Source organism: Bufo gargarizans, chromosome 3 (genome assembly GCF_014858855.1).
Source record: "Bufo gargarizans isolate SCDJY-AF-19 chromosome 3, ASM1485885v1, whole genome shotgun sequence".
NCBI lineage: Eukaryota > Metazoa > Chordata > Amphibia > Anura > Bufonidae > Bufo > Bufo gargarizans.
In genome coordinates, this window is record NC_058082.1 from 399,158,092 (window position 1) to 399,302,270 (window position 144,179).

Genomic DNA, 144,179 nt, shown 5'->3' on the forward strand with positions numbered 1-144,179 from the left:
TTTGATTCTGTAGAGTGGGAGTTTATGTGGGCAGTGTTGATTCGAATGGGTTTTCCTGAGAAATTTCTGTGCTGGCTACAGATGCTTTACAGATCCCCTTCGGCAAGAGTCAGAGTAAATGGATACACATCAGACTCCTTTCCCTTGGGTAGAGGTACTAGACAGGGCTGCCCTCTCTCCCCCTTATTATTTGCATTAGTTATGGAGCCTTTGTCGATACTCATTTCCTCTGACTCAGGTATAGAAGGCTGGGAAATAGCTGGAATTTCAGAAAAGATTTCATTGTACGCGGATGATATGCTGGTATACCTAGCTGATCCTGGGAAGTCATTGGACACCTTTTTGAATGTTGTTGATCGTTTTGGTAGCTTCTCAGGTCTCCGTGTGAACTGGACTAAGTCTAGTCTCTGTCTAATTGATGACTTTGACCCGGCTCGTATTTCAGTGAACAATAAGCTCCAGATTGTGGAGAAATTTACATATCTGGGAATTGTTGTTCATAAAGAGGTGGCAAAGTTTTATGATTTGAATATGGTTCCTACAATGCAATCCATTACTCAAAAGCTGGAAGCATGGGAAAACCTCCCTTTAACTCTGATTGGGCGTATTAATGTTGTAAAAATGATTCTTCTCCCGAAACTGCTGTATCTATATAGGGCTGCCCCAGTGCTTCTTCCTAAGAGACACTTTGCTACCTTGGATAGAGTAATACCTCCTTTTCTCTGGAGGAAGTCTTCTCCCAGAATTGCGAGATCCACCCTTCAGGCATCCTATCTGCGGGGAGGCCTTGCTCTACCCAATCTATACATGTACTATGTAGCGGTGCAGTTAAATTATGTGGCGTGGTGGGTACGGGCTGACGCAGGTAATCCGGCAGTAGTGTTGGAGGTAGCTTTGTTGGGGTCCTATGAAGCACTTACAAACTTGGCTTATAGGAGGGGGGCTAGGTCTACAGTACATTATACCCAATCGATGGCAGCTGCGGTACAGGTTTGGGTTAAATGGGGGCGGGTGCGCAATCCTGGAGGGAGGGATATTACTTGGTCGCCATATCTGCCATTATGGAAAAATAGAGTGCTACCAGAGCTGTTCTCATTAATGGGGTTTGAATTCTGGCCCTAGAGGGGGGTGTGTTACCTTACCCAATTGTATGATAAGGGCCTCTTTAGAACCTTTAATAGTTTGAAGCAGGAGTTTGAGTTGCCCCAGCATTGCTTGTTCAGGTATTTTCAACTTAGGCATGCCTGTCAGGCTCAGTTTGGTAGCGATCCTGTAAAGCTGGAGTGTGGTCCAGTGGAGGCAGTGGTTAGGAGAGTTCCTTTGGTCAAGCCGGTGTCAGCTCTCTATGCATCGCTGATGGCGTTACAGGACTCCCCCATGGATCATGCTTTTGTCAGGTGGAGAAGGGATGTTGAGGGTTTGGAGGATGTGCATATTAAAGAATTTAGCCATACATGGAGAGCTACGGTGGTAAGTGCTAGGGACCAGTTGATTCAAGTGAAGTGGCTTCATAGAATTTATTATACCCCTGAGAGGTTATTTAAAATGGGTAAGTTGCCAAACCCTCAATGCACAAGATGTGGTCATGAAAATGGCTGCCTTATTCACATGGTTTGGCAATGTCCGATCATTCATGGCTTCTGGGAGGAGATTCATAAGTATATTAATGAAAAACTGGGCTTTCCCAATGTCTGTACTGAGCTCACTAGTTTGTTGGGGGTAGTGAATGAGATTATCCCGACGAAATTTGGTAGGAAGCTATATAGAGCACTCTTATACTACGCTAGGAAAACTATCCTTCTTAATTGGAAACCCCCTAAGAGCCCTACGGTGCAGCAGTGGGTACGCCTAGTTAATACTGACCTTGACTTCTATAAGTTTGTGTATGAGCAAAGAGGGATTCCTGACCGTTTCATGAAGATATGGGACCCATGGATTGGAGCTCAGACTCTGGGGCCATAGGCGACAGTGAGTTTTGTTTCCGGCCAATGAAGGTGTGTATGAGTGTGTGAGTGTTTGTGCAGTACGTTTTACCATCCTGGGACATCATCTATTGGGTACTATTCATATTGAACTTGATATTTGCTTCTAGCCTCAATAAGGGATAAAAAGGAGCTGCTATGTCTGATCCCATGTAATTGAATGTACTGGATTCAATGGCTGATTGTCTGTATTGTAGTGTTTGTTACGCTTTTGCTAAAATTAATTAAATAAAAAGATACTATTAAAAAAAAATGGAGTGTGGCAAAATCGAAGACTGTTCTGTGGTCAGACGAGTCACGATTCAAAGTTCTTTTTGGAAATCTGGGACGCCATGTCATCCGGACCAAAGAAGACAAGGACAACCCAAGTTGTTATCAACGCTCAGTTTAGAAGCCTGCATCTCTGATGGTATGGGGTTGCATGAGTGCGTGTGGCATGGCAGCTTGCATGTCTGGAAAGGCACCATCAATGCAGAAAAATATATTCAGGTTCTAGAACAACATATGCTCCCATCCAGACGTCATCTCTTTCAGCGAAGACCCTGCATTTTTCAACAAGATAATGCCAGACCACATTCTGCATCAATCACAACATCATGGCTGCGTAGGAGAAGGATCCAGGTACTGAAATGGCCAGTCTGCAGTCCAGATCTTTCACCTATAGAGAACATTTGGCGCATCATAAAGAGGAAGGTGCAACAAAGAAGGCCCAAGACGATTGAACAGTTAGAGGCCTGTATTAGACAAGAATGGGAGAGCATTCCTATTTCTAAACTTGAGAAACTGGTCTCCTCGGTCCCCAGACGTCTGTTGAGTGTTGTAAGAAAAAGGGGAGATGCCACACAGTGGTGAAAATGGCCTTGTCCCAACTTTTGGGGGATTTGTTGACACCATGAAATTCTGATTCAATGGTACATTTTCTCAGTTTAAACTTTTGTTCCGTGATTTATGTTCTATTCTGAATAAAATATTAGAAGTTGGCACCTCCACATCATTGCATTCAGTATTTATTCACGATTTGTATAGTGTCCCAACTTTTTGGGAATCCGGTTTGCAATTATATGGTCACTATTGTCATTCTTGTCATCATATGCATTTTTTAGGCCTGTTTCATGTAATTTCTGTAATTTTCATGTTCACCAGCAGGTGGCAGCAATGTGTTTAGCATAGACTTAGACAGTTTTTAGTATATCTGGACTGGAATAGTACATTCCAGTCTGGATCCCCCCTCTTTGAGGAGGTGTGGAATGTTCCCACATCCTGCCTCATGGGGAGGAAAGGAAGTTAGGGTTAGTGTACCAGCTACCCCTGCTTGGGGAAGGCTGTGTTAGTAGGAGCTCCCAGTTACAGGGATCCCAAGCCAGGACGCTGTCTCGGTAGAGACCAGAGAACATTCCCAGCCTGAGCAATCAGCCTCAGCTGGTTGACAAGCAAGCAGCCACCTGCAGCATCAAGGAAGAGTCATTCCCTGTGAGTTAACTGTCAGTACTTATCCAAAGTCCAGGAGAAGCCAAGTTCGTCCTCAGCTAGTCAGGCCTATTACAAGCAGAAGACAGACAGAGCAGAAGATAAATACCTGCCATATTCTCCAGTCCCATAGTATAGGAGCAGAAGAGATATTGATCCCTGCCATACATTGCCAATACCTGCTGTTACCTAAAGGACTATTGCTGTAACCCAGGTAGGAGACACCGTTGACACTATACCTACTACCATACAGAGACATTACCCCACTCTGGCATTCCTCACCTGGTACATGAGTTGTTACATCTTAAAGGGCCCTGCAACAGTACCCTGCGCACATTGCAATTGGCGTCACGAACAAACTATAGACTTATATACATCTATCTTGACCCACTGCATAGTTGGCCACCGTACCACGGTCCTGCTCATTGCACAGTCTCTTGGCATTAATTCACACACAAAATAACTGCAAGCTTCACCTGGCTCCTTTATTGGAATGAGTCCTGTCCTCGCCGATCGCACAGCCACATATAGACTTCCCCCAGGATGCTGGGCACTCTTTACGCCTGTGTCGGGGTCCAGGCCTCAGCTCCACACACTGCAAACAACCACCCAGGCTCACAGTGATTTCCTTCCTTCTCCTCCCAGCTGAGGTTGCTGCCTGGGAATTTAAATCCCAGCTCCAAAACCTGGTCCTGGAATGTGGGGAGTAGGCACCTGCCCAACTGTTTACCTACTCCTAATAAAAGCCAGCCCGGATTTGGCTTTGCAGCCACACTAAGTATTACAGGTGTCAACAGCTTCTGCTGTTAACACATAAAATCCGGCTCTTACCTCACCGAGGCCAGGAACCTTAGTGACACGTATCTGCCATTCATTACGATACCCTGCACCTTACCACATACCCCCCCCTTTGTTCAACCCTGAGGGGGTGGACACACGGGAGAGGGCGTCCGCATTCCTCAGTAATCGGCCAGCTTTGTGCTCCACCACAAATTTGCAATTCTGTAGAGACAGAAACCACCTGGTGACCCGGCATTCCCCTCTTTGGCCTGGCTCATCCACTTGAGAGGAGAGTGGTCAGTCACCAGGCGGAAACTTCTGCCCAACAGATAGTAACATAGAGCCTCGAGTGCCCATTTGATGGCGAGGCACTCCCTCTCCACTATACTACAGTATACCTGGTCTCGGCTAGGGTGAGTTAACGGCTGTGAAAGACAACGGGATGCTCCTCCCCGTTGACTTCCTGAGACCGTACAGCCCCAAGGCCAACCTCAGAGGCGTCGGTCTGAACTATGAACTCCTTCTTGAAATCGGGGGTTACCAAAACCGGGGACCCACACAGGGCCGACTTCAAGGAGCATAAAGCCTTTTCCGCCTGTTCATTCCAGTGGACGGTCCCTGACTTACGCCCCTTTAATAACCCTGTCAGTGGCGCAGCTATTGTGGCAAAGTGGGGCACAAACCTAATGTAATATCCCACAATTCCCAGGAACTATTTTACCTGCCGAGTAGTGACGGGCGGGGCCAATTTCTATTTGCCCCAATTTTGTGTACCTGAGGTTTTATAACTCCACGACCAATTACATATCCCAGGTATCTCCTCTAACCCTACTGAGCATCAGCTCCCCTAGTTTAAACACCCTTAATGACCAGACCACTTTTTACAATTCGGCACTACACTACTTTCACCGTTTATTGCTCGGCCATGCAACTTACCACCCAAATGAATTTTACCTCCTTTTCTTCTCACTAATAGAGCTTTCATTTGGTGGTATTTCATTGCTGCTGACAATTTAACTTTTTTTGTTATTAATCGAAATTTGCCGAAATTTTTGCAAAAAAATGAAATTTTTCACTTTCAGTTGTAAATTTTTTTCAAAAAAAACAACATCTATATATAAATTTTTCTCTAAATTTATTGTTTTACATGTCTTTGATAAAAAAAGTTTGGGTAAAAAAAAAATGGTTTGGGTAAAAGTTATAGCATTTACAAACTATGGTACAAAAATGTGAATTTCCGCTTTTTGAAGCAGCTCTGACTTTCTGAGCACCTGTCATGTTTCCTGAGGTTCTACAATGCCCAGACAGTAGAAAACCCCCACAAATAACCCCATTTCGGAAAGTAGACACCCTAAGGTATTCGCTGATGGGCATAGTGAGTTCATAGAACTTTTTATTTTTTGTCACAAGTTAGCGGAAAATGATGATTTTTTCTTTTTTTTTTCTTACAAAGTCTCATATTCCACTAACTTGTGACAAAAAATAAAAACTTCCATGAACTCACTATGCCCATCACAAAATACCTTGGGGCAGTATAACTACCCCACAAGTGACCCTATTTTGGAAAGAAGACACCCGAAGGTATTCCGTGAGGGGCATGGCGAGTTCCTAGAATTTTTTATTTTTTGTCACAAAAAAGACAACTTTTCCCATTTTTTTATACAAAGTTGGCATTTGACCAAGATATTTATCTCACCCAGCATGGGTATATGTAAAATGACACCCCAAAACACATTGCCCAACTTCTCCTGAGTACAGCGATACCACATGTGTGACACTTTTTTTGCAGCCTAGATGCGCAAAGGGGCCGAAATTCCTTTTAGGAGGGCATTTTTAGACATTTGGATCCCAGACTTCTTCTCACGCTTTAGGGCCCCTAAAATGCCAGGGCAGTATAAATACCCCACATGTGACCCCTTTTTGGAAAGAAGACACCTATATACAAAGTGTTTGCCAAAGCATATGAACACCGCCGCCCACTTAGCTCATATGCCTCGGCAAACGTATCTTTTACTGCAGAGGAGAAATCTCAAAACTGATTTTACAAACTTTGTTAACCCTTTAGGTGTTCCACAAGAATTAATGGAAAATACAGATACAATTTCAAAATTTCACTTTTTTGGCATATTTTCCATTTTAATCATTTTTTTTCCAGTTACAAAGCAAGGGTTAACAGCCAAACAAGACTCAATATTTATGGCTCTGATTTTGTAGTTTACAGAAACACCCCATATGTGGTCATAAACCACTGTACGGGCACACGGCAGGGCGCAGAATGAAAGGAATGCCATACGGTTTTGGAAAGACAGATTTTGCTAGACAGTTTTTTTTGGACACCATGTCACATTTGAAGCCCCCCTGATGCACCCCTACAGTAGAAACTCCATAAAAGTGACTCCAACTAAGAAACTACACCCCTCAAGGTATTCAAAACTGATTTTACAAACGTCGTTAACCCTTTAGGTGTTCCACAAGAGTTATTGGCAAATAGAGATGACATTTCAGAATTTCAATTTTTGGGCAAATTTTCCATTTTACTATTTTTTTTCCAGTTACAAAGCAAGGGTTAACAGCCAAACAAAACTCATTATTTATGGCCCTGATTCTGTAGTTTACAGAAACACCCCATATGTGGTCGTAAACCACTGTACGGGCACACGGCAGGGCGCAGAAGGAAAGGAATGCCAATACGGTTTTTGGAAGGCAGATTTTGCTAGACAGTTTTTTTGGGACACCATGTCCCATTTGAAGCCCCCCTGATGCACCCCTAGAGTAAAAACTCCAATAAAGTGACCCCATTTTAGAAACTACGGGATAGGGTGGAAGATTTGTTGGTACTATTTTAGGGTACATATGATTTTTGGTTGCTCTATATTACACTTTTTGTGAGGCAAGGTAACAAGAAATAGCTTTTTTGGCACCTTTTTTTTGTTATTTACAACATTCATCTGACAGGTTAGATCATGTGGTATTTTTATAGAGCAGGTTGTCACGGACGCGGCGATACCTAATATGTATACAATTTTTTTATTTATGTAAGTTTTACACAATGATTTCATTTTTGAAACCAAAAAAATATGTTTTAGTGTCTCCATAGTCTGAGAGCCATAGTTTTTTCAGTTTTTGGGCGAATTTCTAAAGTAGGGTCTCATTTTTTGTGGGATGAGATTACGATTTTATTGGCACTATTTTGGGGTGCATATGACTTTTTGATCACTTGCTATTACACTTTTTGTGACATAAGATGACAAAAAATTGCTTTTTTTACACTGTTTTTATTTTTATTTTTTACTCTGTTCACCTGAGGGGTTAGGTCATGTAATATTTTTATAGAGCCGGTCCATACGGACGCGGAGATACCTAATATCTATACTTTTTTTTAATTTATGTAAGTTTTACACAATAATATCATGTTTTAGTGTTTCCATAGTCTAAGAGCCATAGTTTTTTCAGTTTTTGGGCGATTATCTTGGGTAGGGTATGATTTTTGCTGGATGAGATGACGGTTTGATTGGCGCTATTTTTGGGTGCATATGACTTTTTGATCGCTTGCTATTACACTTTTTGTGATGTAAGGTGACAAAAAATTGTTTATTTAGCACAGTTTTTATTTTTTATTTTTTACGGTGTTCATCTGAGGGGTTAGCTCATGTGATATTATTATAGAGCTGGTCGATACGGACGCGGCGATACCTAATATATATACTTTTTTTTTATTTATGTAAGTTTTACACAATAATATCATTTTTGAAACAAAAAAAAATCATGTTATAGTGTCCCCATAGTTTTTTTATTTTTTGGGCCATTGTCTCATGTAGGGGCTCATTTATTGCGGGATGAGGTGACGGTTTGATTGGTACTATTTTGGCGTACATGCGACTCTTTTGATCACTTTTATTACCTTTTTTGGGAAGTAAGGTGGGCAAAATTTAATTTCCTGATTTTTTTTTTATGGCGTTCACCGCGCGGGGAAAGTGATATGACCGTTTTATAGATCAGGTCGTTATGGACGCGGCGATACCTAATATGTGTAGTGTGTTTGTTTGGTTTTTTTTTTAGTTTTTTTTATTCAGTGATAAATGTGTTTTTATTATCTTTACTTTTTTTCACTTTCTTTTACATTTTTCGGACCCAGACCCACTTGGTTCTTAAAGATCCAGTGGGTTTGATGTCTGTATAATACAGTACAGTACAATATATATTGTACTGTACTGTATTTTACTTACACTGAACAGATCTATGCTTTTAGCATAGATCTGTTCAGCACCATGGACAGCAGGACGCCTGAGAAGGCGTCCTGTTGCCATGGGAACCTTCCCCGTCTGCCACAACTGAGCAGACGGGGAAGGGGAAGGAGGGGAGCTCCCTCCCTCTGTCCTCCCATCCATCTGGGGGCTGCAAAGGCACAGCAGCCCCCGATGGCAGAGGGGGGGGGGAGCTCCCTGACTTAACCCTTTCCATACCGCGGTCCGTACGGACCGCGGTATGGAAAGGGTGAAACGGCTAAACGGCTGACATCGCAGCAATGTCAGCCATTTATACCAGAGTGTCAGCAATGTGCTGACACTCTGGTACCACTGGACACCAATGAAAATTTAGCGGGAGGCGGGCGGGGGATCGCGATCCCGCCTGCCGCACCGCCCCCAAAAAAACGCCCACAAACTGCCCCCCCCCCATGCACCCCACCATCATAAATGCATTCAGGGGTGCAGGGGGGGTTAAAAAAATTAAACTTTTGCCATTTTTAAGTTTCTGATCCCTGCGGTTTGCAGCGATCGCCGATATGGGGGGGTCACAGGACCCCCCTCGGCATTGACCCTGGGTGCCTGCCTGTGTGTAACAGCAGGCACTTAGCGCTGTCACCATGTCTGCAGACATGGTGACAGTTTAATGCCAGGACGAGTATACTCGTCCTGGAGCGCTAAGTACCCTTGCTCCAGGATGAGTATTCTCATCCAAGGTCCTGAAGGTGTTAAAAGAATAAACCAGCCAGTTTCTGTAGGTTTCTTCTCAGTTTGGCAATCATCTCTTATAATTTGCTTTAGTGAAACGTCTATTAGATGCATCTTTGGGAAAAACAAAATTAGCTTTCCTGACAACAGCATCCCTTAGAAAGGTGGCGAGAACAACGGGCCAATTAGCTGGATCAGACAAATCAAGAGTCTCCATAGTAGAACACTGTTCCTCTTGTATCATTTCTACATGACTTGATCCTTCTGTATCAGAAGTCTTTTCAAGGTGAGGAGATGGTACATATGATGACGTAGAAGCTTGATCATCACCAACTTCTTCTTGTTTTTCCTCCTCGCTTGCATCATCCACATTAGCAGCCTCTTGAGCTGTGACGGGCTGTTGGTCTGATGTTAAAGATTCCTCATCCATAGCTATGTGAACTGGATCATCTTTCATATTTGAAACTGGTTCTGATGCAGGCGTATCTTCCTTTCTGGTTTTGTGAGAGGTCAGGTACTTCTTTAAATCTCCAGACATCTGCTTCCCAGCTTTTTATTTTTCTGCTCGCCTTTTTCTGAAACTTGCTCCTGATAATTTATTTTCTTTAAATAGTTTTGGCATTCTGATCGCAGTTTTCTAGCTTTGTGAATAATAAAATATTAGTTGAATTTTTATAATCAGGCTGCTTACTAACACCCGCTGTGTAGCGTGTTGCAGAAAATTATATCTACTATAATAATCATATATAGAAGAAAAAAGGCAGCACTCCAAGAATAGTGATGAAAAAAGTGGATGGTTTATTAACCCATCTAGCAGCAACGTTTCAGCTCTCTCTATGTCCAGCTGAATAACATGTGCACAGTATCATACATAAATAGTGCAAACAATTTACATAATCAAAAGCCATAATCAATTAATAAAGTGCTAAATAAATCTCAAATGTGACTTTAAAAACATAATTCATCTATCTGATCATAATAATATCATAATTCATCAATCGTGGCCTCAGATAAAGTGCATATCATGTTAAAATACAATAACAGTGTTGATAGACATACATAATTATCAATAAAAATATACAAAGTGTTTAATAGGTGTCAATTACAACTTGATTAAAACCTTAAAAACATATAGAATCGTCACATTCGGTCATGATGGCATGATGGAACCTGCTTGGCGTCCGGAAAAGCGGATTGCGCACGCACCGCTGTTCGTGCTCTCGCGAGACACGAGAATGTACGTCAAAGGTATGGGAACCATATCAAAAATGGCCGCTTGCCCACTTGTATGCAGGGCGCATGCTCCTGCTTTTACTGGCCGGCACGCCCCTTCTCTTCCGTGGGAATCGTGTAGAGATATACAATTAGAGAAAAAGTAAATCAATGCTCCACAGTTAATGCAGACTGTCGCTGGCCGGAAAACAGAAGACCCACGAGTGATCATCGGTCTCTGTGTCTGTGTGTCTGTTCGGGGGCATTACGGAGCGTTAACCCACACTCCCTCCCCTCCAGACTTGCCAGCATCTCTGCATCCATGTTAACATCCCAAGGGTATATAGAGAACACCCAAGTGACTACTTGAAAGTGTCTCTAAAACCAATGAGGGCTGGGCATCAGGGTATCACCTTTTACTATAATAATCAAATACACCAATTGCCAAGTAAGGGGAAAGCGATAAAGAAGTTTTGACCATGTGAAACTACAGCTCCCAGTATGATATAAGTTGTGGTAAGGGTATGCTGGGAGTTGTAGTTTTACTAATCATAACTACAGAAGTGTGACTACAGCACTGCATAGTAATGCAGAATATACAATATCAGTCACATCTTCTCTGTAGTCTTTATTTTTCTTCTTCATCTGGTCCAGACCACCATGACTTCTTCCAGCTTCACACTGTACCCTCTGAATATAATAATGCCACATACTGCATCTTCTGAATGCAATACCGGCACATACCATAGCCCCGAAAACCCTGCCACCCCAGATATTCCTTATGATAGACACCATACTCCTAAAATGTAAAACATAATGTGCCCCACAAATAAATTAATTATACAGCAAAAGAGGCCAAAAGAAGCGTGTTGTAACACAAAACAGCCATAATAAAGAAAATATTTGTCAATATATGGTGAGTTCCAAAGCTTTATATTGTTTTGTATTGAATTAATTTTACACTGTGCTCCCATATTTGAATTATATACTGTTCTCCCAAATGTTATATACCGTGCCCCGTATATTATATCCTGTGTCACCATAAATGATACACTATGCATCTGTGACTGCCACATCAGACACCATTAGAGGTACCTATGATAAAAAATTACAGACCTATAAATGCTTTGTAAGTAGGAAAACTTGCAAAATCAGCAGTGTATCAAATACTTGGTCTCCCCACTGTATAGGACAGTAGTATATTGCTACAGGTACAGCTATTACGGTAGTATATTGCTACAGGAACATATAGGACAGTGGTATATTGCTACAGGTACCTATATGAGGGTAGAATACTATATATTGCTTTGGGCACCTCTAGGATGGTACTACTGTTATGAGCCATTACAATATACAGTATATGCTACCATCCTAGAGGTGCCCATAGCAATATACAGTACTGAATGATAGCGTATACTGTACTGTCTATTGCTATGGGCACACCTCACTGCAGGCCACAACAAATGCCAGGCACCAGGTCGCTATGACGACCAAAAATTTGGTACTGGTGACTATTTTTAAAGGGAACCTGTAAGATCCCCTATGTGCTATCGGCCCTTTCCAGTACCTTTTAGATCATTTGTGCGCTGTGCCCATAAGCTTCTCTGGATGTCGTAAGTTGTTAAAAACGACTTTAATAGCTGCTGCTCACCGCAAGGTAAGTAGTCCCTTAGGTGGGGCTGCAGTGCATGTAGTCACGCTGCCTCCACACTTCTCCCAGATTCTCCAGCTTGAGTGACACTCTGAGTGTCGGGAACTTCATGCAAAGCCCATCACTCAGAGTGTCAATTAAGCAGGAGAGGCTGGGAGGAGAGCGCAGGCAGCATGGCTACATGCACTGCGGCCCCACCTAAGGGACTACTTACCTTGTGGTGAGCAGTGGCTCTTAAAGTTGTTTTTAACAACTTGCAGCATCTGAAACAGATTAATGACACAGTGTCCAAACGCTGTGTCCTTTATCTAAAATGTACTGGGGATAGCCGATAGCACTTAGGGGACGTCACAGTCCCTAATTCCGCCAACTACCAATTGGGATTGTCCCTCACTGTGCATGGCTGCTGATCTGCCATTCAGGAGTCTGGGAAAACTAAATGACACACATGGTGATAGCCATATTGGTTGTCATCTAGCTTTCCTAGGAACAGATAGAACCAAAATATATTTTGAAGAGCCACTAATAACTGTGACACATGGAGAGATGAATAAACTGTAAAAAATGATCATAGGATGTCATATAACTTCACAATATAACCTAAAGTTTCGTGACATGTAGCATCCTGGCCACTAACTTATTTTGCTTGCTCCTAGATTCATAACAAATTTGTGAAGCTCTGCCTCAATATACAAATATTCTTGCGAGGTAAGGGGGGTCACAGGCTGGACAGTGACTCACCATGCACCACGATGCAGCCACTGACGCACACACGCCTCTCTCTAGTGCAGTTTCTAGGTAAAATTTCTCTCAGGGAAAGTGTCAAAAAAACCCCGCCCCCCCCCCCCCAAACTGCTCGATAAAATCATATCAGAAGAGTACTTGCAACCGTCTCACCATATATATATTAATTTTTTTAAATGCAAATTGCGGGTCCACAACACACCCGCCCAGCACCCCTATAGAAATGCCTATTTTTGTCTGCAGTGGACCCATTTTGCAGACGTGTGAATGGAGCCTAACCCCTACAGTGTAGAGGTATACTGTATATTGTGTGGCACAGTGTATATTATGTGTGTATAAGGTCTCATGCACACAACCGTTTGTTTGTTTTTTGCGATCCGCAAAAACGGGTTCCGTAGTTCCGTGATCCGTTTCCATTTTTCCTTCCGTGGATCTTCCATGATTTTTGGAGGATCCACGGACATGAAGGAAAAAGTCGTTTTGGTGTCCGCCTGGCTGTGCGGAGCCAAACGGATCCGTCCTGACTTACAATGCAAGTCAATGGGACGAATCCGTTTGACGTTGACACAATATGGTGCAATTGCAAACGGATCCGTCCCCCATTGACTTTCAATGTAAAGTCAGAAGTCCCTATTATACCATCGGATCTGAGTTTTCTCCAATCCGATGGTATATTTTAACTTGAAGCGTCCCCATCACCATGGGAACGCCTTTATGTTAGAATATACCATCGGATTTGAGTTACATCGTGAAAACTCATATCCGACAGTATATTCTAACACAGAGGTGTTCCCATGGTGATGGGGACGCTTCAAGTTAGAATATACTACGAACTGTGTACATGACTGCCCCCTGCTGCCTGGCAGCACCCGATCTCTTACAGGGGGCCGTGATCAGCACAATTAACCCCTCAGCTGCCGCACCTGAAGGGGTTAATTGTGCGTATCATAGCCCCCTGTACGAGATCAGGGGCTGCCAGGCAGCAGGGGGAAGACCCCCCTCCCTCCCCAGTTTGAATATCATTGGTGGCCAGTGTGCGGCCCCCCCTCCCTCCCTCTACTGTATTATCATTGGTGGCCAGAGTGCGGCCCCCCCTCTACTGTATTATCAATGGTGGCCAGTGTGCGACCCCCCTCTCCCCCCCCCGATCATTGGCGGCAGCGGAGAGTTACGATCGGAGTCCCAGTTTAATCACTGGGGCTCCAATCGGTAACCATGGCAACCAGGACGCTACTGCAGTCCTGGTTGCCATGGTTACTTAGCAATATTAGAAGCATCATACTTACCTGCTGCGCTGTCTGTGACCGGCCGGGAGCTCCTCCTACTGGTAAGTGACAGATCTGTGCGGCGCATTGCTTAATGATCTGTCACTTACCAGTAGGAGGAGCTCCCGGCCGGTCACAGACAGCGCAGCAGGTAATTATGATGCTTCTAATATTGCTAAGTAACCATGGCAACCATGACTGCAGTAGCTTCCTGGCTGCCATGGTTACCGATCGGAGCCCCAGCGATTAAACTGGGACTCCGATCGGAACTCTCCGCTGCCACCAATGATCGGTGGGGGGGGGGGGGGCGCACACTGGCCACCAATGATATTAATACAATAGAGGGAGGGAGGGGGGCCGGGGGGGGCCGCACACTGGCCACCAATGATAATACAATAGAGGGAGGGAGGGGGGGGCCGGGGGGGCCACCAATGAAATTAAAACTGGGGAGGGAGGGTGCGGCACCTGAGGGGTTAATTGTGCGGATCACAGCCCCCTGTAAGAGATCGAGTGCTGCCTGGCAGCAGGGGGCAGTCATGTACACAGTTCGCAGTATATTCTAACTTGAAGCGTCCCCATCACTATCGGAACGCCTCTGTGTTAGAATATACTGTCGGATATGAGTTTTCACGAAGGCTGGTGCTGCTACTAGGGGTCATACCATGGGGGAGTAATAAAGCCCACCATAATTCTCCTTATAATGTGCAAAACATACCCCTTTGTAATGCCCCCAGTTGAGCTAATGTTCCCATAATGTGCCAATATAAAATACCCCTTCTCAGTGCCCCCATACATGAACCCCTTGCCCATAGTACCCACCATAATGTGTCCCAGTATAAAATGCCCCTATACAGAGCCCCCATATAAAATACCCCTTCTTTTTAGCCCCTGTAGATGTCCCTATAGTGCCACCCAATAATGTGTCAGTAATAAGTGCCCCAATAGATGCCCCCCAATCATGTACCAGTAAGATGTGCCCCCATATCATGTGCCAGTAAGATATGTCCCCATAGATGCCCCCCAATCATGTGCCAGTAATAAGAGCCCCCCTATCAAGTGCCAGTAGCCCCACCTTATGTGCCAGTAGCCCCCCTTATGTGCCAGTAGCCCTCCTTATGTGCCAGTAGCCAGTATCCCCCTTATGTGCCAGTAGGCCCTCTTATGTGCCAGCATCCCCCTTATGTCTGTGCCAGCAGCCCCCCTGTCTGTGCCAGAAGCCACCCTTATGTGCCATCAGCCCCCCTTATGTCTGTTCCAGCCCAGCAGCCCCCCTTATGTCTGTGCCAGCAGCCCCCTTATGTGCCAGTAGCCCCCCTTATGAGCCAGCAGCCCCATTTATGTCTGTGCCAGCAGCCCCCCTTATGTCTGTGCCAGCAGCCCCCCTTATGTCTGTGCCAGCAGCCCCCCTTATTTGTGTGCCAGCATCCCCCTTAAGTGCCAGTAGCCCCCCTTATGTCTGTGCCAGCAGCCCCCTTTATGTCTGTGCCAGCAGCCCCCTTATGTCTGTGCCAGCAGCCCCCCTTATGTGCCAGTAGCCAGTATCCCCCCTTATGTGCCAGCAGTCCCCCTTATGTGCTAGTAGCCCCCCTTATGTGCCAGCAGCCCCCCTTATGTGCCAGTAGCCAGTATCCCCCCTTATGTGCCAGCAGCCCCCCTTATGTCTGTGCCAGCCCAGCAGCCCCCCTTATGTCTGTGCCAGCCCAGCAGCACCCCTTATGTGCCAGGATTGTCATTTTTACATATAAAAAAATAAAAATAAACTTATACTTACCTCCTCCAGGATGCGATGCAGGCCTCTTCCAGCCTGTGTCCCTCGCTGGCTCAGGGGGCGCGATTACGTCATTGCTAGTGCTGGCAGTGGGGCGCAATGACGCCTAGTGCTGGCAGCCTATCAGAGGAACAGGGAGGGGACACACCTCTCCCTGCCCTGCCTCATTACAGACATTTGTATCGCTGTCCTGAGGACGGCGATACAGATGAGATGACTTTGGAGATGAGTGAGCGCAGTGGCGTTGCTAGGGCTGGTGTCACCAGGTGCGGTAGAAAATGGAGTCACCGCCCCCCCCGTTCCCGAAGCAATCATTTTTTAGCCATATACAGGGGCTATGGTGGTACTACTGCCATAGGGGGCATCCGTTAGCTCAGCAGACCCCCCTAGCAGTCAGAGCCTGGTCTCGGGAGGGGCACTTCCAGATTATTTTCTGTCCGCCGCCACAAAACAATGGTGCTTATAGAACAGACTACACAGTGTAGCGGTATACTGTATATTGTGGGGCACAGTATAGCGGTATACTGTATATTGTGTGGCGCAGTGTAGAGGTATACTGTATATTGTGTGGCACAGTGTATGCTATATGTGTATAACAAACATATTTCATTTGAAAACTTACAATTACTTGGCTTGGCCCTTGGGGATCTCGGACACCACTTCACCACTTGGCTGGGGGCTCAGCGGAGCTGATGTTGTGTTTTATCCTAATGAGAAAGCTTTCATAATAAGGATTTGGAGAAGGGGCAGAGGGATAGCAGAGCAGGGAGAGGCTGTGCTGCTACTAGGGGGTCATACCATGTGGGAGTAACAAAGCCCACCATAATGCCCCCCCACCCAGTAGAAATAATTCTCCTTTTAATGTTACAGTGCAAAAAATACTCCCTCGTAATGCCCCCAGTTGAGCTAATGTCCCCATAGTGCTCCCATAATGTCCCAGTATAAAATACCCCTATATAGTGCCCCAGTAAATGCCCCCATAGTGCTCATCTCCCCCATTCCTGCTAGTGCCCCCCATAATGTACCAGTATAAAATGCCCCATATATAGTGCCCCAGTAGATACCCTCAGTATCCGGCCTCTGATAGGCTGCTGGCCTAGTGTCCCCCATAATGCCCCCCAATAATGTGCCAGTAAGTGTCCCCATAGATGCCCCCCATCTTGTGCCAGTATTAAGTGCCTCTCCCCCCCCACACATGTCCCAGTATCATAGTGCCATCTCCCCCCCCCAATGTGCCAGTATCAAGTGCCTCTCTCCTTCCCACCCCCCATTTGCCAGTATCATAGTGCCAAACCCCCCCATGTGCCAGTATCATAGTGCCAAACCCCCCCATGTGCCAGTATCAAGTGCTTCTCTCTCCCCCCCATGTCCCAGTATCATAGTGCCATCCCCCCCCCCAAAAAAAAGTGCCAGTATCAAGTGCCTCTCTCCCCCCATGTGCCAGTATCATAGTGCCAAACCCACTCATGTGCCAGTATCAAGTGCCAACCCCCCCACGTGCCAGTATCAAGTGCCTCTCTCCTTCCCCCCATGTGCCAGTATCATGGTGCCAACCCCCCCATGTGCCAGTATCAGGTGCCAACCCCCCTCCCCCTCATGTGCCAGTATCAGGTGCCTTTCTCCTTCCTCCCCATGTGCCAGTATCATAGTGCCAATCCCCCCCCATGTGCCAGTATCAGGTGCCAACCCCCCTCCAGTATAAAATACCCCTATATAGTGCCCCAGTAAATGCCCCCATAGTGCTCATCTCCCCCATTCCTGCTAGTGCCCCCCATAATGTACCAGTATAAAATGCCCCATATATAGTGCCCCAGTAGATACCCTCAGTATCCGGCCTCTGATAGGCTGCTGGCCTAGTGTCCCCCATAATGCCCCCCAATAATGTGCCAGTAAGTGTCCCCATAGATGCCCCCCATCTTTTGCCAGTATTAAGTGCCTCTCTCCCCCCACACATGTCCCAGTATCATAGTGCCATCTCCCCCCCCCAATGTGCCAATATCAAGTGCCTCTCTCCTTCCCACCCCCCATGTGCCAGTATCATAGTGCCAAACCCCCCATGTGCCAGTATCATAGTGCCAAACCCCCCATGTGCCAGTATCAAGTGCTTCTCTCTTCCCCCCATGTCCCAGTATCATAGTGCCATCTCCCCCCCCCAAAAAAAGTGCCAGTATCAAGTGCCTCTCCCCCATGTGCCAGTATCATAGTGCCATCTCCCCCCCAAAAAAAGTGCCAGTATCAAGTGCCTCTCTCCTCCCCCCCCATGTGCCAGTATCAAGTGCCTCTCTCCTTCCCACCCCCCCATGTGCTAGTATCATAGTGCCGAACCCCCCCATGTGCCAGTATCAAGTGCCTCTCTCTTTCCCCCCATGTCCCAGTATCATAGTGCCATCTCCCCCCCCAAAAAAGTGCCAGTATCAAGTGCCTCTCTCCCCCCATGTGCCAGTATCATAGTGCCAAACCCACTCATGTGCCAGTAACAAGTGCCAACCCCCCCATGTGCCAGTATCAAGTGCCTCTCTCCTCCCCACCCATGTCCTAGTATCAAGTGCCTCTCTCCTTCCCCCCATGTGCCAGTATCATGGTGCCAACCCCCCCATGTGCCAGTATCAGGTGCCAACCCCCCTCCCCCTCATGTGCCAGTATCAGGTGCCAACCCCCCTCCCCCTCATGTGCCAGTATCAGGTGCCTTTCTCCTTCCTCCCCATGTGCCAGTATCATAGTGCCAACCCCCCCACGTGCCAGTATCAGGTGCCAACCCCCCTCCCCCCTCCCCCATGTGCCAGTATCGGGTGCCTCTCTCCTTCCTCCCATGTTCCAGTGTCATAGTGCCAACCCCCCATGTGTCAGTATCAGGTGCCAACCCCCCTCCCCCATGTGCCTCTCTCCTTCCCACCCCCCATGTGCTAGTATCATAGTGCCAAACCCCCCCATGTGCCAGTATCAAGTGCCACCCCCCACCAGTATCAGGTGCCTCTGTCCTTCCCCCCCCAATGTTCCATTATCATAGTGCCAACCCTCCCCATGTGCCAGTATCAGGTGCCAACCCCCCTCCTGTGCCAACCCCCCTCCCCATGTGCCATTATCAAGTGCCTCCAGCTCCCCCCATGGCAGTAACAGTCGGGTATTAAAAAAAAAAAAAAACACTTCTACTTACCTCCATGTCAGCAATGCGATGCAGCTTCTTCCTGTGTCCCGCCCTGTATGTCCATATATGGAGTCAGTGCTTGTGTATTCTAATTTAGCCTGTATTTCAGAAAAATTTCTGCTGGGATTCGAACCCATGACCTTCTGTATCAGAGGCAAAGCACTTAACCACACAGCCATAAGAGCTGCAATGCCTCTGACTGGAAAAATATGAGACTTCTACTGTTATAGCTGGCTAAGTGTACATCTATACACATGACAGCTGCACTAACACACCCAGCACTGCTATATCTCTATATGACAGCTGTCCCAGCACACTCAACTCTGCTATATCTCTATATATGATAGCTGCCCCAGCACACCCAGCTCTGCTACATCTAATACACATGACAGCTGCACCAGCAAACTCAGCTCTACTATATCTGTATATATGACAGCTGCCCCAGCAAACCCAGCTCCTCTACATCTATACACGACAGCTGCCCAAACACACCCAGCACTACTATATCTCTATATGACAGCTGTCCCAGCACACTCAACTCTGCTACATCTAGTACACATGACAGCTGCACCAGCACACTCAGCTCTACTATATCTCTATATATAACAGCTGCCCCAGCAAACCCAGCTCTGCTACATCTATACACATGACAACTGCCCAAACACACCCAGCACTGCTATATCTCTATATGACAGCTGTCCCAGCACACTCAGCTCTGCTATATCTCTATATATGATAGCTACCCCAGCACACCCAGCTCTGCTACATCTATATATCTCTAAGTATTGCTATACAGTAGATAGATATATAGAGATATAGTAGAGCTGAGTGTGCTGGGGCAGCTGTCATGTGTATAGATGTAGCAGTGCTGGGTGTGTTTGGGCAGCTGTCATGTGTATTAGATGTAGCAGAGCTGGGTGTGCTGGGGCAGCTATCATATATAGAGATATAGCAGAGCTGAGTGTGCTGGGATAGCTGTCATATAGAGATATAGCAGTACTGGGTGTGTTGGGGCAGCTGGCATGTGTATAGATGTACACTTAGCCAGCTATAACAGTAGAAGTCTCATATTTTTTCAGTTAGTGGCAAGACAGCTCTTATGTCTGTGTGGGTAAATGCTTTGCCTCTGATACTGAAGGTTGTGGGTTCGAATCCCAGACACATCTTACCCTCTCCTGAGGTCAGTAATACAAATTGACTATACCTGGGATTTGTAAATGCTGGTGTCACCACTGAGTCTCCTGCTCTGCCCTCCCAGTGCCCCCCTTCTGACAACGCTGCCTGGTGCAAGAAACACAGATCCTCTGTTGCTCCTCAGTCCCCAGCTGAGCCTGAATGGAACTGAAGCAAAGTCATATTTATCAGATCTGTGTCACCATATATTATATTCTAGTAACATAGTACATAAGGCCGAAAAAAGACATTTGTCCTCCCAGTTCGGCCTGTTATCCTGCAAGTTGATCCAGAGGATGGCCAAAAAAAACAGTGAGGTAGAAGCCAAATTTCCTCACTTTAGGGGAATACAAATTTCCTTCCTGACTCCAATCAGGCAATCAGAATAACTCCCTGGATCAACGACCTGTGCCCACTATATACAGGGCCCCCATATATACTAGGGCTGCACGATTTGGGGAAAATGTGCAATTGCATTTAGGGAGGTAAATATGCGATTGCGATATAATAAACAAATAGTGAATTTCATTCCCCAATTTCATGTCCACACCCCCCTCCATGTTACATTTCTCCCACTCTATGTCACATTTCTCCCCCTCTATGTCACATTTCTCCCCCTCTATGTCACATTTCCCCCCCTCCATGTCACAATTATCCCCCTCCATTTCACAATCCCCACTGTCACATCACCCCCATGTCAGATTTTTCCCCCTCTATGTCACATCACCCCCTTCGTGTCACATCACATAACCCCCTTTGTGTCACATTTCTCCCCCCCCCCCCATGGCACATCATCTCTTCCGTGTCACATTTCTCCCCCTCCATGGCACATTTCCCGCCTCCCATGTCACCCCTTCCCCCCATAAAAAACATTATGCTCACCTACGGCAGTCCGTCTGGCTGTGCGAGTCACCAACTCCCTGCTGCCGCCTGCCGCCACGGCCAGTGTTGCTATGTGTCGCTCTGTGAGTGAGGGCCGGGGCCGCATGGCACACACAGCACACAACACAGCTGTCATAGCGCCTGCCCGCAGCCAGGCCGGCGGCGCAAGTGATATATAAAAAATTTAAAAAGTTTCATTTTTCGCCCCGCAACAACAAGACAGGCCACAATAAGACCAAGAACAATGTATTATGGATGAATGAGACCAAAATAGAACTTTTTGGTTTAAATGAGGAGTTTTAAAACACTGCAAAACGGACAAGAATAGGACAGGACTCGGAATGGAGCAACAGATGTGGACAGCACACAGAGTACTGTCCGCTGAGGTAGTTATAGATCCTATTTGTATAGAAATCTAGACAATTTGAAGGGTTCACCAGAAGGTGCACGGGCACATGCCTTAGAAGGGAAGGAGCGCCATTTGCTGGATTGGTTTTTGAAGGGAAGGAGTGTGTGTTTTGTTGGAATGTTTTTTGGCCCCTAGATCATACAGTTGCAAGAAAAAGTATGTGAGCCCTTTGGAATGATATGGATTTCTGCACAAATTGGTCATAAAATGTGATCTGATCTTCATCTAAGTGACAACAATAGACAATCACAGTCTGCTTAAACCAGTGCTTCTCAATTATTTTCTGTCATGCCCCCCCTAGGAAGAAGAAAACATTTCGCGCCCCCCGCGCGACTGTAAATAGTATCATTTGTCTATAAAATTGTTATAAGTACAGCCCCCAGTATGAAGAGCCCCTCTGTGTCAGTAATAACAGCCCCTCTGTGCCAGTAATAACAGCCCCCGCCAGTAATAACAGCCCCCTATGTGCCAGTAATGTTATGGGGGGATCTGTGGATGACGGACACTGTTATGGGGGGATCTGTGGATGATGGACACTGTTATGGGGGGATCTGTGGATGACGGACACTGTTATGGGGGGATCTGTGGATGACGGACACTGTTATGGGGGGATCTGTGGATGACGGACACTGTTATGGGGGGATCTGTGGATGACGGACACTGTTATGGGGGGATCTGTGGATGACGGACACTGTTATGGGGGGATCTGTGGATGACGGACACTGTTATGGGGGGATCTGTGGATGACGGACACTGTTATGGGGGATCTCTGGATGACGGACACTGTTATGGGGATCTCTGGATGACGGACACTTATGGGGGGGATCTGTGGATGACGGACACTTATGGGGGGATCTGTGGATTACGGACACTTATGGGGGGATCTGTGGATGATGGACACTTATGGGGGGGATCTGTGGCTGGCACTGTTATATATGTGCCATCCACAGACCCCCCCCCACCCCATAACAGTGCCATCCACAGACCCCCACCCCTTAACTGTGCCATCCACAGATTCTGTGTGCCCGCCGCCGTTTAAAGTTATTAAACATGCCCCCCTCACTCCTAAAAGTACCGTATATCCGAATTTCTTCTGTATAATGCCCTCAGTGACGTCACTTGTCTGCGCCGCCTGCTTCATTCATAAAGCAAGCGGCGCAGGCACGTGACATCACTGGCTTAAACTAACAGCACACAAAAAATTAAATGTTACCATGTTTTCTACAATATTTTGCTCAGATATACAGTCCCCCTCCCGGTATGACATCCGAACTGGCGATGCGGTTCTTGGAGAGGATTCCACTTTCTACTTTGAATGAAGCTCAAATAGAATTCTTGGAAGAGGAGCTGTCTCTCTCTGAGCTGAAGGAGGCTCTGGGGTCTATCTCGGGGAGCTCATCGCCAGGACTGGATGGCCTTCCATATGAAGTCTATCGTAAGTATGGTGAGACGCTCCTCCCCCAGCTACTTGAGGTGTTTTCCCAAGCAATACAGGGAGGGGGTTTACCATGCTCCATGATGGAGGCTCTTATTGTCTTAATTCCGAAAAAGGATAAAGACCCGGCAGAATTGAGCTCCTATAGACCAATTTCTTTATTAAATACCGATGTTAAGTTACTATCAAAAATTTTGGCTAGGAGGCTCTCGCGGGTTATATCCACTATTATCCACTCAGATCAAAATGGTTTTATGCCAAGAAGGGGCACCCATCATAACCTACATAGGCTATTCATGAATATTCAGTCCCCGGGGAGCGGTGCCCGCTCCATCCTGTCGTTGGATGCTACTAAAGCCTTCGACAGGGTGGAGTGGACCTTTCTCTGGGAGGTGATGAAAAAAATGGGCTTTGGCCCAAGATTCTTGGCGATGGTACAGCTCCTATATAACTCCCCAGTTGCTAGGATAAGGATCAATGATATGACAACAGAGAGCTTTATATTAGGAAGAGGTACCCGTCAGGGCTGTCCTCTCTCCCCCCTGCTATTCAATATTTACATTGAACCCTTAGCGGCTAGTAATAGGCAGGATCCGAGGGTGGCTGGTTTTGGCACAATGGGGAATTATGATCGAGTATCACTTTATGCAGACGATATTTTGATTTTTATGCATCAAACAGACACTACTCTTCCTCGTATAATGGACCTGGTTGGTCTCTTTTCCGGTCCTTCCGGTCTGGAGATCAACTGGGAGAAGACCGTCCTTCTCCCTATAGATGAACTGCGGGGCGAACGGTATAACCAGCTAACGATCTCAGATTCAATAAAGTACCTGGGGATAACAGTTTCTGCCAAACCACAGGAATATTTACAACTCAATTTGCTTCCTCTGTTGATAAAGCTGAGGGCTAAAATTAAGATATGGCAAAAAATCCTGTCAGGGGAAGATCCAATTAGTCCGGCTTCTTTTTGTACGCAATGTATTAGTGCAGAACGTGAAGTCAAAATGGAGCATTGGAGTATCTTTAGAAATGTTGGGGGTTGGCAGGACTCACCGGCATCAGATATCGGTTAATTTTTGACCTATCTAAAATATTGAGTAATACTTGGGTGAGGGTTCAGGGCTCGGGATCTTGGGGGGTCCGGGCATCGGGTGCGACCCGGGATGCGGCTTTTCCTGTTGGACATGAGTTTCAACTACGGGCAGTGATCTGACACAGGTGTGGTTTGGGTTCTACCATCTGTCTTTTCTTAATGAACTGGAGTCGGTGTTGGGCTCTGCTCTCTTAATGAGACAGTACTGGTTGGCTCTGTTTTTCTCCTCAATTGCCGGAGATTGCTGAGCGACATTTTGACTCGAGTCTTCTTTCCATGAGACATCGTGGTAAACCCACGCCAGTTATGCTTAAACAGGGCATCAACATTTAATCTAACTATACGGGGATGAGGCAGTAAAACCCGTGAGTGGGCTTCATACCACTGCGATAGAAGACTGCTGGACCCCCCTCTGTTTTCCTTCGGTTCTATGGAAGTGTGCGATCAAGATCGCTGTGAGCCTGCCCCGCACGGTGTATGTGAGCACCAGATGATGCGCTACACGTGTCTTGATCCTGTTGGTGGTGCCTACTTATGTTTGAGGGAGGCCGTATGAGGTGCGTGTTCGCTGCTTGGCGGGCCGCCCGGGCCGCGGGCCTCTGTTCCCTCCCCGTACAGAGATAATAATATTAAATAAGATGTCTTTCTCTATCTGCATTGTTAAAGCTCTTGATGCCGGGTGGGCCCTGCTTCCTTCCCAGGTAGTGAGACCTCTATTTGATTTAGTTAATATGCATATAATTATGGGTACCTGCACGAAATTATATTTAACCATGGTTAAAAAAAAAAAAAAAAATAGAACTGACGGACTTTTGGATTTTATAGTACTGTAAATGGAATATTGGTATGTATTTTTTGTATGATAAATAAAAAAAAGAAAAGTTTATAATTAAAAAAATAATGTTACCATGTTTTTATTGAACACACCATGTAAACATTCACAGTGCAGGTGGAAAAAGTATGTGAACCCCTAGACTAATGACATCTCCAAGAGCTAATTGGAGTGAGGTGTCAGCCATCTGGAGTCCAATCAATGAGATGAGATTGGAGGTGTTGGTTACAGCTTGCCCTGCCCTATAAAAAACACACACCAGTTCTGGGTTTTCTTTTCACAAGAAGCATTGCCTGATGTGAATGATGCCTCGCACAAAAGAGCTCTCAGAATACTTACGATTAAGTGTTGCTGACTTGCATAAAGCTGGAAAGGGTTATAAAAGTATCTCCAAAAGCCTTGCTGTTCATGAGTTCACGGTAAGACAAATTGTCTATAAATGGAGAAAGTTCAGCACTGCTGCTGCTCTCCCTAGGAGTGGCCTTCCTGTAAAGATGAATGCAAGAGCACAGCACAGAGTGCTCAATGAGGTGAAGAAGAGTCCTAGAGTGTCAGCTAAAGACTTCCAAAAGTCTCTGGCATATGCTAACATCCCTGTTAGCGAATCTACGATACGTAAAATACTAAACAAGAATGGATTTCATGGGAGGATACCACAGAGGAAGCCACTGCTATCCAAAAAAAAAAAAACATTGCTGCACGTTTACAGTTTGCACAAGAGCACCTGGATGTTCCACAGCAGTACTGGCAAAATATTCTGTGGACAGAGGAAACCAAAGTTGAGTTGTTTGGAAGAAACACATAACACTATGGGCCAGATTTATCATGACTCTGACAGCTCACTCCACTTTCACATATGGCTAAAGTCAGTTTTAGCCAAGTCAGATTTATGATTGGCCCTTTAAGACTGTAATAAATGTGGTTTGACAGTAGCAGTTTATCCGTCAGTAAGCAGCTTTACAAAAGTCGCACATCTTTACGAAAAAGTTGCACGTTTTTATGAAAACGTTGCATGTTCTATTAAAAAGTCTCATAAGATAAGCATGGTCCTCACTGGAGTAAAAATTGCGACTTTTTTGCGACTTTTTAAATAGTCCCAATAGTAAATCTGTCTAGAGCTTAATTTACATAAGAAAACACGCCCACTTTCAGAAAACTGGCGAGCATAGTGCAGAGCAGAAAAAAGTCGCAAATTTGTGCGCAGTTTTAGCGTTTGGGGCTTTTTGGGGGGACTTTTTCACTCCATTATTCTGACTTGAGCTAATGATAAATCTGGCCCTATGTGTGGAGAAAAAGAGGCACAGCACACAAACATCAAAACCTCATCCCAACTGTGAAGTATGATGGTGGGGGCATCATGGTTTGGGGCTGCTTTGCTGCGTCAGGGCCTGGACGGATTGCTATCATCGAAGGAAAAATGAATTCACAAGTTTATCAAGACATTTTGCAGGAGAACTTAAGGCCATCTGTCCACCAGCTGAAACTCAACAGAAGATGGGTGTTGCAACAGGACAACGACCCAAAGCATAGAAGTAAATCAACAACAGAATAGCTTAAACAGAAGAAAATACGCCTTCTGGAGTGGCCCAGTCAGAGTCCTGACCTCAACCCGATTGAGATGCTGTGGCATGACCTCAATAAAACGATTCACACCAGACATCCCAAGAATATTGCTGAACTGATACACTTCTGTAAAGAGGAATGGTCAAGAATTACTCCTGACCGTTGTGCACGTCTGATCTGCAACTACAGGAAACGTTTGGTTGAAGTTATTGCTGCCAAAGGAGGTTCAACCAGTTATTAAATCCAAGGGTTCACATACTTTTTCCACCTGCACTGTGAATGTTTTCATGGTGTGTTATAAAAACATGGTAACATTTAATTCTTTGTGTGTTATTAGTTTAAGCAGACTGTGATTGTCTATTGTTGTGACTTAGATGAAGATCAGGTCACAGTTTATGACCAATTTGTGCAGAAATCCATATCATTCCAGAGGGTTCACATACTTTCTCTTGCAACTGTATTTGAGGGAGACCCCGAGGTACAGAGGAAGCCTCCAATAAGCAACCCCATTTTGGAAACGACACCCCCTCAAGTTATTTCTCAAGAAGTGGAGAGAGCATTTTGTCACCACAGGTATTTTGCAGAAATGAATGAGTAGGGCGTGGTCCAAAATGAAAACTGCACATTTTTCACAGATATAGCATTTCAGTGTCCAATATGCTGTGCCCAGGTTGTGCCATCTGAGACTTACACCACCATACCCCTTAAATTGTTAGTTGGGTTCTAGTGAGTACAGAAAAGCCACCAATGTGGACATAAACTACTGTTTGGGTATGCTGCAGGGATCACAAGAGAAAGATCACCATTTTGATTTTGCAGCGCAGATGAGTTGCCATTATCATTGTAACTTTTTTTGTGGTACAAAAAGAAAAAACGGCACTTGAGGGGTTAATTGCTCCATGTCATAGAGGCTGGGTGCTGGCTGTGTGATACAGCCGGCACCCGCAGCCTACATATGTATTAAGGAGTAAATTATATTCATCGGTGGCGCAGTGGCCACAGTCCCTCCCCTCCTCCTCAGTACTTTCTCCTCAATGGTGGCAATGGCGGCCGCTTCACAGTGGGGAGGGAGGGATTCTCTCCTCCACTGTGCTAAGGAGAACATGGTGCGCGCTGAGAGCGGCGCGTGCCATGTTCTCTAAGAGATATACAAAGCCTGGAATCGGAAAATAGCAAATTCAAGTATCGTATCGATCCAAGTACAAAAGTGTTGATTGGGCATCGAAAATTCAGTACCTGATGCAACCCTAGTGTGTATAAGGTATATAGCGCAGAGCTATGGTTGTATAAGGCAGTGGTCCCCAACCTTTTTTACACCAAGGACCAGTTTCATGCAAGACAATTTTCACAGGGACTGGGTGGGGTGGGGGGTTCTGGGGCGGGGCTTAGAGGTGGGAGGGGCTTAGGGGGTTCTCTTTGTGCTGACTGGTTCACGCTCATAACAAAACACAAGGTGCATATTAAAATATATAACACTATATAAAGTGACTAGGGTCTCTGCTGCACTGTACCGTATTTTTCGCCCTATAAGACGCAACGGCGCATAAGACGTACCTAGGTTTTTGGAGGAGAACAATAAGAAAATAATATTTTCCATTACACCTCAGGTCAGACCAGCAATCAGCCCCCCAATGTTAATCAGACCTCAGATCAGACCCCCAATTCCTCAGATCAACCCCCCAACCTTCAGCCAGCCATCAGCCCCCATGTCAGCCATCAGCCCCCATGCCAGCCAGCCATCAGCCCCCCATGTCAGCCAGCCATCAGCCCCCCATGTCAGCCAGCCATCAGCCCCCCATGTCAGCCAGCCATCAGCCCCCCATGTCAGCAAGCCATTAGCCCCCCATGTCAGACAGCCATCAGCTTTCCATGCCAGCCAGCCATCAGCCCCCATGTCAGCGAGTCATCAGCCCCCCATGTCAGCGAGCCATCAGCCCCCCATGTCAGCGAGCCATCAGCCCCCCATGTCAGCGAGCCATCAGCCCCCCATGTCAGCGAGCCATCAGCCCCCCATGTCAGCGAGCCATCAGCCCCCCATGTCAGCGAGCCATCAGCCCCCCATGTCAGCGAGCCATCAGCCCCCCATGTCAGCGAGCCATCAGCCTCCCATGTCAGCGAGCCATCAGCCCCCCATGTCAGCGAGCCATCAGCTCCCCATGTCAGCGAGGCATCAGCCCCCCATGTCAGCCAGCCATCAGCTTTCCATGTCAGATAGCCATCAGCTTTCCATGTCAGATAGCCATCAGCTTTCCATGTCAGACAGCCATCAGCCCCCCATGTCAGACGGCCATCAGCTTTCCATGTCAGACAGCCATCAGCTTTCCATGTCAGACAGCCATCAGCGCAAATAAAGTTAAAAAAAAACAAACACTTACCTCTCCTGATTCTGGACGCCACCGCTCCTCACAATCGCTATCCTCTTCATCCTGCTGTTGGCTGTGAATCACAGGTGCGGTGCACAGTGTAAGGTCAGAGTGCAGCCCTGCACAGCCGACAGCCGAGCCGAGGACCAGGAAGCAATGAATACAGATCCTTCACTGCCTCCTGGTCCTCCGGTACTAATGAAATGCTTCCATAATGTAAACGCCCCATTAGTACCGCATTAAAGATTGCGGCGACCCGGAAAACAATCTTCCAGGGCCCGATCCTGGGCCGCGGCCCGGCGGTTGGGGACCGCTGGTATAAGGTATAAAGTGCAGAGCTATGTGTATAAGACATATAGTGCAGAGTTATGTGTATAAGTTATATAGTGCAGAGCAATGTGTATAAGGTATATAGTGCACAGCTTTCTGTATAAAGAATATAGTGCAAAGATGTGTGTGTGTGTATAAGGCATATAGTGCAGAGCTGTGTGTATAAGGCATATAGTGCAGAGCTGTGTGTATAAGGCATATAGTGCAGAGCTGTGTGTATAAGGCATATAGTGCAGAGCTGTGTGTATAAGGCATATAGTGCAGAGCTGTGTGTATAAGGCATATAGTGCAGAGCTGTGTGTATAAGGCATATAGTGCAGAGCTGTGTGTATAAGGTATATAGTGCAGAGCTGTGTGTATAAGGTATATAGTGCAGAGCTGTGTATATAAGGTATATAGTGCAGAGCTGTGTGTATAAGCATATAGTGCAGAACTGTGTGTATAAGGCATCTGACGGTCGTAGAAAATATCCCCGTCAAGCATTCCCTTCTTCCCATAAAAGAAAATCATCCAATATTCCACGAGTAGGAATATCCCTGGAATCGCCGAGTAATCTACACATGAGTCAAAACCAGTGGCGTACCGCCAATATAGGCAGACCACGCCGCTGCTATGGGGCCCGCAGCACAGGGGGGCCCGGAGCACACAGAAGGCCCCGCCCCCTTAGTTTATTTTAGACAGTACACAGACTTGTGGTGCAGGCGCAGCGGGCCCTCGGCACTTGCGTTTGATCGGCGGCACCCCCCCCCCCTTCCCCAGCATCTGGAGTCTTGTCTGACCTGCCTCTTAATTCATCCGGCCGGGCTGTGGGCGTGTTTTGATTCACACTGGCCAATCAGCACAAGGAGGCAGCTGCTGATTGGCCAGTGTATTGCAGGCAGCAGGAGCGGGCGCTGCTCATACATACAGAGCGCGTGAGCGAGGCAAGTAGGCGACACACACGGCCCCCTGCAAAGCCATGCTGAAAAAGTAATCTGCCACTGCCCTGCCGTTTCCCGGCGACAGCAAGTGCAGTGACACTAGTGAGTGAAGGCCAGACTGAAGGACTGCCCGCTCCTGAACAGACACAGACGGTGGTCTGTTGATTGGTTGGTGGTTGTGTATGGGAAGGGATAATGCAGCATTGCCAGCAAGAGAACTCCTAGGGAGGGAGGGGAGGCTCATAGAGGACAGTGTGCTTTCCTCCTACACTGTCCTATATGAGCCTCCCCCCCATGAGTCCCCCCAACCCCTAATGCCCCCCCTCCCCCAAAATGCCCAGGGGGGTGGAGTAATAGGAGTAAAGCACACTGTCCTCTATGAGCCCCCCAACCCCTAATGCCCCCCAAAATGCCCAGGGGTAGAGAAGTAGGAGGAAAGCACACTGTCCTGAGAATTTTGGGGGGCATTAGGGGTTGGAGGGGCTCATAGAGGACTCAGGAAACCCCTTGCTGCTGATGCTAAGTGTGCACACAGCCACCAATCACATTCCCCCAAGCCACCCATCCCCCAACACATCAGTTACCTTTGGGGGGGGGGGGGGGGGATATGATTGGTGACTATGTGCACACTCAGCATCAGCAGCAAAGAGTTAAAGGGGTTTGGGGTAAGAGAAGTGATGACAAAATGGCACTGGTAGCAAAGGGGTTAAGATGTGGGGGATGGCCTACGTCTGGCTTTAGCACAGTGGACACAGGCAGGAGGAGCGATGTGTATGCGGGCTCCGGCCCTGCACTCGTTCAGCTATGCTCGCATACATATCGCGCCCTGTGTCCACTGTCCTGTGCCCACTCTGCTAAAACCTGACATAGCCCATCTATGCCCGGCTTTACCAAAGCAGACAGGTATGTATGTGTGTGTGTCTGTGTTTGTATCACTATCACCATGCCCACAATGTTCCTATGTCTTGACGCAGCTGCATCAGGACGTTCTGTGCGGAGCAAGAAGATGGAAGAGGAGGCAGCGCCGCCAGCATGGAGTCCGTGGAAGAGACACAGGGAGGCACACTAAGGACACAGGTAAAACTACCACATGATCTACTCTAGTGTTATCTGTGGTTTTACAGAGGACTGCAGGTAACACTACCACATTATCATCACTAGTGTTATCTGTGGTTTTACATAGGACTGCAGGTAACACTACTACATTTTCGGTAATAAGAGAGCCATCACTGTGTTATCTGTATTCAGAGAGCTATCGCTGTGTTATTTGTGGTGTTACATAGGACTACAGGTGACCTCTACTACATTATCTGTACTCAGAGAGTTATCACTGTGTTATTTGCAATGTTACATAGGACTGCAGATAAAACTTTTATGGAATATCCACAGTAGTCCCATAGATTCAGATACCACAGGGTTTTGTTCCTGCGGCATTCCCTTTGCCGCAAAAATGACCTGTGCCCTTCATTCTCTGGGTCAGTACGAATACGTACGAATGTATGTATACATTTCTTAATTGGCAAATGAGGGGGGGTGGCAGGGGAGGAGCCAGGACAGGAGGTGGGATGGACCAGGGGTGGGTAGTGGGCGGGGTTAGGGGGCCCAATTCAGATTCTTGCTATGGGGCCCAGTGATTTCTATGTACGCCCCTGGTCAAAACTTAATGCTGGAAACACGAGACTGACTTTACTGGCGCACAGAACTCACAATTTATGCAGCATAAAACTCCTCCTCTGGGCCCGGCTAGATAATTGAGTTTTAACAATACACACGGCTCAATTGTCTGCTGGCCAGAACAGTTACAACTTTTAACACTTTCAGAATACACACAGCTCAATTGTCTGCTGGCCAGAACATTTACAACTTTTAACACTTTTCAGAAAAGTACTTTCCATCCCACATACAAACATAATTTCATCCTCCCTGTTCGGTACACGAATACATTCATTCTTGACATTTGGAACCGAACAATCTAGACCTTAAAATAGCAGGGAGAGAATTAAACTGAAGCATATAGGCAATTGCATCAAAGTCCTTCACAATGGCCCCCCCTTTTTCTCCCTGCCCTGGCAACTCGGTTGGACCTTTCCTGGTCCAGTAGGGTTGACGGGTTCAGAGCTTTTAGTCCGAGGTTAAATTCGTTTGGCGTGACAATCCATCGGCATTCCCGTTTTGCTTGCCTGGGCGATAATGAATCGTAAAGTCATAGTGCTGTAAGGCCAAGCTCCAGCGTAGCAAACGGGCGTTGTCCCCTGAAACCCGGTTAAGCCACACCAAGGGGTTGTGATCGGTGATGAGAGTGAACGCCTGGCCATAAAGGTAAGGTGTGAGCTTTTTGAGTGCCCACACCAAGGCCAAACACTCTTTTTCAATGGTGGCATAGCTGACCTCCCTTGGCAACAGCTTCCGACTCAGGTATGCCACCGGGTGCTCACCTCCATCCTCCCCAATCTGGCTCAGTACAGCCCCCAGTCCAAACATTGAAGCGTCTGTGTGGACAATAAATCTTTTGTTAGGATCTGGGGTAACCAACACCGGAGCATTAACCAGAGCAGTCTTTAGTGCTTGGAAAGCCACCTCGCATTCCGGGGACCACAGGACTTGTCGGGGTAGCTTCTTTTTGGTCAAGTCGGTCAGGGGTTTGGCCAGGGCGCTATAGTCGGGTACAAAGCGTCTGTAATAGCCGGCTGTGCCTAAGAAAGCCATGACTTGTGTCTTGGTGTGGGGAGTGGGCCAATTGGCAACGGCCTCGATCTTAGCCGGCTCCGGCCGTTGCTTACCACATCCTACTCGGTGGCCCAAATATTGTACCTCCGCCATACCCAAGTGACATTTGTCGGGTTTCAGGGTCAGCCCGGCCCCCCTGATCCTATCTAATACTACCCCTATGTGCTCTAGGTGCGCTTCCCAGGTATCGCTGTGGATGGCGATGTCATCCAGGTAAGCGCATGCAAAGCTCTGGAGACCCCCAAGTAATTGATCCACCATCCGTTGGAAGGTGGCCGGGGCGTTCTTCATCCCGAACGGCATAACCCGGAATTGGTATAGGCCGAACGGGGTGATGAAGGCCGACTTGGGTATGGCATCTTCTGCTAGGGGAATCTGCCAATATCCCTTGCATAGGTCTATTGTGGTCAGATACTTCCCTGCAGAGATACGGTCAAGCAGCTCGTCCATCCGTGGCATCGGATAGGCGTCCGTAACTGTCTTGTCGTTGAGGCGCCGGTAATCTACACAGAAGCGGGTTGTCCCATCCTTCTTTGGCACTAAGACTACCGGCGAGGCCCAAGGACTTTCTGAGGGCTCAATTACGCCTAGCCGAAGCATCTCATCTATTTCCTTCCGCATCCCTTCCCGGACTGCTTCGGGGATACGGTAAGGGGGCTGTCTCAGGGGTGCCTGTCCTGGAGTCTCTACCTTGTGTATGGCTAGGAGTGTGTATCCAGGCTCCTGAGAGAATGTGGCCTGTTTTGTTTCTAGTAAGCGGACAGCTTGAGCCCGCTCTTGCGGCTCCAGCTGTTCACCTAGCTGGACTTTCTTTATCTGGGTCATCCCTTCGTCACTGCCCAATAGGTTGGGAAGGGGTAGGGTCTCTATGTCTTCTCCTGCTGGTGCACAGATAGCGGCTACCTCCTCTGCCCGTTCCTGATAGGCCTTGAGCATGTTGATGTGAAATGTTCGTTTCACATCTTCATCCTCGCAGCTGGCTATCGTGTAGGTCGTGTCGCATATCTGTCCTATAACTTTATAGGGGCCCTGCCAGGCGGCCTGGAGCTTGTCTGTTCGGACCGGTCTTAATACCATGACCTTTTGGCCTATCTGAAAGCTCCGGTGCCTAGCCCGTCGGTCATACCATACCTTCTGGCGCTGCTGGGCCGCCCGGAGGTTCTCTCGCACTGTCTGGGCTAATTCCTCCATGCGGTCCCTCAGCTCCAGGACATAAGGTACAACCGGGGTCCCCTCAATCTCAGTCTGCCCCTCCCAGTGATCCTTGATGAGATCTAAGGGCCCCCTCACCCGCCTCCCATAGAGAAGTTCGAAGGGTGAGAATCCGGTCGATTCCTGTGGCACCTCTCGGTAGGCAAAGAGAAGGTGTGGCAGGAATCACTCCCAATCCTTGTATGCCCCTGTGAACGACTTCAACATTTGCTTTTGCGTTCCGTTGGGAACTACCAGCTGGCGTTTTTGCTTAGGCCCTGGGGCATTACCCCGGGTCTCGGTGAGCCTGTACAAGCGGCCGTTCTCCCAGATAAATTGCTCCTTCTCTAATCCCCCTTGGCCCCTCCTGGCTTTCTCTCGATACTTTCTGAGGGAAGGGTCTCCGGTCACCTCCCGCCCAAAGTCCTCTGGGGTGTCCCAGGGTAGGGGTTCTACAGTCAAGGGTAGGTTGGCTTGGCTTACCTGGGTCTCAGTAGGAAGTGGATGGCTCTCGGCAGCGCGACTTTGTGCTCTGGCGGTTACTGCGTGGGCCTCCTGAGCGGGGGTAGAGGCAAACGCCGAAGTCAGGGGGCCAATGTCGTTGCCCAAGATGACTTCAGAAGGTAAGTCTTTCATGACGCCCACATGAACATTGCCAGCTCCCGCCCCCCAGTCTAGGTGTACCTGTGCAGTAGGGATACGGTATACTGCCCCCCCTGCCACTCTCACTGCAATTGATTTCCCCGGTTTCTCTGATGCCTTAATAAGGTGTCTTTGTACCAACGTGATGGTTGCCCCACTGTCTCTCAATCCCCAGGCAGTTTTTCCATTAACCATGACCAGCTGACAATGGTGTTTCCTGTTGTCCGTAATAACAGATTGTACCATGAGGGCTTCGTAGAGGGTGCCCAATGGTTCTTCCTGACCCAGTTCCTGGGGATCCCAAGCCGAGTCTACACAATGGGCTGCTGCTGGGGGGTGGTACCCAGGTCGAGACCAATTTGACCTGGTGTTGTTGTCCATGGGGCAATTCTGCTTGTAGTGACCCAGCAGTTTGCGCCGGAAGCAGCGTTGTTCATTGCCCTCCTGGCGTGGATAGCAAGGGCTAGATGTCACCGGTCTGTTAGGAGGTTGGTATCTAGCGGCGGGTGGGTATGAGGGCACCGTTGGTCGTGGAGGCTGTACCCGTGGTGTGACCGGGTTAGTCTTGCGAGTATCCGCATATTCATCCGCCAACTTAGCGGCCTCTGGTAGAGTCATGGGCCGGCGATCTCTCACCCAGTCTTTGACATCCGTCTGGATGTGATCGTAAAATTGTTCCAGGAGCATTAGTTGCAAAATGTCCTCTGCGGTGGTGGCCTGGCTGCTGTTGACCCAGTTAGAGGCCGACAGGGATAACTGGCATGCCCATTCCACATAAGAGTCTTTCGTGGTTTTGCGTGAGTCCCTGAATTTTTGTCGGTAGGACTCCGGGGTTACTGCATAACGAGCCAGGAGCACTTCTTTAACCCTGGCGTAGCTATGGATCTCCTGCTCTGGCACGGTCCGGAAAGCATCAGAAGCTTTGCCTGACAGTTTGCCTGACAATATTGCGACCCACTCTCCTCTATCTATTCGGTGCAGGTTACATTGTCGCTCAAAATCTGCCAGGTAATTATCAATTTCACAGTCTTTTTCATCAAAAGCTTTAAAAGCGCTAAACGGAATCTTCCTTGTGTCTGCTGTACTGTACTCACTGTTTGGAGAATGTGCGGCTGCTTGTTGGACTGCTGCCAGTTTTAACTGTAGCTCTGCGTCTCTTATTTGTTTAGCCTCCTCCGCTAACAGGTTCATCACTTTCAGCACCACATCCGCCGTTGGGTTCGGACCGAACCATGCTAGCTTCTCTCTCATTGCCTTGTTGGCTGGTGATTCCTCCTCTGGAATCACTGGTGTCCCCATCTCTTGTACTGCTGGCGTTGCTGCAACCAAGTTCTCCTGGTCTAGCTCCATTAATTCTGCTATAATGACCCGCTTGGTTTTGTTGCTAGCAATCCTTCCACGGACTTCCAGTAGTTCTTTCAGTTTATTTCTTTTAAGCAGGGTGTACCAGCCTTCCATTCACTGTTCCCAGTGTCTGCTTGGAGTCCTGGTGTAACGGAACGTAGAAGGGAAAATCCCGCTGCTGCCAACCAGTTGTGACGGTCGTAGAAAATATCCCCGTCAAGCATTCCCTTCTTCCCATAAAAGAAAATCATCAACCAGTTGTGACGGTCGTAGAAAATATCCCCGTCAAGCATTCCCTTCTTCCCATAAAAGAAAATCATCCAATATTCCACGAGTAGGAATATCCCTGGAATCGCCGAGTAATCCACACATGAGTCAAAACTTAATGCTGGAAACACGAGACTGACTTTACTGGCGCACAGAACTCACAATTTATGCAGCATAAAACTCCTCCTCTGGGCCCGGCTAGATAATGGAGTTTTAACAATACACACGGCTCAATTGTCTGCTGGCCAGAACAGTTACAACTTTTAACACTTTTCAGAAAAGTACTTTCCATCCCACATACAAACATAATTTCAGCCTCCCTGTTCGGTACACGAATACATTCATTCTTGACATTTGGAACCGAACAATATAGACCTTAAAATAGCAGGGAGAGAATTAAACTGAAGCATATAGGCAATTGCATCAAAGTCCTTCACAAGGCATATAGTGCAGAGCTGTGTGTATAAGGTATATAGTGTAGAGCTGTGTATAAGGTATATAGTGCAGAGCTGTGTATAAGGTATACAGTGCAGAGCTGTGTGTATAAGGCATATAGTGCAGAGCTGTGTGTATAAGGTATATAGTGCAGAGCTTTGGCTGTATAAGGTATATAGTGCAGAGCTGTTTGTATAAGGTATATAGTGCAGAGCTGTTTATAAGGTATATAGTGCGGAGCTATGGCTGTATAATGTATATAGTGCAGAGCTATGTGTATAAGGTATATAGAGCACAGTTGTGTGTATAATGTATATAGTGCAGAGCTTTGTGTATAAGGCATATAGTGCAGAGCTATGGCTGTATACTGTATATTGTGCAGAACTGTGTGTATAAGGTTTATAGTGCAGAACTGTGTGTATAAGGTATATAGTGCAGAGGTGTGTGTATAATGTATATAGTGCACAGTTGTGTGTATAAGGTATGTAGTGCAGAGTTGTGTGTATAATGTATATAGTGCAAAGCTGAGTGTATAAGTTATATAGTGCAGAGCTGTGTGTATAAGGTATATACTGCAGAGCTGTGTAAATAATGTATTGAGTGCAGAGCTGTGTGTATAAGGTATATATTGCAGAGCTGTGTGTATAAGGTATATAGTGCAGAGCTGTGTGTATAATATATTGAGTGCAGAGCTGTGTGTATAAGGTATATAGTGCAGAGCTGTGTGTATAATGTATATAGTGCAGAGCTGTGTGTATAAGGTATATCCTGCAGAGCTGTGTGTATAAGGTATATAGTGCAAAGCTGTGTGTATAAGGTATATAGTGCAGAGCTGTGTGTATAAGGTATATAGTGCAGAGCTGTGTGTATAATGTATTGAGGGCAGAGCTGTGTGTATAAGGTATATAGTGCAGAGCTGTGTGTATAAGGTATATAGTGCACAGTTGTTTGTATAATGTATATAGTGCAGAGCTGTGTGTATAATGTATTGAGTGCAGAGCTGTGTGTATAAGGTATATACTGCAGAGCTGTGTGTATAATGTATAAAGTGCAGAGCTGTGTGTATAAGGTATATACTGAAGAGCTGTGTGTATAAGGTATATAGTGCAGAGCTGTGTGTATAAGGTATATAGTGCAAAGCTGTGTGTATAAGGTATATAGTGCACAGTTGTGTGTATAATGTATATAGTGCAGAGCTGTGTTTATAAGGTATATAGTGCAGAGCTGTGTGTATAAGGTATATAGTGCACAGTTGTGTGTATAATGTATATATTGCAGAGCTGTGTGTAAAAGGCCTCATGCACATGACCGTTGTTTAGGTCCGCATCTGAGCCGCCAAAAGGCGGTTCGGATGCGGACACATTCAGTTCAATGGGGCGCAAAAGATGCGGACAGCACTCCGTGTGCTGTCCGCATCCGTGGCTCCGTTAAAAAAATATAACATGTCCTATTCTTGTCCGTGCTTTGCGTACAAGAATAGGCATTTATATTGCCGGCATCCGTTCCGTTCCGCAAATTGAGGAAGGCAACACGGGCGGCTTCCGTTTTTTGCGGCTCTGCGGTTTGCGGACCGAAAAAAAAAAACAACGGAACGGCCGTGTGCATGAGGCCTAAGGCATATAGTGCAGAACTATGTGTATAAGGTATATAGTGTAGAGCTGTGTGTATAAGGCATATAGTGCAGAACTATGTGTATAAGGCCTCATGCACACGACCGTTGTGTGCATCTGTGGCCGTTGTGCCGTTTTCCCTTTTTTTTCGTTTTGCAGCCGAGGCCGTGATCCGTGTATCCTGTCCGTCAAAAAAAAACGACCTGTCCTATTTTTTTGACGGACAACGGTTCACGGACCCATTCAAGTCAATGGGTCCGTGAAAGAACACGGATGCACACAAGATTGGCATCCGTGTCCGTGATCCGTGGCCGTAGGTTGCTTTCATACAGACGGATCTGAAGATCCGTCTGCATAAAAGCTTTTTCAGATCTAAGTTTTCACTTCGTGAAAACTCATATCCGACAGTATATTCTAACACAGAGGCGTTCCCATGGTAATGGGGACGCTTCTAGTTAGAATACACTACAAACTTTGTACAAGACTGCCCCCTGCTGCCTGGCAGCACCCGATCTCTTACAGGGGACCGTGATCCTACAATTAACCCTTTCAGGTGCGGCACCTAAATTGGTTAATTGTACTATCATATCCCCCTGTAAGAGATCAGGGCTGCCAGGCAGCAGGGGGCAGACCCCCCCTCCCCAGTTTGAATATCGTTGGTGGCACAGTGTGCGCCCCCCATCGGGACCCCCTTCCTCCCTCTATTGTTATAAATCAATGGTGGCACAGTGTGCGCCCCCCATCGGGCCCCCCCTTCCTCCCTCTATTGTTATAAATCGTTGGTGGCACAGTGTGCGCCCCCCATCAGCCCCCCTCCCTCTATAGCAGTAACAGCATTGGTGGCCAGTGTGCGGCCTCCCATCTCCCCCCCCCCATCATTGGTGGCAGCGGAGTTCCGATCGGAGTCCCAGTTTAATCGCCGGGGCTCCGATCGGTAACCATGGTAACCAGAAAGCTACTGCAGCCCTGGTTGCCATGGTTACTTAGCAATAGTACAACAGTAGAAGATTCATACTTACCTGCTTGCTGCTGCGATGTCTACTGGTAAGTGACAGTTCTTTAGCAATGCGCCGCACAGACCTTTCACTTACCAGTAGGTGGAGCTCCCGGCCGGACACAGACATCGCAGCAGCAAGCAGGTAACTATGAGTCTTCTAAGTTCTACTATTGTACTATTGCTAAGTAACCATGGCAACCAGGTTTGCAGTAGCGTCCTGGTTGCCATGGTTACCGATTAAACTGGGACTCCGATCGGAACTCCGCTGCCACCAATGATCGGGGGGGGGGGGGAATGGGAGGCCGCACACTGCCACCAATGTTGTAACTGCTATAGAGGGAGGGGGCCGATGGGGGGCGCACACTGTGCCACCAACGATTTATTACACTAGAGGGAGGAAGGGGGGCCCGATGGGGGGCGCACACTGTGCCACCAACGATTTATTACACTAGAGTAAGGAAGGGGGGGCCCGATGGGGGGCGCACACTATGCCACCAACGATTTATTACACTAGAGGGAGGAAGGGGGGCCCGGTGGGGGGCGCACACTGTGCCACCAACGATTTATTACACTAGAGGGAGGACGGGGGGCCCGATGGGGGGCGCACACTGTGCCACCAACGATTTATTACACTAGAGGGAGGACGGGGGGCCCGATGGGGGGCGCACACTGTGCCACCAACGATATTCAAACTGCGGAGGGGGGGGGTCTGCCCCCTGCTGCCTGGCAGCCCTGATCTCTTACAGGGGGATATGATAGTACAATTAACCCCTTCAGGTGCGGCACCTGAGGAGTTAATTGTGCTGATCACGGCCCCCTGTAAGAGATCGGGAGCTGCTAGGCAGCAGGGGGCAGTCTTGTACAAAGTTTGTAGTGTATTCTAACTAGAAGCGTCCCCATCACCATGGGAACGCCCCTGTGTTAGAATATACTGTCGGATCTGAGTTTCACAAAGTAGCTCATATCCGACAGTATATTCTAACATAGAGGCGTTCCCATGGTGATGGGGACGCTTCAAGTTAAAATATACCATCGGATTGGAGAAAACTCAGATCCGATGGTATAATAGGGACTCCAGACTTTACATTGAAAGTCAATGGGGACGGATCCGTTTGAAATGGCACCATATTGTGTCAACATCAAACGGATCCGTCCCCATTGACTTGCATTGTAATTCAGGACGGATCCGTTTGGCTCCGCACGGCCAGGCGGACACCAAAATTACTTTTTTTTTTCATGTCCGTGGATCCTCCAAAAATCAAGGAAGACCCACGGACGAAAAAACGGTCACGAATCACGGACCCCGTTTTTGCGGACCGTGAAAATAAACTGTCGTGTGCATGAGGCCTAAGGTATATACTGCAGAACTGTGTGTATAAGGTATATAGTGCTGAGCTGTGTGTATAAGGCATATAGTGCAGTACTGTGTGTATAAGGTATATAGTGCAGAACTGTGTGTATAAGGTATATAGTGCTGAGCTGTGTGTATAAGGTATATAGTGCAGAGCTGTGTGTACAAGGTATATAGTGCAGAGCTATGGCTGTATAAGGTATATATAGTTCAGAGCTATGGCTGTAAAAGGTATATAGTGCAGAGCTCTGTGTACAAGGTATATAGTGCAGAACTGTGTGTATAAGGTATATAGTGCAGAGCTATGTGTATAAGGCATATACTGCAGAGCTGTGTGTACAAGGTATATAGTGCAGAACTATGGCTGTATAAGGCATATACTGCAGAGCTGTGTGTACAAGGTATATAGTGCAAAGCTGTTTATAAGGTATATAGTGCAGAGCTATGGCTGTATAAGGTATATAGTGCAGAGCTGTGTGTAGAAAGTATATAGTGCAGAGCTGTGTGTACAAGGTATATAGTGTAGAGCTGTGTGTACAAGGTATATAATGCAGAGCTGTGTGTACAAGGTATATAGTGCAGAGCTATGTGTACAAGGTATATAGTGCAGAGCTATGGCTGTATAAGGTATATAGTTCAGAGCTATGGCTGTATAAGGTATATAGTGCAGAGCTGTGTGTACAATGTATATAGTGCAAAGCTGTGTGTACAATGTATATAGTGTAGAGCTATGACTGTATAAGGTATATAGTGCAGAGCTATGGCTGTATAAGGTATATAGTGCAGAGCTGTGTGTACAAGGTATATAGTGCAGAGCTATGGCTGTATAAGGTATATAGTGCAGAGCTGTGTACAAGGTATATAGTGCAGAGCTGTGTGTACAAGGTATATAGTGCAGAGCTGTGTGTACAAGGTATATAGTGCAAAGCTGTTTATAAGGTATATAGTGCAGAGATATGGCTGTATAAGGTATATAGTGCAGAGCTGTGTGTAGAAAGTATATAGTGCAGAGCTGTGTGTACAAGGTATATAGTGTAGAGCTGTGTGTACAAGGTATATAATGCAGAGCTGTGTGTACAAGGTATATAGTGCAGAGCTGTGTGTACAAGGTATATAGTTCAGAGCTATGGCTGTATAAGGTATATAGTGCAGAGCTGTGTGTACAATGTATATAGTGCAGAGCTGTATGTACAATGTATATAGTGCAGAGCTGTGTGTACAATGTATATAGTGCAGAGCTATGGCTGTATAAGGTATATAGTGCAGAGCTGTGTGTACAAGGTATATAGTGCAGAGCTATGGCTGTATAAGGTACATAGTGCAGAGCTGTGTACAAGGTATATAGTGCAGAGCTGTGTGTACAAGGTATATAGTGCAGAGCTATGGCTGTATAAGGTATATAGTGCAGAGCTATGGCTGTATAAGGTATATAGTGCAGAGCTATGGCTGTATAAGGTATATAGTGCAGAGCTGTGTGTAGAAGGTATATAGTGCAGAGCTGTGTGTAGAAGGTATATAGTGCAGAGCTGTGTGTACAAGGTATATAGTGCAGAGCTGTGTGTACAAGGTATATAGTGCAGAGCTGTGTGTACAAGGTATATAGTGTAGAGCTGTGTGTACAAGGTATATAGTGCAGAGATATGGCTGTATAAGGTATATCGTTCAGAGCTGTGTACAAGGTATATAGTGCAGAGCTGTGTTTACAAGGTATATAGTGCAGAGCTGTGTGTACAAGGTATATAGTGCAGAGCTGTGTGTACAAGGTATATAGTGCAGAGCTATGGCTGTATAAGGTGTATATAGTGCAGAGCTGTGTGTACAAGGTACATAGTGCAGAGCTATGGCTGTATAAGGTATATAGTGCAGAGATATGGCTGTATAAGGTATATAGTTCAGAGCTATGGCTGTATAAGGTATATAGTGCAGAGCTGTGTGTACAATGTATATAGTGCAGAGCTGTGTGTACAATGTATATAGTGCAGAGCTATAGCTGTATAAGGTATATAGTGTAGAGCTGTGTACAAGGTATATAGTGCAGAGCTGTGTGCACAAGGTATATAGTGCAGAGCTGTGTGTACAATGTATATAGTGCAGAGCTGTGTGTACAATGTATATAGTGCAGAGCTATAGCTGTATAACGTATATAGTGCAGAGCTGTGTGCAAGGTATATAGTGCAGAGCTGTGTTTACAAGGTATATAGTGCAGAGCTGTGTGTACAAGGTATATAGTGCAGAGCTGTGTGTACAAGGTATATAGTGCAGAGCTATGGCTGTATAAGGTATATAGTGCAGAGCTGTGTGTACAAGGTATATAGTGCAGAGCTATGGCTGTATAAGGTATATAGTGCAGAGCTGTGTACAAGGTATATAGTGCAGAGCTGTGTGTACAAGGTATATAGTGCAGAGATATGGCTGTATAAGGTATATAGTGCAGAGCTGTGTGTACAAGGTATATAGTGCAGAGCTATGGCTGTATAAGGTATATAGTGCAGAGCTGTGTGTACAATGTATATAGTGCAGAGCTATGGCTGTATAAGGTATATAGTGCAGAGCTGTGTACAAGGTATATAGTGCAGAGCTGTGTTTACAAGGTATATAGTGCAGAGCTGTGTGTACAAGGTATATAGTGCAGAGCTATGTGTACAAGGTATATAGTGCAGAGCTATGGCTGTATAAGGTATATAGTGCAGAGCTATGGCTGTATAAGGTATATAGTGCAGAGCTGTGTGTACAAGGTATATAGTGCAGAGCTATGGCTGTATAAGGTATATAGTGCAGAGCTGTGTACAAGGTATATAGTGCAGAGCTATGGCTGTATAAGGTATATAGTGCAGAGCTGTGTGTACAATGTATATAGTGCAGAGCTATGACTGTATAAGGTATATAGTGCAGAGCTGTGTACAAGGTATATAGTGCAGAGCTGTGTTTACAAGGTATATAGTGCAGAGCTGTGTGTACAAGGTATATAGTGCAGAGCTGTGTGTACAAGGTATATAGTGCAGAGCTATGGCTGTATAAGGTATATAGTGCAGAGCTATGGCTGTATAAGGTATATAGTGCAGAGCTGTGTGTATAAGGCATATAGTGCAGAACTGTGTGTATAAGGTATATTGTGCAGAGCTGTGTGTGTATAAGGTATACAGTGCAGAGCTGTGTGTATAAGGTATATAATGCAGAGCTATAGCTGTATAAGGCATATAGTGCAGAGCTATGGCTGTATAAGGTATATAGTGCAGAGCTATGGCTGTATAAGGCATATAGTGCAGAGCTGTGTGTATAAGGTATATAGTGCAGAGCTATGGCTGTATAAGGTATATAGTGCAGAGCTATGGCTGTATAAGGTATATAGTGCAGAGCTATGGCTGTATAAGGCATATAGTGCAGAGCTATGGCTGTTAAAGGTATATAGTGCAGAGCTATGGCTGTATAAGGTATATAGTGCAGAGCTATGGCTGTATAAGGTACATAGTGCAGAGCTGTGTGTACAAGGTATATAGTGCAGAGCTATGGCTGTATAAGGTATATAGTGCAGAGCTGTGTGTACAAGGTATATAGTGCAGAGCTATGGCTGTATAAGGTATATAGTGCAGAGCTGTGTGTATAAGGCATATAGTGCAGAACTGAGTGTATAAGGTATATAGTGCAGAGCTGTGTGTATAAGGTATATAGTGCAGAGCTGTGTGTATAGGGTGTATAGTGCAGAGCTGTGTGTATAAGGTATATAGTGCAGAGCTGTGTCTATAAGGTATATAGTGCAGAGCTATAGCTGTATTAGGCATATCATGCAGAGCTATGGCTGTATAAGGTATATAGTGCAGAGCTATGGCTGTATAAGGCATATAGTGCAGAGCTGTGTGTACAAGGTATATAGTGCAGAGCTATGGCTGTATAAGGTATATAGTGCAGAGCTATGGCTGTATAAGGTATATAGTGCAGAGCTATGGCTGTATAAGGTATATAGTGCAGAGCTATGGCTGTATAAGGTAAATAGTGCAGAGCTGTGTGTATAAGGCATATAGTGCAGAACTGTGTGTATAAGGTATATACTGCAGAGCTGTGTGTATAAGGCATATAGTGCAGAACTGTGTGTATAAGGTATATAGTGCAGAGATATGGCTGTATAAGGTATATAGTGCAGAGCTGTGTGTATAAGGTATATAGTGCAAAGCTGTGTGTATAAGGTATATAGTGCAGAGCTAAGGCTGTATAAGGTATATAGTGCAGAGCTATAGCTGTATAAGGTATATAGTGCAGAGCTGTGTGTATAAGGTATATAGTGAAAAGCTGTGTGTATAAGGTATATAGTGCAGAGCTATAGCTGTATAAGGTATATAGTGCAGATCTATAGCTGTATAAGGCATATAGTGCAGAGCTATGGCTGTATAAGGTGTATAGTGCAGAGGTATAGCTGTATAACATATATAGTGCAGAGCTGTGTGTATAAGGTGTATAGTGCAGAGCTGTGTGTATAAGGTATATAGTGCAGAGCTATGGCTGTTTAAGGTATATAGTGCAGAGCTATGGCTGTATAAGGTATATAGTGCAGAGCTATGGCTGTATAAGGCATATAGTGCAGAGCTATGGCTATGGCTGTATAAGGTATATAGTGCAGAGCTGTGTGTATAAGGTATATAGTGCAGAGCTGTGTGTATAAGGTATATAGTGCAGAGCTATGGCTGTATAAGGTATATAGTGCAGAGCTATGGCTGTATAAGGCATATAGTGCAGAGCTATAGCTGTATAAGGTATATAGTGCAGAGCTATGGCTGTATAAGTTATATAGTGCAGAGCTATGGCTGTATAAGGTATATAGTGCAGAGCTGTGTGTACAAGGTATATAGTGCAGAGCTATGGCTGTATAAGGTATATAGTGCAGAGCTGTGTGTACAAGGTATATAGTGCAGAGCTGTGGCTGTATAAGTTATATAGTGCCGAGCTATAGCTGTATAAGGTGTATATAGTGCAGAGCTATGGCTGTATAAGGTGTATAGTGCAGAGCTATAGCTGTATAAGGTATATAGTGCAGAGCTGTGTGTATAAGGCATATAGTGCAGAGCTATGGCTGTATAAGGTATATAGTGCAGAGCTATGGCTGTATAAGGTATATAGTGCAGAGCTATGGCTGTATAAGGCATATAGTGCAGAGCTATGGCTATGGCTGTATAAGGTATATAGTGCAGAGCTGTGTGTATAAGGTATATAGTGCAGAGCTGTGTGTATAAGGTATATAGTGCAGAGCTGTGTGTATAAGGTATATAGTGCAGAGCTGTGGCTGTATAAGTTATATAGTGCAGAGCTATAGCTGTATAAGTTATATAGTGCAGCGCTATGGCTGTATAAGGTATATAGTGCAGAGCTATGGCTGTATAAGGTGTATAGTGCAGAGCTGTGTGTATAAGGTATATAGTGCAGAGCTGTGTGTATAAGGCATATAGTGCAGAGCTATGGCTGTATAAGTTATATAGTGCAGAGCTATAGCTGTATAAGTTATATAGTGCAGCGCTATGGCTGTATAAGGTATATAGTGCAGAGCTATAGCTGTATAAGGTATATAGTGCAGAGCTATAGCTGTATAAGTTATATAGTGCAGAGCTATGGCTGTATAAGTTATTTAGTGCAGAGCTATAGCTGTATAAGTTATATAGTGCAGCGCTATGGCTGTATAAGGTATATAGTGCAGATCTATAGCTGTATAAGGTATATAGTGCAGAGCTATGGCTGTATAAGGTAAATAGTGCAGAGCTATAGCTGTATAAGGTATATAGTGCAGAGCTATGGCTGTATAAGGTATATAGTGCAGAGCTATAGCTGTATAAGGTATATAGTGCAGAGCTATAGCTGTATAAGGTATATAGTGCAGAGCAATGGCTGTATAAGATATATAGTGCAGAGCTATGGCTGTATAAGTTATATAGTGCAGCGCTATGGCTGTATAAGGTATATAGTGCAGAGCTATAGCTGTATAAGGTATATAGTGCAGAGCTATGGCTGTATAAGGTATATAGTGCAGAGCTGTGTGTACAAGGTATATAGTGCAGAGCTATGGCTGTATAAGGTATATAGTGCAGAGCTATGGCTGTATGAGGCATATAGTGCAGAGCTATAGCTGTATAAGGTATATAGTGCAGAGCTATGGCTGTATAAGTTATATAGTGCAGAGCTATAGCTGTATAAGGTATATAGTGCAGAGCTATGGCTGTATAAGGTATATAGTGCAGAGCTATAGCTGTATAAGTTATATAGTGCAGCGCTATGGCTGTATAAGGTATATAGTGCCGAGCTATAGCTGTATAAGGTATATAGTGCAGAGCTATGGCTGTATAAGGTATATAGTGCAGAGCTATGGCTGTATAAGGTATATAGTGCAGAGCTATGGCTGTATAAGGTATATAGTGCAGAGCTATGGCTGTATAAGGTATATAGTGCAGAGCTGTGTGTACAAGGTATATAGTGCAGAGCTATGGCTGTATAAGGTATATAGTGCAGAGCTGTGTGTACAAGGTATATAGTGCAGAGCTGTGGCTGTATAAGGTATATAGTGCAGAGCTATAGCTGTATAAGGTGTATATAGTGCAGAGCTATGGCTGTATAAGGTGTATAGTGCAGAGCTATAGCTGTATAAGGTATATAGTGCAGAGCTGTGTGTATAAGGCATATAGTGCAGAGCTATGGCTGTATAAGGTATATAGTGCAGAGCTATGGCTGTATAAGGTATATAGTGCAGAGCTATGGCTGTATAAGGCATATAGTGCAGAGCTATGGCTATGGCTGTATAAGGTATATAGTGCAGAGCTGTGTGTATAAGGTATATAGTGCAGAGCTGTGTGTATAAGGTATATAGTGCAGAGCTGTGTGTATAAGGTATATAGTGCAGAGCTATGGCTGTATAAGTTATATAGTGCAGAGCTATAGCTGTATAAGTTATATAGTGCAGGGCTATGGCTGTATAAGGTATATAGTGCAGAGCTATGGCTGTATAAGGTGTATAGTGCAGAGCTATAGCTGTATAAGGTATATAGTGCAGAGCTGTGTGTATAAGGTATATAGTGCAGAGCTGTGTGTATAAGGCATATAGTGCAGAGCTATGGCTGTATAAGGTATATAGTGCAGAGCTATGGCTGTATATGTTATATAGTGCAGCGCTATGGCTGTATAAGGTATATAGTGCAGAGCTATAGCTGTATAAGGTATATAGTGCAGAGCTATGGCTGTATAAGTTATATAGTGCAGCGCTATGGCTGTATAAGGTATATAGTGCAGAGCTATAGCTGTATAAGGTATATAGTGCAGAGCTATGGCTGTATAAGGTAAATAGTGCAGAGCTATAGCTGTATAAGGTATATAGTGCAGAGCTATGGCTGTATAAAGTATATAGTGCAGAGCTATAGCTGTATAAGGTATATAGTGCAGAGCAATGGCTGTATAAGGTATATAGTGCAGAGCTATGGCTGTATAAGTTATATAGTGCAGCGCTATGGCTGTATAAGGTATATAGTGCAGAGCTATAGCTGTATAAGGTATATAGTGCAGAGCTATGGCTGTATAAGGTATATAGTGCAGAGCTGTGTGTACAAGGTATATAGTGCAGAGCTATGGCTGTATAAGGCATATAGTGCAGAGCTATAGCTGTATAAGGTATATAGTGCAGAGCTATGGCTGTATAAGTTATATAGTGCAGAGCTATAGCTGTATAAGGTATATAGTGCAGAGCTATGGCTGTATAAGGTATATAGTGCAGAGCTATAGCTGTATAAGTTATATAGTGCAGCGCTATGGCTGTATAAGGTATATAGTGCCGAGCTATAGCTGTATAAGGTATATAGTGCAGAGCTATGGCTGTATACGGTATATAGTGCAGAGCTATGGCTGTATACGGTATATAGTGCAGAGCTATGGCTGTATAAGGTATATAGTGCAGAGCTATGGCTGTATAAGGTATATAGTGCAGAGCTGTGTGTACAAGGTATATAGTGCAGAGCTGTGGCTGTATAAGGTATATAGTGCAGAGCTATAGCTGTATAAGGTGTATATAGTGCAGAGCTATGGCTGTATAAGGTGTATAGTGCAGAGCTATAGCTGTATAAGGTATATAGTGCAGAGCTGTGTGTATAAGGCATATAGTGCAGAGCTATGGCTGTATAAGGTATATAGTGCAGAGCTATGGCTGTATAAGGTATATAGTGCAGAGCTATGGCTATGGCTGTATAAGGTATATAGTGCAGAGCTGTGTGTATAAGGTATATAGTGCAGAGCTGTGTGTATAAGGTATATAGTGCAGAGCTGTGTGTATAAGGTATATAGTGCAGAGCTATGGCTGTATAAGTTATATAGTGCAGAGCTATAGCTGTATAAGTTATATAGTGCAGCGCTATGGCTGTATAAGGTATATAGTGCAGAGCTATGGCTGTATAAGGTGTATAGTGCAGAGCTATAGCTGTATAAGGTATATAGTGCAGAGCTGTGTGTATAAGGCATATAGTGCAGAGCTATGGCTGTATAAGGTATATAGTGCAGAGCTATGGCTGTATAAGGTATATAGTGCAGAGCTATAGCTGTATAAGGTATATAGTGCAGAGCTATGGCTGTATAAGTTATATAGTGCAGCGCTATGGCTGTATAAGGTATATAGTGCAGAGCTATAGCTGTATAAGGTATATAGTGCAGAGCTATGGCTGTATAAGGTATATAGTGCAGAGCTATAGCTGTATAAGGTATATAGTGCAGAGCTATAGCTGTATAAGGTATATAGTGCAGAGCAATGGCTGTATAAGGTATATAGTGCAGAGCTATGGCTGTATAAGTTATATAGTGCAGCGCTATGGCTGTATAAGGTATATAGTGCAGAGCTATAGCTGTATAAGGTATATAGTGCAGAGCTATGGCTGTATAAGGTATATAGTGCAGAGCTGTGTGTACAAGGTATATAGTGCAGAGCTATGGCTGTATAAGGTATATAGTGCAGAGCTATGGCTGTATAAGGTATATAGTGCAGAGCTATAGCTGTATAAGGTATATAGTGCAGAGCTATGGCTGTATAAGTTATATAGTGCAGAGCTATAGCTGTATAAGGTATATAGTGCAGAGCTATGGCTGTATAAGGTATATAGTGCAGAGCTATAGCTGTATGTTATATAGTGCAGCGCTATGGCTGTATAAGGTATATAGTGCAGAGCTATGGCTGTATAAGGTATATAGTGCAGAGCTATGGCTGTATAAGGTATATAGTGCAGAGCTATGGCTGTATAAGGTATATAGTGCAGAGCTATGGCTGTATAAGGTATATAGTGCAGAGCTATGGCTGTATAAGGTATATAGTGCAGAGCTATGGCTGTATAAGGTATATAGTGCAGAGTAGGGCTGCAACGATTAATCGATGTAATCGATTATATTCGATAACTGGATTCGTTGTCGACGAAACCAGTTATCGAATAATCGCCGATTCGTTGCTATGCGGGCGGGCGCTGCATCTTTATTTTACCTTTTTAAAATGACGCTCCTGTAACAGGCAGAGCGGACGGCGGCGTAACGTCACTCACTCACGTGACACGCCTGCTCCGCCTCCTTCATTCATGAAGTGGGCGGAGCAGGTGCGTCACGTGATTGAGTGACGTTACGCCGCCGTCCGCTCTGCCTGTTACAGGAGCGTCATTGTAAAAAGGTAAAATAAAGATGCAGTGATTAGTCCGACTTATAAGCATCGGGCCGGGGCTGTTATGGGGAGGGGGGAGGATCTGTCTATGGCACTGCTATGGGGAGGGAGGTCTGTGTATAGCACTGCTATGGGGAGGGGGGAGGATCTGTCTATGGCACTGCTATGGGGAGGGGGATCTGTGTATAGCACTGCTATGGGGAGGAGGGGGGGGGGGGAGTCTGTGTATAGCACTGCTATGGGGAGGAGGGGGGGTCTGTGTATGGCACTGCTATGGGAAGGGGGATCTGTGCACTGTTATGCCCATAACAGTGCACATATCCCCCTCTCCATAACAGCGCCACCCACAGATCCCCCTCTCCATAACTGTGCCACCCACAGATCCCCCTCTCCATAACTGCGCCACCCACAGATCCCCCTCTCCATAACTGCGCCGTCCACAGATCCCCCTCTCCATAACTACGCCGTCCACAGATCCCCCTCTCCATAACTATGCCGTCCACAGATCCCCCTCTCCATAACTACGCCGTCCACAGATCCCCCTCTCCATAACTACACCGTCCACAGATCCCCCTCTCCATAACTGCGCCACCCACAGATCCCCCTCTCCATAACTGCGCCACCCACAGATCCCCCTCTCCATAACTGCGCCACCCACAGATCCCCCTTTCCATAACTGCGCCACCTACAGATCCCCCTCTCCATAACTGCGCCACCCACAGATCCCCCTCTCCATAACTGCGCCACCCACAGATCCCCCTCTCCATAACTGCGCCACCCACAGATCCCCCTCTCCATAACTGCGCCACCCACAGATCCCCCTCTCCATAACTGCGCCACCCTCAGATCCCCCTCTCCATAACTACGCCGTCCACAGATCCCCCTCTCCATAACTACGCCGTCCACAGATCCCCCTCTCCATAACTACGCCGTCCACAGATCCCCCTCTCCATAACTACGCCGTCCACAGATCCCCCATAATAGTGTCGTCCACAGATCCCCCATAATAGTGTCGTCCACAGATCCCCCATAAGTGTCGTCCACAGATCCCCCATAAGTGTCGTCCACAGATCCCCCATAATAGTGTCGTCCACAGATCCCCCATAATAGTGTCCACAGATCCCCCATAATAGTGTCCACAGATCCCCCATAATAGTGTCGTCCACAATTTGTTTTAATATGGCCTTTGAACATCATTTTTCAAGTAAGATCATATAAACCTCTCTGTTTTGTAATTTTGTCGTTTTTCCCGATTAATTGTAGAAATTAATCGGCAACTAATCGATTATTCAAATAATCGTTAGCTGCAGCCCTAGTGCAGAGCTATAGCTGTATAAGGTATATAGTGCAGAGCTATGGCTGTATAAGGTATATAGTGCAGAGCTATGGCTGTATAAGGTATATAGTGCAGAGCTATGGCTGTATAAGGTATATAATGCAGAGCTATGGCTGTATAAGGTATATAGTGCAGAGCTATGGCTGTATAAGGTATATAGTGCAGAGCTATGGCTGTATAAGGTATATAGTGCAGAGCTATGGCTGTATAAGGTATATAGTGCAGAGCTATAGCTGTATAAGGTATATAGTGCAGAGCTATGCTGTATAAGGTATATAGTGCAGAGCTATGGCTTGTATAAGGTAAATAGAAGACTATGGCCTGTATAAGTATATAGTGCAGAGCTATGGCTGTATAAGGTATATAGTGCAGAGCTATGGCTGTATAAGGTATGATAGTGCAGAGCTATGGCTGTACTAAGGTATATAGTGCAGAGCTATGGCTGTATAGGTAAATAGTGCAGAGCTATGGGCTGTAGAAGGTATATAGTGCAGAGCTTGGCTGTATAAGGTATAATAGTGCAGAGCTGTGGCTGTATAAGTTATATAGTGCAGAGCTATGGCTGTATAAGTTATATAGTGCAGAGCTATAGCTTGTAAAGGTATATAGTGCAGAGCTATGGCTGTATAAGGCCATATAGTGCAGAGCTGTGTGTATAAGGTATATAGTGCAGAGCTATGGCTGTATAAGGTATTATAGTGCAGAGTATGGCTGTATAAGGTATATAGTGCCGAGCTATGGATGTATAAGGTAATATTAGTGCAGAGCTATAGCTGTCATAAGGTATATAGTGCAGAGCTATGGCTGTATCAGGTATATAGTGCAGAAGCTCTAGCTGTATAAGGTATCTCGTGCAGCTGCTATGGCTGTATAAGGTCATATAGTGCAGAGCTATGGCTGTATAAGGGTATATAGTGCAGAGCTCGGCTGTCTAAGGTATATAGTGCGATAGCTAGGCTGTATAAGGTATATGGAGAGCTATGGCTGTATAAAGTATGTATATTTAGTGGCAGAGCTTATGGCTTGTATAAGGTATATAGTGCAGAGCTATAGGCTGTATAAGGTATATAGTGCAGAGCTATAGCTGTTAAAGGTATATAGTGCAGAGCTATAGCTGTATCAGGTATATAGTGCAGAGCTATAGCTGTATAAGGTATATAGTGCAGAGCTATGGCTGTATAAGGTATATACTACTATAGTGCAGAGCTATAGCTGTATAAGGTATATAGTGCAGAGCTATAGCTGTATAAGGTATATAGTGCAGAGCTATGGCTGTGTAAGGTATATAGTGCAGAGCTATGGCTGTACAAGGTATATAGTGCAGAGCTATGGCTGTATAAGGTATATAGTGCAGAGCTATAGCTGTATAAGATATATAGTGCAGAGCTATGGCTGTATAAGGTATATAGTGCAGAGCTATGGCTGTATAAGGTATATAGTGCAGAGCTATGGCTGTATAAGGTATATAGTGCAGAGCTATAGCTGTATAAGGTATATAGTGCAGAGCTATGGCTGTATAAGGTATATAGTGCAGAGCTATGGCTGTATAAGGTATATAGTGCAGAGCTATAGCTGTATAAGGTATATAGTGCAGAGCTGTGTGTACAAGGTATATAGTGCAGAGCTATGGCTGTGTAAGGTATATAGTGCAGAGCTATGGCTGTACAAGGTATATAGTGCAGAGCTATGGCTGTATAAGGTATATAGTGCAGAGCTATGGCTGTATAAGGTATATAGTGCAGAGCTATAGCTGTATAAGGTATATAGTGCAGAGCTGTGTGTACAAGGTATATAGTGCAGAGCTATGGCTGTATAAGGTATATAGTGCAGAGCTATAGCTGTATAAGGTATATAGTGCAGAGCTATGGCTGTATAAGGTATATAGTGCAGAGCTATAGCTGTATAAGGTATATAGTGCAGAGCTATGGCTGTATAAGGTTATAGGTGCAGAGCTATAGCTGTATAAGGTATATAGTGCAGAGCTATGGCTGTATAAGGTATATAGTGCAGAGCTATAGCTGTATAAGGCATATAGTGCAGAGCTATGGCTGTATAAGGTATATAGTGCAGAGCTATGGTTGTATAAGGTATATAGTGCAGAGCTATATCTGTATAAGGTATATAGTGCAGAGCTATGGCTGTATAAGGTATATAGTGCAGAGCTATAGCTGTATAAGGTATATAGTGCAGAGCTATGGCTGTATAAGGTATATAGTGCAGAGCTATAGCTGTATAAGGTATATAGTGCAGAGCTATGGCTATGGCTGTATAAGGTATATAGTGCAGAGCTATGGCTGTGTAAGGTATATAGTGCAGAGCTATGGCTGTACAAGGTATATAGTGCAGAGCTATGGCTGTATAAGGTATATAGTGCAGAGCTATGGCTGTATAAGGTATATAGTGCAGAGCTATAGCTGTATAAGGTATATAGTGCAGAGCTGTGTGTACAAGGTATATAGTGCAGAGCTATGGCTGTATAAGGTATATAGTGCAGAGCTATAGCTGTATAAGGTATATAGTGCAGAGCTATGGCTGTATAAGGTATATAGTGCAGAGCTATAGCTGTATAAGGTATATAGTGCAGAGCTATGGCTGTATAAGGTATATAGTGCAGAGCTATAGCTGTATAAGGTATATAGTGCAGAGCTATGGCTGTATAAGGTATATAGTGCAGAGCTATAGCTGTATAAGGCATATAGTGCAGAGCTATGGCTGTATAAGGTATATAGTGCAGAGCTATGGTTGTATAAGGTATATAGTGCAGAGCTATATCTGTATAAGGTATATAGTGCAGAGCTATGGCTGTATAAGGTATATAGTGCAGAGCTATAGCTGTATAAGGTATATAGTGCAGAGCTATGGCTGTATAAGGTATATAGTGCAGAGCTATAGCTGTATAAGGTATATAGTGCAGAGCTATGGCTGTATAAGGTATATAGTGCAGAGCTATGGTTGTATAAGGTATATAGTGCAGAGCTATAGCTGTATAAGGCATATAGTGCAGAGCTATGGCTGTATAAGGTATATAGTGCAGAGCTATGGTTGTATAAGGTATATAGTGCAGAGCTATATCTGTATAAGGTATATAGTGCAGAGCTATGGCTGTATAAGGTATATAGTGCAGAGCTATAGCTGTATAAGGTATATAGTGCAGAGCAGCACAGACTGCAATCTTCCCAAACATGTGACAAATCACATGGTCATGACATCATCAAAGGTCCTTTAGCCCACTAGGCTTTAGCATCTTCCCTGCGCTTTCCTGTCGGGGGGATTGCGTTCTCCAGGGCAGTGATGTGAATGGGAGCACGGGATGAAGCGGCTCTGGGAGAGCTGCCTGTGACGTTGAAGCCGCCGGAGATGGAGACTGCAGTGGACCGGCTGCGCGGAGTGACAAAGGGGAGACATGTATGTTCGTTGTCCGGCTACGTCTGCTTGCCAGCAGTGTATTGATTTGAATGGAATGGAGTCATCTAGTTCTCATGTAGCCGCGCATTCGTTTTCCATATGATTCATATGACAGCGGCCTTCTTGGCTGACGCGCTGAGATGGATGTACACTGTATATGTGTCCAGCACTTCCAGGTAAACAGAAAGGCCCGACCCCCCCTCCTGCTGGAGAAATGGACTGTTCTCTCCCCGGCACCGGGGATTGTGGAGGACAGCCTGCAGCCGTGCTTTATAACTGGTGGCAGCAGTCCTGCGGGTGGACTGAATGCCATGCACTGGCAGGGGCTTCTACATGGCAGCACTTACACTGGATGGAGCTGCTTTATGTCTAGGTAGAACGGGGCGGACACTGAGGTGCTGGTGGCTTCTGAGGACCTAAAGTATTAGTGGACCACCCATCAGCTATAGTTATCAGATGTAAGTCATGTTTCAGGGGGGATTCCAGGTGTCAGCATCCCTACTACTTCCATGCTAAACCTAGATCCGCCAGCTAAAAACACCCCATGTCCGTAGAAGACCTGACCCCAAATCATCTTCCCCTCCATAGGACTAGTCTATGTATGCTAGTTTACCGATACATAAGTCATCCACCGATAATATCGCCACACCATGACCACATATTCCCACCACATCGTGTCTCAGTATGCTGCTCTTCACGTCCTGTGTCATGTTGTCAGTGCTGTGACTGACATAAACTGTGCTGAAGGGACTTGTATTCGGGTCAGTTTGTTTCTACTTGGCAGGATCTGTGGCACCACCATGCGAAGACCAATATTGCTACCACGCGGTGACCATATATTAGTGCATACCAGTTCTTCATGGGCACTCTGCAAATGAAATAAGTGGTTACAGTACAGTTATTTTCTTTCCGTTCTGACCGGGACTGCCATGATGACTTCTGCTGGCTGCCACCCCAGGTGCCCTGTTGTGAAATGTCCACAGAAAATAACGGTATTGTAACTACGGTATATTATTCTCCAAAATAATGCCAACCAGATGGTATTGGTCACCACACGGAAATCTGACTGTCCTTGTAGATTGTGGAATTGACATAGCAGGGATCCGCAACATTCAGCACGCCAGCAGTTCTGAAACTACAATTCCCAGCATGCACACCTATTCTGCTGTTCTTGTAACTCCCACAGTAGAGAAAGCAGGATTCTGGGAGTTGTAGTTTCAGAACAGCTGGAGGTTGCTGATCCCTGCGATATAATAACGCCACTGCATTGCACTGGCCTACACTGCTAAGGTCCCTGCCGTAGAAGGCTTCAGGCTTGTGAAGGCTCCTTGCTCTGCCGTAGTAGTCGCCTTTTGAAAGTGACTTTAAGATGGCCCCACAAAAAAAGGAAAATTGCCAGGGTTTTCCCTGGTATGATGACACCCTTACCTGTGTATTAGTAATGATGCCACTTTTTTGAGGCATTGGCCGTTTCTGTAAGTGACAACATGAAGTAGTGGTTGTCACTATTTTGAAGTTTGTGTGCAGGTTCATGTTGTGGCATTTACTGAATTGCGTTATGGATTCCGTTACCACGGACCAATTCATTCCGTCATAATAGAAGTCTATGGCTTGCATAACGGATCCGTCCAGTTTCCGTTATGCTGGAGTCCTCCACTGCTTAATGTACACCGGACGGATCCGTTATGCATTCTGTCATGGAATTGTGTTATGGTCCATGGTAACAGAATCCATAAAGCAATTCAGCAAATACCACAACACGAACCTGCACACGAACTTCAAAATATGAATTTCGCTCATCCCTAGTTGTCACTTTGTTGTTGGACAGAATGACCATGTATTCGCCCTCTGAGAAGCTAACCCTAAACTGCCAGTCACATTGCCTGTTGTATAAATGGCCTCCACAACTAAGGCTGCTTTCACACTAGCGTTAATATTTTCTGGTATTGAGATCCCTCATAGGGTATCAATACCAGAAAAAACCGCTTCCGTTTTGTCCCCATTCATTGTCAATGGGGACAAAACGTAACGGAATACTCCAAAATGCATTCCGTTCCGTTCTCATACTGGGGAGCAAACCGCAATATGCTGCAGTTTGCTTTCCGTTCTGGGATGCAAAGCGAGACACATCCGTCATGACAATGCAAGTCAATGGGGAAGTTTTCTGTGACACAATCGGACACAATAGAAAACGGATCCGTCCCCCATTGACTTTCATTCTAATTCATGATGGATCCGTCTTGGGTATGTTACAGATAATACAACCGGATCCATTCATAACAGATTAAGATGGTTGTATTATCAGTAATGGAAACGTTTTTGCTAAACCCTGCCGGATCCAGCAGAAACGCTGGTGTTAAAGTAGCCTAAACGGGTCAAAACCAATATGACGGTGAAGAAATGTATTTAACCAACTTTGCATAGTATTCTATTTGAGATATGGCAGATTTTAAAGGGGCATTCTGGTTTTCAGTGTACAAATGGCGTATTTTGTATTCTATCAGAATTTCAAGATTTCTTTTGCATTCAGGCCTTGTTTAATTCATCATCAGGAGGGACACTTCAGGTTGTATCCTAACTGTAATCAGTCCTGCACCTTGAGCATTTAGATGCTGCGAGGAGCAGCCGATTGTCAGGATGGAATTGTTCCTTCCCAACAGTCAGCTGCTTGTCCAGTGGAGGTGAAGCTCTGCTTTGGTCACCTCCACAGAAAGGATGAGAGATGGCTGCTGCTGTCCCCATACAGAATCATTGATCCTGGGCAGCAGAGCACTGTTTAGATGGCACAGTCTGTTTCCCGGAACGATGATTGAGGTGACCGCACCTCTGATCTTTTCACCCCATAAACGAGTGTTTTGCTTGTTCATCAGGTGATTTGCAGTACCATTAACCCCTTTCCGGCCCAGCGCCGTACTATTATGGTGCGCTGATCGGGCCGGGGCAGGAGCTGCGCCCGGGTGATCAGCTGCAGGGGACCGGCTGTTCCCGTTAGCTGGACCCCTGCTGTATGCACCGGCATCGGTGAAAAACACAGACGCCGGCGCATTAACCCTTAATGTGCCGCTGTCAGCGCTGACAGCGGCACGTGCGGCGTCCGTGTGGGGATCTGCTGTGACGTGGACCCGATTGCAGGGACAGCAGCCCGATGCCTTCCTTAGGCATTGTGACCGCCTTCCATGCAACCCTGTGGGTCTCACAGCCAGGAAGCTGTAAGTGTATTACATTCAGTAATACACTTACAGCCAATGCATCACAATACAGAAGTATTGTAATGCATTGTAAAGGGGATCAGACCCCCAAAAGTTGAAGTCCCAGAGAGGGACAAAAAATTATGTGAAAAAAAAAAGTTTTACAAAAAATGTAAAGTTTCAAGTAAAAAAAACCCATACTTTTCCAAAATAAAGTAAAAAAAATACAAAACGGGGGGCGGAGCTTGCTGATGGCGGAGTGAGCAGCACGTAGCTTGAGCTCCTGAACACCGCCGGCATATATCAAGCACACATAGCACCCAGAAGACCACAGATTGTTTCATGGGGCGCAAGAGGGGTACATCTTCCACCCCGGCGCCTGCTTTGCGTGAATCGGGGCCCTTATCGAGATTCTTTGGCCCGTCCAGCCAGACCGAGAACCCAGGCTCTGGAGCCACCGCTCCCAAGATGGCGGAGTTAGCGCTGGAACCCGGCGCTTCCACCCCAGTGACCAGAGGAAAGACCGCAGCCCTCAGCTCCCGCATTCAGGGTGAACATCCAACCGGAGGACCTCCAGTCTCGTATGCAGCAGCGGTGAGTCCTACCTCGGGGTCCGCGTCCATCTCACAGCATCCAGAGGCACAGAGGCCTACCCAGGCCTGCAGCTCTCCCAGCATGGTTCCCCGACCCTGTCAGCTGCGTCAAGCAGATCAACTACCACCCACTCTCACGATGATGATTGGGACTGGAAGCTGCATCTTAAGTCTCTCCCCACTACCTCAGAAATAGATGCTTTGCTTAGCAGGATAGAGGCTTTCCCATAAACAAGATATGGCGGCCCTGCACCAGGACATCAAGCATGTCGGGCAGAGAGTAGAAGATGTGCAGAACAGGCAGGAGCAGGAGCATTAAAGTCATTAATGAGCACGCTGCACAACTGCAGGACATCCTAACCCACATTGATGACATCGAGAACCGTAACCGGAGGAATAACCTCAGGATCAGAGGGGTTCCCGAATCTGTGGAGGATCTTGCCGCCTGGGCACAATGCCATTTTGCTGCACTACTGAAGGTAACCCCTGACACGGTCATTGAAATTGATCGGATCCATCGGGCCCTTGGTCCAAAGTCAACGGACCTGAACCGTCCCAGAGACGTTATATGCCGCATACACTTCTATAAGGAGAAAGAATCTATCCTTAAAGCGGCCCGGGGTGCAGCTGGTTCTAATTCGGACCCGAACGCCAACCAGATTCTTCCAGATCTTGTGCGACGCACCTTGCAGCTTAGGAAAGCTCTGAAGCCTCTCCTATCTATGCTCAGGGACAATGAGATTTTATAAAGATGGGGTTACCCCTTTCAACTTTCTGCAAGAAAAGATGGGAAGTCTGCTACCTTCAAATCCCTCGCTGACCTGCCCAAATTCCTGGCCACGTTTGGTCTTCCTTCAGTGGAACTCCCGGAATGGCCCAGACCTCTTGTGGTTCCCTCCATCGGTGACCGAGAAGATTGGCAGACGGCGGCACCGAAGCCCCAGAGGCACTCCAGACCCAATCCCAGACCGCTTGTTTGAGCCTGATAGGCTGCTGCGGGACTTCATATATTTCTATATGCTTGATTAGTGTATGATGTCCATGTTCTAATGTTTCATGCTATGTGTTCTACATTTTTGTTATCCTTATTTACATGTCGGAGGCCTGTAAGGCTGCTGTCTTGCCCTTGACCTCTCCTTCCCCTCATTAGGGATATCGACACCTAGTGTCGAACGTGACTACAGTCACATATTAGCTTACCTCTGAGCTGTAGTTTTTGGCCCACTCCAATAGGAGGGTTCTCTTTTTCTTTGTTGTTTTTGTCTGATTGTTATTTACTCTGATTATTTCGGTCCTCGTGTCCTCAACCCTTTGAAGTCTACCCTGTTCTCAAGTAGTGGATGATATGACTCCCCTCTCTTTTTGCACTTATAATGCCAGAGGCCTAAACAAGCCAGAAAAGCATAGCCAGATTTTATATCGCTTTCACCGGAAGCAGGTCATGCTTGTCATGTTCCAGGAGACCCACTTTAGACTTGCCTCTGTCCCCAGGTGCGATTGTGGGTACTACACCACGTGATTTCATAGCCCCAATCCTGTCAAAAAAGCTGGAGGTGTATCCTTAGCCTTTCACAAGTCCTTCCGCCCTACGGTTTTGTCTTCGGACATTGATAGTAGGGGGCGTTGCATAATCCTCAAGTTGTCTGATGGTCCTCATGTGTATACAATTGCTAATGTCTATTTTCCTAACCAGGGGCAGATGCCATATGGCTCCAAGATACTCAGAAAACGGGCTCGCTTTGTGGATGGCTCCTCTATCATCCTGGCCGGTGATTTTAATATAATGATGGACCCTACGTTAGATTCATCATCTGGTAAGTCCGCTATCTCTCCGGCATCACAGTGTTGTTTTAGGAAAGACCTGTCCTCTCTTTGCCTCGTTGATCTATGGAGGGTATTGCATCCGGGAGTCAGGGATTTTAGTTTTCACTCTCTGGCCCATAATAGCTACGCTAGATTAGACCACCTATTTGTTTCGCATTCTTTATTAGATGCAGATCCACTCAGTTCAATGGATGGTTTCCTTTGGTCAGACCACGCACCAGTGTATGGTTTACTTAGATTCCAACAGGCACCTTCCCGCCCCTTTACGTGGAGATTGAATGATAATCTTCTAAATGACCTAGTTTGTATGACTGACGTTCGCAAGCCATTACTGAATTTGCCAACAACCACCAAAATGACACCCCCCCCCCCCCCCCCAGATAAAATGGGAGGCTCTTAAATGTGTGCTCAGGGGAATTTTTATATCTCATGGTGCCAGACTCAAGAGAGAAAGATCCGCAAAACTTTCCTCTCTTCTAGTAGCGCTTGATGATAAGGAAGTTTCAAACAAACTCTCCCCGTCTGACCATCTCTCTTCTCCGGCAGCAAATACTCAGAATTCTTGACCAAAGAACCTTATACCTCTGCGATAAAGTCAAATTTGGATTCTGGCTTGATAGGGCCCTGCATCCTAGACTTCCTCAGACTCGGATCACTTCGCTTAATACACCAAATAAGGGAACAGTACATGCTCCTTCCGAAATCTCATCAGAGTTCCGAACTTATTATAACTCCCTTTATGACCTGAACACAGGAAGAGACCCAATGTCTGATTCCTTTACACTAGACACTAAAGATTACTTGAACCAATTTGGGCCCAAACGTATACCCAGCGAGGAATCTCTAGCACTGGAGGATGATTTTTTTACCCCCAGATCTCATAGGAGTTATAAAAGATCTAAAAAATGGGAAGAGCCCAGGCCCGGATGGCCTTTATCCCGGCTTTTTATAAACTCCTCATGGAAGAATTATCTCCTTTTCTCCTCAAGTCTTTCAACTCCATTGCGTCGGAAATCCCTTTTCCACCCCAGGTACTACAGGCCCACATAACGGTCATACCCAAACCTGATAAGGACCCCTCCTATTGTGCCAATTATAGGCCTATAGCCCTCTAAAATGTGGACCTCAAAATCTATGCTAAAGTAATAGCCTTAAGGTTGCATCCCCTCATCCCGAAGTGTATCCATCAAGAGCAGGTGGGTTTTGTCCCTGGCAGGGAAGCGCGCGATAGTACCCTGAAGACCTTCGGCATTATAGCTAGAGCTAGATCTACTGGGTCTCCTCTGTGTCAGTGGATGCAGAGAAGGCTTTTGACAGAGTCAACTGGGGCTTCCTAGCCCAAACTCTGGAATGCCTGGGCCTTGGCTCTAAAATGATTGCGCGCATTATGGCATTATACTCTTCTCCCTCAGCCCAGGTCCGAGTCAATAGCCGCCTCTGCACCTTTCACTATAAACAATGGAACGCGCCATGGCTGCCCCCTATCCCCTTTTTTTATATATCCTGACCATTAAATCATTGGCCAATGCAATACGTAGCAACCAATCTATAAAAGGTTAGAGGGGTAGAGGTTGGAACTAGTGAACACAAACTGTCCCTTTTTGCAGATGACTTGCTCCTATACCTTTCAAACCCTAGAATAGGTTTACCTTCGGTCCTCTGGGAATTTGAGAAGTTTGGCAGAATCAGCAATTTTAAAGTAAATATTCAGAAATCTGAAATTCTGAATATCTCACTGGCACATAGAGAAATCACCCACATCAAAGACACGTTTTAGTTTAAAGTACCCTCTGACTCGATCCTCCACTTAGGTATCAACCTCCCTGCAAACCCTAATCACCTCTTTCGGCTGAACTACAAACCGCTGATTAAGACGGTTGAATCCACCCTCCAGAAATGGTCTCCCTTCCAGATTTCTTGGTTCGGTAGAATTAACGCCCTAAAGATGGACATCTTACCCAAACTCCTCTACCTGTTCCAGACCGCTCCTTGTAACATACCTAACAGATTATTTGTCCAATTGCGGTCAATAGCCTCTAGATTTATCTGGAATGGTGCAAGGGCCAGAGTAAGCTATAGAGTATTGTGGGGGGGTGCAGGCCTTCCTGACTTTCAGGCATACTATAGAGCCTCCATCTCAAATTGTGTATTGGATCTTGTCCATAATCGTTGTCTCTGAAACTATGGGTAGACATTGAACATACCCTTGACCCTCACCTGGTGCCGGGGATATTCTGGCTCCCTGTGGCTGCACAAAATAGCCTCCTCCATAATCTTCGCTCTCCTTTACTTCAAATCCTGACAAAAACATGGGGAATATTTGCCTCCAAAATAAATCTAATTTCTGCCCCAGGTCCTCTGACAAATATAGTGGCTCACCCTGAACTTCCTTCCCCGTTTAAGAACTTGCCATCACTTCAGACCTCCCCCCCTCCCCGGATTCTAATAAGAGATATTTTTAAAAGTTCAGGTCTCTTACCCCTTAATGATCTATCACACATCTTTCTAAACTCCCCAAGTCGCTGGTTTCATTACCTTCAACTCCGTAGCTTTTTGGGGTCCCTGGCTCCTGGATCGCAATTATCTGCTCTGTTGACAAATTTTGAAAAGCTTTGTGTGGCCAGCACAGGCCCGAATCACGGTATCTCTTTGATTTATGGCTTGCTTGATGCCGGTGGGATAGGGGACATGTCGTTACTTGAACAGTTGAGGAGTGTTGGATTTGCCTCTGGATGGGAAGAGCGAAATGTCGGTCTCCTTATTGGCCTAACAATGGAGCTGTTCACTCTTATTTACTCATAAATCATCTACATCATGTCGCCTGCAAGAGTTGAATTATAAGATCCTCACGCGCTGGTATAGAACTCCGGTCAAGTTGCACCATTTCTACCCATCGGTCCCCAACACCTGCTGGCGATGCCATACAGCGGTAGGATCTATGCTCCTCATTTGGTGGGACTGCCCCGGGGTTGCCCCCCTTTGGCAGGATATTTTCGCTCTTTACAATGCTCTGTACCGGTCTACTATACCTCTGTCCCCTGATTGCTTTACTCTCTGTTTACTCGGGCAGATATCAACATGTCAAAAAAGGTGTGCTTAGAACGTTTGCTCAGTCTATGAGGCAGATTATACCACGCCAATGGAAATCCCCAGATGATTTGCAGAGAATCACGTGGGTACGTGCCTTGGATGCCTTAGTTAGGATGGAGGAGCTAGAGGCCGAGGCCCATAACAGATCCCAAATGTACGCGTTGACCTGGGATCCCTGGCTACAGTTCAGGAGCTCCTCTCGCTTCCAAACTTGGTTGGATACGGGTGATAGTACCTAAGACTTCCGATAAGTGGTCCAGTCATACCTTCCCTCTCTCCCCTCCCCTCCCCCCCTCCCTGGTCTTTTGTCTGTCTTTGTCGTGTTCTGGTGTGTCTCCTGTCTATGTTAGTTGAATTTTGGTGTCTCTTACCACGTGCCACGTTTTAGAAACACTATTTTTGCCTTATGTGCTTGTTACTCTTTCCTTCCACTCACTTGGCTTCACAGCTTGCACTTTATGTTCCCTTTATTGCTATGCTACTTGGAGTGTGTGCACCAAGTGGTTCCCGAGACGACTCATTTCCCCCAGCTAGCGTGTTTCTATGTACTCAAGTCAGGGTTTGCCTTATACGTTTACTCTCTGGGTTATAGGAGGCTTTAGTCTCACAAGCCTGGTTGCCTTGGACGTCATTTCTGGATTACTTCGTCCGCATTGTACCTAGACTAAGGTTTATGTTGTATTGTATTTCCGTCTAACTACGGAGGCCTCTACTTGGACTTAGTAATTAGGGGCACTCATTGTTTACATTGTCTATAATGCTCTGTTCAAATTGCTTTTTCCTTCTTTGCAATAAAAACTGATTCAACAAAAAAAAAATATATAAAACGGTGAAAAATAGGAAAAAATAAAGTAGACTTATTAGTTATCGCCGCGTCCGTATCGACCGGCTCTATAAAAATATCACATGACCTAACCCCTCAGGTAAACACGTAAAAAAATAAAAACTGTGCTAAAAAACTATTTTTTGTCACCTTACATTACTAAAAGTACAACACCAAGCGTTCTAAAAGGCGTATGCCCCCCCAAAATAGTACCAATCTAACCGTCGCCTCATCCCACAAAAAATGAGCCCCTACCTAAGTCAATCGCCCAAAAAATAAAAAAATATAGGTCTCAGACTATGGAGACACTAAAACATGTTTTTTTTTATTTATTTTTTAAAAATGCTGTTATTGTGTAAAACTTAAAGAAATAAAAAAAGGATACATATTAGGTATTGCCGCGTCAGTAAGAACCTGCTGTATAAAAAATATCACATGAACTAACCCCTCAGGTGAACACTGCACTGTAAAAAAAAAAATAATCAGTTTAAAGAAAGCTATTTGTCACCTTACATCACAAAAAGTGTAATACCAAGCGATCAAAAAGTAATATTCAGCCTAACATAGTACCAATCAAACCGTCATCTCATACCGAAAGAAATGAGCCCCTACATAAGACAGCCGCCCAAAATAAAAAAAAAACTATATGGAGACACTAAAAAAAAAATATATTTTTTTCAAAAATGCTTTATTATGTAAAACCGGAACAATACCAAATTTTTGGGTTGTTTGTTGCGTCCATAACAACCTATAAAAATACCTACGTGATCTAACCTGGCAGATGAACACTGTAAATAGCAAAAAATAAAAATGGTGCCAAAACTGCTTTTTTTTTGTTACCTTGCCTCACAAAAGGTGTAATATAGAGCAACAAAAAATCATATGTACCCTAAAATAGTACCAACAAAACTGCCACCTTATCCCGTAGTTTTCATTTCTTTTGGGGGAGTTTATACTCTAGGGGTGCATCAGAGGGTCTTCAAATGTGACATGGCAACTTAAAATTATCCCAGTGAAATCTGCCTTCCAAAAACCATATTTCGCTTTTTTCCTACTGCGCCCTGCCGTGTGCCCATACAGCAGTTTACGACCATATGTGGGGTGTTTCTGTAAACTGCAGAATCAGGGCAATAAATATTCAGTTTTGTTTGGCTGTTAACCCTTGCTTTGTTAGCAGAAAAAAAAATGGATTAAAATGGAAAATCTGCCAAAAAAGTGAAATTCTAAAATGTCATCTCCATTTTCCATTAATTCTTGTGGAACACCTAAAGGGTTAACAAAGTTTGTAAAATCTGTTTTGAATACCTTGAGGGGTGTAGTTTCTACAATGGGGTCATTTTTGGGTGGTTTCTATTACGTAAGCCTTACAAAGTGACTTCAGACCTGAACTGGTCCTTTAACCAGCTCCTGACAGCCTAACGCAGGGATGCGTCCTGCGGGTGGTCGGTTTGTTTCTCCTTGATGCGCCGTCGCGTCAACTCGCGAGACGCGAGATTTCCTGTGGATCGCAAGGTAAACGAGTTGATCTACAGCCTGCCAGCGGCGATCATTCGCTGGCAGGCTGTAGATGCGATTTTATTTTTTAACCCCAAAAAGGTATATTAGACGCTGTTTTGATAACAGCGTCTAATATACCTGCTACCTGGTCCTCTGGTGGTCCCTTTTGCTTGGATCGACCACCGGAGGACACGGGCAGCTCTGTGAGTAGCACCAATCGCCACACTACACTACACCCCCCTCCCTGTCACTTATTAACCCCTGATCACCCCATATAGACTCCCTGATCACCACAAAACACGGACACCGCGGATCCGCAAAACACGGACACCGGCAATGTGCTTTCCACATTTTGCGGATCCGCACATTGCCAGAACTATATAGAAAATGCCTTTTCTTGTCCGCAATTGCGGGCAAGAATAGGACATGTTCTATAGGCTCTACAAAAAAAGCAGTGTTCGCCCGATCAAGCCTGATCTTGTGTGCACACTTGCGTTCAGTCCGCCCCACCGCAGTGACAGAATTATTATTATTATTATTTTTTTTCTGATCACTTGAAAAACACTGTAAAATCGCTGCGGCGCTATAAAGATCAATTTTGAGGGGCATGGCGAGTTCATAGAAGATTTTTTATTTTTATTTTTGGCACAAGTTGGCGGAAATTGATATATATTTCTTTTTCTTACAAAGTCTCATATTCCACTAACTTGTGACAAAAAATAAAATCTCACATACCCCTCACGGAATCCAAATGCATACATTTTTTTTAGAGATTTATATTCCAGACTTCTTCTCACGCTTTAGGGCCCCTAAAATGCCAGGGCAGTATAAATACCCCACATGTGACCCCATTTTGGAAAGAAGACACCCCAAGGTATTTCGTCAGGGACATGGCGAGTTCATGTAAAATTTTATTTTTTGTCAAGTTAGTGAATATGAGACTTTGTAAGAGAAAAAATAAATAATTTTCGGCTAACTTGTGCCAAAAAAAAATAATATTTTAGGAACTCGCCATGCCCCTCACGGAATACCTTGGGGTGTCTTTTTTCCAAAATGGGGTCACTTGTGGGGTATTTATACTGCCCTGGCATTTTAGGGGCCCTAAAGCGTGAGAATTAGTATGGGAGCCAAATGCGTAAAAAATGCCCTGTGAATTCCTAAAAGTACTCATTGGAATTTGGGCCCCTTTGTGCACCTAGGCTGCAAAAAAGTGTCACACAAGTGGTATTGCCGTACTCGGGAGAAGTAGGGCAATGTGTTTTGGGGTGTATTTTTACATATACCCCCACTGTGTGTGAGAAATATCTCTGTAAATGACAACTTTTGTTTATTTTATTTTTTTATACAAAGTTGTCAATTTGCAGAGATATTTCTCTCACCCAGCATGGGTATATGTAAAAATACACCCCAAAACACATTGCCCTACTTCTCCTGAGTACGGCGATGCCACATGTGTGACACTTTTTTGCAGCTGAGGTGCGTAAAGGGGCCGAAAGTCCGAGTACCTTTAGGCTTTACAGGGTTGCTCACAATTTAGCCCCGCCCAAATTGCCAGAACAGTAAACACACCCCATTTCGGAAAGTAGACACCCCAAGGTAGTCGCTAAGGGGCATATTGAGTCCATGAACGATTGAACTTTTTGTCACAAGTTAGCGGAAAGGGAGACTTTGTGAGAAAAAACAACAAAAAATTAAATTTCCGCTAACTTGTGCCAAAAAAAAAACTTCGATGAACTTGCCATGCCCCTCACGGAATACCTTGGGGTGTCTTCTTTCCAAAATGGGGTCACATGTGGGGTATTTATACTGCCCTGGCATCTTTGGGGCCCTAAAGCGTGAGAAGAAGTATGGAATCCAAATGTCTAAAAAAGGTACTCATTGGAATTTGGGCCCCTTTGCGCACCTAGGCTGCAAAAAAGTGTCACAGATGTGGTATCGCCGTACTCAGAAGAAGTAGGGCAGTGTGTTTTGTGAGAGAAATATCTCTGTAAAATGACAACTTTGTATAAAGAAATTGGAAAAGTTGTCTTTTACAGAGATCTTTCTCTCACCCAGCATGGGTATATGTAAAAATACACCCCAAAACACATTTCCCTACTTCTTCTGAGTACGGCAATACCACATGTGTGACACTTTTTGCGCAAAGGGGCCCAAATTCCAATGAGTACTTTTAGGATTTCACAGGGCATTTTTACGCATTTGGATTCCAAACTACGTCTCACGCTTTAGGGCCCCTAAAATGCCAGGGCAGTTTAAATGCCCCACATGTGACCCCATTTTGGAAAGAAGACACCCCAAGGTATTCCGTGAGGGGTATGGTGAGTTCACGTAAAAAAAAAATATGTTGTCACAAGTTAGTGGAATATGAGACTTTGTAAGAAAAAAAAAAAAAAAGAAAATAATTTTCTGCTAACATGTGACAAAAAATAAAAACTTCCATGAACTCAATATGCCCATCAGCGAATACCTTAGCGTGTCTAGTTTGCGAAATGGGGTCATTTGTGGGGTGTTTCTACTGTCTGGGCATTGTAGAACGTCAGGAAACATGACAGGTGCTCAGAAAGTCAAAGTGCGTAAATTAATTTTTTTGCACCATAGTTTGTACATAGTTTGTAAACACTATAACTTTTACCCAAACCAATAAATATACTTATTGCATTTATTATTTTTTTATCAAATACATGTAGAACAATAAATTTAGAGAAAAATGTATATAGAAATGTAGTTTTATTTGAAAACTTTTACAACAGAAAGTGAAAAATGTCATTTTTTTGCAAAAATTTCGAATTAATAACAAAAAAAGTAAAAATGTCAGCAGCAATCAAATACCACCAAATGAAAGCTCTTTTAGTGAGAAGAAAAGGAGGTAAAATTCATTTGGGTGGTAAGTTGTATGAACAAGCAATAAACCGTCAAAGTAGTGTAGTGCAGAATTGTAAAAAGTGGTCTGGTCATTAAGGGGGTTTAAGCTAGGGGAGCTGAGGTGGTTAAAAAGTGGGTTTTGGAAGTTTTCTGCAAAATTTTAAGATTTGCTTCTAAACTTCTAAGCCTTCCAGCGTCCCCAAACATCTCATGCTCCGATGCGCTCCCTTGCCCTGCGCTAAATCGCGCAGGGCATGGGCTCTTTTGTTTATCATAACACACTGCCAGGCGGAAACTTTAGCCGTTTTACTGGCTAAGGCAGCGCTAAATCCCGCCCATCAGTGCCGGTGACGTCACCGGGGTTCCTTGCAGCCTCATGAAGACCCCCAGTACGTCACCGGAACTGCAAAAAATGCCTTTGCCCTGCGCGATTTAGCTCAGGGCAAAGGAGAGCATCGGAGCATGAACTGCTCCGATGCTCCTGTCAGGGGGGCTGCCAGGGGGAAAATCGAGGTATGTCTGGGTTCAGCTCTGAACCCGTACAACCCCTTTAAAAATGAGACATTAGCCAGTATATCTTTATATTAAAGGGTTTCTATCACTTCGTTGCACATATTTAGCTGTCAGACACTAGCGATCCGCTAGTGTCTGCTCTGCCCAACCATCCTAATATAATTGCTTTTGGGGCAGCCGTTTTGCTAAAAAAAAGAACTTTTATTAATATGCTAATAAGCCTCTAGGTGCTATGGGGGCGTCATTAGCACCTAGAGGCTCCGTCTACCTTCAGAAACTGCCGCCGCCCAGCGCGTCCCTCCAGCCCGCCCATCTCCTCCTGAATGCGATCCTCCTTGTGAGCGCCTGTATTCGGCGCATGCACAGTGAATGTCTGACAGCTTCCCTGCTCAGACATCTCCACTGCGCCTGTTCCTTAGAGCACTATGGCTGTCATCGCGCAGGCGCAGTGGAGATGTCTGAGCAAGGAAGCGGTCAGACATTCACTGCGCATGCGCAGAATACATACGCTCACAAGGAGGATCGCATTCAGGAGGAGATGGGCGGGCTGGAGGGACGCGCTGGGCGGCGGCAGTTTCTGAAGGTAGACGGAGCCTCTAGGTGCTAATTGACGCCCCCATAGCACCTAGAGGATCATTAGCATATTAATAAAAGTTCTTTTTTTTAGCAAAACGGCTGCCCCAAAAGCAATTATATTAGGATGGTTGGGCAGAGCAGACACTAGCGGATCGCTAGTGTCTGACAGCTAAATATGTGCAGCGAAGTGATAGAAACCCTTTGAGGACATACCTAAGCCTGCACACCACGCCAATGGTTTCTCAAGTGGCATGGGACCTAACGCTAAACCTAGTACCAGTGGGCAAATTACAGCAGAGTAAGGTCCGACTCACTGCACAGCTCCCAGTTCCCTCCAGTGTGACTAACCACACATACAATGGGAGGAGGGAGGAGGCTTAGGGTTCAATGCACCCGGCCCGCACCCCCATATAAATGCCTATTCTTGTCCGCAATTGGGGGACAAGAATAGGACATGCTCTATTTTTTCGGCGGCGATCTCCGCATCCGTTTCGTCCCGATAGAGAATGAATGGTTCCGCAATTTGTGGAACGGATGCGGACCCATTAGTACGGACGTGTGAATGGAGCCTTAGGCCCCTTGCAGACCAGTGTCTGGATTAGGTCCGGATGCTCTGCGTCTGCGATCAGCGATAATCGTGTGAGTGCGTACGCAATTTGTCAGTTTTGATTGCGTTGCAGTGCTCAGTTTTTTTCCGCGCGAGTGCAATGCATTTTGCACGCGCGTGAGAAAAATCTGATTGTGGTACCCAGACCCGAATCCAGACTTCCTTACTGAAGTTTGGGTTTCTGTTAGGTGTAGTGTAGATTTTATTATTTTCCCTTATAACATGGTTATAAGGTAAAATAATAGCATTCTTAATACAGAATGCTTACTAAAATGTGGCATGAGGGGTTAAAAAAATTTAACTCTCCTCATCCACTTGTTTGCGCAGCTGGCATCTTCTTCTTCTTCTTTCAGGACCTGCCTAAGGACCTTTAATGACGTAATCGCGCTCAACATAAACCTTAGGAGGCGATCATATGGAATATGTTAAATCTAAAACGTAACTTTTAATACATATAGATAATATGGATGTCCCTGAAGATATACAATATACATTACATGAAAATTGGAGTAGGAATGAAAGAATGGTGCACGGCGGCACCTGTGATAAACCAATTGTCCTACCACAAACCGAGATTCCAGGTTTCCACGATCCCAGGAAGGAAGCTGGATACAATATAGGCTATCCCTGAGTAAAAAACTTGGTGATATTAGTTTGACAGAGACAGGGGAAAATATCCCTAATTATGCCCTGAACGGGGGGTGCTGCTCTGGCCCTATAAACTAGATATATGTAGCAGCCTAACAGCAGAGCACCCGCCCTGATAAGGGCGACCCTGTAAGGAACCTTGCCCTAGAATAGGAAGCCCTAGTACGCCCTGCTCCTGTCTATCCCTACATGCATGTTTCACCTTCAGAAGAAGGACTCATCAGGGGAAACATGGGGAGCTGAGTAAAAATATATAATCGGGAATCGTGGTGTTGGCCGTAATATGGTGGCCCAAAACCCTTCAGATCCCAGATGATATAGGAGCTGAGTCCAGGTACGGAGTCAGCTCAAAAAAAGCAAGATAAAGGGCGATATTGTGGCATGTGATGATAGCCACAGTTCACCCTGACTAGGGGCCTAGTATAGACGGGGTGATGATAACCCTAACTTACCAGCACAAGCCCATGTCTTTTAAAGAAAGCGCCATCCTGAAATGAGGCTTGGCTCTCTCCCTGGGACGCGGTGATCATAGATGACGTCACCGCGCACTGAACGCACTTGCGCATGCGGAGTTCGACTGACAATGTTGCCAGGTAACCGGGACGCGTCTCCGGCAGCAGTCAGTTCAGCGATCCACTAGATGAGCGGTCACAATCTTAGAAAATGGTATACAAGGCGTTTTTGTACATAGATGATTTAAAAGCTCATGGCATCAAGCAGACATGAACTTATGCAGTTAACCCGCATCATTGCCGCAGAGGAATGTTTTGAGATATAAATCGGCAGTCCACATGATCAATCCTGCTGCCGCACCTATATTTTGTGGTGTATATAAAAATGGGCTATCGCATGTATCCATGCAACCCATTGTACAACCTTATTAGTACAATCAGCTTGAAGGGCTAAATAAAGCAACTATAATTTAGTTGCTCATTTAGTCCCAAGGGGGACACAGTTTGTAAATGGTAGGTCCACCGTGCCTCATGCTGTAGTAAATTGCAGTCCCAGTCTCCGCCTCGTATAGGGGGCTGGACTACCTCGATACCTACAACTTTCATACACTTGGGGCTGCCTTGGTGATACTCATGTATGTGTCTAGACACCGCAGTGTCTCTGTTGTTAGCAATGTCACCCAAATGCTCACCTATGCGTCGGCGAAAACTCCCTCTTCGTTTTCCCAATGTACTCCTTTTTACAGTCACAAGTAATCTTATAGATGACCCCCCCTTAGTCCTGCAATTGATAAAATGCTTGATTATAAAGGATTTCTTTAAGTTAGTGCTGTAAAAGGTTTTGCTACATTGGATTGTATTACACGCAACACAGCCGCTACATCTGAAACAGCCTTTGGGTTCGCGGTCCAGCCAAGTGCCCTTTTGTGGGGCAGGGGTGTAATGACTTTGGACTAGGAGGTCCCTTAGACTACTGCCCTTCCTAAAAGTGACTTGTGGGTAGTCATGGATGACCTCACTGATATCAGGGTCCATTAACCGAATAGGCCAGTGCTTTTTCAGGATCTCCTTCACATGACCTGATGCCCCATCAAAGGTGGTAATGAGGCGTATTTTCTGATCCTCGTTTTTTTTACTACCAGGGGTAAGTAATTTGGTGCGGTCAGTGGAAAGGGCTGTCTGAAAGGCCGGTCTAAGTGTGTGGTCTGGGAAACCCCTAGATAGAAACCTCTCCCTCAGGTCATCAGCTTGTTTAATGAATTCTGATTTCTCAGAGCAGTTGCGGCGTAGTCGCAAATACTGTCCCCGCGGGATCCCTCTCTTCAGTGGCATCGGATGGCTGCTATTCCAATGCAACACCGAATTAGTTGCAGTTGGTTTTCTATATATGGTAGTCGAGAGCTCACCAGAGGTATTTTTATAAATACACACATCTAAAAAAGGTACATGGTTAGCGCGGTGATGTCAGAACAGGTCCTGCTCAATGAAGATAGAATCTTCATTCAGCAGGACCTGCCCTGACGTCACCACGCTCACCACGTGATTACTTAATCGAAGGTCCTTTGACAGGTCCTGAAAGAAGAAGATGCCGACTGCGTGAACAAGTGGATGAGGTGAGTTTTTATTTTTTACCCCTCAAGCCACATTTTAGTAAGTATTCTGTATTAAGAATGTTATTATTTTCTCTTATAACCATGTTATAAGGGAAAATAATACAGTAAATTGACTTTTATCAATTTACTAACATCAACCATGCGTGAAAATTTGCACTTGCTTGCCGATGCTGGCGATTTTCACGCATCCCCATACATTATATGGGGGCCTGCGTTGCGTGAAAAACGCAGAATATAGAACATGCTGCGATTTTCAGGCAATGCACAAGTGATGTGTGAAAATTAACGCTCATCTGAACAGCCCCATTGAAGTGAATGGGTCCGGATTCAGTGCGGGGGCAATGGTTTCACCTCATGCATTGCACCTGCACGGATTTCTCACCCTTGTGAAAGGGGCCTTAGAGTCCCACCCTTGACTGGCTAATATGTTGCAGGCCTCACAGGTGCCCCTAAATGCTGCCTATGGCTGGTAATCAAGGCGCATTTGAATTGGAGTTTATATACCTCCAAATGTAAATACACAATTTAAATGACAGAAATACGTGGTCTCAAAAGGCAGTAAATGCTCAACCCCAAATGCAGTTGTGCATTTATGCTCAGGAGAGCAGATACTGCGCGCTTGTGGTCTGTTGCTAAGGGCGATCCCCAACAAAAAACGCATATAGGTGTACGGGCTCAGGTATGTCCTTAATATAAGGATATACTGGCTAATGTCTAATTTTTAACATCAGTGTAAGGGTTAGGCCTCATGCACACGACCGTTCAGTTTTTTGCGGTCCGCAAAAAAAACCGGAAGCCGCCCGTGTGCCTTCCGCAATTTAAGGAATGGGTGGCCCATTGTAGAAATGTCTATTCTTGTCCGCAAAATAAACAAGAATAGGACATGTTTTATTTTTTTTTTGCTGGGCCACGGAACGGAGCAACGGATGCGGACAGCACATGGAGTGCTGTCTGCATGTTTTGCGGCCCCATTGAGCCAAACAACGGCCGTGTGCATGAGGCCTTAGTCAGATGTTACTGTTTGCATGCACCACAGTAGTGCACCTAATCTTATAACTATTTTTTCTATATATTCTACATCCACACATTTTACCATTTGGTGTAGGATATCTCTGTGGCACTTGTGGTCTGCTGCTGGCATCCTCCATTTTATGCATATTTTGTTGGGGATCGCCCCTAGCAACAGACCACAAGAGCAGTATCTGCTCCCCTGAGCATAAATGCACAACTGCATTTGGGGTTGAGTATTTACTGCCTTTTGAGACCACGTATTTCTGTCATTTTAAATCGTATATTTACATTTGTAAGTGTATAAACTCGAATTTAAATGCGACTTGATTACCATCCATAGGCAGCATTTAGGTGCACCTGTGAGGCCTGCTACATATTAGCCAGCCATGGGTGGGACTCTAAGCCTCCTCCCATTGTATGTGTGGTTGGTCACACTGGGGGGAGCTGTGCAGTGAGTCGGACCTTACTCTGCTGTAATTTGCCCACTGGCTCATGGTACTACCCATATGGTACAGGTAGGTTTAGCGTTAGGTCCTGTGCTACTTGAGAAACCTTGGCGTGGTGTGCAGGCTCAGTTATGTCCTTAATATAAGGATATACTACCTTCTCTCTCCCTACCCCTTTCGTTCTACTTCCCGTGTCCTGGGGAGGTTTCGGCCTTTTTGGGCTCCTGCAAACCTCTGCGGCCGTTTTCGCATGTTTGGCCGCTTGCCAGCTTTCTGGATTCCCTAACTTTTGGGTTGCGGCGGTGGGAGGAAGCTGAAGCTGCGGGCCAGAAGGGGAGGGAATCGGCTTGTGCACACCGAGGAGAAAAGCCCAGCCAGCTCACTGCCATGCCGAGTGGAGTAGTTTGGAAGTTTTTCCTCCATTCTGGCTTGGTTTGCTGTGAGATATGGAGCACGCTTAGCGTACTGAAACCACCAATGATACATTGGTACCAGGGTGGGGTAAGAGGGGTTATTCCCCAGCATGTTTTTTTTAATTTATTTTTTATAATAGTGCTCATGGGGTCATGTTTTGTGCTTAGGTGTCCCCCTTTGTCAAGCGTGTATCAGCAAGTTAATGGAGGAGGAAGATCTGTCTTTAATGGGCAGCATTAAGCAGATGATCCATGAAGAGGTCAGAGGTTCGGTTAGAGGTTGGATTAAAAGCCGCCCCAGTACTTCTGCAGCTAAGGATTTCCCCTCCAGTGACAGTGATATACTTTCTGGTATGGAAGGAGAATGGGTGTCATCAGATGATTCTTCTGAGGACGAGGCCACAGGGAAACCACTGTTTCATGTTAAGAACACTAACTCCCTAGTCAAGGCGGTTAGAGCTACCATGGGGTTGGATGATGAGAAGCCACAGCAATCAGTCCAGGACTCTGTGTTTGAAAGTTTAAGTCCCAAGAAAAGAAAGGTGTTTGACGTGCATAACAACATTCAAGCGGTGATTGCCAAAGAGTGGAAAAAAACCTGAAGTATCCGTTTGATGAAGAGATCTCCGCTCCTCGGGATAGGGCCCCAATGCTTGATGCTCTGGTGGCGAAAATGTCCGGAAAAGCCGCACTCCCCTTTGAAGATATGTGTTCACTTAAGGACCCAATGGACAAGAAAGCAGAGATTTATTTTAAAGAGAACTGGGAAGTCTCTTCTGCGTCTTTTAAACCTGCTATTGCCGCTACGTCTGTCCCTGTCGGAGGCCCTGTGTCTCTTTTATTTTTCTTTTTTTTTCTTTTCAATGGCAGAAGATCTCCAACAGCCCGTGGATACATTCTATGATAGGGGAGGGCCTATATATAAAAAATTTTGAGCATTCCAGAAGGGAGATTTGTAATTACAGTTCAGATCCCACAAAGCATTCGTCCAGGAGCTCCAGGGCGAGAAGTGACAAAGGGGTTTTATTCTACCCTTTTTCTTGTCAAAAATCCAAATGGCTCATTTTGGACAATAATAAACTTAAAGGGAACCTGTTACCTCCTAAAAACATCCGAAGCTGGCAGCAGTACCTGAGAGTAGCCAGCAGCGTGTTTGTAACGATTATTTTTTTCCTGCAGGAGGTTGAAGTAAAAGCTGTAAAAACGTTCTTTAATCTCCTGCCCAACATGCTTCTCTACACTTGCTTGAAGTGACGGAGGCAGCGGCCTCCTAGCTTCTGCGCCCTGCTGTGTGCCCGTACAGCAGTTTACGACCACATATGGGGTGTTTCTATAAACTACAGAATCAGGGCCATAAATATTGAGTTTTGTTTGGCTGTTAACCCTTGCTTTGTAAAAGTAAAAAAAAATATTAAAATGGAAAATCTGCCAAAAAAGTGAAATTTTGAAATTGTATCTCTATTTTCCATTAATTCTTGTGGAACACCTAAAGGGTTAACAACGTTTGTAAAATCAGTTTTGAATAGCTTGAGGGGGTGTATTTTCTAGAATGGGGTCATTTTTGCATGGTTTCTATTATGTAAGCCTCGCAAAGTGACTTCAGGCCTGAACTGGTCCCTAAATTGGGTTTTTGAAGATTTCTGAAAAATTTCAAGATTTGCTTCTAAACTTCTAAGCCTTGTAACATCCCCAAAAAATAAAATATCATTTCCAAAATGATCCAAACATGAAGTAGACATATGGGGAATGTAAAGTAATAACTATTTTTGGAGGTATTACTATATATTATAGAAGTAGAAAAATGGAAACTTGGAAATTTGCATTTTTTTTTACAAATTTTGGGTAAATTTGGTATTTTTTTTTATAAATGAAAATGTATTTTCACCAGTGTCATGAAGTACAATATGTGACGAAAAAACTCATCTCAGAATGGCCTGGATAAGTCAAAGCGTTTTAAAGTTATCACCACTTAAAGTGACACCGGTCAGATTTGCAAAAAATGGCCTGGTCCTTAAGGTGAAATAAGGCTGTGTCCTTAAGGAGTTAAAGTGTTTGCATCGGTATCTGCTGTACGAGAGATCTTGTTTGGAGTCCATCAGGTCAGCTGTGAACAATCTTTTCCCGGACTGCTTATGGCCACAGTAGACCTGAGGGATGCATACTATCATGTCCCTATCCATCCCAGCCACCAGATATTTCTGAGGGTAGCAGTCCAGTTAGAGAGAGACGTTCTGCATCTTCAGTTCCAGGCCTTACCCTTTGGGCTCTCACAGGCTCCTAGGGTCTTCACGAAGATTGTTTCAGAGATGATGGCCCATACTTGGACGATTTTCTTCTAGTGGTCCGGTCAAGTCAGATTCTTCAGGGACAGATTGCCTGGTTGAGGGAGGTTCTAGAGAAACTGGGATGGGAGATAAACCTAAAAAATTCCAGTTTATGCCCGAGTCAGAAGATTTCTAGGAATGATTTTGGACTCCAGTTCCCAGAGGTGCCTGTTACCCCTTCAAAAAGCTTTGCTTATCAGATCAAGGGTTCAGCTACTACACTCGTATCTGTCAGTCACCCTAAGAGAGGCCATGTCAGTGCTGGATCTCATGACAGCTGCTATTCCTGGAGTAGAATGGGCCCAGTATCATTCAAGACTTCTTCAGCTGCAGATTCTGCGGGATTGGGACAGATGTCTCCTCTCTCTGGACACAGATCTCTCTATCACCCAGGGCTGTGGAGCCGGAGTCGTAGGCAATTTTGGGTACCTGGAGTCGGAGTCTGCAAAAATGAACCGACTCAGACTCCTACTAAATTTAGATTGGGATAAAAAATGAAAAGGCAAGTTTAAATGCCAATGCATGCAGTGCGTCACGTTACCGCAAAATGAACACGTTAAGTGACTGTGAAGAAACATGCTTTTCATATGCTTCACTATATGGCACTCAACGCACAGTTAAGGAGAGGCAATACTTATACTTTCCATTGTGTTGTGTTCCACTGTTATAGGGAACCTAGCCTCTTACGTAAAAATGTTTTTTGAAGGACTAGAGACACTTGTATAAGTGAAGGGAATGCATACTCAATAGTTCAAGACTGAAGCTGTAAACCATTTAAAAAACTGTTGTCATTCAGCTAAGGCTATACAAACTTGTAAACTCAGATTGTTAGCTTAAACTTTAAACATGACTATCGGATTCTACTCGGGAAATCATGTTTTAAAATAAATGCCCCTTCCTGGATCCTTTCACTGCCCTATATTCAGCAGAAAATCAGCACACAAAGGAGAAGGCAGCAGCTTCTGCCCAACTACCTCTCTGCTAAAAGAGCTTAGAAGAACTTGGTGGAACCCATTGTGCTTTGCTTAAAAACTGTTCAATACAGTAGACTGTTGGCTTCCTAGCCAGTAGTTCTGTGGTAATGACATGTATGTTGCCTTTCTTTCCTTGGGGTGGTGGATGGATCGGTAAAAAAAAACAAAGGAGTTCCTTGGATTGGGGAGGCGGTTATCCCCTTGACCACGGATGCGATTAGGTAACCCATGTGGGCTGGGACAGCAGTTCTCTAGTCCAGTGTCACAATTTCAAGGAATTGAATGCCACCAAGATAACCTTAGTACAGAGTCTCCCGGCTATCGGGCAGAAACGTGTGAGTCTACTCTGACAACACGACAGCAGTGGCCTACATCAATCGGCAGGGAGGTACAAGGGCTCATGGCCTCTGGTCTCTCACTCATCAGATTTTCAGTCTAGCAGAAGCTTCTCTTATTATCTCTAAGTACATCTAAGGGGGTTCAGACAATGTGAAAGCGGACTTTATCAGTCATCATCTATACCAGGGAGAGTGGTCTCTAGATCAGGGGGTATTCAATCAGGTTGCAGCATTGTGGGGGATTCCGGAGATAGATCTCTTTGCCACCAGGTCAAACAGAAAGGTAGAGGTCTTCTTTTCCCCATCTCCGGGGGAGCATCTGAGAGCAGTGGACGCATTGGCCTAATCATGGTAGCAGGGCCTTCTTTATGTCTCCCCCCTTCCCCCTACAAAGTTATTACCAAGGGTTCTGAGGAAAATCTGAGAGGAGGGAGCCACGGTGATAGTTATAGCTGCTTTTTGGCAGAGATGGGTGTGGTTTTCCTGGCTCCGCAAGATGTCAATAGTGACCCCAGGGGTGCTTCCAGAGTCTCAGGAGCTTCTGTCTCGGGGTCCAATCTTTCATCCAAAGGTGAAGAATCTGCACCTGACTGCCTGGTTGTTGAGAGGGAGATTTTAAAGAAAAGAGGTCTCTCTGGGGATGTAGATAGCACTTTGTTTGCCGCATCTCTCTTAGAGTTTGGAGGGCCTTTTTCAGATTCGCCAGAAAACCTGTGGATGTGCTAGAAGTTCCTGACATACTGCTCGTATTATATTTCCTACAAGAGGGATGGAAGAAAAAACTTAGGCCTAGCACTTTGAAGGTCCAAATTTCAACCTTAAGTGTTTTGTTTGAGTTTAAGTTAGCGGAACATCCTTGGGTTAAAGGGGTTGTCCTGGATTGACGACATTGCTCTAATATTACAAGTGTGGCATACACCTTACATACAAGCATTTCTGCAGCCCTGTTTTCATCTTTGAAATTCATGGCCGGAAGTTCCTGTTTTCTTCTCCTCATTGACGTACCAAGGCCCTTGCAGGCAAGCAAAGCCTCCTCTTCCGCTGCTCAGGGAGCCCGGTGATGTCACTGGCAGCGTAAGTAATTTATGCAGAATGGATAGAGGGGAGGTAACTCGGCTGGCCGACATCGCGCTAAACCTTGCCCCTCCAGTCCGGTGACATCACCGGGCAAGGAGCTTTAGAATGAATGGAGGTGAATATTGATGAGGGGGCGGAGTTACAGCAGAGCAGAGAGACGGCTGTAACCACCTGATGCTGTACTGCCTCAGGATCCACAGGGTAGTGCAGCCAGAAGTTAGTGAAAGATAAACAGATATATAAACAATTAGTGGGGGACCGTTGGAGCCACATAGTAGTGGCGAAAATAGCTGAAAATATATGGAGTCACCTTTATTTAGATGTACATTGTGAGTAAATGTGTGGTTTTTTTTTGTTTTGTTTTTTAAACATTTTGGTCCCGCACAACCCCTTTTAAGAGGTTTGTGACAGCAGTGTCTAAATTATCTCCGGTCTGTAAAAATAGAGTTCCTCCATGGGATTTAAATTTGGTCCTCTCTACTCTCACTTAAAACCGCTTCGAGCCTTCAGATAAGATCTCCCCAAAGATGCTCTCCCTTAAACTTGAGTTTCTTCTTGCCATTACTTCTGCTAGAAGGGTAAGTGAGATCTCTGCTCTCTCGGTTGACCCTCCCTACTTGGTAATCTTGGAAGATCGGGTGGTGATTTCTTCTGATCCTTCTTTTTTATCAAAAGTATCTTTACTTTTTCATCGTTCTCAGGAGGTAGTGTTACCTTCCTTCTGTGCTTCCCCTAAAAATAAGTTATCAGAATTCCATTGTTTAGATGTTAGAAGGTGTATTTTGCAATATCTACAGGTCACTCGGCCTCGGAGGTCCTGCTCACGTCAGCTGCTTTTATTTTGGTGCGCTAAAAAGGGATCTTCAGCTTCTTCTCAGACTATTACTAGGTGGATTAGACAAGCCATTTCCTTAGCTTACTCTTCTAAGGGAGTTTTTCTGCCCTCCAGGTTTGGGGCTCGCTCTACGAGATCAGTCTCTACTTCATGGGCAGAGAGAGCTTCAGCTTCTATAGAGCAGATTTGTAAGGCGGCTACCTGGAGCTCTCCACATACTTTGTTTAGGCACTATAGACTTCAGATACCTTCTAATGAAGGTCTTACCTTTGGCTGTAAGGTGCTTCAGGCTGTGGTCCCACCCTAGATAGGTTTTCTTGCCTATTCTCCAGGGGGGCTGTCACAGACAAAAGAGAAATATTAGATTACACTTAACGGTAATTCGTTTTTCTTTGAGCTTACAACAGCCCCTGATTCATTCCCATCCCAAAATAAATATATATATATATTATATATGAAGCGATGAAAAATTGGCCATTTTGATATATTTTTTATTTTTTTTCGTTACGCCATTCGCCGCATGGGGTAAATATTTTATTTTAGTAGCTCAAGCACTTTGGGATGCCTATGATTATTGTTTTTATTTTAAATTTTTATTTCAATTCTGCGGAAAGGGAGGAGGATTTTAACATTTTTTTTTATTTATTTATTTATTTCTAAACTTTTTTTTAAGCCCTCCCTCCTCCTTTTAGGAGGCTACAACATGCAATACTTTGATCTCTTTTAGATTAGACTGTAGTTCCATAGAACTACTGTCTAAGCTCCATTTACAGTTGTCCTATGGAGGCCTGCCACCTGCACACCTCCATAGGGACTAAAGCTCTTTTAAGACACAGCTCATCAGAGAGAACGAACGGTTTCCCCGATCTCCACATGAGAGTGCCAGTCCGAACCTGGAAGCATGTGTTGTGTGTTTTTTTATTATTATTATTTTTTGTCATTTAGATACCGTGGTTACATTAACTATGACATCTAAATGGATTAAATGCATGCAATTGACATTATCCAATAATAAAGCTTCGTTATTGTTCGGTTTGGGCAGGCTGCCGAACCATTCTGCGCTCCGCTCCAAAGCTGTGGAGGGATAAACGTGAGCAGCGCCGCAATTTTCAGTGCTGCTAGCGAAGTGCCAGCCTGGCAGGGTAATCAGCCTCTTAGTGGGCAGTGGGCTTTAGTTAATGTTGGTCAGGGCAATTATAGCCAAGTGATAAAGTACAGGGAAGTTAGATACAGTATATTGGACTGTACGTTATCACTTGGCTATAATTGCATGCTCTGCATTCACCCCTGACCCCTCCCAGTAAGGGAGTGCTGGTATTTACATGGGACTGTATGTTGAAAGGGCTGGAGGAAGGGCATTGTTATTGACATGGGACTGTATGTTGAAGGGGGCTTAACTGTGGGGAGAGATGTTATTTAGATCAGTAATGGTTTCTCTGCATAAGTACCAACCTCTTAGGGCACATTCATCCTGCCACTATTTTATTTCTGTTGCTCTGCTCTGTAAGAGGAGCAGAACAACAAAAATAGCAGAAGTGTCGAATAGGGCACGTGACTGACATCAACGGAGCTGAACAGATTCCATTCACTATGATGTCCGTTTGGGATCCTTTTACCAGACAAGTGCTACATGCAAGGCTTTTTTGTCCACATTATGTAGGTCTATGTAATTATTTAAATTACTGCAACTTTTATACTCCCCCTTGGCTAAAAATGTTCCTCTAAAATGGTGTGACCACGGCATCTGAGAGGTCCAGAAGTAGGGACCGTGTGCTCCCGTAACAGTTTTCCCTGGCTGAGATCGGGGAGACTGTTACAGTATAGTAATAGCTGAAAGCCTCAAGCAGGAGATTGACCCCTGTAGTGCAGGAAAACAGAGAAAGATTAAATTGCCCCCGCCCACCACCCACCTCGGTGTTTTTCCTGCCCCTATAGTGGCCAGGACAGAGAAAGGCCTCTCTGCTTGTCAGGAGGTGAAGATGCATCTACATATAATTTTATTTTTCCCTGCAGAGTAACTCATTGGGGGGCTGCGGGACTTCCTTGGGTTTATAAATCCCCTGTATCTATTCCCCTGCTCTCTGGCGGTTGCTTACCAAAGCTGAGCAGGTGGAATGAGCGGGCCTCGCATCTGTAGAGCGGATGCCTGTCCCGCAGTTGTACGAGTAATGCGCACCTTCCTTTCACCTGGTACGATAAGCAGGTGTAGGCTGAAGAGCTCACGTTTTGCATGTGGGCGTCTGACGTCACTTTCGGTGGCGTGCCCAGAAGTACGATTCACTGGGGTGATGTTTGGCAGCGTGGAAGCCACGGAGGGTTCTGATCATGTCGGCCCCTGAACAGCCTAGGGAGATTGATGCTCTGGCGCCAGTGGTCCTAAGTCCCCCACATGGGGAACCTTGTTTTGAGCAGCACTCGGTTACAAATAACCTTTTGGTTATGCAAAGAATGCGTTTCAAGTATTGTGAGAGAGGAACATCCCTTTTTTGGTGGAGGAATTAAGGACCATAATACATGAGGAAGTTAAATCCTCTCTGTCTTCATTAAAAGAAACCAGCCCGGGTCGTCTCCCCCTTTTAAAAGGCAAAAAATGGCGGCCCTTTCCTCTTCTGACTTTGAGGACCTAATGGATGAGGCAGCACCTTCTAAGCAATGGGAAGATGATGATCCCCTTTCGGAAGGAAAGATTGAGAATACATAAAAATTCTATTTTCCACTGAAGAAATGGGGGATCTCTTAAAAGCGGTTAGAGCCACTATGGGCCTAGAGCAGGTCCAGAAACCGCACTCTATACAGGAGGAAATGTTTGGAGGTTTAATAACCAAACAAGATGGTCCTTGAGTTATCTGATCCAGAAAAACATCTTAGTATATCAAGAGTTTAAAAATTGACTTTTGTTTGATCCCTCTGAATCTCAAATGTTCTACAATATACATAAAATTGATGTACAGTTAGCAAAGGTAAATAAAAAAAACCTCCCTTGCATTTGAAGACTCTTCCCAGTTGTGAGGATCCAATGGAAAAGAAGGCAGATAGTCTACTGCGCAAATGCTGGGAAGCTGCAATGTATAGTGTAAAAACTAACATAGCTGCAACATCTGTGGCAAGATCAATGTATTTATGGCTCAATGAACTTGAAAACCATTTAAAAACAAAACACCAAGGGAAGAGATAATAGATTCATTACCCCTTCTCAGATTAGCCACCGCTTTCCTGGCTGATGCTTCAGCAGAAAAGGTAAGATTCTCTGCCAAGGATGCAGCCCTTTTTAATACTGCTAAGAGGGCTTTATGGATGAAGTCATGGTCGGGTGACAAAGCCTCAAAAATAAAGCTGTGTTTCATACATTTTTTGGGGGGAGTATGTCTTTTTGGTCCAGTTTTGAACAAAATTTGGAAAAAGCGACGGATAAGAAAAAAGGTTTCCCAGAGGAAAAACCCCAGAGAAGGAGTTTTTCCTTTTCTCTTCTTAATAACATAGTAACATAGTACATAAGGCCGAAAAAAAGACATTTGTCCATCCAGTTCGGCCTGTCATCCTGCAAGTTGATCCAGAGGAAGGCAAAAAAAAAACTGTGAGGTAGAAGCCAATTTTTCTCACTTTAGGGGAATAAAAATTCCTTCCCGACTCCAATCAGGCAATCAGACTAAATCCCTGGATCAACGATCTCTCTCTAGTAGCTATAGCCTGTAATATTATTACGCTCCAGAAATACATCCAGGCCCCTCTTGAATTCCTTTATTGTACTCACCATCACCACCTCCTCAGGCAGAGAGTTCCATAGTCTCACTGTTCTTACAGTAAAGAATCCTCTTCTATGTTTGTGTACAAACCTTCTTTCCTCCAGACGCAGAGGATGTCCCCTCGTCACAGTCACCGTCCTGGGAATGAATAGATGATGGGATAGATCTCTGTACTGACCCCTGATATATTTATACATATTAATTAGATCTCCTCTCAGTCGTCTTTTTTCTAAAGTGAATAACCCTAATTTTGATAATCTTTCAGGGTACTGTAGTTGCCCCATTCCAGTTATTACTTTAGTTGCCCATCTCTGGACCCTCTCCAGCTCTGCTATGTCTGCTTTGTTCACTGGAGCCCAGAACTGTACACAGTACTCCATGTGTGGTCTGACTAGCGATTTGTAAAGTGGTATGACTATGTTCTCATCACGGGCATCTATGCCCCTTTTGATGCAACCCATTATCTTATTGGCCTTGGCAGCAGCTGCCTGACACTGTTTTTTGCAGCTTAGTTTGCTGTTTATTAAAATATAATATCCCAAAACAAAGCTAGTGATAAGCAATGACGCCAGGATTGGAGGGGGGGGGGGGGGGGGGAAATGGGAGACTGAGAGGTTTCTCCTCTCGGTGGAAGTGAATTCCATCAAATCCCTGGGTGCTGCTAAACATAGTGGAGAAAGGATACAAAATAGAGTTCTCTCTTTCCCCCGAACTAATATGTCGTCACATCCCTCTTGTCAAAACGGTTGAGAGACAGACTCTGGAAGGGTGTTCTAGATATGTTAAAACTAGGTGAGATTACGCAGGCTCCCCCAGCTCAAGAAAAGGAGTGGTTCTACTCGACTCTTTTCTTTGTGACCAAACCAGACAGATCATTCCAAACTATAATAAATCTAACGCAACTAAACACTAAAATATCCTACACAGGAATTTCAAGAGGGAGTCACTGTTATCTACAATCCCTCTTATAAAAAAAGAGTGCAATAATGTGCACAATCGATTTTAAGGACGCGTATTACCACGTTCTGATTCAAGAGCAGTCTCAGAAGTTCCTGAGATTCGCCCCTAGAGTTTTTACCAAGATCGTAGTAGAAATGGTAGCTCATCTAAGAAAATAAGGATTAAGAATACCTTATTTAGCCGATTTATTTTTTATTTTTTATTTATTTTTTTGGCAGATTCCAAACAGCAGATTCCTCATAAAAGAATTAGGATGGATAGTAAACTTAAAGAAATCCTGTCTTCTTTCCCAGACAAGAATAAGGTTTTTGGGAATCATCCTAGACTCAGAGGTACAGTCTTCGTTCCTTCCAGGCGCAAAAATAACCAGCCTATGACAAAGGGTGCAAAAATTACCCCCAAAAAAGTTCCATTTCTATCAGAGAGGCCATGAGCTTATTGGGAGTGCTAACATCATGCATAACATCGGTCCCTTGGTCCCAAATCCACTTTAGAACCTTTCAATTATGGCTACTGAGGAATTTGGACAGAAGACAGGTGTCCTTGGACCGGAAAGTTCTAATTCCAGAGCATGTAAAGTCATTGCTCACATGGTGGACCCAGTCCTCAAATCTCAACAAGGGTGTGGTTTCGCAGAAGAACCCATTAATCCAAATTCAGACTGATGCAAGAAAATCAGGCTGGGGAGCAAGCATAAACGGAAATTTTTGCCAAAGACCATATCGGAACAATCCTCAAATTACAGAGAACTAAGAGCCGTATGGGAAATGATAAAAGCTGCATCAGATTTTATAGAAGGTCCTTATATAAAAATACTATCCGACAAAATAACAACAGTATCTTATCTGAGACACCAAGGTGGAATGAGATCGTGGGCGCTAATAAAGCTGTCAGAGAGGATACTCTCATGGGCCAAAAAAACGGTGAAATCGATATCGGCAGTTCAAATAGCGGATATTCTGAGCAGAAAAGCCTGGACCAAGGCGAATGGTCTCTAAGTCGAGAAACATTGCAGTTTAAAAAGGGCCTTGAATAAACATCTCTCCATAAAATCAAGGAAGTGAGTGCCGATCCTTCATCGCTACATACTAGGGGGATACCTTCCCTGGACGTGTGTATTACGTGCAAACCGCAGTGCCGACCCATCTTCTTCAAATAAATCAAGAAACCTTCAGCCTGATAGAAAAGAGATGGGGCTCTCCAGCTATAGATCTGTTTGCCTCAAAAGTAAACGCAATAGTTCAAAGATTCTGCTCCCTAAATCCAAGAGACAACCCTTGGACAATAGATGCTTGCTCTCAAACCTGGAATTGGACCTTGGCTTGCATGTTCCCTCCATTTCAATTGGTCCCAAAAGTGATTCAGCAGATTATTCAGGAAAGACCAAATCTTATCTTGATAACACCGGTTTGGCCAAAAAGAAGCTGGTTTTCGATTCTCAAAAAACTGTCTGTACTGGATCCTTGGATCCTTCCTATCAGAAAGGACATTCTAACACTGGATTCTTCAGCCTACCAGCCTGGATCCTGATTTAGGAAATCCTAAGACAACAAGGTCTGTCAGACAAAGTGATTTCCACTCTTAAAGCTTGTAGGAAGAATATCATATCCACAATCTAGTTAAAGATCTGGAAGAAATTCTGCTCCTAGTGGGGATAAACAGATCCCAATCAGTCAGTTCCATATATACAGAAAATCTTGGATTTTGTCCAAAAGGGGTTAGACATGGGTTTTCTTCTACTTTTCATCAGTTTTGGAGGGACGTCCAGTTCTTGGTAATGTCACTGTTGTGCCATATTTTCTCCACTTGATGATGACTGTCTTCACTGGTTTCCATGGTATATCTAATCTCTTGGAAATTCTTTTGTACCCTTCTCCTGACTGATACCTTTTGACAATGAGATCCCTCTGATGTTTTTGGAAGCTCTCTGTGGACCATGGCTTTTGCTGTGGGATGCAACTAAGGAAAATTTCAGAAAAGCCCAACTAGAGCAGCTGAACTTTATTTGGGGTCAATCAGAGGCACTTTAAATGATGTCAGGTGTATGCTGACTCCTATTTAACGTGCTTTTGAATGTGATTGCTTAAAGGGCTTCTGTCACCCCACTAAAGTGATTTTTTTTTTTTGTTGGGCTAGTCAAATTAGTTATATTGCGATATATGACAATATAATTGTGTTACTTTGATCCAGCAGTTTCTGCAAAAAACGAAGTTTTATAATATGTAAATTCGGTCTCTACCAGCAAGTAGGGCGTCTACTTGCTGGTAGCTGCTGCAGAAATCCGCCCCCTCGTCATGTTGATTGACAGGGCCAGCCGGGATCTCCTCCTCCGGCCAGCCCTGTCAGTATTTCAAAAATCGCGCGCCTGTGTGGATTCGGCGCAGGCGCTCTGAGATGAGGGGGCTCGTCTCCTCAGTGCGCCTGCGCCGATGGCGTCTTCTATTTCGGTGATGTCATCGGCGCAGGCGCACTGAGGGAGTTCTGAGGAGACGAGCCTCCTCATCTCAGAGCGCCTGCGCCGAATCCACACAGGCGCGCGATTTTTGAAATGCCGACAGGGCTGGCCGGAGGAGGAGATCCCGGCTGGCCCTGTCAATCAACACGACGAGGGGGCGGATTTCTGCAGCAGCTATCAGCAAGTAGCCACCCTACTTGCTGGTAGAGACCGAATTTACATATATTAAAACTTCGTTTTTTGCAGAAACTGCTGGATCAAAGTACCGTATTTTTCGCCGTATAAGACGCACCGGCGTATAAGACGCACCTAGGTTTTTGGGGAGGAAAATAAGAAAAAAAAATATTTTTAACCAAAAGGTGTGCTGTGGGTTTGGTGGGTTTGGAACTAGGTGGTCTGTGGATGGCACTATTACTGGGGATCTGTGGATGACGGACACTGTTATGGGGGGATCTGTGGATGACGGACACTGTTATGGGGGGATCTGTGGATGACTGACACTGTTATGGGGGGATCTGTAGATGACGGACACTGTTATGGGGGGATCTGTGGATGACGGACACTGTTATGGGGGGATCTGTAGATGACGGACACTGTTATGGGGGATCTGTAGATGACGGACACTGTTATGGGGGGATCTGTAGGATGACGGACACTGTTATGAGGGGAACTGTGGATGACGGACACTGTTAGGGGGGAACTGTGGATGACGGACACTGTTAGGGGGGAACTGTGGATGACGGACACTGTTATGGGGGGATCTGTGGCTTTCACTGTTACAGGGGGATCTGTGGCTGGCACTGTTACAGGGGGGGATCTGTGGATGGCACTGTTATACATGTGTCATCCACAGACCCTCCCAGCCCATAACTGTGCCATCCACAGATCCCCCGCCGCTCCTGTATACTAATATAATATGTCTTATTCAATTAATAGTTATTAAATATGCCTCTTTATTCCTAAAAGTACCTTAAATCCTAAGCGCTTCAGTACAATGCCGGCAGGCCGGGCAGCCGGCGCGGCGCGTCACTCACTGACGTCACTTGCCTGCGCCGCCTGCTTCATTCATAAAGTAGGCGGCGCAGGCACGTGACATCAGGGAGTTACGCTGCCGCCCGCCCGGCCTGCATTGTACGGATGAGCTTAGGATTTAAGGTACTATTAGGCATAAAGGGGCATATTTAATAACCATTCATTGAATATGACATATTTTATTAGTATACAGGAGCGGCGGGGCGGGCCTTTAGTACAGTGACTGCACCGCCCCGCCGCTATTGCCGGCCCCAGCTCCTCCTCCCAGTCCCTCCCCGAGTCCTCGCTCTCTTTACATCGCTGCCAGCGATGTAAAACTGACTGCATTCGCCGTATAAGACGCAGGGGCATTTCTCCCCCATTTTGGGGGAAGAAAAAGTGCGTCTTATACGGCGAAAAATACGGTAAGTAACACAATTATATTGTCATATATCGCAATATAACTAATTTGACTAGCCCAAAAAAAAAAAAAATCACTTTAGTGGGGTGACAGAAGCCCTTTAATTCTGAACACAGCTACATCCCCAGTTATAAGAGGGTGTGCACATGTATGCAACCACATTATTATAATTTTGTTGTTTTCTTCCCTCCACCTAAAAGATTTCAGTTTGTTTTTCAATTGAGTGGTACAGTTTATAGGTCATATTAAAGGTGGAAAAAGTTCGGAAATGATTTATCTTTGTCTCATTATTTTATTTTTATTTTTTGCATGACAGAAACCTGACATTTTTAACAGGGGTGTGTAGACTTTTTATATCCACTGTATATCTGTAGACACACTTATACAGAGAAGGCTGTCAGTCACTGATAGTGAGTTGTGGCTAGTTTGACTAGTGAGTTCAGAAAGAGCAGAGATCTAATTGAATAAATTCCGAGTTTTGCTGGATAATTTCCCATGATACTATATAACAATCTGTTGTATTATTACCTGCATCATGTACTCCAGTTTCTGGCATAAATGAAAACAGAAATGTATGGCAGCTCTGCCCCTGAGCCTCATCTCACACGAAGTTTCTAAGAGTTTGGATCTTTCTTTTTCCCTGACAGGTGATATCTGGATTCATGGCTGTCATGTAACCCTCTCCAGCCTCATTGGGTCCATGACATCAAGACAGGAGATGGTGCAGCAGAGTGGCATTTATGGCCCCTGATTACAGAGCATATTCTTCATCTATGGCCTCATTAAGGTATATAAAATCCTTTTCTTTTATATACTCAAGATATATATTTTAAGGCTGGGCCTTCATCAGGAGCCCTGGGTACTACTGTTATGTTTGTCCCTCCAGTATCTAACTTTGATCATTGTTTTCTAGTGGGATCAGTGCACCTATGCTTTATGTTCTAAAAAAAAAAAAAAAAAAGATTAATTTTGCTCAGTGTCTTGATTTGTAGAATTTCCATTACGTTTTATATCCTTTTTCATCCTTTATCAATAGGAATTTAGTTTTTTGTTTTTTTTACACTGGCTACATTATAGGACAGTAATAAACTCTGGGGCCAAAAATTCATAGCTGACCAGATAAGTGTTACATAGAATTTCAAGGCGGCCACTTCCTTCTCCTTTTTTTCCTACCTTTTAGGGGCCATTCAGACGGCTGTAGTGCCTTGTGGATCCGCAAAACATGGATACCGGCTGTGTGCATTCCTCAATTTGCGGACTGCACATGGCCGCAACCATAATAGAAAACGCCTATTCTTGTCTGTGATTGCGGACAAAAATAGGACATGCTCTATTTTATCTGCTGAGCCCAGAACAGAAGCACTAATGCGGACAGCACACTGTTTGCTGTCCGCATCTTTTGCGGCCTCATTGAAATGAATGGGTCCTCGCCCATTCCGCAAAGTTGCGGAATGGATGCGGACTCATTCATACAGCTTTCTGAATGAGCTCTTTCAAAAGGGATATCTCCCAAGGAAGGAGAAACATCTTGCTTGCACCATCTTGTGGTAAGGGGTACCTAAGAGTTAAATTTGGGACATGATGAGGGAAAATAGCCAAACCAAATATTCATCAACATATGGTTGTTTCATGGGTGCCTGCGATACAGTGTAGGTTTCTGGCTGGATGAATGTGATGTCTTGGATGCAGCTTAGGTGCTTTCCTTAAAGAGGCCAGCCCTGTATGGAGACTTACTGGAAGTGCTCCATGTTATAGAGACTCATTAGCAATACTCCATGGGAAAACATTATGCAAAGATGCATCTCCTAAGCAAAGAGAACCATGCTACTAGCGCCACCTTGTGGAAGTGGCGCCCTATGAGTTCTGATTCTATATATCCATACAACAAAATTGGTAGTAACAACTTAGGGCTCTTGTTGCCATCCAAGCATTTTTTTTCTGCCTGTGTTTCACTAAATGAACGCAAACTTTAATTTCTGTAGAAGGTAACCAATTTCTACTAATTTGTGCTTTCAGAGGAAAATTCACGTGCTGATATAATGGGAAGCTGCTGCAGCTGTCGAGATGGACTCCCAGACAATCATCCAACCAAGTTCAAAGTAACTATGTACCAAAGTATTAAAAGTCTGTGCAATTGAGCGGTTTTGTACCTAGATGGTAAATACTTTGAAGATGGTACTTGACCGGAGCAAAATTGTTTTAAAGAAGAGGCTTGCTTGTATACAGAGCTCAGAGTGACTCCTATACAGGTGTTACTGATGCATTTAAAGGCTTTTTTCTGTTTTCTAAAACCTAAACAAAAACCCGATGTCATATGAATTTGCACGTGTATGCCCTTCTATTTGTCCTATACTTCCTGATATCTAATTGAATGTATGTTTCATAGGACGGATAGTATTAAGAAAAAGGGGTTATTCAAAACGTTAGAAAGAAAAAACTTCTAAAAAGAATCTCCTTTTTAAAATGAAACATTTTCATTTTCTTGCAGGTCACCAACGTGGATGACGAGGGGACAGAGCTGGGCTCTGGAATTATGGAGCTAACACAGACTGAGCTGGTTTTACACACCAGGAAACGGGACGCTGTCAGATGGCCTTACCTCTGTCTCCGGCGCTATGGATATGACTCTAACCTCTTCTCCTTTGAAAGTGGGCGACGTTGTCAAACTGGGCAAGGTATTTTTCAAGCTTCTCTACAGCACTTTCGAAAAGGAAAAAGTAAAGGAGATTTATCAGTAGCGTTATAGGATGCATCAAGGTACAAGATGTTGAAATTTGGAAATGTGTAACAAATTTTGGGGTCCTATTCTCTTGTTGCCCGTTGTGAAAATTAAACATCTAGGGCTAAAGAAACATTTTGAAAAAAATGTAATTTTTCATTTTCCCAGCAAAGTGTTTCTAAGTTCAGTGAAATGCCTGTAGTGTCAAACCCCTCACTACACCCCTCAATAATATTCCTTGAGAGGTGTAGTTTCCAAAATGGGTCACTTATTGACAGTTTCCACTGTAGGGGGTAACTCAGAGTCTTTTCAAATATGACATGGCACCCAAAATCCATTCAAGCAAATTCTGCCCTTCAAAAACCATATGGTGCTCCAAATTGGGTCATTTATGGGTGGTTTCTATTATATGAGCCCGTCAAAGTGACTTCATAGTCCTTTTTAAAGTCTGTTTTGGAAATCTTCTTGAAACATTACTTCTAAGCCTTCTAACATCATTTAAAAATAAAATGACTTACAAAATGATGCCAAAATAAAGTAGCCATTGGGGAATGGCAATAACTATTTTATGAGTTATCACTGTCTGTCTTAAAAGCCAAGAAATTCGAATTTAGAAAATAGCGAATTCTTCCAAATTTTCGAAACATTTTGGACTTTTTTTATAAATAAATTAAAGGGAATGTGGCATCAGAAAATGATCTGCTGTTTAACTTTTTTATGTTTCACATATTCTTAAATAATTTTTGATGATGCTATTTTTAATTTTCCATGCAGTTTTTGCACCACCCACTATGTCTAATAATTGGCACCACTTCTTGGATTGTACAGATTTGTTTACTGCCTGTAATGATATCACCTGTGTATATATAAGACAGTATCCACCATTCACAATAGGTGATATCACATCTTATCTATCCTTTCCTTGTACAATGACCTCTGCACATACAGCATGCCTAGAAAACTCTTCCATAGAAGTCTGTGAGGTCCCCTCCTATCCATTGTGTCTATGGCCATAAAGCAATTACCTTAATACTTTGTAATGCTGATAAGAACAGCTCACCCTCATAATCATGTTCAAGAAATAGAATAAAAAATCTTCAATTAGAAAAAAAGGGGATGTCACTGTCTGGTTTTAACTGGCAAATATCGACCACTAACGCAGTATAAGTTATTACCACATAAAGTGACACATGGCAGATTTGCAAAAATAAGCCTGGTCCTTAAAGGGGTTGGCCGGGTTCAGAGCTGAACCCGGACATACCTCCATTTTCACCCCGGCAGCCTCCCTGACAGTTCATGCTCAGATGCTCTCCTTTGCCCTGCGCTAAATCGCACAGGGCAAAGGCATTTTTGGGAGATCCGGTGACGTACCGGGGCTCTCCATGGGGCTTCCAGGAAGCCCGGTGACATCACCAGCACTGATGGACAGGATTTAGCGCTGCCCTTGCCAGTAAAATGGCTAGGGCAGCGCTAAAGCCCGTCCATCAGAGCCGATTACGTCACAGAACACACTGCCGGACGGAAGTTTCTGCCTGGCAGTATGTTATTGAAAACAAGAGACCTTGCCCTGTGCGATTTAGCGCAGGGCAAGGGAGTGCATCGGAGCATGAGATGCTCCGGTGCTAGCCCCAGGGGGGCTGCCTGGGTGAAAATAAGGGTATGTCCGCGTTCAGCTCTGAACCCGGACAACCCCTTTAAGATGAAAATTGGCAAATCCTTAAAACAGAGGAATATCAACAAACAATGAAACCTTTTTCATCTTCAGTCAGTGGCGAATGGCAAATTTTTCCTATAGTATCTACCACGTGGGTGGAGTAATATTAATGAAGCTTGAATCAGTTCTTCAGCCAGATATCTTGTAGTGAACGCATGTAAGGGGCTTTTCAAATCACATTTTTGACACTGAGTTGGAGATATACATCATATACCTATGAGCAATGAAGACTATACGGTATTGTGCTGTATAGGCATATGGTGGAATGTCTCCCATACAGTGCAGACTTAAAGGGGTTTTGTCAATTCAGCAAGTGGCATTTATCATGTAGATAAAGTTAATGCAAGCCACTTTCTAATGTCTTGTTATTACCCATATTGCTTCTTTTTCTGGCTAGACTAATTTTTCCATCAAATTATATACTGCTCGTTTCCATGGTTACGACCACCCTGCAGTCCAGAAGCAGTGGTCATGCTGCACACTATAGGAAAAAATGTCAGCCTTTCTGGTGGCCGGGACCTTGGGAGCTCATATAGGCTGGTGCTTTTTTTTTTTTATAGTATGCAAGCATGGCCGCTGCTGTCGGGTGGTCATAACCATGAAAACGAGCACTGTATAATGTAATGGAAAAAGGAATCTAGCCAGCAAAGGAGGCAATATGGACAATCCCCATACATTAATGAGTGCGTTGGATTAACTTTCTCTACATAGTAAATGCTATTTGCTGAAGTGACACAACTCCTTTAACCTTTTCCTAGCAGCTCAATCCTCGCTCCATACTGAAAAACTGAACTTGCACGATAATGAGGGGTTACGCTAGGTTCACAGTAGCATTAGGCGATCGGGCAGCCTGCTCCGGTAGGCTGTTTCAGCATAAATGGCGGCTGTCAGCCAGACAAAAAATGCCGCATGCAGCATTATTTGTCTGGCGGAAAAGGACAGGTATTCTAGCCAGATCAAGAAGGTGACCCTCACTACTAAAAGCTGTTTATATTGTTCACAAAAAGCGTGCCCTGTACCTCCCCTACAGAGTCTGCTGTGCCTTGAGGCTTTGCAGGCTTCTTGTACTACACTTGAAATGAGCCCTGCATGGCCCTGAATATGTGAGCGCTCAGTTTCCAGTGATGCAGCCAATTTCCCAAGACTGATAAGATTTCAGATCGCTGCTCCCGGGAACTATAGTATGCAGAAGGTAGAGTAGCCACAGATCATCGCCTACTGTCCTGACATCTACATTTAACCCTTAGAGGACCCTGTGATTTTCCGTTTTTGTTTTTTGTTTTTTCTTTTTCACTCCTCACCTTCCCAGAACCATAACCTGCCTGCTTGAGGCTCTGGGCTATCACTAGAATGTAGCAGCTTCTCCGTTCTCAGCCGTCGAAGGCTGTTATGTGGGAGCGGGGGCATGCAGTTCCATGTCTTCACCGCTCAGATGCCATGGTCCCCTACGCACTCGCAAGTGGACGCCATCTTTAAAGTGACGACTTCTGCTGTACAAATATACGAAGAAGGTCACGAAGGGATTAATGGAGGTCAGTGATGGATGCCATACAGTGGCGTCTGTCACCCATAGGCTGTTATGAAAACCGTTAACTGTAAGCATTTAACTGGACTCCACTGGTTGGGGTCTACTACACAATTCCTTACCTTACTGTCATATATTAGCCAAATCGAGGTTAAAGGGACAGTTTTGGCCATTGTCTGGCAATGGAAGGCTAATGACATGTTTAGCATGATGTCACATCCTTTCCAGCTAAACAGACTTAAAACTATATGCGAACAGGCCCTTATTAAGGCAATAATCTACATTTATATTGGTGCATGAGGCAGATGCTTGGCTGGTTCATGAGTAGCTCTAAGGTCCTAGGTTCAAAACGACAACACCTGCATCGAGTTTGCAAGTCCTCTGCGTTTTTGTATATGAAGCTGGGTACACTGGCTTCCACCGAGAAACTCAAAAACATACTAATTGGTTAATTGGCTTTCTATGAAATTGGCCCTAGCACATGCGTGTCCATGATGGGGATAATAGATTTTCTGCCTCGTTGATGAGGGTACCGATTTGCTTGGTGACTACTTCTGTCAGCTGGAATATGTTGGTGCTATATGGGCAGTGAAAATACATTTTAAGTTTGCTTTTTAGTACGTTTATTTAACTGTATATGTCTGAAGCTTGCTGTTTTAAAGGGGATCCCCAGAACTAAAAACTTTGAGCTATCCCATCTATAGGCGAGTCCAGCTCATGCCACCCTTGCTGATCAGCTGGTTTAAGGAGTAGAAAACTCCAGTGAACGTCATGTCCCCTTCCTGGTTTACCTGGCCCAGCCCTGTACATTTGGTGCTGGCTGTGTCTGATATTAGAGCTCTGTTCAATTAACGTGAGTTGGATTGCACTATAATAGTAAATGCCAAAGTGCAGAAAGGTCCTGAGTAAACTAGGAATGTGTGCAAAGAGCTTCTAATTTTCATATAGTAAGTACAGCAGTATTGCAATTTCTATTTATCCATGTTTTGAGTGTTTGCATTGGATTATCTTTATGCATGGAGCTTTGTGCTACTGCATATAATAGTGTTTTTTGCTTTTGCATTGCAGCCGTGGTAGCATGCACCTGTACATAGTATTTGGAGGTGCTGGTCTAACTATGTGTTTTGCATTAAACTATGAAGGGGACATGACACTTGCTGTACTAATTGAGGGGGGGGGGGGGTGTCTAGAAACCTGTGCATCTGATATTGGTATCCTAATGAAACACAGAACATCATTATTTTTAGTCATGGAGAACCCCTTTTAATGGATTAATAGCTGTTTGCCATGCACAGGAAAGTAAGCCCTGCTTGCAGTGGGTTGTTTATTCCAAAAGAATAGGTAATATTCAGAATAATCTTTTTTTACATAAAAATGTTCTGTAATTCACAATAAATGTGTGTTGCTTTTGTTACTAATATCAATAATAATAAAAAAAAAAATGTATTGCTTTTTTCTTCTTCATTGTCCTCTTAGGAATATTTGCTTTTAAATGCTCTCGGGCTGAAGAAATTTTCAACCTGTTGCAGGAACTAATGCAGCGTAACAGTATAAGTGTTGTTGAGGAACCAGTCATGATCACAAGGACTGGCCACCCAGCTGAATTGGAAATGCCCCGGACCCCACAGACGCCTGGAGGTGCGTAAAAACATATTTGAAAGCATGTTGTTGAATAGTGAATAAACTGCAGTTTCATAAAACATTACAATATTTACAGACAATACAGTGTGACATATACTATATTTTTCGCTTTATAATACACTTTCCCCCAAAAAAATAAGGGGGGGGGGGAGAATATTAAAGGGAACCTGTCACCTCCCAAAACCATCCCAAGCCGCCAGCAGAACTTGCGTGTAACCAGCAGCGTGTTTCTGATGATGCCTTTATTCCTGAAGGCAGATGCAGCAAAAATACTGAAAAACATTTTATTCCCTGCCTCGGGCGCTTCTCCACACATGCTTGAAGTCAAGGGGGCGGTGGCTTCCTTGCTTTAAGTCACGGTAACCACACCCCTTCTCCGCCCCTTCACTGTGACTGACAGCGCTTATGCATGAGAGTTCAGCTGCCTTTGCCGAACTGCCGGCTGTGAGTCGCAGGGAAGGGGGCGTGGTTACAGTGACTTGAAGCATCTGCCTTCACGAAGAAAGGCATAATCAGAAACACCCTGCTGGCTACACGCAGGTACTGCTGGCGGCTTGGGAGGTGACAGGTTCCCTTTAAGGAGCGCTTTCATTATGGAAGCAGTGTAGCGCTGCTAGCATTGGCTGTACTTGCTGCTCCTGGGTCTTTTTCCGGGTGCCCTCTGTGCTGTGTCCTGACTGCGTATTAGTGTCAAGATGTAGGTGTGCACTATGAACTGACGCTATGCGACATCAGGCCACAGTTCAGCATAGCTCTGGCAGAAGACCAGGGAGCGGTGAGTGCAGGAAGGGCGTGCTGTCTGGGACCAGGAGAGGCAAATATAATTATTTATTTACTGTCTGATACAGATTGGTGGTCTGGTTTGGATGGCAAATGAAGATGAGTGGATCTGAACTGAGGTCTGTTAAAGAATGAGCCTTTAGGAGCAAAGGGGGCGTTGCTGTTACTCCTACAGGCTCAGCTCTCTCCAGAACTGCCACGCCATCTGCATTTTGATTAACAGGGCCAGACAGTGTAAACATTAGTCTTCAGCAAATCGAGCTTTGTTCAAACACTGTTTTAATGCTGTATTGAGACATGTCAATTCATTTCACCTGAAGTTGCGTGAGACTTTGGAGAATGGATTCGGTATTCATTTCTTCAACTTTAAAAACATTTAAAATTCGGAATTTGAAGTTGGGTTCGGTACCAGCTGGTACCTTGGTACCAAACCCAACTTCTGATTGCTAATTTTAAATGTTTTTAAAGATATCAAAATGAATACCGAATTCATTCACTGAAGTCTTGTGCGACTTCAGGTGAAATTAATTTTGCCTCCATAGAGGCAATATCTTTTTAATGCTGTAAGGAGACAGGTCTGCATACAGCATTAAAACAAAGAGTTTGAATAAATCGATTTCGGATCTATGATCCGAAGCTCGATTTGCTCAACACTAGTAAACGTTGGCAGCAGAGCGCGCACCATAGCCGCCAGTTTAAAACAGTAGACACCTGTGACTAATGTATGTGATAGAGGATAACGTTGGACAAATGTGACCACAGCATCTGGTAGATTAAGGCGAAAGCGCACACTCCTGGCCGTTTACCATCTCCCCCTACCGAGGATCAGGAGAGAACTGGTGTAAAGTAGAACTGACTTAGTTGCCCATAGCAATCAGTCAGATTTGACCTTTCATTTTTGACAGCTCCTTTGGAAAATGAAAGCAACTAAGCCAGTTCTACTTAACCCAGTTTGATAAATCTCCCCCATAGTGTAAGTCTCATAAACTACAATACAAAGTCTATGAGAAAAGCAATCTAATCCAAATTAAGTAAATCATTTTTTTATTAACATCATGGGCATCGTCACATGCAAAAATGCCTGTACTAGTAAAATATAAACATATTCATCCCATACTGCAAATGGCGAAATGGAGGAAAAAAGTCCAAATGAATGATTTGCCGTTTTTTGGTCGCATAAAAAGTGAACAAAAAGTCACACGCCCCAGAATGGTATCTATATACAGATCGCCTCGCAAAAAATGAGCCATCACACAGCAACGTACTCATAAAAGTAAAAGAAGTTTTGAGGGTTCAAATATGGCAGTGTAAAGAAAATATTAGTTTTTTTTCCAAACTTTTTATTTTTTCAGTATTTAAGACACAAGAAAAAATATACACATGTGGTATCGTTATAATTGTACTGACCTGAAGAATAAAAGTAACTGGTCAGTTTTACCACATAGGAGACGGTGTACAAAAATAAAAACCCTGTACAATTGTGGCAGAATGGTGTTTGTTTGTTTTTTCTAGCCCATTTGGATTTTTTTCCTGCTTCCCGCCATGTTGTATGCAGCCGTAAATAGTTGAAAAGAGGTTAACTGTCTTGCTGGAAAGGAAATTGAATGGAGTATCTCGGGCTGGCAGATTTGATCTGGACTAGAATATTGAGATGGGATGGATACTGGAATAGGTTATAGTGAGAGGTATCACTGTCATATTTGGGGACGAATGGTGCAGTTATTTATAACAGGATGGGATCTCTAGTGGTCGAACTTTGGGTGTATGGTGTATGTTTTGCAACATGTAATGTGTTTGTCTTTTATTTGCCGCTTATTTTTTCATTCAATTTTACCTTATTTTAAATAGTTTGTTAGTTTTAGGCCTCATACACACGACCGTTGTGTGTGGCCATTGTGCCGTTTTCCATTTTTTTTCGCGGACCCATTGACTTTCAATGGGTCCGTGGAAAAATCGGAAAATACACCGTTTTGCAGCCGAGACCGTGATCCGTGTATCCTGTCCGTCAAAAAAATAGGACCTGTTCTATTTTTTTGACGGACAACGCTTCACGGACCCATTCAAGGCAATGGGTCTGTGAAAGAACACGGATGCACACAAGATTGGCATCCGTGTCCGTGATCCGTGGCCGTAGGTTACTTTCATACAGACGGATCCGAAGATCCGTCTGCATAAAAGTTTTTTCAGAGCTGAGTTTTCACTTTGTGAAAACTCAGATCCGACAGTATATTCTAACACAGAGGCGTTCCCATAGTGATGGGGACGCTTCAAGTTAGACTATACTACGAACTGTGTACATGACTGCCCCCTGCTGCCTGGCAGCACCCGATCTCTTACAGGGGGCTGTGATCCGTACAATTACGCCCCCCCCCCTCTATTGTATTAATAACATTGGTGGCACAGTGTGGCAGCGGAGTTCTGATCAGAGTCCCTGTTTAATCGCTGGGGCTCCGATCGGTAACCATGGCAACCAGGACGCTACTGCAGTCCTGGTTGCCATGGTTACTTAGCAATAGTAGAAGCATCATACTTACCTGCTGGCTGCTGCGATGTCTGTGTCCGGCCGGGAGCTCCTCCTACTGGCAAGTGACAGTTCATTTAGCAATGCGCCGCACAGACCTGTCACTTACCAGTAGGAGGAGCTCCCGGCCGGACACAGACATCGCCGCAGCCAGCAGGTAAGTATGATGCTTCTACTATTGCTAAGTAACCATGGCAACCAGGACTGCAGTAGCGTCCTGGTTGCCATGGTTACCGATCGGAGCCCCAGCGATTAAACTGGGACTCCGATCGGAACTCTGCTGCCACCAATGATCGGGGGGAGGGGAGAAAGGGGAGGCAGCACACTGGCCACCAATGTTATTAATGCAATAGAGGGAGGGAGGGGGGGCCGGGGGAGGCTGCACACTGGCCACCAATGTTCTTATTACAATAGAGGGAGGGAGGGGGGCTGCACTGGCCCCCAATGATATTCAAACTGGGGAGGGGGGGGGTCTGCCCCCTGCTGCCTGGCAACCCTGATCTCTTACAGGGGGCTATGATACGCACAATTAACCCCTTCAGGTGCGGCACCTGAGGGGTTAATTGTGCTGATCACGGCCCCCTGCCGGGCAGCAGGAGGCAGTCATGTACACAGTTTGTAGTATATTCTAACTAGAAGCGTCCCCATCACCATGGGAACACCTCTGTGTTAGAATATACTGTCGGATATGAGTTTTCACGATGTAACTCATATCCGACAGTATATTCTAACAGAGGCGTTCCCATGGTGATGGGGATGCTTCAAGTTAAAATATACCATCGGATTGGAGAAAATTACGATCCGATGGTATAAAAGGGACTCCAGACTTTACATTGAAAGTCAATGGAGACAGATCCGTTTGCAATTGCACCATATTGTGTCAACGTCAAACGGATCCGTCCCTATTGACTTGCATTGTAATTCAGGACGGATCCGTTTGGCTCTGCACGGCCAGGCGGACACCAAAACGACTTTTTTTTCATGTCCATGGATCCTCTAAAAATCAAGGAAGAACCACGGCCAAAAAAACGGTCACGGACCAACAGAAACCCATTTTGCGGACAGTGAAAAAATACTGTCGTGTGCATGAGGCCTTAATGAGAGAAACAGTCCCATCTGTTGTATTTTGATTTCCACAAAAAATAAGACCCAAGACTTAAAAAATCAAAATCAAAACAAAAACCGGAATTTCTTTCAACATTGAAGTCAATGAATGCATCTGTTTTTCTGACCGTTTAACAGATCCTTTTTTTTTTCTGTTCCTCTGATGGAACTGAATCTTGGAAAATTTTCCCTCAGATGTGAAATTAGCCTTAATAGATTTATAATGTATATATTAAGCTTATCATCTTTTGTTTGCCAGCTATTTATTTTATGCTCCTCTCCAAGCTCTAGGATACACTGGTTTTCCCAATGGGTTTCACAATTTTCCACGTGATGGACCTTCTTACCCTTCAGCACGTCACCCATCAATGGGTAACATGAGGCACCAGTCTGTTGGGGAGGATTCTACTCATGGCTTAACTCCAGATGATCAGGTATCTAGTAATCCATTTTTTTTACATACATTTGTTATAGAATAGGGAATTGTACAGCTTTATATTATTTTTATATGTATAACATTCTGCTCACATACATTAGTGATACCAGAGTATTCTTTGTACAATAAAGTAATGGCTTTAAAAGTATCCTCACAATAGGACAAATGATTTAAACTGTACCCAAACCTTGGAATATACTTTATAATAAATATAATAAACTAATATAACTTGCCTTTGTAATAATAATAATAAAAAATAAATAAATAAATAAAATATAAATATATATATATATATATATATATATATATATGTCAGGTTTTAGCAGAACCGCTGTATTATAGGCAGAAGCAGCGATGCTCCAGGGCCTACAGCGCTCAGTGCGGTCAAAGAGGAATCCATACTCCCATACACAGTAGTGTGGGAGTATAGATTCTAAAATGTCATAAGCACCTACATTTCAGATGCCTATTTCGCAAGAAAATAATAAAATAAAAAAATGTGAGCAATTTTATTTTAGACTGTTGTAAATGTTTTGTAATGTTGTAAAGACTGGTAAATAGTACCAACTCTAAGGTTGTCATGTCATTTTTACCACACATTGAACTTGGGGGGAAAAAAAAAAAAGAAAAACCCTAGCTGAATTGCTTTTTCCGTATTTTCCAATACAAGCTATTGTACATTGACTGGTACCATTAAAAAAAAAAAAAAACTTGTTCCACAAAAAATAAGTTCTTGTATGTCTAGGTGAATGGTAAATTTAAAAACGTATGAAAGGAAAATTGTTGAAGAAAATTTGCTGCGCTTCAATGGTATGATGCAATTAAGGGTCCATTTACACGTCCGCATGTGTTTTGCGAATCCACAAAACATGAACACCGGCAATGTGCGTTCCACATTTTGTGGACCGCACATTGCCAGCACTCTCATAGAAAAAGCCTCTTGTCCGCAATTGTGGACAAGAATAGGACATGTTCTATTTTTTGCAGAACTGAAGTGTGGATCCGGAAGTACGGACAGCACATTCCGGCCCCATTGAAAATGAATAAAATAAATAAAACAAATCCCTATCATTCTGCACTCAATACCCCATAATGAGTGTAAACAGATTTTTTATTTTATTTTATTTTATTTTATTTTAGCACAAGACCACAACATAACAAAATATGAAAAAAGTGAAAGGATCTGAAGGCTTTCTGAATGCGTTGTATATGGTAGCCATCGTACATCCCCTTTGCAGGGTGCTGAGAGTCCGGTAGTTGGGATAAACTGGCTGCAGCAGGACCATGGCCTTCTTTTACAATAGCACTTTGATGCATTCTTGTGTGTACACCTTGCAGTACCAGTAAGATCCAGTGATGCATGTATCCATTGCTGAATGTGATCAATCAGCAGTCTGTGACTGATATGTCCACAGCACAGGGTTAAATTAAAGTCAATAAATCCTCTGGATAGGTCCTTCAGTGGGGGTGTCCTACACCCGGTACCCCTGACTATCAACTGTTTGACTAGGTAGTGGTGCTCACTGTATTGCCATGGTCTTTTCTCGGCCCACCAAGCACAGCACTGTACATTGTATAGTGGATGTGCTTGGTATCGCAGTTGCAGCTCAGCCCCATTCACTTCTATGAGGCTGAGCTGTTCCAAGGGCACGTTGTCACGAACTATGGATCCGAGCGCTCCGGATCCCACAGCTGTGACGTAGTGGTCTGTGACGGAGTCTGCGCACACACAGAGACCTCACGTGACCGGGGTATTACCATTCGGCTAACACCCCCCCACTACACTTCGGTAACTGCCACCACGTGGGTTCCCGGTCCACGAGCCGACTATCTGGGTCATTCACTATCACACAGATCAGTGGATGAACCGGATATCACTTACTGACCAACCGCAGTCAATCACCCCCAGCTACAATTCCTAAATGCAATTTAACTAACTACCTGGTAACGTCTCTTCAAAGGCAAGGTACGTTGTTCAGCAGCTTAGAATATGGAAGACTTGGCCATTTAGATTTTATAATCTTTAATAAGAGGTAAAAAGCAGTGCATACAAGTCTAATGAAAATGACTATAAATCTACAGAATAATAATAACAATATAAATAATCACGACAGTTCAAATGAAAGGGAAAAAGAAGAAAGAATACTTAGTTTCTCTGGAGAGATTCATATGTCCTTTTTGAATCCTTGCAAACCCCTTTTTCAGTATGTATCAGGGGAGACCCTCAAAGTTCTTCTGATACAGGGATATGCCGTCAATGTCCAATTAAGTGTCTGGCGATGTTCTATGGGTCTCTCTCCTCTGTCCTTGTGCACGGATTTTTATGAACTCTCCCATGGGCAGGAGACTTACTCCTGTCAGCCAATGGCAGCAGAGTGACTGTGAAGCTTAGGGATTGGCCCCCAAGTGTTTTATGACCCCATCAAAGTTCAGTTCCTACAATGAGGATTATACTTAAGCCCGTATCTCCTTGATACATCGGCATATTTTTATACAGAATACATATTTGCGATCCTTATTTATTTACCTACAGATTGAGACCACACACGGTAATGCTGGGACCTGTAGTTCTTCTACCACCCATAGGTCAGCTAAGGAATCACATCCTCTAGTCATATTTGATACCCAATTAACCACAATACTCTGTAGAGCCTGGATCTGGTGTCAGAAAGGGCATAAGTTGATTCATAAATGAAATATGAAAGTGGACTGGTTTTATGCCCAGAGCTAATTAAGGGCTATTAGCTCTCCTCAAACCAGACCTGGAAATTAATGACGTCACGCTCCAGCCAGGCTTGACAGCGAGCTGATCTTATCTTAAAGGGCAGGATGAGCTGGGAATGGTATAGCCTTTATGACCTTTTATAGCCGGCCTCACAGAGTAGTAGTAATAAAAGTGTCCATCTATATCATAGGCGACCCAGGCTTCAGGAAGATGAGAGTTCACAGTTTTTTTTTACATATGCCAGAAGCATATAAGATGGCTACCCAGAGGAATTATGTATGTATGCCGGCACACACGTGACAGATGAACTTGTCATCACTGGCCTAGGAAAAGCAGAGAGAAGGGCGTAGTGCTCATAGGAGCGCTGCTGCCTTCGCAAATAACTGATCGGCGAGGGTCCCAGGTTTTGGCCAAACGGTTACTAGTTACTTAACCAGTGCATGCCCACTGCATATCAGTATGCCTCTGCCCACAGTGGGCAGTGTACTGCGCATGCCCAGGCCCAGTGGTGAAGCACACAGGTGATGGATTATGAATGGAGATGAAAATGACGCCGCAAGGATACAGGGCTGGCCACACGATACAGAGTGGAGGAGTCAGGCACAAGTAAAGAGGGGAGCACTGGGCACTTGCAGCACACTCACCACCCCTGGGCACTTGCCATAGGTAATTTGCATATCTTTACAACTTAGTTTTTTCCACTTTGGAGACTCTGAAAAACTAAAGGAACGTACCATTAGTGTTATGTATCTGCCTCCTACAGAGCTATATACGGTAATCAGTTTAAAACATGTTATGTAGATGACAAAGTCCCTTTAATTAAATAATTTTAGATGATTTCTGCTATAAGCTGCCAAACTGGATACATTCTATAACTGTGTTGTGAATGCATGTCTGTTGCAGTAACTGCCTGCAGTTGACTGCATCACAACTGTGCTGTATGGCAGCACCCTAAGCCTAGAAACCTTCTGATAAAACTTATTATTTTTTTTTTCCAGTCCCATACCTATGTGAATACAGCCAGTGGAGAAGAGGAAATCGGTGGTCGCCATTGCATGCACTCTTTGCCTGAGGCACATGCGCCGTACCATGATCCGCCAAGGCATATGCTTGGCCCTGGCTGTTCCATGGAAGAGCGGAATCCACAAGTTTACCTGCAGCCTGGTGAAGTGAAATTTGTACTTGGTCCAGCACCAGCCTACCGACGACTGCCTCTGAGGGGGGATGGTTTTTGCCGGCACCATAGAGATTGTCAAGGCCATATCTGTGCTGGAGAGAGAGACCACTTGCCTCCTCATAACAACAATAATGAGTGCAAGGAACAGTGGGGTTCGCACAAGTGTGCCTATGAAAATATCAATGGCTTGGTACCATCAGGAAGTATTGCTCTGCGAAGGGGTACTACAAGCAGGAATCTCAAGTTGTCATCTGAGGGTCTGCCATACAGTGGCTGTTCGCATCGCAGGACGGCAATGTTACATTATGAGAACTTACCCCCCCTACCTCCTGTTTGGGAGTGTCAGTCTTTGCAACAGGATGAAGATGAGGAGGAGGATGAAGAGGAAGAAGATTCAACTGATGCCATGACGCCATCTCTTAATGGATACCATGATGACCCTGTGCAAAACTACATGAATGCCGACAGCGTCACTGCTTGTGGTGGACATCATCATCATCGACCTGACTGCCAACCACGAAGGAACTGCCCACCCAGTGTGTTCAACTTTGACTTTAGAAGGCCGCACACAGAGCAGAGGCAACTCAACTATATCCAGGTGGAGCTGGAGGGGAAGAACGAAGGAAAAGGGAGGCAGATTCCTCAGATCACCTGTACACCTGCTCCAAACCATATGGCGCGCCGTGCAGACTCATATGCTGTCATTGACCTTAAAAAGACAGCTGCAATGTCCAGCCTACAGAGGGCTATGCCCCGAGATGATGGTACCTCGCGAAAAACCCGACATAACAGCACGGACCTTCCTCTGTAAGATCTGCTTGTCCTAACACCATTTCCTTCTGATCTTTTCTAAAAGCCATCACTACAGCTGTTACCTTGGCTTATATTTCATTTCCAAACTAAACTCCTCCTTGTACTCTAGCATCTTCTACTTCTTTGCCCTCTGCAGTGCAAACTTTATTAAACTCCATAGAATGTGAAAGCTAGCTTTCCAGAATGGGATGCAAAACATTAGTGGCTTCTGCAGAGAATACTATGGGGGGTGGGGTTTGTGTGTATTTTTGGCCTGGTTAACCCATGACTGACAACAAAGCCTCTGCCGGCATATTGATTAAATGCTGTATGGTAATATATATATTTTTTTTATTTAAATATTTTTTTTTTTTACTGTTGCTTTTGTAGATAACATTTTTCATTGCAGATTAATTTATTAATTTAACTTATTTTTTTCTATTTATTTTTATAAACATTCCATGCCTTATTGTGTCCTAATGGAGGTTAGTCCTGCTTCAGAGCAGATACTTAAGGTCACTTTTCTTGACCAATGTGCATTACTGGTTTTGAACCTGGTACCTCTAGCATGTTACAGAGTAGGAAAAAAAAAAAAATATATAAAAAAATAATATATATATATATAAATAAATATATATATATATATTAGTACAGACCAAAAGTTTCGACACACCTTCTTATTCAGAGAGTTTTCTTTATTTTTATGACTATGAAAATTGTAGATTCACACTGAAGGCATCAAAACTATGAATTAACACGTGGATTTCTATACATAACAAAAAAGTATGAAACAACTGAAAATATGTCATATTCTAGGTTCTTCAAAGTAGCCACCTTTTGTTTTGATTACTGCTTTGCACACTCTTGGCATTCTCTTGATGAGCTTCAAGAGGTAGTCAACTGAAAAGTAAAGAAAAACGAGTGGCCATCATTACTTTAAGAAATGAAGGTCAGTCAGTCCGAAAAATTGGGAAAACTTTGAAAGTGTCCCCAAGTGCAGTCACAAAAACCCTCAAGCGCTACAAAGAAACTGGCTCACATGCGGACCGCCCCAGGAAAGGAAGACCAAGAGTCACCTCTGCTGCGGAGGATAAGTTCATCCGAGTCACCAGCCTCAGAAATCGCAGGTTAACAGCAGCTCAGATTAGAGACCAGGTCAATGCCACACAGAGTTCTAGCAGCAGACATATCTCTAGAACAACTGTTAAGAGGAGACTGTGTGAATCAGGCCTTCATGGTAGAATATCTGCTAGGAAACCACTGCTAAGGACAATCAAAGAGCAGAAGAGACTTGTTTGGGCTAAAGAACACAAGGAATGGACACTAGACCAGTGGAAATCTGTGCTTTGGTCTGATGAGTCCAAATTTGGGCTGCTGCACCAGATGACCTGGCCTCCACAGTCACCGGACCTGAACCCAATCGAGATGGTTTGGACCGCAGAGTGAAGGCAAAAGGGCCAACAAGTGCTAAGCATCTCTGGGAACTCCTCCAAGACTGTTGGAAGACCATTTCAGGTGACTACCTCTTGAAGCTCATCAAGTGAATGCCAAGAGTGTGCAAAGCAGTAATCAAAGCAAAAGATGGCTACTTTGAAGAACCTAGAATATGACATATTTTCAGTTGTTTCACACTTTTTTGTTATGTATATAATCCCACATGTGTTAATTCATAGTTTTGATGCCTTCAGTGCGACTCTACAATTTTCATAGTCATGAAAATAAAGAAAACTCTTTGAATGAGAAGGTGTGTCCAAACTTTTAGTCTGTACTGTGTGTGTGTGTGTGTATAATATATATATATACACACATATATATATATATATATGTAGTGTGTGTATATATAATATTTATACATACACACACACACACACAGTACAGACCAAAAGTTTGGACACACCTTCTCATTCAAAGAGTTTTCTTTATTTTCATGACTATGAAAATTGTAGAGTCGCACTGAAGGCATCAAAACTATGAATTAACACATGTGGAATTATATACATAACAAAAAAGTGTGAAACAACTGAAAATATGTCATATTCTAGGTTCTTCAAAGTAGCCATCTTTTGCTTTGATTACTGCTTTGCACACTCTTGGCATTCACTTGATGAGCTTCAAGAGGTAGTCACCTGAAATGGTCTTCCAACAGTCTTGAAGGAGTTCCCAGAGATGCTTAGCACTTGTTGGCCCTTTTGCCTTCACTCTGCGGTCCAGCCCACCCCAAACCATCTCGATTGGGTTCAGGTCCGGTAACTGTGGAGGCCAGGTCATCTGGTGCAGCACCCCATCACTCTCCTTCATGGTCAAATAGCCCTTACACAGACTGGAGGTGTGTTTGGGGTCATTGGCCTGTTGAAAAATAAATGATGGTCGAACTAAACGCAAACCGGATGGAATAGCATGCCGCTGCAAGATGCTGTGGTAGCCATGCTGGTTCAGTATGCCTTCAATTTTGAATAAATCCCCAACAGTGTCACCAGCAAAGCACCCCCACACCATCACACCTCCTCCTCTATGCTTCACGGTGGGAACCAGGCATGTAGAGTCCATCCGTTCACCTTTTCTGCGTCGCACAAAGACACAGTGGTTGGAACCAAAGATCTCAAATTTGGACTCATCAGACCAAAGCACAGATTTCCACTGGTCTAATGTCCATTCCTTGTGTTCTTTAGCCCAAACAAGTCTCTTCTGCTTGTTGCCTGTCCTTGGTTTCCTAGCAGATATTCTACCATGAAGGCCTGATTCACACAGTCTCCTCTTAAGGCTGTATTCACACGTCCGCAATGTGTTTTGCGGATACACGGAGACACGGATCCGCAAAACACAGAAAGCGGCAATGTGCTTTCCGCATTTTGCGGACCGCACATTGCCGACATAATAGAATATGCCTGTTCTTGTCCGCAATTGCGGACAAGAATAGGACATGTTCTATTTTTTGGCGGAAACGGAAGCACGGATGCGGAAGTGCGGATCCGCAAATGTGGATGCGGACAGCACATTCCGTCCCCATAGAGAATGAATGGGTCCGCACCCTTTCCGCAAAATTGCGGAAAGGATGCGGACCCATTTTGCGGACGTGTGAATGGAGCCTAACAGTTGTTCTAGAAATGTGCCTGCTGCTAGAACTCTGTGTGGCATTGACCTGGTCTCTAATCTGAGCTGCTGTTAACCTGCGATTTCTGAGGCTGGTGACTCGGATGAACTTATCCTGCGCAGCAGCGGTGACTCTTGGTCTTCCTTTTCTGGGGCGGTCCGCATGTGAGCCAGTTTCTTTGTAGAGCTTGATGGTTTTTGTGACTGCACTTGGGGACACTTTCAAAGTTTTCCCAATTTTTCGGACTGACTGACCTTAATTTCTTAAAGTAATGATGGCCACTCGTTTTTCTTTACTTGGCTGCTTTTTTCTTGCCATAATAAAAATTATTCAGCAGGACTATCAGCTGTGTATCCACCTGACTTCTCCACAAGGCAGCTGATGGTCCCAACCCCATTTATAAGGCAAGAAATCCCACTTATTAAACTTGACAGGTCACACCTGTGAAGTGAAAACCATTTCAGGTGACTACCTCTTGAAGCTTATCAAGAGAATGCCAAGAGTGTGCAAAGCTGTAATCAAAGCAAAAGGTGGCTACTTTGAAGAACCTAGAATATGACATATTTTCAGTTGTTTCACAATTTTTTGTTATGTATAGAAATCCACATGTGTTAATTCATAGTTTTGATGCCTTCAGTGTGAATCTACAATTTTCATAGTCATGAAAATAAAGAAAACTCTTTGAATGAGATGGTGTGTCCAAACTTTTGGTCTGTACTGTATGTGTGTGTGTGTGTGTATATATATATATATATATATATATATATATAATATATATATATCTAATATATAGACACACCTACACACCTCTTACTGCTTTTCCCCTTTTTTTTTTGGGGGGGTTACACAGTCTAGGTGCTAATTTGACCTTATAAACAACAGATATATTTATATAGGGATTTAAGGGACTTGGGGAAGTTATTTCAAAGACTGAAAGTTAAATACAGGGAAAATGAACAAGTCCAATATTGTATGCATTACTTGAATGAAAAGTGCCAAATGTTTCTACCTGTGCCATGAAATTCAAAAACGCCCAAACATTCCTTTAATCCAGCTCCTTTAGCAGATTTTTTCTTTAGACTATTTTAAAGTTCATTGGGAAAGTTATTACATTTCTGTGCAACCCAAAAACTGAGTAGGACCTTAAAGCAGCATAGTACTTTAAGGTTAATAATATTACATATTAATAATTCATATTAAACTAAATATTACTAGTATGTATACATGTGACCTAAATGCCTAAAGATAAAGTATATGTTCACAAAAAAATACATTGTTTATGTATTTGCCACCCAAACCAAATTGCCGAACTGTTAAAAAAAAAAAATAATGACTCTGTATGTATCAAGTTTTTTTTAAATGGAAAGTGATATGGGCCCATTGGTGTCAGAGCAGCTTGTTTATGTTCAGAGGCCTTGTTCACACTGGAGTCAGTAGTTCTGTTTTTTTTTTTTTTTTGCTTTAGTTTTTTTCATATAGAAGATCCATGAGTGTTGTCCCTGATCCTAAGAAATACTGTAGACCTAAAGGGAATATATCAGGGAATATGTTTGTTTTTGTTTTTTTAAACCGGATAATGATATGTTTTCGGCGGCACAGTCATTATAAGCAGCATTTAGAGACTTTATTTACAGCAGCCACATGGGAGAGTTTTCTAGAGGTCATTTAACAGGGAGGGAGTAGAAAAGCTGTGACCTCGCTTATTGTAAATGATTTTTCCTGTGTTGCCTATACAGTGCTGCCTATAATTATTCATACCCCTGGCAAATTGTGACTTAAAGTTACTTTTATTCAACTAGCAAGTAATTTTTTTAATGGGAAATTACATAGGTGTCTCCCAAAAGATAATAAGACGATGTACAAGAGGCATTATTGTGGGGAAAAAAACATTTATCAGCTATTATTTGAGCAAAAAGTGTCCAGTCCAAAATTATTTATACCCTTCTCAATAATCAATAGAAAAGCCTTTATTGGCTATTACAGCAATCAAACGCTTCCTATAATTGCAGACCAACTTTTTGATGTCTCCACAGGTATTTTTGCCCATTCATCTTTAGCAATGAGCTCCAAATCTTTTAGGTTAGTGGGTCTTCTTGCTATCACTCTGATCTTTAGCTCCCTCCACAGATTCTCAATTGGATTCAAGTCTGGACTCTGGCTGGGCCACTCCAAAACATTAATCTTGTTGTCTGCTAACCATTTCTTCACCACTTTTGCTGTGTGTTTTGGGTCATTGTCATGCTAAAATATCCACTGTTTCTCTGCAGACTGCCTGATGTTGTCCTTGAGAATCCTCATGTATTGCTCTTTTTTCATGGTGCCGTTTACTGTGATTAGATTCCCTGGTCCATTGGCGGAAAAACACCCCCAAAGCATTAGGTTCCCACCACCATGTTTGACAGTGGGGATGGTGTTCTTTGGGTTGAAGGCTTCATCTTTTTTACGCCAAATAAAGGAAACATCATTGTGACCAAACAATTAAATTTTTGTTTCATCTGACCATAACACAGAAGACCAGAAATCGTCTTCTTTGTCCAGATGAGCTTTTGCAAAGGCCAAGCAAGCTTTTGTGTGCCTTATCTGGAGAAGTGGTGTCCTCCTTGGTCTGCATCCGTGGAACCCAGCAGTGTGCAGTGTCCATTGGATTGTCTGCCTTGAGCCACCAGCAGAGCAATGATTCACCAGGATGGCCTTGGTGGTGATCCTTGGATTCTTTTTCACCTCTCTAACTATCCTCCTGGCCAGCACAAGTGTCACTTTTGGCTTCCGAACACGTCCTTTGAGATTTTCCACCAGAACATCTTGTATTTTTTGCTCAAATGTAAATAAAAACGGAGAAATGTTTTTGTTTTCCACAATAATGCCTCTTGTACATCGTCTTATTATCTTTTGGGAGACACCTATGTAATTTCCCGTCAGAAAAATTACTTGCTGGTTGAATAAAAGTAACTTTAAGTCACAATTTGGCAGGGGTATGAATAATTATGGGCAGCACTGTATATAGGTGCCATCCTTCATTGTAATCCTGCCTGTAATGATAATAATGAGATGACTGCTGAAAAGTGATTAGGCTTAGTGGTCAGTGTGAAAACTCTGGGATTGCAGGATTTTTTTTATTATTTTTTTTTAATACAGAAATGTATAATCTGCAATTATTCTTAAACACATGTGTTAAATAAAAAGATTGTTTAAATAGGCTATTTTCTGATTATGCATTCCCTTAAATATATATATATATATATATATTATTTTTTAATAGACAGAATAATGCAGCACTCTATGCTATTTTGCTTTTTAGATGGTGGATAGCTAAAAGGACTGATAATGACATCAGTATGAACAAGGTCTTATTTTTGTACTCGGACTCTTCAAGTAAAGGGAGGGGGATAGCGTCTCATGTTAATTCCTCCATGCCAGAGCATCAGTAAAGTTGGTGAAATTGAGGGTGAATTATCTATAAAGATGACTCTTCAGGTCATATGCACGAAATTAGTAGGATTTGCTGGGGGGAAAAAAATTGCATACCAGCTTAAACATGGGTAAATGTGCTCGTCGGTTATCCAGCAAAATGATTGCTATGCTGCTCTCTGGCTATTCTTGGCTTATCTCCCCCACCATTGTTACAAGTTGTTACATTTGTGCCTTTAACTTTAGTTTTTCGAGAAACCAGCAGCATAAATGATTTTCAGAATTCTTAATTAGACATGGCATGGGTGCAATGTCCATGTTCTTTATCATAGTGTACTGTTACACACCACACACATGTATTAAAATTGTCTGCCTATTGCTGTTATTAAGGGGCCTCCTTGTAGCTCATTAGTGAAGCAACATGCAACTGATAGTTACATGTACTTGTGCATTGGAACAAAGTTTTGTAGTGTATAGATGTATCCCAATAGGTGGACAGTCCTGCCTGTAACATGGCACAGTGTTTTTTTTTTTTTTAAATTGTAATTTGTTTATTTTAAACATTTTTTGGAAACCTTTTTGAGAGGCTGTACGAGTGTGGTGTCTGAGTTCATAGGGAAATAGATTTTTGCTCAAGGGTTGGCTTGTGTTTTTATTTTTTGTCTTATGCCACAATTAACCTATCGCCACCAAACTCTGCTCAGATTGCCAGAAGCACATCTTTTGCTGAGCAGGCATTTCTTAAGACTTCAAGCGTACCTACACTTTCAGATGACTTTAACTGGTGCTATATCTGGCAATTATATGACTTGAATATGGCCTTTTTAAGCAGTTTGCATCTGCAGGCTCCATCTCTTATCCTCAGTTCCCCCTGACCTATGTTTCCCATAGTGTGCACATGGAGAAGCACCATATAGGATATAGAGCAGTACTGAACAGTATTGATGTGACTAAAGCACTTAGTGTGTCCTATAACACTTACTGTTAGCCATGTCAGCCTCTTTAGATTGACTTATGCAAAGTTGTGTTAAAACGTACTGAACCATCTCTGTACTTCTTTTCTCTGTTTGTTGATGGTTGCCTATTGGTGTCTTTTAGCACCCAGCGTAAGCTTGAAAAGGCTGGCTGTGTCTCAGTGGGCTTAGTGAGAGGAATTGCAAAGAAAGGTCTGCAATTGTTATTGCTTTTTCACATATCTCCAGTTCTAAAAAGCAATTCCAGAGGAGCATATATAGCTTAGAAGTATCTTCACACCTATTAAGGCGAGGAGAGATGGTACCCCCCCCAATTCCGGATTTGTTCTGTAAGCTGTACGTACAGTAGCTGCCGACTTTAGTATTCTTCCCAGTGTCTGTATCCATAGAACAACGGGTGAGCAAATCCACAGTTCTGAACATGTTGCTTCACTTCTCTTGTACCATCCCCTTCTCAGCAATGGCAGGTTTGTTTGTGAGTTTAAATTGCATTTAGGGCTATTTTTCAGATTTGTGGGATTTGCAGACTATTGTTTGCCAGATTAAAGGATGTGTATTGTATGTGTGTATCCTTCAAATTATTATTACTGTAATTCCTCATCAATTTGCTAGTCCCCTTTTCTAAATAAAATACTAATGGAGAGTGCGGTTTTGCCAATACTGTAGCAGCCCTATAACCTGGTTAGTCCAGTCTAAGTATTGTGAGGCAGTTTTTCTAAAATGTACTCGTCAAAGTTATAATCTATTTCATAGAGGTCCATTATGAATAAAGAATAATTAAACTGTTAATTTAAAATGTACAGTTTAACGAGACAACCACCCAAATTGCATTAAGAGGTCTTCTTGAAGAAGGCCAGAATGGTAGAACTGAAGATCTGTCATGAGAAATCTAGTCTAAATAATACAGTCGTCTTTTAGAGAGGTTTCATTTATTTGCAAAGAGTACATTTTCCTTTTTGTTTTGTACCGTTTTATTCATTTTTGGGATATGTAGCATACCTGAATGCTGCTATGTTGATCTGTTACCTGCTGTGTACTACTCCTCTCTGTTCAGTTGTGCTGTCTTATCACACACATATCAAAATAGATCACTATTTTGTTACTTCTTTTTGGTTTACATTGGACTTGTATGTGCTAAATAATGGTCTGTTTTGCTGACTGTTTACACTGATGTCAACTTTTTTTTATCTTGTTATACTTATATTGTACTCACAAGACTAGACATTTCCATAATGCCATTTTTTTTCCAGTAGATTGTTGGTCACCTATTTGTATGATATAATATATACTTTAACAGGTTCACTGTGCAAGCAAAAGTAATGTGATCATCTGTAAGTATAGTAATATTACTGATGTACAATAGCATTGCATTTGCTATTATAAACAGAATAAGTTCTTTCTGCTGATGTCATGGAAATTTAGTGCACTTTAACCGGAGCTGTAACCCAGCTATAAAACCGGAAAGGGAGAAATATATTAAGAACTAGTTTGGCAGGTTTCTTATAAATATTAAAGTTAATAATGTCATTAAGTTATTGTGGCATAACGTTTAATATGCGTGCTGTGAGCTGTTAATAATCTCCATGTTGTAATTGTTTCCACCATGGGATTAAAGGGTTTTCTTAAAGACAAGAGTTTTTGTCTGCTAATACTTGCACTTTACATCTGGCCTCCCTTTCCACTTGGTAAAGCTTAAACAGCGTGTTAGGTCTTCTTAAAGAGACGAGCTGTGTTTGGAGATTTACAAGCTATGCTCCTTGGGAAAATAATATGCAACGAGAGATCCCCAAAGACAACCATATTGCTAGTGTCGGCTTGTGGAAGTGGCTACCAATGAGTCGGATTTTGACTCGTAGAGAACCATTTACAGGTCATGTTAGGCAAAAGAAAGCTTGAGAAAAGCAAGTTTTGACCATCCAAGTACTAAACTAGGAGTTATCTTTTTAGCCGCCATAGATTGCGTACCCTAGAATAATTTATTATATATATATATATTTTTTTTTTTTTGCAGGGTGAACAGAATACAGTTCTGTAGATATTGGTGTAACTTTTTAACACACTGAAATAATTTTTTTACAAATAGTACCTTTGCCTTTTGCTTGCCATGTGTTCAAATGAAAAGGCAACTTTTTTCCCACAGTTGGGTGGATATTTTGAGTTTTTAAGCTTTTTATTCTGTAGATGGGCGACTATTGAGAAATTATGGAGACTTGAGTTGGTATGTTTCTCTACAGCAGGCATCCTCAAACTGCGGCCCTCCAGCTGTTGTAAAACTACAGGGTGGGCCATTTATGCAGCCCTCTTCTCCCACTCTTCACACACTGATGGCAACACCGGAGGAGAAATGCTAACACAGGCTTCCAGTATCCGTAGTTTCAGGTGCTGCACATCTCGTATCTTCTAACCCATCTTGAAAAGTTTCCCCCCTCACTTATACTCATGTGTCACAAATAGGAAGTTAATATCACCAACCATTCCCATTTTATTAAGGTGTATCCATATAAATGGCCCTCCCTGTACAACTCCCACAATGCCCTGCTATAGGCTACCTGTAGGCTGTTGGGGCATGCTGGGAGTTGTAGTGTTGTAACTGCTGGAGGGCCGCAGTTTGAGGATGCCTGCTCTACAGCATACATTCTTGTTTTAAGGCCAGATCCCGACAGCCATTACAATTTTTCCATCTGCAAAACACTGATGTGTCTGGTCATACATATGGTGCCTCGGTGCATCCATTTTCAATTCTGGGGCACTTCATTTGAATAACGGAAAAGAGACAAGAATGGAGCGGGCTGCTGCCGAAAAATTGAAGTGCGGTTTGGACCATTTACTTTAATAGGTCTGTGCTTTCTGAATCAGGCCTTTGTGTACCTTTTACATGCATTTCATTTTCAATTTATATAGATATCGTTTAAGTGGAGAAACTTTGTTAGTATATTTCTTGTACTAATCTTGAGTTCTGCACATAGATTTCTGCAGGTTGCTTCTGGATCCAGGCAATAGGTTTTTAACATTTTCATCTGAGCTCATTCAATTAAATCAAATTCTGCTACAGTGAGCTGTCCCTGTAGACACTGCACCTTGAAGGGTCACTTGCAGATGTGTGTTTAGTAGCCAGTAGAAAATTGAGAATGGCCTTAAGAACAATTTCCATAGGCCAATCATTGGCAGACTAGCGTTCATAAGGGGACATGTTCCCAATCATTTCCCAGTGTAAACAGGACAGCGTGCAGCCAGCTAGCAAGCAAACAATTGTTTGTCAGCTGATTGGATATTTTGCACTCACTTGTCAGCAGCACATCTCCCTGATAAAACAGGGCTTGTGCTGCAGACATAATGTAAACTATCCTCTGCATAGGTCATCGGTAATTGATCAGAGTGGGGGTTTGACACTTGGGATCCCCACTGATCAGATGTTTGAGAAGTCACCGGTGCTCCTATAAGCACCTCAGCTTTCCCTAGGCCAGTGACGTCACATTCATCAGTCACATGGCCAGCAATGGTACTGAGCTGCGATATCAAGCATAGCCGCTGTACAATGTATGGCGCTGTGCTTGATGGACTGCGGTGCTTACAGGAGTGTCGGTGGGGTTCCCGAGCGTCAGACCCCCACCAATCAGTTAAAGTCTTTGAAAACCCCTTTAAAAGCTAGCATCTCATTGTCAGAGATGCAGACATTGGTAGTGAAAATGGGTCAGTCTGAAAGCAGTGTTCTACCAAGTACTGTGCATCCATGTTGCATGCGTAATACATCTTTACAATATTTTTTTTATTTTTTTTACATAAATTACTGTTTGAAATAATCTTCCTCACCTTTGAAATATTCCAAGGCCAGTTTTATCATCCACGTCTTAATAATATGAAGAAAGCAGGGACTTGAAGTATTTGTGCGTTTCTTTGAGTGGGATTATTCCAGCTAACAGGAAAAAGTTAGAATACAATTCGCACTAATTGTACAAGATAAATGACCAAGCACAAGGACAATGCACCAACACCAAATATTTTGGTTTGTGACTTTGAATTTAACAATTTTGTTCCCTCCTCTAGTGTTGCATTTATGCAATATGGTAAATTCACCTTCTCTGAATTGTGTGTATCATTTTTTTTTTTAAAATCTATTAATCAGGTGTGTGTATTATTGGCCAAGTGGGCATTTCCAGAAAAATAATTCTATGACTCTGTTGTATCTATCTGTGGTTGTGTGTTTTAAATATTGAGTATTTTACAGGTAGAGAAAAGTTCTTCAAACTCTTCCTGTTTCAGTTCCATTTCTGGTTCTACGTGGAACACTTTTTTTTTTCCATTCCACACCTCTTTATAGTCCATCTATGAAATTATTAATGCAAATAAAATTGACAAGTGATTCCAAACTGGCAAAAGCTAATGTCTTATTGTGCGATTCATGCTTGAGGTGGCTGCATGTGCAACATCTTAATTACAGTACATTGGAGATTCGGAAACCATTGTTGTCTATCATAGATCTCATCAAGTATATATGCACAATACATGCATCAAATTCTCTGAGATGTCTGTTTTGTTATACAGTGAGGAACAGAAGTATTTGAACACCCTGCGATTTTGCAAGTTATCCCACTTAGAAATCATGGAGGGGTCCGAAATTCACATTGTAGGTGCATTCCCACTCTGAGGGACAGAATAAATAAAATAATTTCAGGAAATCACATTGTATGATTTTTTTTTAAATAATTTGTCTTGCACTGCTGTACATAACTATTTGAACACCTGAGAAAATCAGTGTTAATGTTTGGCACAGAAGCCTTTGTTTGCAATTACAGAGGTCAAACGTTTCCTGTAGTTCTTGACCAGGCTTGCACACACTGCGACAGGGATTTTGGCCCACTCCTCCACACAGATCTCCTCTAGATCTGTCACTGAGTAACACAGAGTTTCAGCTCCCTCCAAAGATGTTCTATTGGATTTAGGTCTGGAGACTGGCTAGGCCACTCCAGAACCTTGATATGCTTCTTACGGAGCCACTCCTTGGTTATCCTGGCTGTGTGCTTCGGGTTGTTATGTTGTAAGACCCAGCCACGACCCATCTTCAATGCTCTGACTTAGGGAAGGAGGTTGTTGCTCAAAATCTCACAATAAATGGCCCCATTCATCCTCTCCTTAATACAATGCAGTCGTCCTGTTACCTTCGCAGAAAAGCACCCCCAAACCATACTTCACAGTAGGGTGTTCTTGGGATGCAACTCATCCTTCTTTTTCCTCCAAACACGACGAGTGAAGTTTAGACCAAAAAGTTCTACTTTGGTCTCTTCTGACCACATTACTTTCTCCCATGCCTCCTCTGGATCATCCAGATGGTCATTGGCAAACTTTAGACGGGCCTGGACATGTGATGACTTGAGCACGGGAACCTTCCATGCAATGCATGATTTGAAACCATGACTGCGTGAGTGTTCTACCGACGGTGACCTTTGAAACTGTGGTCCCAGCTCTCCATGTCATTGACCAGCTTCTCCCTTGTAGTTCTGGGCCGATTCCTCACCTTTCTTATCATCAGTAATACCCCACGAGGTGAGATCTTGCATGGAGCCCCAGTCCGAGGGAGACTGACAGTCGCCTTTTAGCCTCTTCATTTTCTTGTAAATTCTTTTTTTATTTTTTGTGAAGTTTTAAGATTACAAGCATGAGAGTTACATCACTCTCAATAAACATAGAAACGCATTTAAGTAAGTAATGCAAATCACAACATTCTGAAAAATGGGGAATAAGAAGAAACTAGGTTGAGTGATGGGACAGTGGAAAGTTGGGGAAGGGAAGTGAAGGGAGAAAAGAGAGGGTGAGAGTACCAGTCAGTAACCCAATATTAATTCTCATATTTCGGAAGGATCAATAAACAGAGCATAATACTGATGATATTGAAAACATAAGTAATGTTCCATTGTAAATTACAATGCATAGTACCAAAAAAAATAAATAAAAATTAACTAATTGTGGTTAAAGTCCAAACAGTTGGAGTGCTTTAGCGGGAGCTAGATAATCGGTCCATTTGCTCCAGATTTTCTCAAATTTTGAGGGCTTGAGTAGAATACGCCATCTCCTTCTTTCAAAACCATGTATTTTCTGCAACTCAGTGAGCCATTCTCGAATTGTGGGTAGTTCAGTTTGTAACCATTTTCTTGGAATCAAAATCTTAGCGACGCTAAGGAGGTATGAGCATAACTCTGATTTCACAGATGATTGATATACATCATATAGGTTAAACAATACCAGATTAATAGAAAGTTTGATTTTAACCCCAAATACTTCATTGATGATGTTATTAATCTCTTTCCAGAAGGATGAGATTCGGGGGCAGTTAAACCATATATGAGCATAATCCCCAACACCAGCTCCACAGCGCCAACATAGATTAGAAATGTTTTGATCTATTCTATTTAATAAGACTGGAGTCTTATACCATCTAGAAGATAATTTAAATTGCATCTCCTGATATGCATAAGATTTTAGATTTGAAAACGCATTATTGATCAAACCTTGAGTTTGTGACTCATTTATAGGAATTTTTAATTCTGTAGACCATTTTTCTATATAGATCGGTTTGTCTATCGGATTGTTTAAAAATCTGTACCACTTAGATAATAAGTGGGTTAGTGGAGTTCTGCTGTGGAGGTGGTGAGTTACCCAATTACCTTCTTCAAACAAACTATTATCAAGATTGTAACTGGACAGTATTTTATCTAATATCTGGTATTGCTTTTCTGGGATGAAAGTATTGTCGATAATGTTTCCAAGGTCCAAGCGAGAGATGATTTTATCTCCTTCCCATACTGAACTTATCGGGGTTTCTGATAAATTCTTATTTCGTCTTAGTATATTGTGCCAGAAAAACCATTTGTTAGGTATAAAACCTATAAGAGGGGTATCCGAGCTAATGGAAGGCATAAATTTCAGTGATTTATTAATGGAGTGCCATTTTCTAATTGAGAATTTAGTAAGGGGATTTTTTATATTCCTGAGATTATGAAGATATATAGGAGATTTCCAAAGCAGTGAGTAAAGCGTAATTTCAGAGGATTCATATTCCAGTTCGACCCAAGGTTTCTGTGGGGGATTAACTGCCCATTCCATTATCCTTGATAAGATTGAGGCCTTGTAATAACCTTCAAGGTCTGGGAGGCCAGTGCCACCTTTACTTTTGTTCCTTATCATAGTTTTATATGCTAATCTATTATGCTTATTATGCCAAACGAATTTGGTCAGTTCTTTTTTGACTGTGGAAAAGAACTTCCTAGGAAGCTCAATTGGAAGACAGGAGAACAAATAAAGAAATTTAGGGAGAATGCTCATTTTAATCAGGTTTATTTTCCCAAACCAGGAGAGGAGTAATGGCTCCCAGTCTTTTAATTGGTTTTTAACAAATTTCAGGAGTGGGGCATAATTGTGATTATATAAATCTGAGTACTGTAAGCAAATATTGATACCCAGATATTTGAAATAATTATCAGCAGGTTTGAGCTCACTAATTGATTTGGTTTTCTCCCATAAGTCTTTGTTGAGTGATACATTAAACATTTCTGATTTATTGAGGTTGATTTTAAAACCTGATACTATATTAAAGGCGCCAAATTCTGATATTAAGTTGGGGAGTGAATTGAGGGGGTCGGTGAGGGCAAATAACGTATCATCAGCGTATGCCGCAATTTTATATTCTTTTTGTCTAGTGCATAAACCATTAATTTGGGGATTATTCCTAATTTTAATTAAAAAGGGCTCCAAGGACAAAACAAAAAGAAGGGGTGATAGCGGACATCCCTGTCTCGTACCATTTCGAATATTAAATGACTCTGAAAGTTCGCTGTTGATTTTAACTTTAGGCGTAGGTGTAGTATATAGGGCCATAATCTTGTTTATAAATGGTTCGGGAAAATTAAATTTTTCAAGGACTGCTTTGAGGTAGGGCCAACTTAACCTATCGAAGGCCTTCTCTGCATCGGAGGCGACCAGTAAGAGTGGAATCTTCTTGATGTGTGCATATTGAATCATTTGTAGTACTTTGATAGTATTATCTTTTGCCTCTCTTTGGGGTATAAACCCAGCCTGGTCGTCCCCGATCAGAAAGCTCATAAGATCCCGAAGTCTCAACGCCAGCAGTTTAGCGAAGAGTTTCAGATCGTTATTCAATAGAGAAATTGGTCTATAATTCATGCATTGAGAGTTGTCCTTGCCCTCTTTAGGAATTACTGTAATATATGCAGATAATGATTCAGTCCTAAAAGGAACATCTGAAGATATCTTATTGAAGTAGTTCATTAGTTGGGGGGCTAAAATGTCTTTAAATTTTTTGTAGTAAGTAGCTGAGAACCCATCTGGGCCAGGACTCTTACCGCTTGGTAGACTATTTATAGCGTTTTTGATTTCCTGAACGGTGAAGAGGAGGTGCAGGCATTGTACCACTGATTGTAAAAACTATGTTTAGTTATAGGGGTGGAGTTCTTTTTAAAATGTGTCTCCTGAATAAATAATAAGTCAACTTTTTGTTTTTTGAAAATCTGAAGTATCTGGCCCCTTTTAGTGGGGACATTTAACCCATTAGCATTGTAGGTTGCACATTTGAAATCAACCATTATTTGTTAAACGAGTATAATGAACCTTCTTTACAGTCTGACTGGTAGGGTCATGTAACAACAAAATAGGTAACATACGGTACGCCTCTTGAACAGAGAAAAGTACCAAAGGGATGAGAAATAACAGCGTCGGATCCAAAGGTGAAAAAGAATAACCTCTTGGATCAGAGTTTAGAACACTCATCAATATGGAAATGGATGGGTGTTTCTGTGGGGGGGGGGGGGGGGGGGGTAATAACTATGTTGATTAATAATTAACACAGCTTAACAGGCTATAATGATATGAAATGAGACTAGGGAGTGATCGGAACTGATCAAAACCTAGTGTGGAGGAGGAAAGCTCCTGATTACATCAAAAGGAGCCAATGACCATGATGATCAAGATATCAAGCGTTGAATAACGCAATTATGTCAAACGACACACATACTAAGGTAAAGCCATACATTATGAAAAAAAAAAACCTTATCAAAGGATATATAGCCTATTCATCCTGGTGTAAAGCCTCTTTGGATTTTGCGTGGAGCCCTTGGGACTGGAGAATCTTGAGGAACGCTCCTTCTTTGTTTCGGGGTAGTAGTGGTTTCCCACTTGTTTCCCTTAGGCAAGCTAGGAACAGACTCAGTAGGTTCCTCATTAAGCCATTCAGGTATGTCAAGATCCCCTAAGTTCAGTTTCCGAATGGCTGTTGCAAGGTCCTCAGGCGTTTTGACAATATATGGTCTGCTGTTGTAGGTGGCCAAAAGACCGAATGGATATAGCCATCTGTATTTAATATTCCTGTCCCTAAGGGCTCTGATGAATGGAGCAAGCTGCCTCCTTTTGTCTAGCGTAAATTTAGAAATGTCTTGAAAGATAGTTATCTCTCCACCTTCGTATTCAATCCGTTTTGCTGTTCTGGCTTTTTTTAAGATCTCTTCTTTCAAACTGAAACTTAAAAGGTAACATAGGAAGTCTCTGGGTATGTCAGTGCTCACATTCCTTGGGCGAAAGACCCTGTGGGCCCTCTCAATACCTAAATCTTGTGAATCTTCTTTCCCCAAGAGTTCTGCGAATAATGTATTCAGTACCGAGAAAATGTCTTTATCTTCAACTGATTCAGGCATTCCTTTAATTCTAAGATTATTGCGTCTGGATCTGTTCTCCAGATCATCTATATATAGGCGGAGATCTTGCAATTCTTTTTGTTGGGCTACAACCTTGTTTTCTAGAAATGTGGAATGTGCGATTGATTTTCTTCTATTGAATTAATCCTAGAGAACATCTGTCTCATGTCAGCTTTGATTTCCGTTAATTCCGACTTAAGAGTGTCTGAGAATTCCCGCAACATACCTTTCATGCTTTCTGAGGTAGGAAGTGACTTAATGTACAATCTCAGATCGTCCTGCTCTTGGATTGAGTCGTCGTCATCAACATCGGAGCCGGCGTCGCTTTTGGTGTGGAACTTGCTTGCTCCTCTGCTTGCTGATGAGCTAAGTTCGGCTGTGAATGTATTTGATTTCTGTCCTTTGTTCGTTTCTGAATGTTTCTTGGGGGTCTTGCTTGGTCTATCTTCCTCCATCAGGCCTCTTGATTTCCCCATGTTGACTGAAAGGAATTGCAATTGAAAAGGCTAGAGCGAGGTGTAATTAATATGGATCTGAAGGGTTAGATGTTTTGTTAACCAGCGAAGGTGAAGATAGGAGGCAGCTTGTTACTTTAATATTAGGTCGTAGCTGAAGGTTATATTACTGTGGCCATGGCTCCTGTTTCATTTTAGAGTATATATCACATTGTTGTCTGAGAGTGAGATATTCTTTATATATGAGTCTCCCGGATGCAGCTAATGGCGCTGTGAGTTATTATCGCCAGACTTTCCGGATGTTAAGTGACAGTGCAACATATAAGGATGGTAGAAATAAAATGAGAGTATATAGGCTTCAGCAATCTCTATTAGCAGTTAAAAGAATAGTTTGCTGGGTATTTTCAGGAATGCAAGTTTCAGGCCGACTTGCGATTATTTATGCGAATATTCGAATAATTGCGATTATTTATGCGATTATTATGCTGACTTGTGAACATAGATGTTAGGCCAACTTGCGATTATTTTTTTTTTCGCACTTGCGATTATTTTTGCGAAAATTCGCAAGAATATAGATCGCTGCTGGGCTTACAAGCTGGCTTTCTTTAGGGTTATTGTCAGTCGATGTTCTGGTGGTATCAGGTGTAGTTCAGAAATCGCAAATATGGGTGGAGGGGATTAGGGGAGATAGTGATAGTATGCTTGTGTCCCAAGACTTACCCCAGCCACCTCGTGTGTCAGAGAATTGCTGCTATGAGCTCCGATTAATCCACAGGTAATTTGAACCAAGTTTGTAGATCTGGATGATGATCTTTGGATGTATCAGGTTTTCCACCCGGCTTATATGCAGTGAAAGTCCGGTCGTATCTTTAGCTTGCTGGATCTGATGCAGCTGCACTCGAAAATTTTGCCTGCGGCTCCTGACTGCACTGTAGGCCGCAAATATAAAAGTCTGTCCAAAGTCTTAATTTTGGTACCGGAGTAATCCGGACCGTGTGCTGAGCACAGAAAAGTGTTTTATGTGGATGTACCACCAGGAATAACGAAGATGCAGTGCCTTAAAGCTGTAATAGAGCAGAGCTCTGTAGCTGTGCAGCTTCCTCCTTCAGCAGCTAGCTCCGCCCCCCAGCCTCTTCATTTTCTAACAATTGCTCGAACAGTTGATCTGTTTTCACAAAGCTGCTTGGCAATTGCCAGGTGTTCAAATACTTACAGTATGTTCAGCAGTGCAAGAAAAATACATTGTTAAAAAAATCATACAATGGGATTTCCTGTTTTATTTTTATTTTATTTATTTATTTTTATTCTGTCTCTCAGAGTGGGAATGCACCTACAATATGAATTTCAGACCCCTCAATGATTTCTAAGCGGGAGAACTTGCTAAATCTAAGGGTGTTCAGATACTTCTGTTCCTCACTGTATATTCCTATGTAAAAAATTATTTCTTGCACATTTACTAAGGATTGATATACAAAATAAAAATTATGCTGTAAAAAAAAGATGCACCAAATTCATTAAGACGTGCAGGCTATGTGATATATTTGTTGCATTTTGCCCTGGCCTTCTGCCTCAAACAAATCTACGCTAGCTATGGGCTGGCATAGATTTCAGTTATTTAGACCAGAATTCCGGCGTGAATTGTTGTTAATGTCGGGCAGCGGGTCCCCCACTCACTTCTACTAAGCTCTGTCATTTTGGGCTCCTACACACCTGTTGTCTTTTTCTTATTTTTTTTTTAACATAGAAACTTCCCTGTTTTTTTTCCATACAGCATGTACTTTTTTTTCCTTTTTTTTTTTTTACTGCTGTATTCCTTAAAAAGGAGATGTCAAAACACTAGACGAAAACATGATGTGTTAAAACAAAAAAAAACTGCCAGAGACCCAGAAAACACCACCTAATTTACGAAAAGGCCTGTAGCAAAAGATGCTTGTCTGCCCGTGTTTTATATTTTATATTTCAGCTAACTTCTGGAGCTGCAAAACCACAGGTTGGAAAAAATGCCATTAAATATCGATGTGTGAACTCACACTTCCTTTTTTTTTCTTCCCACGTTCCAAGGACCATAACTTTCTGTTCACTTAGCCATATGGCTTATTGTATTTTTAATGGCACCATCCAATTTAAAAGGGGTTGTGTCACTTCATCAAATGGCCTTTATCATGTAGAGAAAGTTAATACAAGCCAGTTACAAATGTATTGTGATTCTCCATATTGACTCCTCCTTGATTCATTTTTCTATCACATTATACACTGCTCATTTCCATTGTTACGACCACCCAACAATCCAGCACTGATGACCGTGCTTGCATACTATAGGATAAAGCACCAGCCTATGTGCACTCCCATGGTCCTGGCCACCAGACAGGCCAGCACTTTTTTTCTGTAGAGTGCAAGCATGAACACCCCTGATGGATTGCAGGGTCATAACCATGGAAACAAGCAGTGTATAATGTGATGGAAAAATTAATAAAACCAGCAAAGAAAGCAATATGGATAATAACAATACATTAGTAAGTGCCGTGTATTAACTTTTCTACATGATAAATGCCACTTGCTTAAGTGAGACAACCCCTTTAAGGCTTGTACTGGCTATAAGGAAGAGGTATAGTTAGCTGATAAATACCTTCCAGACTTTAACACAGCTTGTATTGTAAAACTTGAAAATAATTATTTGCGTGGTGAAATTATTATTTTTTTAAAATGCAATTACTATGGGTTTTTATTTGTTTATTTATTTTTCTTTGCACTTAAAATGACTAGTTTAAAAAATATACAGACTTAAAAAGAAATTACTTCAGATTGCCATTTTCTGTTTTATTCTTTTTTTTTTGCAGGAGGGGGGTGGTCAGGGGTTAGCAAATTGGCAGTTTTTTTTTTCTTTCTATGGTGTTCACTGTGCATGATGAGTATTTTTAATTTGGACATTTTTGGATATGACGTGTATTTTTTTGCTTATTTTTGTATGTAAAAATGAGACACTGATTTAAATTGTTAATATTTAAAATGTTTTACTGTACTGTTTAGTTCACTTAGGGGACTTGGACATGCAATCTTCTGATTGCTTATACCATAGACTGCAATAGAATGCTATTGCAGTCAATGGGTGTTAACCAGGCATTTTGTTAATCTCTGCTACAGTCTGGGCTTTACAGGAATCTTACTAAGACAGGCCTGGAAGCTTACCCAAAGCCCTAAGCTGTCATAGCAAGTGATAGGAAGGCTCAGATGCCATGGTTGCTATTGACCCTGTAATCTGAGGGGTTGAATGAGCAGGATTAGAGTTATCTGTAGTCAGTGCCGGTACAAGTTATGTATGTAGCAAATTAGCAGGATCACCTCATAAGTCCATTTTATACATCTGTTACATGCAAATGACAGATATGACATTTTGCATTAAGAAGTTAATGTATTTTTTCTGGGAACAGGTGGGTAATTCATACAGTGCTTGAAAGAGTATTCATACCCCTTGAACTTTTTGCACACTTTTTCACGTTAAACCCACAAACTTAAAATGTATTTTATTGGGATAAAAGCATAAATTTCTTATAGCAAAATAGAACATTGTTAACTTATGATGACATGGATATTTCCAATTCAGACACGTATGGCATATGTCATAAATCGCTGACAGAAGAGGATCTCCCTAACCTGCCCCTTTTTGGTGAATTAGTTCTTTTTCCTGTTGTCAAGATATAAACTTCAAGAACTTGTAGGGTTATATCACACAAACAAGCTCCCCTTTAACCACTTCAACCCCCCTAGCTGAAACACCCCTAATGACCAGGCCACTTTTTACACTTCTGCACTACACTACTTTCACCATTTATTGCTCGGTCATGCAACTTACCACCCAAATTAATTTTACCTCCTTTTCTTCTCACTAAGAGCTTTCATTTGGTGGTATTTCATTGCTGCTGACATTTTTACTTTTGCAAAAAAATGAAATTTTTCACTTTCAGTTGTAAAATTTTGCAAAAAAAAACGACATCCATATATAAATTTTTCGCTAAATTTATTGTTCTACATGTCTTGGGGTACATTTTTGGGGTAAAAGTTATAGCGTTTACAAACTATGGTACAAAAATGTGAATTTCCACTTTTTGAAGCAGCTCAGACTTTCTGAGCACCTGTCATGTTTCCTGAGGTTCTACAATGCCCAGACAGTACAAGCACCCCACAAATGACCCCATTTCGGAAAGTAGACACCCTAAGGTATTCACTGATGGGCATAGTGAGTTCATAGAACTTTTTATTTTTTGTCACAAGTTAGCGGAAAATGATGATTTTTTTTTTTTTTTCTTACAAAGTCTCATATTCCACTAACTTGTGACAAAAAATAAAAACTTCCATGAACTCACTATGCCCATCACAAAATACCTTGGGGTGTCTTCTTTCCAAAATGGGGTCACTTGTGGGGTAGTTATACTGCCCTGGCATTTTAGGGGCCCAGATGTGTGAGAAGTAGTTTGAAATCAAAATCTGTACAAAATGACCGGTGAAATCCGAAAGGTGCTCTTTGGAATGTGTGCCCCTTTGCCCACCTAGGCTGCAAAAAAGTGTCACACATCTGGTATCGCCGTACTCAGGGGAAGTTGGGAAATGTGTTTTGGGGTGTCATTTTACATATACCCATGGTGGGTGAGAGAAATATCTTGGCAAAAGACCAATTTTCCCTTTTTTTTTTTTATACAAAGTTAACATTTGACCAAGATATTTATCTCACCCAGGGTATATGGGTATATGTAAAATGACACCCCAAAACACATTCCCCAACTTCTGAGTACAGCGATACCAGATGTGTGACACTTTTTTGCAGCCTAGGTGGGCAAAGGGGCCCACATTCCAAAGAGCACCATTAGGATTTCACCGGCCATTTTTTACAGATTTTGATTTCAAACTACTTCGCACACATTAGGGCCCCTAATTTGCCAGGGCAGTATAACTACCCCACAAGTGACACCATTTTGGAAAGAAGACATCCCAAGGTATTACGTGAGGGGCATGGCGAGTTCCTAGATTTATTTATTTTTGGTCACAAGTTAGTGGAATATGAGACTTTGTAAGAAAATAAAATAAATCAATTTCCGCTAACTTGTGACAAAAAATAAAAAATTCTAGGAACTCGCCATGCCCCTCACGGAATACCTTGGGGTGTCTTCTTTCCAAAATGGGGTCACTTGTGGGGTAGTTATACTGCCCTGGCAAATTAGGGGCCCTAATGTGTGCGAAGTAGTTTGAAATCAAAATCTGTAAAAAATGGCCGGTGAAATCCTAAAGGTGCTCTTTGGAATGTGGGCCCCTTTGCCCGCCTAGGCTGCAAAAAAGTGTCACACATCTGGTATCGCTGTACTCAGAAGTTGGGGAATGTGTTTTGGGGTGTCATTTTACATATATCTAATAAAGTTGGTATTTGACTAAGATATTTATCTCACCCAGCATGGGTATATTCCCCAACTTCTCCTGAGTACGGCGATACCACATGTGTGACACTTTTTTTTTTGCAGCCTAGATGCGCAAAGCGGCCCAAATTCCTTTTAGGAGGGCATTTTTAGACATTTGGATCCCCTTCTTCTCACGCTTTCGGGCCCCTAAAATGCCAGGGCAGTATAAATACCCCACATGTGACCCCATTTTGGAAAGAAGACACCCCAAGGTATTCAATGAGGGGCATGGCGAGTTCATCGAATTATTTTTTTTTTTTGGCACAAGTTAGCGGAAATGGATTTTTTTTTTGTATTTTCTCACAAAGTCTCCCTTTCCGCTAACTTGGGACAAAAGTTTCAATCTTTCATGGACTCAATATGCCCCTCATGGAATACCTTGGGGTGTCTTCTTTCCGAAATGGGGTCACATGTGGGGTATTTATACTGCCCTGGCATTTTAGGGGCCCTAAAGCGTGAGAAGAAGTCTGGAATATAAATGTCTAAAAAATGTTACGCATTTGGATTCCGTGAGGGGTATGGTGAGTTCATGTGAGATTTTATTTTTTGACACAAGTTAGTGGAATATGAGAAATAAAATAAAAATAAAATATCTATTTCCGCTAACTTGTGCCAAAGAAAAAGTCTAAATGGAGCCTTACAGGGGGTGATCAATGACAGGGGGGTGATCGGGGAGTCTGTATGGGGTGATCACCCCCCTGTCATTGATCACCCCCCTGTAAGGCTCCATTCAGACGTTCGTATGTGTTTTTCGGATCCGATCCATGTATCTGTAAAAAACATACGGACATCTGAATGGAGCCTTACAGGGGGGTGATCAATGACAGGGGGGGTGATCAGGGAGTCTATATGGGTGATCACCCCCCTGTATGCTCCATTCAGACGTCCGTATGCGTTTTGCGGATCTGATCCATGTATCCGTGGATCCGTAAAAATCATACGGACCTCTGAATGGAGCCTTACAGGGGGGTGATCAATGACAGGGGGGTGATCAGGGAGTCTATATGGGGTGATCATGGGTGATCAGGGGTTCATAAGGGGTTAATAAGTGACAGGGGGGATGTAGTGTAGTGTAGTGGTGTTTTGTGGTACTTTACTGAGCTACCTGTGTACTCTGGTGGTCGATCCAAGAAAAGGGACCACCAGAGGACCAGGTAGCAGGTATATTAGACGCTGTTATCAAAACAGCGTCTAATATACCTGTTAGGGGTTAAAAAATTGCATCTCCAGCCTGCCAGCGAACGATCGCCGCTGGCAGGCTGGAGATCCACTCGCTTACCTTCCGTTCCTGTGAAAGTGCGCGCCTGTGTGCGCGCGTTCACAGGAAATCACGGCTCTCGCGAGATGACGCGTATATGCGTCGCTGAGCGCAGAGCTGCCGCCTCCGGACCGCGAATCTGCGTTAGGCGGTCCGGAGGCGGTTAAAGAAGACGATCACAGACCAAATTAAGTGCCAACATTTTTTACTGACTATATCTTCAAACAAAGTGGCACAAAAACATGTTGGTTACTGTCTGTTTGAAAAAGCTCAAAATTGTAATAGTTAAAGCTACACACAAGGTGGCACAATAACGGAAATAAAAAAGAAAAAAAAGTGTGCAAAGAGGAGTAGTATTCTCTTGCCATTTCTGGCTCCTGTTTCCTTCACAGAAGTTTCTCTGCAAGAGTATTACTTCACACAAGTCCAACTGTCTCACATTCTCCACCAACTTCTAATGGCAGAACCATTCCTGAGCTAGGCTTGGACTCTGATGCTCTGCTTTTTCACTGAACACATTTTCCATGGTGTTAGGCACTGTTTCAGCAAGGCTGCATTCCCTCAGATTTCCTGCCAAAATTCCAATGTACCACATCTGATACAGTAGTGCAGTTAGTGTTGACTGACCTTCAATAAACCAGTCCACAGCTGAAGGTCTACCTCATGACCGCATGATCCTTCATTCCAGGCTGTCATCACCCCCATAGCAGTATCTCCCAGCCAAACAGTCTCTACTGCCTCAGTGACTGTTTGCCCAATGAACCTGCAAACCTCTCTCCTACACTAGCAGTCTACCTGGCCTCAGTCTGAATTTGTGGTCTTGGTCTTGCTAGTGGTTGAACCATGAAGGCAACTTATCCCCTAGAATGGGTGCTCGTGTTCCCCTGCTTGAATAGAAAAGCAACATGCATGCATGTCCACTGCTCCATTCAACTATATGGGTCTGCCAAAGATTGCAGAATGCTTGTACTCTTTTACCGCCAGCCCCATAGAGTTGAATGAAGCATCTGACATACATATCTTTCTGTTTATTCATTCAAATGGGCGGTACACTGGCCCTGTTCTAATGATCCATTCTCCAGGCAGTTCCTTCACAGATTTCCATGCTGGCCTCCACTGGGAGGTGAACTGAGCACCTTTTAGGCCCCAGCATGCCATGTAGCTAAAAAATTGAACCATCACACAGACCACAATATCGACAATAGGTTATGCTAGGATTAGACACACACACTTCCATTGGTACAAAGCATTTTTTTTTTCTTTTTTTTATCTCAGTTACTCTGCTCCCCCTGTGTCATGAGCCAGGGTACTGGTTTCATCATCTCCATCTTCCACCTTGTAGTACCAGGCTCTTTCTGCGTCTGCTAATCCATCCATAGTGCCCACCTAGCAGCTGATGGCTAGTGTTGAGTGAAGCATTCTAAGCCGAATACGGTCTGCAGTTTAGGAAAACTTTGATTCTAAACAAATCCAAATGTCCTAGTGCTTCGTGATGATGAATCAGGTTTTCTTAAAATGGTGGCTGAACATGTTACAAATTGAAAATTCCTAGGCATTTAAATCCTCATCCTCTACCAGTTTATCCTTAGGGCTCAGGTGGCTGTGAGATGTAGGTGCAATGTCTTCTTTCCCCACACCAATTATATTTCTCTGCATCCTCTCCAGGATGTGAAGGAGTGGAATGACATCATTCATCCCGTAGTTATGCCAACTGACAAAGTGGCCTGAGTAAACGACATGTGTCATGCATGTGAAGAACGTGGAAGTTACACCGAGGAGTAAACCTGTCTGCTGCATTAAGAAATCGTTCACCGCCTTCCTCTGTTTGTACAGGCGGTCTAACATCTGGAGCAGGGAGTTCCAACAGGTGGAAATGTTACATAGGTGGTGTTGGGGAAGAGCATTTTGCATTTTCATAGATAAAACAAGAGAGAAAAAACAGGAGGCAGCGCCTCGTGGGTAAAACCGTATGGTATTTTTATAAAAAAACACCAAAGCACTGATTGCGCTTACCGTGTTTAGTTGTGAGAAGGCACAACTCCTATGGATCACTTTTGCTGGTAGTAAAGCCCGTCCAGCTTGCGGGGGTGACTGCTGCTGCTGCCTAGGTTCTTCCCGGTAGCCGCGGGGTACGGTGTCCGGAATTGGATAGTGGTGGATGGAGATAAAAAAGATATATATATAGAACCTTATTTTTAGCGGCGCTGCTGCAGAAGACAGGACTCAGATAGATAAAATAAAGTCGGTTCTTTATTAATAAAAGTCTACGCGTTTCTGGGGCGGACTGCCCCCTTCATCAGGACAATGGGTCTGTTCATTTGGGGTTTATTGTTACTGTGCTTTTTATTGGGGTTTTTTTGGCGCAAAAAACGGGATTCTGTGGGCGTGGGAGCGCCGGCGGGGGGCGTGTCCGCACGTGCTTTTGTTATCAAACGTTGCCATGGTGCTTGCTGGCATGTTATTGGCTATGTCTATATTCGCAGCCGGTTGTTGTAGGACCTGGCATGGGCGGGGTGGTGACATCACACTCCTGGTTGTCTCGTTGGTGTCTGGGCCGGCTTAGTTTTGCTGACGTCTTAAAGTGGGCGGTCGGACTGTAGTGCTCCTGCATCGCTTATTGGTGTGTGGGCCGACTGTCCTTGCGTCACCTGGGAGGGCTTAGATGACGAAAGGAGTTATTCGTATGCCCCAAGCATATGTGTGGTTCTGTGTTGAGATAGTTTATGTGTAGGGGTACACATAAACTATCTCAACACAGAACCACACATATGCTGGGGGCATACGAATAACTCCTTTTTGAGTCTGACAGATCAACCCACTGGAGACCCGGAACAGCACCCGAGCCACACCACTCACTTCTCTATAAGACAGAACGCAGCAGACCAGCGACACCTGAGCCACGCCTACCACAAGGAAGGACATACCAAGCAACCGAGGATGGTAACCGCCCCCAAACACGGCAACATGAGAACCACCGCACCGCCCACGAAATACGTCATCTAAGCCCTCCCAGGTGACGCAAGGACAGTCGGCCCACACACCAATAAGCGATGCAGGAGCACTACAGTCCGACCGCCCACTTTAAGACGTCAGCAAAACTAAGAAGGCCCAGACACCAACGAGACAACCAGGAGTGTGACGTCACCACCCCGCCCATGCCAGGTCCTACAACAACCGGCTGCGAATATAGACATAGCCAATAACATGCCAGCAAGCACCATGGCAACGTTTGATAACAAAAGCACGTGCGGACACGCCCCCCGCCGGCGCTCCCACGCCCACAGAATCCCGTTTTTTGCGCCAAAAAAACCCCAATAAAAAGCACAGTAACAATAAACCCCAAATGAACAGACCCATTGTCCTGATGAAGGGGGCAGTCCGCCCCAGAAACGCGTAGACTTTTATTAATAAAGAACCGACTTTATTTTATCTATCTGAGTCCTGTCTTCTGCAGCAGCGCCGCTAAAAATAAAAATAAGGTTCTATATATATATATATATATATATATATATAAAAAAAAATTATCTCCATCCACCATTTTGCATTTTCAGCTCAAGGAGGGTTTGTGTAATGCCCCAGAGTGGCATTACTACTTTTACACCCTGCTACTATCTCTAATGGGCTAACAAAATGTCATCTTATGTATTTTGTTCAGGTCCTAAACACTGTGCATTTCTAATGTTTGCAACTGTTTACATGTAATGAGCCTGGTTCACCAGCAGGCGGCAGCAATCATGGCAGAGCTGTACTTGGGTAGAATGGAGCATTCCATTCCTACCCCCAATCTAGAGAGGAGTGGGCGAGTCCCACTTCCTACAGGAAGGGTGGGGACCAGTGAGAGTCTAGCATACCCCCTGCTAAGGGCAGGTGTGCAGGGCACGTCTCTGCTGGACATGCCCAAGCCAGCCAGAGCACCCTTAGCTCTTCTGGACATGGAGGCCACAGCTTGAGCCTCAAGAGCCAGGAGGAAAGTTTCCTGGCTTAATCTAGAAACACACCATACTACAGAAAGTAGTGCAGCATACAGAAGCAAAGTCATACAGTCAGCATGTCAGTACAGCAGAGCCAGAGAGAAACAGATGTAGCAGAGACAAGTTTGCCTGCCAGTTTTAATGCTAAGGTCTGGACTCAATTTTTCTTGCAAATTCCTAAATTATTCCCCCTATTTATTGTTTCAGAACCAAAGCCTGGTGTCCAGCTGTATCCAGGTAGGAGCACTGTGACTCATATAAAGGGACATTTTAGGCCGCACTATAACACTCAGCATTCCTATACCTGGGTCGCATTACATAGAGGGCACTAGGGGAGGCTCCCTTTGCATGTGTTTTGCACAATAAGGGGTGCTGAAGTGCATGCACAGTTTTCTGGAGATTTTTAATAGCTCATGCTGTTCAGTGGAAGACTTGAGTAATCGGTGCCGAGATTGAACATGTGCGCCATGCAGGGCATATGGGTCAGCCCTCACTGATGCAGCGCAGACACAATGTTTTTTCCATTATCGGTAACCATGGTTCCTATCTCTAATTGATGAGGATTGTTCAATTTCTTTATTGGTCCAACAATCTCTGCACATGTTCCTTTTTTGATCTCCATCATGCACCCCACCATTGACTTCCTTTTGTCCGAACATTGAGAATGCAGTCACATTTTTCCATACAAGCTTCTATTTTACGTAGATAAATAATTATATGACAGAAATACATTTTTCAACAAGGTCAGACTTCCACAGATATCTTTTCTTGTTATGCTTGGCAGTTCTTTTTAATAGGTCATGGTCTTGAAGTTTGGCTATGTAAATTTCAAGGTAAGATAACCTTTATATTGTGGCTGCTTTGCAATTATTTGCTTTCAGTTGATATTTCTGTTACTAATAACTACTAACTGGTTTAAAATAATATATGCAGGCTATTTATCACTAGTACATACTGGAAAATATTTTTTTTTTTACTTCTCAAGTACTGATATGCGTGTCTATGGTAAATGTCTTCATTGTGGCATACATGAAAAAAATTCTGTGATCTAGAATAATGGCTAAAAAAAAATTATGATCTCTGGCCTAACTAAAACCCAGAATGACTCAAATGAACATAGTCACATTATCATGGCTTTGGATGAAGTATAAAAGAAAATGGCCCTCAAAGGCCTCTCTGGATTAGTCCACTTGAAACTTCCCTAATAATATCTTTTTTTTATATCTACTATACACTAATTAAAAGAAATCTACATTACCAGTGAAAAAAGAGCATCTAGAAGGACTTAGGATTTTAACTTATTTTACAATATGACAATACTGGAAGTAGTTACATTTGGTGATCGAAGTTACAAGATTCTTACTTTTCATACATCTGCTCCACAAACTTTTTTTTGGTCTGGCATCGCTGTTTTTTTTACTGATAGCACTGGGTTCTTCTCACTAGTAGGATTGTTGATTAAGTGTTGTTGAAGTGTTTACTATGTCTGCTAGATAAAAGCATGCATTTAAACAGACTTTGAAAAGAGCTGAGTTGTGGTACTCTGAGAAGCTGGATGACGTTAAATGAGACACTTCTGTAGTGCATCGGTGGTGTCGAGGGTGGTCAGACGTACAGTCAGGTCCATAAATATTGGGACATCGACACAATTCTAACATTTTTGGCTCTATACACCACCACAATGGATTTGAAATTAAACAAACAAGATGTGCTTTAACTGCAGACTGTCAGCTTTAATTTGAGGGTATTTACATTCAAATCAGGTGAACGGTGTAGGAATTACAACAGTTTGCATATGTGCCTCCCACTTGTTAAGGGACCAAAAGTAATGGGACAGAATAATAATCGTAATCAAACTTTCACTTTTTAATACTTGGTTGCAAATCCTTTGCAGTCAATTACAGCCTGAAGTCTGGAACGCATAGACATAACCAGACCCTGGGTTTCATCCCTGGTGATGCTCTGCCAGGCCTCTACTGCAACTGTCTTCAGTCCCTGCTTGTTCTTGGGACATTTTCCCTTCAGTTTTGTCTTCAGCAAATGAAATGCATGCTCAATAGGATTCAGGTCAGGTGATTGACTTGGCCATTGCACTTCTTTCCCTTAAAAAACTATTTCGTTGCTTTTGCAGTATGCTTTGGGTCATTGTCCATCTGCACTGTGAAGCGCCGTCCAATGAGTTCTGAAGCATTTGGCTGAATATGAGCAGATAATATTGCCCGAAACACTTCAGAATTCATCCTGCTGCTTTTGTCAGCAGTCACATCATCAATAAATACAAGAAAACCCTGTTCCATTGGCAGCCATACATGCCCATGCCACGACACTACCATCACCATGCTTTACTGATGAAGTGGTATGCTTAGGATCATGAGCCGTTCCTTTCCTTCTCCATACTCCTCTCTTCCCATCACTCTGGTACAAGTTGATCTCTGGTCTCATCTGTCCATAGGATGTTGTTTCAGAACTGTGAAGGCTTTTTTAGATGTCATTTGGCAAAGTCTAATCTGTCCTTCCTGTTTTTGAGGCTCACCAATGGTTTACATCTTGTGGTGAACCCTCTGTATTTACTCTGCTGAAGTCTTCTCTTGATTGATGACTTTAACACACATACACCTAACTCCTGGAGACTGTTCTTCATTCTGGCCAACTGTTGTGAAGGGTGTTTTCTTTACCAGGGAAAGAATTCTTCGGTCATCCACCACAGTTGTTTTCCGTGGTCTTTCGGGTCTTTTGGTGTTGCTGAGCTCACCGGTGCGTTCCTACTTTTTAAGAATGTTTCAAACTGTTGTTTTGGCCACGCCTAATGTTTTTGCTATCCCATAAGTACAGAGCGTTGTACTGCCGTATATTCCATTACCCCTACGAGCGAGCCAGGCGAGGGAGGAGGTTGTTGTGGGTGTCTTGAGCTTTATCCCACAGCACCCCTCCCTGGTGAAGTGAGTGTGGTGTATTCCACCTGTCTTTTATGTTTTTAAAGCACTTTATATTGCTTTTTTGTATGCTATTATAGATTGGACAACAGAACTGGATGGTAGATACTTCTACCATATGGTCACCAAATACTGATTATATTGCTATTTATTGGTAAGGGGCACCTATTGACATATGATTTTACCATAGAGCTCTTTTATCCGCTAGCAGTTTGGCGCCATTAGGTGAATCTTTTTTCTCCATTTCTTCTATTCTATTGCCACTATATAGCGTTTCTGCTTATAGTTAATAACCTTCGGCTGCCTCACTCTTTTTTGGCTTCTATTCTTTTATTATATGCCCTACTATAGGACATATTCTCTTATTTTTAATTCATTTGGTCTCTATATCCACTCTGGCCTTTACCCCTGGCGCCCTGCGTGTATATCCTATATTTCCCTCCATAGGAGTATAGGATTAACCCTCTTCCTTTTTTTTCCTAACCCCGATTCACTGATAGTGACAGCTCTTTGGATCTCATCTTGAGAGTTGACAGCAACAGATTCCAAATGCAAATAGCACACTTGAAATGAACTCTGGACCTTTTATCTGCTCATTTTAATTGGAATAGTGAGAGAATAACACACACCTGGCCTCGGAACAGCTGAGAAGCCAATTGTCCCATTATTTTTGGTCCCTTAATAAGTGGGAGGCACATATGCAAACTGTTGTAATTCCTACACCGTTCACCTGATTTGGATGTAAATACCCTCAAATTAAAGCTGACAGTCTGCAGTTAAAGCACATCTTGTTCGTTTAATTTCAAATCCATTGTGGTGGTGTATAGAGCAAAACATTTTAGATGTTGTGTACATGTCCCAATATTCATGGCCCTGACTGTATGTACTCATACATGTAGAGAGAGTTCTGGACAGTTGAGACATAGATGCATGCCAAGTTTGCTTTATAAGAAGAGATTCTATATCTCAAAGGACAGCTGTAGCATCACAAATTTGTTCTACTTGAAGCAAGAATGTTTAAACCTACTCTGTTAGTTCATTTTGCCACTGACCTCTCATTATCAACACGAGTACCTACAATAGTGCCACAAAAGAGCCCATTGCAGACATGAATGGCAGTAGTGTTCATTGATTAAAGCAGGTAGTATGGAGACGCACAAGAGCAACACCAGGTGTCATGGTGTGGGGCACAATTATCTACCTTGGCCGTTCCCGTCTGGTTTTCATGAAGGGAACATTGACCAGTGTTTGGTATGTCTAGGACATCATAGAAGCAGTCCTACTGCCTTTTTTGACTCCAGAGATGTGACATTTAAACAAGATAACACCCACACTGCACGCACTACACAATGTGTTCTTTGGGTTATCCAGCAGTTCCCCTTTCCAGCTCGATCACCAGATCTCTCCCCCATTGAGAATGTCTGTCTGAGATTGGACGGGGTAACGGATCTCCCATGTGAACAACACCAAATTACTTCTTTGACTGAATTACAGCTGCAAGTTGAAAGAACTTGGAATCGTATACCACAGGAGGATATCCAGCATCTGTATGACCAATACCATGATGGAGTGGTACATTGTATTGTTGCAAAGGGGAGATGCTACTCTGTATTCATTTATTATTCAGTTTTTAATTGTTGAAATGTCATCTTTATTGGATGTGTGCTGTATTCTTAATCCCATTGCCGCATCCCACATTGTTGAAAATATTATGTGATGTATGCATTTCATGTATTTTTGGGTGCATAAGAAGTTAAAAGGCCTTACCTACTCTCACTAGGTGGGACTGTTATCACTGTTATCACCCTCGCCACAGGGAGTGGTTAGAATGTGAGACAGTGGACTTCTGGACAGTGTAGTGTACTGAGACAGCAGAAGACAGCCAGCAAGAAAGACTAACGCAACAAAAACTATTGAAAAGAGGAAAAAAAATACTAAAAGTGTTGGAATGAGGTGTGTGGAGGAGCTCTGCGGAGATAAGCACTCTGAAAAAGGTTTCATAGGCTCTACAAGCAAACTTGTAAGTCATATGGTGCCTAGACATGCAATAGAAAACAACCTCGCCAGCTGTAAGAAGAATACTGCATCCTTCTGAGGATATTGTGGAAATCATAACTGAGTACAGCAACCTGTGAAAAAGGTGTGAAACTTAGTCTGATATTAGGAGCCATTCAGTGGTTGAATAGTGAAAGAGAAGTGTTGCACCACTATTTCTGAATGCTTGTTCCTAAATCAGCTAGAGAAGTGCAGTGTGAGGAACATTTCTTTGAAGAGACATCTTGGCTTATTAACTACTTCTGCAGCTATGTAACCTTTTGAGATCTGTGAAACTGCATGTTGTTTAACCACTTCAACCCCGCTAGCTGAAACCCCCTTAATGACCAGGTCACTTTTTACACTTCTGCACTACACTACTTTCACCGTTTATTGCTCGGTCATGCAACTTACCACCCAAATGAATTTTACCTCCTTTTCTTCTCACTAATAGAGCTTTCATTTGGTGGTATTTCATTGCTGCTGACATTTTTACTTTTTTTGTTATTAATCAAAATTTAACGATTTGTTTGCAAAAAATGAAATTTTTCACTTTCAGCTGTAAAATTTTGCAAATAAAACGACATCCATATATAAATTTTTCGCTAAATTTATTGTTCTACATGTCTTTGATAACAAAAATAAAAATGTTTGGGCAAAGAAAAATGGTTTGGGTAAAAGTTATAGCGTTTACAAACTATGGTACAAAAATGTGAATTTCCGCTTTTTGAAGTAGCTCTGACTTTCTGAGTACCTGTCATGTTTCCTGAGGTTCTACAATGCCCAGACAGTAGAAACCCCCCACAAATGACCCCATTTTGGAAAGTAGACACCCTAAGGTATTCGCTGATGGGCATAGTGAGTTCATAGAACTTTTTATTTTTTGTCACAAGTTATCGGAAAATGATGATTTTTTTTTTTTCCTTACAAAGTCTCATATTCCACTAACTTGCAACAAAAAAAAAAAATATTCTAGGAACTCGCCATGCCCCTCACGGAATACCTTGGGGTGTCTTCTTTCCAAAATGGGGTCACTTGTGGCGTAGTTATACTGCCCTGGCAATTTAGGGGCCCATATATGTGAGAAGTACTTTGCAATCAAAATGTGTAAAAAATGGCCTGCGAAATCCGAAAGGTGCTCTTTGGAATGTGTGCCCCTTTGCCCACCAAGGCTGCAATAAAGTGTCACACATCTGGTATCGCCGTACTCAGGAGAAGTTGGGGAATGTGTTTTGGGTGTCATTTTACATATACCCATGCTGGGTGAGAGAAATATCTTGGCAAAAGACAACTTTTCCCATTTTTTTTTATACAAAGTTGGCATTTGACCAAGATATTTATCTCACCCAGCATGGGTATATGTAAAATGACACCCCAAAACACATTCCCCAACTTCTCCTGAGTACGGCGATACCACATGTGTGACACTTTTCTGCAGCCTAGATGCGCAAAGGTGCCCAAATTCCTTTTAGGATGGCATTTTTAGACATTTGGATCCCAGACTTCTTCTCACGCTTTAGGGTCCCTAAAAAGCCAGGGCAGTATAAATACCCCACATGTGACCCCACTTTGGAAAGAAGACATCCCAAGGTATTCAATGAGGGGCCTGGCGAGTTCATAGAAATGTTTTTTTTGGGCATAAGTTTGAGATTTTGTGAGAAAAAAACAAAACAAAAAATCTATTTCCGCTAACTTAAGCCCAAAAAAAAAAATTCTATGAACTCGCCAGGCCCCTCATTGAATACCTTGGGGTGTCTTCTTTCCAAAATGGGGTCAGTTGTGGGGTGTTTGTACTGCCCTGGCATTTGAGGGTCTCCGCAATCATTACATGTATGGCCAACATTAGGAGTTTCTGCTATTCTCCTTATATTGAGCATACAGGTAATGAGATTTTTTTTTTTCCGTTCAGCCTCTGGGCTGAAAGAAAAAAAATGAACGGCACAGATTTCTTCATTCGCATCGATCAATGTGGATGAAAAAATCTCTGCCAAAAAAAAAAAAGGAGGGGAAAGGCGTCTGCCAGGACATAGGAGCTCCGCCCTACATCCATACCCACTTAGCTCGTATGCCCTGGCAAACCAGATTTCTCCATTCACATCAATCGATGTGGATGAATAAATCATTGCCGGTATTTTTTTTTTATTTTTTTTATACAAAGTGTTTGCCAAAGCATAGGAACACCGCCTCCTCCTCAGCTCGTATGCCTTGGCAAACGTATCTTTTACTGCAAAGTAGAAATCTCGTCTTGCAGCGCCGCATACACCGACTTGCGTGTAATCTGACAGCAGCGCAATGCTTCTGTCAGAATGCACATCAGTGCTGCAGCTAGTCGATCGGTTGGTCCACCTGGAAGGTAAAAAAAATGAAAAAAAACCAGGCCGCAACGCAATAATTTTATTAACTTTGGAACAGAACATATAAACTTTAACTTTTTGAACTAAACATTAACCTTTTTGCTTACTGTGTTTTTTAATTATTTTTTTTTACCTTTTATAGAACAAACCTCTCCTTCCCCATGGGTCAATGTGCAAAGCGCAAATCGCCCAAAGATGTGGCGAAGTGCGTTATGCACTTTGTCCCAGGTGAAAGGAGATGTTTGCAGCAGCTGTATGTGAATGGGCCCTAATAGCCCTGTGTGCCTGTCCTCTGAGATGCAATCCCTATGCTAAGTGTACCTGTGTGTGGTACTTCCGGAAACACTCTCCAAAGCATAGGGCAGGGTGGTCAGGACAGTCAGGACAGAAATAGCGGGTGTCACGCCTTATTCCACTCCTGCTACAGACACGACATCTTTTGGATCTTCAGGTCAAAGATATACCCTGCTGCTAAACTCATTCTCTATGGCACTGACTAAAATAGCTGAGTGCTGTACTTGTCTATCTACATCAGTCCCATAGAGAATGAATGGAGTGACATGGACTTGTCCCCTCTTTCAGGATAAACAGGAAATGGGACCCTTGTTTTCAAGATCGGTAGGGTCCCATTGGTTGGATCCCTATGTTGCGGCAGGCCAAGGGTCAGCCACGTGATGATCGTTGCCTCGTGTTCAGGTGAATGACGTCGACGGAGGAAAATGACAGAAGTCTGAGTATAGTTCAAACCTTGTCAGGACCCTAAAGTGAAAGTGTCCTGCACCCTTTATTTATACACAGTTCACAGGGTGTAACCCCTCAAAGTAAAACATGATTGGTTTACAGACATTTCAATAATGGCTTTTGAATCCATCTATTGATTGGTTAGTTATTTTTCAAGTTTCACTTTTACAAAAATGTGTTAACTAATGGGTTTAGAATTTTAAGCAAGAGAGGCAAAATATCCCAGGAGTAGTACAAATGTTATCTTATCTTAACACACACAGTTCACTTCTATAGGTTTTTTAGCTTACGCTTGTTTTTTTTTTTAAATGTCACCACATTATATCACATATACAGAGAAAATGAAAAACATCTTATAATTTTATATCCACTTTCAGAAAAGCTGGATAATTTCCTTAACATTTCCTTCCTTTTTTTTTCAATTTTTCTGTTCACTTGGTAGACGTTTTTTCCTTCTGAAGGCTTCATTGTATCATGTGTGTCTTGCTAACTACTAACCTGCCTGAACAAACAAATGACCCCTTAGACAGCCCGTACTTCACAGAGTATACAGATAAGCTGCATAGACCATGCGATGCAAGCATCGATTCCAGCCTGTCTAGTAGTTGTCATTTGATTAAGCATACATACATTTTATTAAAACCACATACGACACACAAACACTATGTGGATGTAGGTGCAGCATTGTTGTTCCATGCATCATTGTCCATAGTTCTGGATACACCTTCTTCTGCTCCTGTGTTGGAATCTCTAGGAGCTGGTAGGTCAGCTATACCTGCTAGGAGCATCAGCAGTAAGCCTAAAAGTTTCTGTGTAGCTGTGGTCCTCTGTTGTAGAATCAGGAAGATGAACATCATCTTGGGCGTTGCTGTCCCTTGGTTGGACAGTGCTGTCAATCATGGCATATCCCTTGACCAATATGGTGAGTAGGCCTGGAACCGCCTTGAAAGTCCACCTCCATCCTCCTCTAGTCAACGTTATGGACACTTTGGTGATGGGAAACCTGGAATGGACACTTCCTTCCTGCAAAAGATGCGTCTCCATCTGAACTTCTACTTAGGTCCTAGAGCTACTTAATACAGAACAGAAAGTAATAAAGCAGTAACCGTACAACATGAGTGATTCCATCTTGGACCACCATTATAGTGACTCCATACTGTTGAGAGTGTAGAGCTTGTGTGATCCCTAGGGTCTTCAGTATGTGTCCCATTATCTCCCCAGTGAAGTGGGTACCTCTGTCTGACTCTATCACCTCTGGAATCCCATATCTGCAGACTACCTCTGACAATATTTTCTTAGCAGTATTTTTGGCTGTAGCCGTAGTTACTGGCCAAGCTTCTAACCAGCCTGAGAATACATCAATGGCTACAAGGACATACTCATATGTGCTCACCTTGGGTAGCTGTATGTAATCCACCTGTACTCTTTGAAACGGGTACAAGGGTTTGGGAGTGTGTTTCTTGGGGG

The 144,179-nt window shown here is 43.7% G+C and overlaps 1 protein-coding gene across 2 annotated transcripts; it reads left to right on the plus strand.

The window, feature by feature from the left end:
• The first annotated feature begins 54,801 nt into the window (after positions 1-54,801).
• Positions 54,802-106,492, plus strand: FRS3 (fibroblast growth factor receptor substrate 3). Of its 2 annotated transcripts, none has more exons than XM_044287487.1 (7): positions 54,802-54,923; positions 89,865-90,004; positions 91,234-91,316; positions 91,706-91,892; positions 96,652-96,813; positions 101,507-101,655; positions 105,381-106,492. In XM_044287487.1, exons 3-7 carry the CDS (start codon positions 91,257-91,259, stop codon positions 106,368-106,370), a joined length of 1,548 nt encoding a protein of 515 aa, XP_044143422.1. In that variant the 5' UTR covers positions 54,802-54,923; positions 89,865-90,004; positions 91,234-91,256; the 3' UTR covers positions 106,371-106,492. The 2 variants fall into 2 exon arrangements, with proteins under 2 accessions (XP_044143422.1, XP_044143421.1); XM_044287486.1 differs by having other exon boundaries at positions 54,818-55,099.
• Positions 106,493-144,179: the final 37,687 nt, after the last annotated feature.

Excerpts from the sequence above, each read along its gene's own strand:
- FRS3 (XM_044287487.1), top strand. The coding sequence starts at position 91,257 with ATGGGAAGCTGCTGCAGCTGTCGAGATGGACTCCCAGACAATCATCCA. Across the intron at positions 96,814-101,506 it reads GACCCCACAGACGCCTGGAG|CTCTAGGATACACTGGTTTT; the intron begins GTGCGTAAAAAC and ends CTCCTCTCCAAG. Across the intron at positions 101,656-105,380 it reads GCTTAACTCCAGATGATCAG|TCCCATACCTATGTGAATAC; the intron begins GTATCTAGTAAT and ends TTTTTTTTCCAG.